The sequence below is a fragment of the Brachycentrus maculatus genome, unplaced genomic scaffold (genome assembly GCF_059751285.1).
Source record: "Brachycentrus maculatus isolate JH-2025_06_01 unplaced genomic scaffold, ASM5975128v1 h1tg000386l, whole genome shotgun sequence".
Classification (NCBI taxonomy): Eukaryota; Metazoa; Arthropoda; class Insecta; order Trichoptera; family Brachycentridae; genus Brachycentrus; species Brachycentrus maculatus.
The window spans coordinates 502318-646496 of record NW_028281135.1 but is presented as its reverse complement, the minus strand read 5'-3'; the positions used below and the strand labels follow the sequence as shown (position 1 = coordinate 646496).

The following is a 144179-nucleotide window of genomic DNA, read 5'->3' as shown; positions in this document are numbered from 1 at the left end:
TATGTAAAATTGTATTTATTCATTCAAACCCTGATCCGCACCCCTAATGGTGCATAGGGCACTGCATCATATAAACGCAGTGTTATTTTGATCGTTAACCCATGAAGGAAAGGTGATCAGCCCGCCGCTTCAGGTTCCAGTCTAGGGTAATATTAAATAAATATTAGAGTGAAGAAACATTATATTTTATTTGACCCCCCTGGGAATCGAACCCGGGACCTCCAAAACGGTAGCCGAGCGCGATGACCACTGTACTACGGAGGTAGACAAATGTCAAATCGTAATAATTTTATTTTAATTTTAATTACCTGATGATGGAATGGTTTTGATGATGAATAAGTGTTTACAAAGTGGTATTACACAAAGTAAACGATGAATGATAAGGAGAGTGTTATATTACCATACCACAAAGTTATTAATGCTTTTAATATACAAAATATAAAACAAACTTATTTAACATTTATAAGTAATTAGTAGTTTTAAATTAGTAAAGTTCCTTTTTTAATTATTTTATTTATTTTAATAATCCTTTTCCATTTTCATCCCTGGCACAAAAATAGCCTTAGTTACCGTATCATAAAATTAATGTATTAGCCGGGAATCTTCATAGGACAAAAAAATATTTTATGGAAAATTCCACCGAGCTTTGAGATAAAGATATACTGCGCCTTGGAGCTGGCATAATGCGATAATGTCGGGCCTCCAACGGAACGAAAATAAAATAATATAAACAAACATATGACAAATATATTAATCCTCTGAAAATATTGTTACAAAATATGTACAGTATGTTTTCGTGAACAGTAATAATAATAACAAAACCCTTATCCGCACCCCAATGGTGCATAGGGCACTGTGTCATATTAACGCAGTGTTATCTTGATCGTTTACACATGAAGGAAAGGTGATCAGCCCTCCGCTTCAGGTACCAGTCCATGGTAATATTGAATAAATATTACAGTGAAAAAATCACTTATATTTATTTTACCCCCCTTGGGAATCGAACCCGGGACCTCCAGAACGGTAGCCGAGCGTGCTGACCATTACACTACGGAGGCGGTCAAACGGTGAATAGTAAAGGTTGCCATTTATCTAGCGAAATTTCAAATCAACATTTCGCTCACTCCTTTCAAAATAACGTCTTATATCAAAAAACTTGATTTTTCAGGAGATCATTTTTAAAGTGATCTCCTGAAATGATTTTTTTTAACGTAATATAAGTACATATATTTATTTACAAAAGTAAATTCCGAAAATTTAGACTATGTATTTTTATATGAATCAACATTTTGGTAAACAGCAGTATAAAAACATATAAATGAATTAAGGATGTAGTTTCAAATATACAAGACCGGCTGCGCGAGAAGCGAAGCAAGAAGATAAGTAGGTATATATGGGTTTTTTTATGTTGAAAATGTATTGAAAAAATATTTATCATTTTTAACTCCTCGCCTTTCAACGACTCTTTTTTTTCAAAGCCATATATGTATGTATTTATTTCGAAGAAAAACTTATTATTTCAATACAAAAACAGTCGTTTTTTAAGGTCCAAGAAAATGTTAATGTCTGATATATGATAAACCTGTATAGGAATTTTAATACCCTATGTTTCTTCTATAGATATCATGTTTTAAGTCAGTTTATTGTGAATCAATGGGCAACCATCCACCATGACCCAAATAACCATACAATAATATAATAGATCAGCTAATTCTTTTTTTACGACGCATTCTGACTATACAGAAAGCAAAAGTCAAAACGGTCTTGTAGCTCCTTTTTATAAGTTTTGAAAAGTCCAATTTTTTATGGTTTGCTTTAAAAAGATCAATGGTGCATTCATTTCTTGTCCTTAACAATAGATGGCAGTACAATGAAGGACTTCGAGGAAAAAACATTAAAAAACTGCGCAAACAGAAACATATATAATCTACCCGACATAATGATAGATTAGCAGTTGTGGGTTAATGTATTGTCAAGTATTTTTTTGAGATTTTTTGTATTGTCATTGGTCTACTGATCATTTTCTCTTGTAAACTTCGGTGCTCGGAACCCATGTTATAAAAAATCAGAAGAATACTTGGCAAACTCATAACATTTGTAATATTTATCAATATTTCTATTAATTTTAGTCTATACTTACCTATTGTCTGTGGTATATTTAATTTGCTATTGGTTGATTAAAAATTACGTCACTATTCACGAGTTTATAATACAATATATAACATTTAAATTTTGTCTGATATTTCTTCGTGATATTTTCATTCTGTATTATTTGACCAGTCTATTATTCAAATAAAATAAAAGAGGGAAAAGCTGTATAGTTGTTGTTTTATTAAATTCACGATTTTGTTAAAATACAAGATTATAGAGCGCTATTTCGTAAAAAAATGTTTTAACTATAATTATAGTTTTTTTTTTAAATAATATGATCACATACTTATTTGCTTATATTTATCTACTTATTATTATGTATTTATTTCGTTAAGTGACCATTATTCTCATAATCTCATTAATTTTTGAAAATTTCCTTAAGTAATAATAAATTATTTCAAATTGAAAAAGTGAAACTAGTTATACAAAATAATTCAATGAGCTTATTTCACAATTAAATAGATAATTACATAGACTTTGTTAGTATTTGAAATACGCATGCAAACTATCAAATATCATTAAGCGACTAACCAATTTATTTAATTTCATGTAACTTAATTATTTTGAAGTGTCAATAATTGGTAGGCTGTCAATAACAGGTCGTGTCACCCTATTGATAGTAGAATTATATCCACATGAAAATAATATCACTGATTGCCACAAAATATCACTTGGCAGAAATGCCTTTAATGTGTGTTTTATTCGGAATCTGTTATCTCGAACTCTCCAGAGGTTTTTGAGAGTTTAGGTCTAACATGCCAATTCAAAAGAGATGCTGTAACAGAAGTTTCTATTGTCGTTACTAATGTAGGGATGAAAGGAAATGAACTAATACTTTTATAAGTACAAAACTTAATAAGAAATTTATCAATATTTTCTACATTATATCAAATATACATATCGCTCACTCCTTTCAACAACGTCATATATAAAAATAAACTTGATTTTTCATAAATAAATACCAAGCCACTTATTGAACTTTTTATTGTGCAACAGATGTTTTTAGGTAGAATCTGAATGTTTTTTTCTCGATTTGAAAAATATTTAGTAGGTACTTATATTTAAAAAAAATTAAACAATACCTTTTCTTCAAAATGAAAAAACAACACTTTCTGCCCTGTAGCGGGTAAATATTAGGTTAAAAATATGCCGCTTTTTCTGGGATATATTAGTACATTTTCTGGGCATTCCAAAAACATGCAAAACTGAAAATTGACGATTTTTGATATATGACGTTGTTGAAAGGAGTGAGCGATATGTTTCATAATGATTTCAAATCATAAATGAAATATTACTTATTTATTGATGGACTTACCACCTAACATACGAATTTGATCAAATATTTATACCTACACAATTAAAGCTGTTTGGTGAATAAAAAAATAACATCTTCAGGAGTCTTCTAGTATGTTAATTAATTAATTATTAATTTGGGAAAAATCTGATTACATGACGGTTTCTGCCAATAAAAAAAAACTTACGAGTCAACCATAGTCGAAGCCACGGACACGAAAGACGTTTTCAATTCGAGCATAAATTCAACTTCCGAAATTTGTGTAACGTGGTTGTCAATCATGGGTAGAATTGGTGAATGTTACACATGTGTAAAGTGATCACTTTAACAAGCCTTTGACGGTCGTAAGCCCTGTAAATGCACAGACTTCCATATTCTATTTCATCTTGTTGAAATGTAAAAATGTAATAATTTAATTTTGACTTTTCATCTGGGACCGAAATTGATCACTCATCCCATTTTTCTTTGTTCATTTTACAATTTCTTTGATACTAAAATAAGAAACTAAATTTTCGATCTTCTTCTTCGTGTGCCAATGTTGCGTCCCCCCAACATTGGCGATCACTATGGCAAAGGCTTCGCATTCTGCGCCATTCATCATTTGAATTATTTTCGTCCGTTTTGAGATACGTTAAAAATCGACCATTTTCCATTAATCCTAAAATCCTCCAAGCTGTCACGGATTTCGGCTTCGGCTATGAAAGTGATCGAGCAATGTCGGCCGCATCGGTGGAAGAATGAGGCTGGGATGTCGGAACTGGAGCTTAGCGGTGTTTATGTGCTGAATAATAGAGCAATTCACATTATTGCAAAGGGGGTCATGTAGCACAATACGAATGGTCAGATTTATTGACACCCAGCGATCGCAAAGGGTCAGATTCATTTGTTGCTAGGCGGCACGGTTAATCTCTCCGATTGTGGTCGTTTTTTTTCTACGGCCTTCCGAATCGAGTGACCATTGTCACATTTTCTGGGCCTGGTCCGCCCAGCACCGTTGGATTTTTAAATAAATGGCCCTGGCTTGATTTATTGTCGATGCTTCCGAATTTTGGACGGCGCATAATGGAAGTTGAAACGATTTGATAAAAGACGTTATTTTAATCTTTGCTCGAATTGAAAATAACGGTGCGTTACTTTTAGGAATGGTATGTACTTCAATAACCTCCCTTTTGGATTTAAAAAATCGAAGATACAAAAGTATTGGATTTTTTGTTATTAAATGTTTTCATTACATGAGGAAATAAAGGCAAAAAAAGCAAGACAAAGAAATAAAATTGTATTATGTTCTTAATTAAGTGCAATGAATAATTATTGAGTGTAAGTCCCTCCCCAAGCACAAGAGTTTAGTCTCTTTATGGGAGAGGCACAGTACATCTAGAATCGTATCTCATAAGATATGTTTAGTAAATAAAGTAAAGTATAATCATTTTTGTAAAATTAAATTGTTTGCAGTATTAAATATTTTTATCTCATAAATTCCACATATACACATATTTATTTAATAAACCCCTTACATAAAAAGTTCTACTTTATTAAAGATTTATATCAAATTACAACCTTTCAAGGTAGCCTCAAAAAATGCTTCACACCCGAAGAAAAAATAGGTCATATGATGTAATGAAATAATCAAAGTTGATCAATATTTTTATAATGTTAATCGTTGATTATATTAAATCAAAAATATTGTATTAGAATATCCATCTTTTTAAACTTTTTCGCATTCATTTGCGAAGCGAGACCTTTACATTGCAACGGATTTTTCGTTGTTCAGTATTGGTCCGAATTAGTTTGACAATCTGTGAAAGACGAGTGTTACCAAAAATATAAAATAATTTAAAAGTGTTACCGTAATACGTTGAATCTATGTATGTTTCCAGAGTAACATTGTGTTGCCCAATAAATCAGTCTATTCAAAAATGGACACTTATTGAATTTTACAATAATTACATTTTGTGCCACTCTAGATGAAATGGTTATTTACAGGGGGGTTCACGATCAACCTACTAAAAATATCATTTTATAATAACGATATTATCACGAGGGAAGATATATCGCTCACTCTTTTCAACTACGTCTTCTTCTTCTTATTGTAGGCCTTGCAGCCTGTTTTCAAGAGGGATTAGCCTCCTGCGATGTCGATTCCCAGTTATCGACCCATATCTTTAGTGTCAACAACGTCATATATCAAAAATCGTCAATTTTCAGTTTTGCACGTTTTTGGAATGCCCAGAAAATGTACTATATCCCAGCAAAAGCGGCATATTTTAAACTTAATATTTACCAGCTACAGGGCAAAAAGTGTTGTTTTTGCATTTTGAAGAAAGGGTATTGTTTAATTATTTATTTAAATATACTTAATATTTTTCAAATGGAGAAAAAACATTCAGGTTTTACCTAAAAAGATCTGATGCACTGTAAAAATTTCAATAAGTGGCTTGATATTTATTTTTAATACATTTTATTATATTTTTAAACTTTCAAAACGATCTCATGAAGAATCAAGTTTTTTTGATATATGACGTTATATGGAACTTGTAACAAGCTGAATTGTGATAAATTTTAAAATGGACCTCATGGAGCACTTACCTTACTTTTTGTGTGGATCCGGATTCTTCTTCACTCATGTGGGTTGCATCTTATGGAATTAAAGTCTTGGCTCCAGTTTCATCAGACGGTCCACCGCCTCCGGGGTCGCCTCATGGATATTATTATTATATGGATATATATCCCGAAGTTCATACGATTTGTATCCTTTTTTATGAATTTTCTAATAATTTGATTTAAAGAACGCTGCATTTTTCGAAAATGTATTGCAATGCGTATTATAAATGAATATTGTATGAAAATGCGAAAGAGCTATATAGCTACATATATTTAAAATTAATGATTTTTGTTTATGTGGGAATTTTCAACAAAGCACAAGAAATAACTGAGGTTTTATATTAATTATTAAGTTTATTATAAATTTATTTTAAATGTTTATTTTATTTTATATGTTTGAGGTTAAGCACCTAAGAAAAGCATTAATGAGATCACGGCTGGAAGTAAATTTAAATATCAAACTGTAAAATAAAAATTACAGTTTTGTTTAAATTATATAACACAAAAATAAAATTGATAATTAGGATACGTTTATCACAAGTAAAATAATTTACATAGCAGTAAAAGTATGTTTGAAAGTAAAATCTCTTAAATGAATTTTTTTTTGTTTCGGCATTTTCTTTGTGGTAAGAAATATTGAAATGATTAAAGAAAACACTTTTAGTTTATTTTAACCACCCCTTGACTAATCCCCCCTCCCCCTTACTTACCCCTCTCATTATGTATAGAACAGTTAATTATTAATTATTAATTAATATAATTTATTAACTATACAGTAGTAAGTAACTTTCAGTAGGTATTTCCTGTTGATTTTGAACCACCCGAGACGGCATTATGAACGAAGATAAAAACTGAAAGGGTCCGTCCGCCCTTCGAACAATTTATTTATTTTTTCTATGGATTTTAATGACAGATGCGGGTCGCTTTGGTCATCGAGGGTCAGGAGTTTCTCTGTTTTAAAAATAGGGTCGAAACCCGAGGGCAATAGGTGCACCCCAAACAATATAATGTACAATAAATACCAAGTTCTGTACGTAGATTAATGTTTTCGAATAAAACGCATTAGGCAGGAACCTATCACGGCTTATTTGCTATGGGAAAATCGATTTTTTCCCCACGCTGGCCCACTAGAAAATCATTTTGAATTCGGGCTTTTCTCCACAATGGCGGCTCTGGATTTAAAATCGAAATAATGTCCCGAAATCTGGATCCCGGATCTATTGTAATTGGCTGTGATGAAAAATTGCTTTGCTTTTGTCTGTTTTTGTTAAACTAATAATAATATGTAGGTTGAGTAAGGTAGCTACCGAAATAATATATTTCTGTATTAAAAATAAACTCACTGGTCACTTCTTATTTTATGTCTAAATAACTAACTAAATAACCATCACGCCGCTTCCCCGCAGGGGTAGGCAGAGAGAATCGAACGCCGCACCACTCTGTCTTTGCAAACATTCTTCGCCTCTTTCACATTCATGCATCTCCTCATACATACCCGACGATTATTACTACTCCTGATCCGGCCGCTTTAAAGTATTTGACATACCTGATTGTGCCAGGTTTTTATTATGTTTTAGGTTACATTTAGACCTGAAGATGGAAGATTAGCTTCCAAAACTAGTCGTCATAAAATAAACTCAAGTGGTAAAACAACAAGTGTTTTCTTTTATAATATAAAATTTAAATAAAATGGTACAATTTCGATGTTGTTACTTCATTCTAACGTTACTTTTTCTTTGTTTTCTGGTAATGTAATTTCTCCGGATACTTTATTACGGAATTTACATAAAAGTTTCATTCGTCTTTGACGTATGTTTGTGATTTCTTGGCTTTCTTGCTATTTTCACTCCATCCTTTATCCGCATAATGTATACCTAAATGGCTTCTGGCAGGTCTCATTCATCTATTTTTCCTTCATTAATTTTGTTACCGCCATCTTGGTTTGGAAATGGCGGTCGCTCGCTTTTAGCGGGAAATGTGACATTAGGGCGCGATAAGGTTGCCAATAGCAAGAAACTACTAAGTTCTTAACCATATTTACTCCTATAAGTACGTACTTAACAGTTAAGATACGTTTCCCAATTATTCTATCCAATAGCCCTTTTTTACATTTCTGTTTTCCAAAGCTTACCATATTTTAATTAAAAAGTAGACAAGCACGATATTGAGTACACTTCAGTACAATTACTTATTTTCTAGTAAAAATAATTATGATTTTGATGAAATTATCTCAAATAAGCTATCCGAAAAAAGTGATTTAAACTGGTCAAATGACAATATAATAATAAATAAATCTAATTTATATAAGGCCATTAGTATAATACTACCTCAAGGTCTCTTATACATAAATAGTAAATTTTGAGAAGTACGGAATGCTTTATTTTGTTCAGAAAATAAGCACAATTGATGTTTTCATATATTTATGTTAAATAAAAACGTGGACAGTCGAAATCTACCACATTTTAAAATTTCATATTAAAACGGTGAATGATAGATGCTAGAATGGTGAAATAGAGTAGGAATGTAAGGCTGGGATAAGCATTATCGATAAAATTGGGAATAGTTTTGTTGAGATTGTTTTGACATGTAGAACGAATGAGTGAGGAAATGATGGTAAGACAAAGTCATGAGGTGAATGTAGTTAGATATAGGAGAAGAGGAAGACCGACGAAAACTTGGCAAGATCAAGTATTTCAAATGCTTGGGCGTGGTCAGGTCAAAATTCGAAATAATCAGCGGGTACGTATGAGGAGATGCATGAATGTTGAAGAGGCGAAGATTTTTCGCAAAGAAAGACTGGTGTGGCGTTCTATTCTCTCTTTCTACGTCTGCGGCGAGTTTAGTAAGTTAGTTAAAAAATGAAATATATCAGAGACAACGGGCGAATAATATTTGCAAAGAGAGGCGTTCTATTCTCTCTGCCTACCTCTGCGGTGAAGTGGCGTGATGGTTAGTTAGTTTTAATATAATTTTGACCTTAACGTTTTAACATGACCAATGCATTGCAGAGGTTGGTTCATTTTTTTACAAGAAAAAAACATATTTTCACTCAAGTTATCCTATTACCCTTCCAACCGTTATGTTAAGTAAACAGTTATTATTTATTTAGCAGTTTTAAATATAAAAAGGTCATTTGAAAAAACAGGAACTGTTCCTAGCGGTCTTTTCCCCATGTGGCAACACCGAGCCCAAACGTCACATCGATAATGGCGGGAATCGTAAAAAATGTAAACATGATACTCTGACGCTACCATCCAGTGCCATTTTTTCTACTTTTGACATTTTTTATATTAAGAAATGAACCTGTTTCCTGCTTTTCGGAATCTGACATTCCTCCGGGGCGAGACAAAAAATGATTTGCCACAAAATCTCGTTTGAGGCATTTTAAGCGTCAAGTTTTTGCTGATTAATGAACGATTCCGCGAACATGCACTAACCCGGAACATAGGTCGGGAATATTTTGAGAGAAAAAAATGACAAAATAAATACTGCTTATTTTTTTCATATTTTTATATCTCAACATAGATGAAGATGAATATGGAAGTCTGTGCATTTACGGGGCTTACGATCGTCATAGGTTGGTTTAAGTTATCACTTTACACGAGTGTAATATTCACAAATTCTACCCATGATTGACAATTACACTACCTACTCAAATTCTCGGAAGTTCTATGAATATGATCCAATTTTGAAACCTTGTACGATAATCGGGTGTGTGTCGGGTTGTGGTCCCGTGGTTAGTGTCGCGGACTCTCAAGTCAGAGTTTCTCGGTTCGAACCCACTCTACCACCATTTGATACCTATTTCTAATAATGAGCCGCTTAGGCTCACAGTAGTATGAAATTGAAATATTTGTGTAAATAATAACACAAATATTTATCTTTTTTAATTTCAAAATTTATTCCATCAAATACTGAATTATTTCACCCCATAGACTCCAAAGAATATGAAAATCTGAGCTTTCCAGAGCTTACGATCATGCATTTAGCTAGCTAAAGTGATCACTTTATACACGTATATTTAAAAACCATAGATGCTTCGTTTCAGTTAAAACATATGTAATTAATTTATTTATTGACTTGGCGTTTAATTTGTAGAACTCCATTTTAATTTATGTAATAATTTTAAATCAAACACAGATTTTTTGAGTCTACTAAGTTGTATTTTATAATGCCCTAACAAGGCGAAACAATTGTCACAATATAATTTTTTATGTGTTTTTTGTTAATAAAATACAACTTAGTAGACTCAAAAAATCTGTGTTTGATTTAAAATTAATACATACATATGTAATTTGTTAAAACACTTTGTAAAAATATTTCTCTTTATTAAAACAGTTAAAAATAAAAATAAAATAATCACTAGACTTTTTACTAGTGACTCCTATAGGTGAGATGAAGAAGATTTTTTATTGAGCAGAAACTCTTTTATTTGCCTGAATTTCCATATTCTTCTTCATCTATGTTGAGACGTCAAAAAATAATATGAAAAAAACCCACTATAATTGGATATAATCCAGATGTGTGAACAGTATTTGGACACACTCAAAATGTTGTAAACTGCTTATTTATTTTTATTTGTAAACTGATTAGTCAAACGAAAGTTGATTTGTCAACATGGATGAAGCAGAATATGGAAGTCTATATATTAACAGGGCTTGTAACCTATAATATACTGGTTTAAGTGATCACTTATACATCGTTCACTCCTTTCAACAACGTCATATATCAAAAATCGTCAATTTTCAGTTGTGTATGCTTTCGGAATGCCCAGAAAATATCTATCCCAGCAAAAGCGACATATTTTTAACTTAATATTTACTCGCAACAGGGCAGAAAGTGTTGTTTTTGCATTTTAAAGAAAAGTTATTGTTTAACTATTTTTTTTAAAATACTAAATATTTTCCAAATCGAGAAACAACCTTGATGAAAAACCTAAAAAGATCTATTGCACAGTAAAAAGTTCGAAGTGGCTTGATATTTATTTTGAATACATTTTATTATATTTTAACTAAATTATAACTTTAAAAACGATCTCCTGAAAAATCAAGTTTTTTATATAAGACGTTGTTGAAAGGAGTGAGCGACACGTGTAACATTCACTAATCTACCCATGATTGACACACTACTACTCAATTATTTAGAACTCAAAAACTAGAATTTTTTTATTAATTTGGCGTTCAATCATGGGTAGAATTGGTGAATATTGCACGTAAAGTAATCACGTACCCAGCCTATGACAGGTCATAAGCCCTGTAAATACCCAGACTTTCCTATTCTCCTTCATCTTTGTATGTCTACAAGATAATTTTCGCATTATCGATAAAATTAAGAAAGCTGTGTTGTTGACACGATTGTTTGGACATCCGGAACGTAAGAGTGAGGAAAGTAACGGTTAAACAATTTTACGGGGCGAATGTAGTTGGAAAAATAAGCAAAGGAAGACCGAGGAAAATTTGGCATGATCAGGTATGTCAAATACTTGAAAGCGGCTGATTATTCCGACTCCTGAATGAGGAAATAATCGGCGGGCGTGTATGATGAGATGCATGAACGTGGAAGAGGCTATGAATTTACAACATTTTGAGTGTGTCCAAATACTTGTTCACAAAATCTGTATTATCTCCAAGTACAGGAGTTATTTTTTTTTATTATTTTGTAACATCTTATCAAAGATGAAGAATAATATGGAAGTCTGGGCATTTACGGGGCTGACGACTGTCATAGGCTGGTTTAAGTGATCACTTTACACACGTGTAACATTCACCAATTCTACCCATTATTGGCAACCACACTACTCAAATTCTTGGAAGTTCTATGTATATATATGAACCAATTTAGAAACCTTGTTCTTGAAACACTAGAACTTCACTAGAGACATCTTTTGAGCTATGAATGTTTGCAAGGACAGAGTGGTGTGGTGTTATTTTCTCTCTGCCTACCCCTTCAGTAAAGCGGCGTGATGGTTAGTAAGTTAGTTAGTTTAAAAATGAGTCTCCTGCATTTTTTGACATGGGTGTGTTCTCAAATTCACACCCCTCGTTCTGTCAATCAGCTTCGTCATTAGCCTTTCGCCAATGCGAACCTAACCTTGATCCAATGTATCTGCCTCCTGGTGAAAAATCGCGCTGTCATTTTGTCGTTTCAGACGTCTGAATTTCCAACCGTCGAACTTATCATCACGACATTTTGGTGACACGGTTTTGAACATACCAATATTTTTTGTTGTTTTTAAATTCAACCTTCAAAGGCTCTAGAAATAGCTGATTTTATACACATCTCCCTTTGCATTTGTTGACGATTTGATTTTATTTAAGGAGTAGAAAATAATTGTGGAATTAAATTGAAGAATATCTCTATGAATTATATGAAATATTTATTTTATTTATCACGGTCTACTATATAATTTGTCATTCTGGAGGGACCGGGTTCGTTTCCCAGGGTTGGTCAAATAAATACAAGTGATTTTTTTACTCTAATACATATTCTATATTACCCTGGACTGCTACCTGAAGCGAAAGGCTGATTATGATCACCTTCACGTGTTAATGATCAAGATAACACTGCGTTTATATAATGTAGTGCCCTATGCACCACTGAGGTGCGGATAAGATTTTGAAGAAGAAGAAGTAATTTCAGCCCGGATCGCAAAAAAATGTGAAATTTTATGTAATTTTAGTCAGTCGAAATAAAACGTGGCTACGCTGTGAATCACCAGGTTATAGTACTCGAATATTTATTTATTACAATTGTTACATTCATTTATTTTGGTGACCGAGCCCATTATAGGTAGAATAATTTGTAATAGTGGTGTCACCACTATTACACCTTGTATACACAAATGAATCACTAAGAAAATTTAGATTTACTTTCATAATATATTTTTATTACAGTTATAATGACTCACATCTATTTTTGAAATCATAACCAGGAAGGTATTTTTCTAAAATTTGGCTTATTTTTAAGTTGGATCGTTCGTATTATACGAACAAAATAATGATAATAATTTTGGATAGTTTATTTCATTTTTGTAAAATACTAAATCAAGGGCGCTTACACAGCCGTTAATTATGATAAGAAAACAATATCTACATTATTTGATCATTTTCATGTACGAATGCCTATTTTATAGAAATTCATTCATTTTTTTTTTCATTCAAACCCTTTTTCCGCACCCCAATGGTGCATAGGGCACTGCATTATAAACACAGTGTTATCTTGATCGTTAACACACGAAGGAAAGGTGATCAGCCTTCCGCTTCAGGTACCAGTTCAGGGTAAAATCGAAAAAATATTAGAGTGAAAAAATCACTTATATTTATTTGACCCCCCCTGGGAATCGAACCAGGGACCTCCAGAACGGTAGCCGAGCGTGCTGACCATTACACTACGGAGGCGGACAGGAATATAATATCATTTAAGAATGGGAGGGAAAAAACTTATATAATTTACGATCAAAACAACACTGCTTCAATCCCATGAGGTGTCATTTTCTTCCTTAGCTATGGACAAAGAGATATAGAAAACCTGTAACTTACAACAACAACAAAAAAACTCTCCCCTAGACAATTTTTCTACGATTTATAAAAACCTTGCAAAAAACGACCCCACGTTTTTTTAAAAGATTATTATTATAACATCAATTCGTTTCGCCTTCCGACCCCGATATTTTAAAAAGGCGTTTTTTCGGCATATTTTTTGTACCTAAATCACAAACACACTGCCTAATCTTTCACACTTGTTCCCCATGTTAGTGATTCTCCTAAATCTCCCCTATTTTAAGGGATGTTTTTTTAGCGTTTTTGTGGACAAAAAACGCCTTATTGAATTTGATTCGCATGTTGAACAACCTAGTTGATAATACACACGATTGTGTCCTATTTATAGCTGTCAGGATTGGTAAATGGTTGTATTAGTAAAACGCCGATGACATATCAAATATGTAGTAGAGTTATTTTTTTTTAGAATTATAGCTTTCTTTTGAAGTCGATCTAAATATTTTTAATTTAAGTTTTACTTGGTGAATACCACTACTTCTTGAAATCTATTGTGACACATGTTTCAATACATTCCGCATCATATTCAAACACCGTATGTGAATAATTAAAGAAAACACTTCGTTTTTTACCACTTGAGTTTTATTATAGACTACATGTTTCAGAAGTTAAACTTCCATCATTCAGGTCTGTATTATACAGACCTGAATGATGGAAGTTTAACTTCTGAAACATGTAGTCTATAATAAAACTCAAGTGGTAAAAAACGAAGTGTTTTCTTTAATTATTGTAACATGTCTTACCACAAAGTTAATGCCGAAACAATAAATAAAATACCGTATGTGAAGTTAAGTCTACATTTTAGAGTTGTGTCTTTGGGACCTTGAAGGTTGAAGAGGGGGCAGATATAATAAATTAATATAAAATTCTCAATATTATTAATATTTAAAGCATTTACTTTGTTTATTGACTTGGCGTTTAATTTGTAGAACTCCATTTTAATTTATGTATTAATTTAAAATCAAACACAGATTTTTTGAGTCTACTAAGTTGTATTTTATTAACAAAAAACACATAAAAAATTATATTGTGACAATTGTTTCGCCTTGTTAGGGCATTATCAAACGAATGTGAAGATCAAATGGACTACGGTCCTTATGTATACCTACATCCCCCATTAGCGACTGTTGTCTCCCATAAATTATTACTGCACATGTTAAAACTGTCACATAGAATTGTATAGCTACATAAGGACCGTAGTCCATTTGATCTTCACATTCGTTTGATAATGCCCTAACAAGGCGAAACAATTGTCACAATATAATTTTTTATGTGTTTTTTGTTAATAAAATACAACTTAGTAGACTCAAAAAATCTGTGTTTGATTTTAAATTAATACATTTACTTTGTGTTTAGTCATTTTTACATTTACAAAAATGTAAGTAATATTGGTATATAACCACTCACCGAGATTTTTAAGTCTACCGGTTTTGAGACGTACCCGTCTCTTCGTCAGGACAATCACTACCACAGCATGCAAACAATACTACCCGTGTCAAACATTTTGTGTAGTTTTAAGTGTGTAAATCGTGCTATGGTAGTGACTGAAAATCAATATGAGTTGAAATAATCTTCGAGTATGTATGAGGAGATGCATGAATGTGGAAGAGGCGAAGAATGTTTCAAAGACAGAGTGGTATGGCGTTCTATATTCTCTGCCTACCTCTGAGGAGAAACAGCGTGATGGTTAGTTAGTTAGTTAGTTATATGGCTCTTGAGAGTTAAAAAAAAAACTGTGTATTGAATCGGTTGATAGACTTCTCACGCTTCGATTGGCTACAAAAACTGCGATGGGTAAAGTTATCTTTCCAGCTTGTAACCAGTCAGTGCTCTAAATTTGGCGAGCGTGCTATTGCTGTTGCGGGTCCGATTGCGTAGAATGCCCCTCCACCAGTAGTTAGAAATGAGAGTGAGATGATCTTTATAATTAATCTAAAACGCATTTGTTTACTAAATCATTTCTATTATCTCTTTTTCTCCAATTCATTCACAGTGAAGCGTATTTTACAAAAATGGCGTTATATAAATTATCCAAATTTATTATTTTCATTATTATTAAGTATATATGTAGCTTTTTCCAATTTTTTTGACCAGTGACCGGATTTCGTCGTTACCACCATACTAGACTGGTGATGCGGTCTCTCAGACGAATATGTGAAAATATTGATTTTCATTTCTCTTATGAGTAATTTTTAGAAACCGACATTGATGACAGATATTTTTCACTTCCTAATTTTACTTCCGATCGCGTTAATCACACCACTAATGCTGTTTGGGCATCGCAATTAGGCAGGAGTCATTAGGCCTGACGTTTTGTAATGTGCTGTATATAAATATTTTCAACTTTTCAAAGCATGTATTATGTATTTACAACTTTTTGGGTATGTCCAAATCGTTGTTCACAAATCTTGGTTTCTCCATTTATAATTTAACATTTTGACATCTCAATATAGATGAAGAAGAATGTAGAAGTATGGGTATTTTACGTGATCACTTTTTACTCGCCCAAGTATTGACTTGATTACTTGATCACATTTCGCTCACTCCTTTCAACAACGTCATAAATCAAAAAACTTCAGATCTTTTCAGATCGTTTTTAAAGTTTAAAAATATAATAAAATGTATTAAAAATAAATATCAAGCCACTTATTGAACTTTTTATTGTGCAACAGATCTTTTTTGGTAAAACCTGAATGTTTTTTCTCAACTTGAAAAATATTTAGTGTGTTTAAAAAAATAATTAAACAATACCTTTTCTTAGAAATGCAAAAACAACACTTTCTGCCCTGTAGCGGGTAAATATTAAGTAAAAATATGCCGCTTTTGCTGGGATATAGTACGTTTTCTGGGCATTCCGAAAACATGCACAACTGAAAATCGACGATATTTGGTATATGACGTTGTTGAAAGGAGTGGCGATGTCTTAACCACATCAACACACCTTTTTATTTTATTTTTTTGTCGACAATGGTTATTACCGATAAATTTTGCATCGATAATCCTTGCATTCTTTACTTATTTCACCATTCGAACATCTATCATACATTGTTTTGCCGCACCGAGAGATCGCATTCCGACTGCATTCAGTCTACTTTCATCCTATTTTTGCCAACTCCATGTTTCACTTTAATTCATCATATATTACAATATAATTTGTTTTTCTGCTTCATATTTGTTTATATAATATTTAAAGCTAATCAAAAAGTTAACAAACTATGGTCAATCATGGTGATATTATATTATAGATTCCATTCCTTGTTTATTCATTTTATTAAACAAATTCCTCTCCTATCTCATATTATCTTTCTGTTACTTTCCACTGTGGTAATGAAATATACATTTTTAATTAACTAACTAAACGTCACGCTATTTCTCTGCAGGGGTAGGCAGAGTGAATATGTATATGGTATATATTTTTTCCTAACCCTTATCCGCACCCAATCAAGCATAGGGTATCGATACAATGTTATCTTGATCGTAACATGAAGGGATGGTAAAACAAGACTAGTTCCGGGTAATATTAAATAAACGTTATCACTTATATTTATTTTAACCTCTCCCTGGGAATCGTAGTTAAATTTATGTATTAATTTTTAAATCAATCACAGATTTTTTGAGTCTACTAAGTTGTATTTTATTAACAAAAATAGATAAAAAATTATTATTGTGACAGTTGTTTCGTCTAGTTATGGCGTTATCAAACGAATGCTACAACTTAGTAGACTCAAAAAATCTGTGTTTGATTTAAAAATTAATACATAAATTAGAATGGAGTTCTACAAATGAAACGTCAAATCGATAAAAAAAAATCGTAGTTAAATACGCTAACCATCAAACCACAGAGAGATATATATATATATATATATATATATATATATATATATATATATATAATATATATATATATATATATATATATATATATATATATATATATATATATATATATATATATATATATATATATATAATTACATAAAAAAAATAATTACATATTTCAATTTCAAACATAAACTTAGACGATGAAATGTCAATAAACATCTAAAAAACTAACTAATAGCTAGCTTCCCGTAGGGGTGGGCAGACAGAATAGAATGGAACACCACTCTGTCTTTGCAAACATTCTTCGTCTCTTCCTTCATTCATTCCACATGTCTAAACCATCTCTACATACCTTTCAATAAATATATATAATCCAATTAAACATTAAGTATTATTGTTGAAATACATATGGTACATGCATTTGTGTAAAATATTGGATGATTTGTCGAAAATATTTGTAAAAGAAGAAAGTTTTTGTAATTAAGAATATGTACTATAAATTCTTGACATTTAATGAAGGTATGACTAATCAAATGACGTTTTGAATTTTTCTAAAATATTTTATCAACAAATTTGAAAGTGACAATGACGAGTCGTGAGTATGAGCTGTGAATGTCGTTATGAAACATAATGCCAATGATTGTTTTTCATTATTGGCATTTGTGTTCAACAGTTAACCCTTATATTCACAACCATTATTTGTAACCGACCATGAGTCAGGGGGTTTTATTTATTTTTGAACTTTACTCATACATGTCCGCCTCCTTGGTGTAATGGTCAGCGTGTTTAGCTACCGTGTAGCAGGTCCTAGGTTCGGTTCCCAGGGGGGGTGAGAATAAATATTAATGATTTTAAACTCTAACATTTATTTAATATTACTCTGGACTGGTCCCTGAAGCGCAGGAGTGATCATATATTGCCTTCATATATTTAACGATCAAGATAACATTGCGTCAATACGATGCAGTGCCCTATGCACCATTGGGTGCGGATAAGGGTTAGAGACTCATACATGTTTTAGCCTGACATGCAGAGGTAGATTTATCTTTTTATTAATTGATTCGGCAGTCACTTTCTGGTTAAAATCTATCCATTTTCAATTTATGTTTTACTTGGTAAATACTACTATATCGTCTAATCTATTGTGACACGTGTTTCGATGCATTCCGAGTCTTTTTAAATGCATTTGATGCATTCCGCCAATTCAGTCAATTAGGACACTAATTCGAGATCTTTTTTTTAAATCGAAGATTCGTATGAGTAAAATCCGCGAGAAAATTGTATTAGGACGATGCCTAAAACTCTCCATGTCATTTATCGCTTACTCTGTGGAATACCACTTAAAAACTCTACTTCACGACTGCCAGTTTAGGAATAACCATTCCATCATCTGGTCATCTGTAGATCATGTAGTAAATGTAGTATATTATACATAATAAATGTAGTATATATTCTCGTTGGAAGGGACAAGGTAGAAAGTGATTTAATTAAAGTCGTGTAATTAATTTATTGTAAAACCTCTATCCCGTAAATTTTTATTGTATCGATTGTATGTGATGTATAATATATATATATATATATATATATATATATATATATATATATATATATATATATATATATATATATATATATATATATATATTTATATATATATATATATATATATATATAATTGTATTAACATGTAAGTATTTCGGCTCAACACAGGCCATGCCTAAAGAGCCGTAATACATATAGAAAAAAATGTATCTATGAAATAAATAAATAAATAGTCAAAAACCGGCAATCGTGAAGTAGAGTTTTAAAGTAGGTACCATTACAAAAAGTGAAATATCAATGATACAGAGAGTACTATGTCACCGTATTGTTTTTTTTAATACAAAATAAAATAACTTTGCAGTTAATAGTAAAAAATACGAAGCTTAATATTTCAAAAATATATATTTACCGGCTAACTGAGGGTTAACGTCGGAATACGTCCCCGGGCGGTAATTACAAAATAATAAACTTTTCCCAAAACCAATATTTTCTAATGACGACTAATTAAAAATATGACAACAGACAACACCCTTAGTGTACCTGCACTTATGGTAGTGAATAACAAATGTAATATGTGTAAGACAATGAGAATTACTTCCTATGTCGTAACTCGCAAAAACTTTCATGTACAACCATGTAGGTATGTGTTTTTAATATAACCAGATAACTTAGACACAACATTTTAAGTCTCATATAAAAATATAAAACCCTTATCCGCACCCAAATGGTGCATAGGGCACTGTCATATAAACGCAGTGTTATCTTGATCGTTTATACATGAAGGAAAGGTGATAAGCCCTCCGCTTCAGGTACCAGTCCATGGTAATTTTGAATAAATATTACAGTGAAAAAATCACTAATATTTATTTTACCCCCCTTGGGAATCGAACACGGAACCTCCAGAACGGAAGCCGGGCGTGCTGACCATTACACTACGGAGGCGGAGAAGTCTCAACATAAATGAAATAGAATATCTGGGTATTCATAGGGTTTATCACCTGTCATAGGCTGATTTAGTGATCACTTTACAGGTTTATGTCAAAAAAGTTAAAGTAACTCCTAAAATTACTACACCCAAGTTTGCGAACAAGTATTTAGACACTCTCAAAATTTTGTAAATAAAAATAACTGTTAAAATTAAAATCTGATTAAAAAATGTTTTCAGTCGTTTCTTATTATGTAAAAATAATCCGGGGTTCGGATCTTGCATATACATATATTTAAATAAAAGGTGTCTCTGCTAAATAAAAGCGTTCTCAATCAAAAATAGATGCCTGTTGTGAACTCATATGTACTGTTCCATGAGATTAATAATTTATCTAGGATATATAGTATTATTTATTAATCTCATGACAGTAGATTGAAAATGGCCATAACAAGGCGAAACAATTGTCAAAATATTTTTTTTTATGTGTTTTTAATTGTAAAATTCAATTTAGTAGACTCTAAAAATCAGTTTTTAAATTTAATATTTAAAATATATCTAGGAATTCCAAAAAATTGCGTAGTGCGGTTGTTAATCATGGGTAGAAAGGTAAATATTACACATGTGTAATGTGATCACTTAACCAGCCTATGATGGGTCATAAGTCCTGTAAATACCAATACTTCAATATTCTTCTTCATTTATGTTGATAATTATGTGAAAAAAGATATTATTAGATGGATATTTCCAGAAATACATAATGCATCTTGTAAGTATATTTCAATATTTCCCAATACATTTGCGTTGTTGATATTGTAAAACATATTGACTGACATTAATGGCGATGAAACTGTTCAAAGCGGATATCAAATTAATGTTCAAACATGGTAATTGTACAGAATGACACAAAATATTCTACCAAAATATTTCCTATTTAAGTAGCATAATTGTCGAATATTTATACATTTATTTCTTTGGTATAGTATTACTTTTATTATTTAATCTGCGATTCATCTTGGATTTTAATGAAAGTAATGTACCTACATCGTTAGCGCTACTGGTACGGACATAACACACCCACGCATATCAATGAAACTATTTAAAACCTTTTGAGTGTGTCCAAATACTTGTTCACAAAATCTGGATTATCTCCAATTACAGGAATTATTTTCATATTATTTTTGACATCTCATCAAAGATGAAAAAGAATATGGAAGTCTGGGCATTTACGGGGCTGATAACCGTCATAGGCTGGTTTAAGTGATCACTTTACATACCAATTTTACCATATTATTTTTTGACATCTCATCAAAGATGAAGAAGAATATGGAAGTCTGGGCATTTACGGGGCTTACGACCGTCATAGGCTGGTTTGAGTGATCACTTTACACACGTGTAACATTCACCAATTCTACCCATTATTGACAACCACACTACTCAAATTCTTGGAAGTTCTATATATATGAACCAATTTAGAAACCTTGTTCTTGAATCACTAGAACTTCACTAGAGACATCTATTGGTGAGATGTAAAAAAGCTTTTTACTAAGCAGAAACTCTTATATTAGTATGTGAGGTCCAAACCCTGGATTCAATTTAAACCAGCCTATGACGATCGTCAGCCCCGTAAATGCCCAGACTTCCATATTCTTCTTCATCTTTGATGAGATGTCAAAAATAATATAAAACTATTTAACGTGGCTATCTCGGGCAATTCAAAAGTTGAAAATAAATGGAAATAAAAATATCGCGATACATGACGATTTGGTTGTAAGAGGACATAATGAAGCAGAAGATTGAGTGTGTTCGATATATTTTGATAGCTAGTGAGTTTGCCTAGAATTTTCAATCATGAATTACATGAAATTATAGTGACTATAAACATAAAGAGTAAATCCACTCTCGAGTAGGCATAGGCTATAAAACTTAAAAAGTTAAAGCCTAAGTAGGGTCATGATAAGCGGTGTTGCATAAGCCGAAGTTAGATTTCAGAGTCACTTGGACGTTAGGTAATGCAAAAAAGAAAAAAAAGTTGCTGAAATTGAGTTGTCTGTGAAGAAATATCTTCAGGAAGCAACTGCTGTCGAAGGTGCTTCTAAGGCAATGCAAAATGATTAATTGTTTGCATGTTTAAGAGAATTTTAGAGTTAACATTGGAGGTTTAGATTGGGTTCGATTCCCGCCAAGCACAAAATAAATTCAAGAAATATTTATTTTCATATTATTTTTTGACATCTCATCGAAGATGAAGAAGGATATGGAAGTTTGGGCATTTACGGGGCTGACAACCGTCATAGGCTGGTTTAAGTGATCACTTTACACACGTGTAACATTCGCCAATTCTACCCATTATTGACAACCACATTACTCAAATTCTTGGAAGTTTTATATATGTGAACCAATTTTGAAACATTATTCTTAAATCACTAGAACATTAGAGACATCTATTGGTGAGATAAAAAGAAGCTTTTTTATTGAGCAGAAACTCTTTTATTAGTATGTGAGGTCCGAATCCTGGATTATAATCACACATATCGCTCACTCCTTTCAAGAACGTCATAAATCAAAATACTTGATTTTTCAGGAGAATGTTTTTAAAGTTTAAAAAATAATACAATGTATTAAAAATAAATATCAAGCCACTTACTGTGTGACAGATCTTTTTTGGTAAAACCTGATGGTTTTTTCTCCATTTGAAAAATATTTAGTATATTTAAAAAAAAATTTAAAACATACCTTTTCTTCAAAATGCAAAAACAACACTTTCTGCCCTGTAGCGGGTAAATATTAAGTTAAAAATATGCTGCTTTTGCTGGGATATAGTACATTTTCTGGGCATTCCGAAAACATGCACGACTGAAAATTTACGATTTTTGATTTATGACGTCGTTCTTGAAAGGAGTGAGCGATATGAGAAACGCCAGAAAATATCATATTCATTTTTATTATTTAAGCTTATAATTTGATTGAATTTCTGGAGTTTCACCGGCCGCCCCTGATATATGGTATACCAACATAAATGTATATTGCAACCAATCTGGAAGCAGAAATCCTTCTTATAGCAAATAGTTCCGTTTATCACTAATTTGTTTACTTTCCCAGATAGATGAGTCGGAACCAGATACGGAACTTTAGAACAAAGTACAACAACAAAAATATCATATTTTTGCCGTTTCCATATTATTTTGTATGTACACGAAATCATAAGTAAATACAGCGAGGACAAAAGTCAATACTCTATTTTTCTCTTCATATTTTTTAGACAGTATTATCAGCATTTAGCAACTTGGAAGACAGTTTGTATATATGTGTATAATCAACGAAATAACATCTCGGTTATTAGTGAGTCGATTCTGAACTTAACATAATATATTGTATTGCATATATTGTATTTACGTAATAATTAATTAATTCGTTGAGCTGGTATGAGTAGGTACATAGCTAAACATATACAGAATATTTCTGCAGCCTATATAAAAAATTGTGATTTGACTAGAGTATGTTTAACTCCTTACATTTCAATAAATCTTTTCTTTTGAAAACCATATAATTATTTCGAAGTAAAACTTATTTTTCCCATGCGAAAACGGTTGATATTTAAAAAAAAAATCAATTACTTTAAATGAGACCTGGATTTAGAGACAATTGAGTTGCGACTTAACGAATGCTGGGCCTTAAGTGTTTAATAATGGCGTAAATCTGATATTAAAATAATAAATTCTTAGCACCAAATATTCGTTATCTTAATTGACTACATATTTGAGTCGATATGAATCATTGGTATGTGCGTGACATAAATTCATACTAAAATAATAATTTAACAAAATGTTTAATTATGTGTAATACCTATAAAAAAGGTATGTAATAAGAATCTCCATAACTTTTTTTACTTTGTCATAAATTTTCTTGCATTACACAATATAATTTTACTATGAAATATAAGTACAAAAAATTATACTATATTGATACAAAAAATATCCCACAAAGGCATTGCCTGTGTGTGGGTGTAAATCGTAATTTAATTCATAATAAAGGGTAAAGGTACAATAATACTAAAAATAGTAAAAGTATTTTTGTTTTTTTATTTATTATTTCCACTATACTATTTCTGCGAGCCTAAGCGACTCATTATTAGAATTAAGTGTCAAATTGTGGTAGATTGGGTTCGAACCAAGAAACTCTGACTCAAGAGTCCGCGACACTAACCACGGGACCACAACCCGAAAGATATGAATACATTAAAAATGGTAATATATACTACAAATATTTAATTTAACAGAAAACAAAAAAATTAAAAATTGAAATGAAAAAAGGTAACAATTTGTACATATAATATGTAGGTACCACAGGCGTGCATTCTCTATAGGCGGAAATACAGTGCCTACCTTGGATAACTCCCGTTATTGGATTTCATATAGAAACACGACTAGTGTCTACTAGGCCTCATCCTTAAAAAAGGCATCTGTATTTTTTTTTGTTCATAAATCCATATTGATTTTGTTGACAATATAAGCGATATCATAGATTAGTTATTTATTCAAAATTTTCAATTTTATTTTGGTGGGAGATAAAGGGTTTCGACTTAAATTAAAGTATTGAATTGTTGATCTAGAAGGGTAATAATGAAACTAGAAGTATAAGGGATGATAACAGGTAAGTATATGGTAATCATAACACCCTAGTGAGGAATAATATTGTTTTCCTTTAGTAGATATTTAAAAACACTTATTTTTTTATCGCGTGATAATATTACGGTGGAAAGATAATCTTCAGGTATAAGGGAAGGTTATGAATAGTACTACTTTTTCATCGTCGAAAGAATTTTCTAGTTGCTATACAGCTATGTAATATATATGTTTATTTATATGTATGTATGCTTGTGTATATTTAAATATATATATTTATATATATATATATATATATATATATATATATATATATATATATATATATATATATATATATATATATATATATATATATATATATATATATATATATATATATATATATATATATTTATATATATATATTTTATTTATATATATATAAATATATATATATATATATATATATATATATATATATATATATATATACATATATGAATGTGCGGCAAAACGATGTATGATAGATGTTCGAATGGTGAAATAAGGATGGAATGCAAAGCTGAGATAAGCATTATCGATAAAATTAAGAAAGGTGTGAAGATGGTTTGGGCATGTGGAACGTATGAGTGAGGAAAGAAAGGTTAAACAAATGTACGAGGCAAATGTAGTTGGAAAAAGAAACCGTGGAAGCCGGAGAAAAACTTGGCACGATCAGGTATATCAAATACTTATAAGTGGTCAGGTTAGGAGTAGAAATAATCGGCGGGTATGAGGAGATGCATGAACGTGGAAGAGGCTAAGAATGTTTGCAAGGACAAAGTGGTGTGGCGTTCTATACTATCTGCCTACCCCTGCGAGGAAGCGGCGAGATGATTAATTAGTTAAAACATTTTCATTTTTATTTATATAGATGCTTTAATACTTCTATCATCATGCCGACTCTCTACAAGGGTAGGCGGTATGAATTAAACGTCATACACTCTTAGCTTCTTTTATGTACAAAAAAAATCACTATTTCGCGAGAACATTTTTAGATCCCGGGCCTCGTATAAAGCTCCCCTGCATATGCCTTTAAAAATAACACTTACTAGATGTAAGCAAGTAAGGAGGCTAGGGAAAAAACAACTATTATTCTTAAATAAACTTGAGCTATCATTAGAACCGGGTTTTATCAAGTTCTAAGAACCTAATTTGGTTTTATAATAATATCTCGACAAACAACACAATTTGTTTTGTCGTTACTGTAAATAATAAGTGTTTTTCTATTCTTGATAGCAAGAAATGTCGGATGCAGAGTTAATTAGTGGATTACTGGTTAGGTCTTGTTTTTGAAGATTAAGAATTGTGTTTAATGATGTGATTAAAAAAGGCAAGATACGTCATTTGTTTGTAAAATAATATGAGGTTCATTATAAAAATCGTTTAAAATTAAAACTGTAGTTACAGAAAATATAATAATAATAATATATAAAACCCTTATCCGCACCCCAATGGTGCATAGGGCACTGCTTCATATGAACACAGTATTATCTTGATCGTTTACACATGAAGGAAAGGTGATCAGCCCTCCGCTTCAGGTACCAGTCCAGGGTAATATTGAATAAATATTACAGTGAAAAAATCAAATATATTTATTTGAACCCCCCTGGGAATCGAATCCGCGACCTCCAGTACGGTAGCCTAGCGTGCTGACCATTACACTACGGAAGCGGATATATATATGTATATATATATATATATAAATATATATATATATATATATATATATATATATATATATATATATATATATATATATATATATATATATATATATATATATATATATATATATATATATATATATATATATATATATATATATATATATATATATATATATATATATATATATATATATATATATATATATATATTATCATTATTATTATGTACAAGGTTTATAGAAAGTTTACACAAAAAACTACTGAAGATTATTAAAAAAAATATATATATATATATATTACTATCAAACATACACAATAAATAATAAGTGTAAGTCCCTCTCCAAGCACAAGAACTGAGTCTCTTTATTAGAGAGAACTTCGTTATTGATTTGCGCTAAGATTGTACAAATAGAAATGCCAAGAAAATTAATTAAAATGATTAAAAAAACCTCTGTTACCATATTAAATAATAAAAAAGTGTTTTTTTTTTTTGTTTCTTATAGCTAATATCATGTTTTATTTTAATATGTGTTGAGAACAGGAGTCACGCTGTATATATATGTATATCACAGTAAAAAACAAGAAATAATAAAAAAATGTCACTTGGATTGTCAGTTGGATTCGGTTTACAGTTAGGTACGATAAAAGCTAAAAAAAGGACTTATATTTTTTTATCTCCCACAAATGTTCTGAAAATTTGATTATTGATTGATCTGGCATTAACTTTGTGGAATATCATGTGTATTTAGGTAGTATGTTTTCTAGGGATGGAAAGATTGATAAAGACATAGAAAGGAGAGTGAATGCTGGGAACAAAGTGAATGGTGCACTAAAATCAGTTATAGCAAATAAAAACCTATCAACGGAAGCTAAACTGGCAGTGCACAACGGAGTCCTGGTTCCAACTCTAATGTATGGAAGTGAAACATGGAGTTGGCAAAAGAAGGATGAAAGTAGACTGAATGCAGTCGAAATGCCATCTCTCAGAAGAATGTTCGACAAAACGATGTATGATAGATGTACGAATAGTGAAATAAGGAAGGAATGCAAAGCTGAGATAGGCATTATCGATAAAATTAAGAAAGGTGCCAAATACTTGAAAGTGGTCAGGTTAGGAGTCGTAACAATCGGCGGGTATGTATGAGGAGATGCATGAACGTGGAAGAGGCGAAGAATGTTTGCAAGGACAGAGTGGTGTGGCGCTCTATTCTCTCTGCCTACCCCTGCGGAGAAGCGGCGTGACGGTTAGTTAGTTAGTTAGTTTTTATATCATGATGATTTAAACATAAAAATAAAACATATTATTTTTAACATCTCATCAAAGATGAAGAAGAATATGGGAGTCTGGCATTTGACGACCGTCATAGGCTGGTTTAAGTGATCACTTTACACACGTGTAACATTCGCCAATTCTACCCATTATTGACAACCACAATACTCAAATTCTCGGAAGTTCTATATATATGAACCAATTTAGAAACCTTGTTCTTGAATCACTATAACTTCACTAGAGACATCTATTGGTGAGATGTAAAGAAGCTTTTTACTTAGGTAGAATTGGTGAATGTTACACGCGTGTAAAGTGATTACTTAAACCAGCCTATGACTGTCGTCAGCCCTGTAAATGCCCAGACTTCCATATTCTTCTTCATCTTTGATGAGATGTCATAGTAAAAATAAAATTTTGACATTAGTTTAAAAATGCCATATCAAGGCGAAATACTTGTCACAAAGTTTATTTATAATAATAAAATACAATTTAGTAGACTCTAAAAATCAGTGTATGATTTTGAATCAGAGTGTGTGTATATATAAAGACATTTAATTGGCATCTAAACATCTCAACGTAGATGAAGAAGAATATGAGAATATGGAAGTCTGGGTATTTGCAGGGCTTACGACCTTTCATTGACTGATTTAAGTGTAATCTTCAGACCTTCAACCTTCTGGGGTGGGTGGTACTGTGCTGCATAAGAGGCAGATATAGTACGTAGGTATTATGTACATATTCTTATGTTTTGTGGCTCGTAAACATATCAGTATTCGTGATATCTCCCATTGTTACGATATGTATCTGATAAGAGAGTATTATTTGGTAGGTGTCGCTTTAAACATAGCATAACTGCTACGCATACCTAATATACGAGGAGATAATGTATTATTTACCATATAATTTTATACTGTAACTTTGTATTGGTGAGTGAAGGCGGTGGCGGTTGTGGGGTGGGGATATAGTATAATTAAGTTCTGTGCTTATACATCTGGAAAAAAAGTCGTGTCCTTATATGTATATCTAAGTCATTTTATAAAAGAAGTTTCGGGAAAAATGAAAGTTTCTGCTTGCTTGTATGACCTCACTAGAAAACTGAATAAATTTCTGAAAAAATTAAAATTAATAAAATAAAAAATAAAATACATTTACAAATTCTAAACTAACTAACTAACTAACCATCATGCCGCTTCCCCGCAGGAGTAGGCAGAGAGAATCGACCGCCATACCGTCTTTGCTCATATTCTTCGCCTCTTCTACATTCATGCATCTCCTCATACATACCAGACGATTATTACGACTCCTTACCCGGCCGCTTTCAAGTATGTGACATACCTGATTGTGCCAAGTTTTCTTCAGTCTTTCTCTGCTTCTTTTTCCAACTACATTCGCCTCATAAATTTGTTTAACCGTTCTATCCTCACTCATACGATTCACATGTCCAAACAAACAATCTCAACACACCTTTCTTTCCTTTCTTTCCATTCCATATCTATCTAAGTCATTTTATAAAAGAAGTTTCTGGAAAAATGAGTAAGTTTCTGCTTGCTTGTATGACCTCACTAGAAAACTGAGCTGAGTGCTGTATTATATAACATAATTTGTGAAAAGAATTAAAATTGAAAATAAATTTAAGAAAATACATCTACAAATTTTCGTACGAAGATAACAGGATATTTTAATAAAACACTCTCCTTATCATCTATTGTTTACTTTGTGTAATACCACTTTTATAAATACGTATTTGTGACTACCGATTTCGTAAAATTATTCAATCATCAAGTCATTAAAATAAAATTATCACTATTTGACATTTGTATAAAAATAAAATTTGTGTCAAATCGTAATAATTTTATTTTGATGACCTGATGATGGAATAATTTTCCGAAACCGGTAGTCACAAATATGTATTTATAAAAGTGGTATTACACAATGTAAACAATGGATGATAAGGAGAGTGTATTATTACCATACCACAAATTTATCAATGCTTTTAATATACGAAATAAGATATTTAATGACTAAGATTTTATTCTTTGGTGGTGTAACTGCATTTTAATTGTTTAATACAACGTTTAAAAAATAATTTACACCTATATATTTGTACATGTATTTGTGCGTGTGTGTGTGTGTGTGTGTAGAAATAGAATAGTAAAATCTTAAATAAGTACGTAAAATAGTTAAATTGATATATAACATGAACAAATCCGGTTTTATATTAATATTGTTTATTTTATTTTAATAATTTATTTTTATTTTTGAAAAAGAGTCTAACTTTCGGTCCCCCTATGGCCAACTTTTCAAACAAGGTGAACTCGCAACTGGTGTCGGTGGTGGGAGTGCGCGAGCAAGACGGCGCTATACCGAGTTCCAATCCGGTAGATTTCCACATATCGCCATCTCTGTCACGCTCGCCCAGAGTGGGGACGGGCTGAAAGCACAAAAATATTGCAGGAGTAAAAATTGATATAGATTTTTTTCAGTCGATTGTTGTCGTTCGGAAAAGAAGCACGTCTCTCAAGAGTTTTTTTTCCTAGCAAAGGGTTAACAAACACATCGTCATTTTATTTTTATTATAATTTATTTTAAATACAGCAGAAGTTGTGATTATTTTGTGAGGTTTATTTAATTTCGTTGCGTTGGACATTGCGACAAAAATTTGTGTTAATTTTTTTTGACGTGTGTTTTTTTTGACGCCATGTTTTAGTGAATGGATTCAATTGACATTACATCTAGAATATTTTTTTCTTTGATAATCAGTTTCTACGAAATCTACAAATATGTCTAGGTAAGATTTTTTTATTATTTTTAACTACTTTACAATTACATTTTATATATTTTAGAAACGTATTAATTTTTATTAATCAAAAAATAATTAACTGATTTTTTTATTGATGTGATAAAATAAATTTAAATATTTACCAAAATATGATATTAATATAAAATTTTAAAGTATTAATATAGAATTTCTTATTTTTAATCAAAGGATACATCTCGGATGTTTTTTTTATTTCTGTTTTTTAAATGTTACATTTTTTGTAGGTAGTTTATATTTTTTTAGAACATGTGTAATATAAATTTTGAAACTATTATTTTAATATGAAATTAAAATATCGTGTTTGAAATGTTATTAGATTTATTTTATAATTAAAATGTTACTTTGTTTTAAAATCTCTATAAATAAATTTAATGTGATTTTAAAACCAAGTTACATTTTAAATTATAACATGAAACATGAATTATACTTATTTTTTTTTTAATACCCAAGTTAAAATAAGTTTTGTACTTGGTGTCTGAAATCAAAATATTTAATATAAGATAATATTTTTGGTTTTTATTATTAACAAAAATAGTAAAATTTCATTATTTTTCTAGCCTAAACGGCTCATTATTATTAATAGGTATGAAATTGTGGAAGAGTGAGTTCGAACCTAGAAATTCTGATTTAAAAGTCTGCGACACAATTGATTCTTATATATACATATATCCTTAAGTAGGTATTAAAACCATTGCCATTATCTGACGATGCGTTATTTGGTGAAAACGGTCAATGGATAAAATGTTTTTAGGTATTAATATACGGAATGATAATGATGAAAAATTATTTCGGATACTATTTAAAAAAAAAAAAAAAAATTGAAAGGCACCGTGGTGTAGTTCAATAGAAGTTTGACTGCGAAACTGGCATCACTAGTACGATTAAATGTATTTAATATAGGTTTTTTTTTTCAATAATTAAAATAATTTTCTAAATATTTCTACTATCTTTAAATTCGTTACGCTTTTCTTCCAATAAAGAGACTAAGCTCTTGTGCTCGTCGAGGGATTTACACTCAATGTTCATTTTTAATGTTTTAGTGTGATTTTTGTACTATTATTTTATTATTATATGTCCGCCTCCGTAGTGTAATGGTCAGCACGCTCGGTAACCGTTCTGGAGGTCCCGGGTTCGATTCCCAAGGGGGGTAAAATAAATATAAGTGATTTTTTCACTGTCATATTTATTCAATATTACCCTGGACTGGTACCTGAAGTGGAGGGCTGATCACCTTTCCTTCATGTGTAAAACGATCATGATAACACTGCGTTTATATGACGCAGTGCCCTATGCACCATTGGGGTGCGGATAAGGGTTTTATTATTATTATTATTACATGTAAATTTTTATGTTTTTATTTATTTATTATTTCATGTGTTTTTTTTTCGATTAACATGTATTTTTATGTCTTCAATTTTTTTATCCGTAGGAAAGTTGTAGAAGTATTTCGTTATATAATATATACTCCTATTATCCAAATATGCACTCCTATTTTAAAATGTACATACTATGTAGAATTTACGCTTATTTTTATATATTTGAGCACATTGTTATTCAAATTCTTTTGTTAGGGCTGTAAATCTTTGCAAATAGTTCCTGATTTTTTAAAGAAGAATTAGCAAGGGTTTTTGTCCTTGGTTCTTTGTAGTTCATTTTACAATGTCGTAAATATAACTTTTCTTTCACTTTCATTTTGCAACACTTTTTACTTACTTTCCGAATGCCCTATGCAAATTTCAGCCTACTAATCATTTGCCAGTGGCGTGGAACTATCCTCAAAAATATATTTAGGAACAATTTTTAGTTTTTATTGTGGTGTCCTAACCACAATATTAAAATAAAATCAAATAAAGAAAATAATAGTGATGGACATCGTTTCAGAAACAAAAAATAAAATGTTAATCTCCAAAAACGTTTTTTTAAAATTATTATTTCATAAATACGCGAAGGTCGCGTAGGATCGCAAATGTGTACTCGTATATACATATTATATTCATTTTTAAATAATGTTGGAAAAATGCTAAGAATTCTCATTTATTAAAAAAAACATTTAATTTATTTTAGATTTTTTTTAGTAAGTTCGAATGGCAAAATAAAGAAAGAAATCAAAACTGACGTAAGCATTATCGATAAAATTATGAAGGGTGTTTTTGAGGTGGTTTGAATATGTGGAACGAATGAGTGAGGCAAGAACGGTTTAAAAAATTATACCGAGAAATTTTTGGAGTTGAAATAATATGCGTATATGCATGAGGAGATGCACGAATGTAGAAGAAGCGGTTGTTTGCAAAGACAGAGTGACGTCACGGTTTATTCTCTCTGCGTACCCCTGCGGCGAGCGACGTGATGGTTAGTTAGCTAGTTACATATATCATATATAGAGAAACTTTTTTGTTGTTGTAAATACTGCTAAATTTATTTTGTATCATTTACTGCCATATTATCTTTAAAATAACTAAACATTATTTAAATTAAATGAATCCGGTATTATTTGGAGTCCAGGAAATTCCATAAACAAAATTATACTTACATATTTCAAGTTACATTTCGGTTTTTTTCTTCTATATTATAATAATATTCCTGGAACACAAACATGAACGCGTCAATTAGCATTCATTTTAAAATAGGCAACAACGTATTTATCCCCGTTATTCTAAAATAACTTGAATGCATTTTAATTGTATTTGCGGAATAACCCGCAGAAACTATGGGGGCTTGTAATAGAAATCCTATTAAGCCTATTAACATTTTTTGGGAATTATTGCTGGGGTTTTTATATTTTTGTAACGCCCTTAAAATATTTCTAGGTAATGTCCCAAGTCATTTGATACATACATAACAAACAATAAGGCAAATTATGATGAAAAATATATTTTGTAAAGAACTAATATTTTCAGCGTTAAATATAACTGAATACTTATTTCATTTTTTACAAGCAATGCCTGGTCACGCGCTGCTGTGGCTTAATCTGGTTAAATTGAAAAGAAAAAAGAGGAACCAAACATTTCTAATATGTTTAATTTCAATTAAATTTCATATATACTGATCAATAAATGGCCAGACGTCCATAATATTTTTCATGTATGTATAGATGTCAAAAAATTATGCAATAAATAACTTATTATTGGAGATAATCCAGATTTGTGAGCAAGTGTTTGGACACACTCAATATTTATTTTAATTTATTGAAGTAATAATTATATTTTTAAATAACTATTATTTTTAATATTAAATTAATATAATTAATTTATTATAATGATTATTACGTAAGTTTTTCAAGGTGGTATGGACATGTGGAGCAAATGGATAAAGAGAGAATGACTAAGAAAATATTTGTGGCGAATGTGAGCGGGAGAACAGATCTAGGACAACCGAAAAAGATTTGGCACTATCAGATCAATCGAACCTAAAATCTGGTGGTGTCAAAAGTCTGCGTAATCGGAGGGCATGTATGACTAGATGCAAGGATGTGAAGGAAGTTAGGAATGTATGTCAGGACAGAAGAGTATGGCGTTTCATCCCCTCTGCCTGACCCTGCGGGGAAACGGCGTGATGCTAGAAGAAGTTGTTATGTAAATTAGTTTAAATCGTCTGCCTTCCCTGTATTTGTTAGAATTTATGGTCCACCGCCGACATTTACAGCGTTCACCCTTTGTGCAAGTAGCCTGGGACCAGAAAATAGGTTCTCTTTTGTCTGTGGGGCCCTAAAACTCCCATCCCACATTTATTATTATGGAGCAAGGTTGTTTTTTGCGAAAAAGCTGTTATTTTCTATGGGATACCATAAAATATTCCCGATTTTTTGCACATTTTCTGTTGTACCTCCTTTGTGACCGGGCGACTCGAGATTTTACTTTCTCTAAACCTAACTGACTAACCGACAACTACGCCGCATGCCGCAGGGGTAGGCAGAGAGAACAGAATGCTACACCAGTGTGTCTTTGCAAACATCCTTCGCCTTTTGCCTGCTGATTATTCCGACTCTTGACCTGACCATTTCCATGTATTTGAGATATTTGATCATACCAAGTATTCCACGGTCTTCCTCTTCATCTATTTTCGACTTCATTCGTCTCATAAATTTGTTTTACCGTTCTTTCCTTACTCATCCGTTTCACATGCCCAAACAATCTCAACAAACCTTTTAAAAAATATATATCGATGATGCTTATATCAGTCTTGCATTCATTGCTTTTTTCCCCATTCGAACATCTATCAATATGGTTTTCCCTCACTGGGAGATCGTATTTGGACTGATCGTTTTCAGTCTACTTTCATATTTTTTTGCCAACTTCATGCTTCTCTTCCATACATTAGGGTTGGAACCAGATGCCGCTTATTAAAACTGTATCACCCAGAATTTTCAATGCTTTCGATTGCATCATTGTTTAATGGATTTTTTAAATAAAAAAAATTATAATTTAGCAATGAGAAATGAAACACTATTTTCTTTTCCATTTAACGAGACAAGACTCGCCTACGCTTTGCATGGTTTAGGTACAGCTAGTAAATAATATTTTAAATACTAAGAATAACCAAAAAAATCTACAACAAAAAATTAAGAAAATCGTTTTGGTTCCGACATTTTTTTGTTAGGCGTCAGGTAATGTTTTTTGCATTCGAGATTAATGCTCAACCCGTTACATGCCATATTCAACAATAGGAAAGAACTGTTTCCAATAACCGTGTCGTAAAAAGTTTGAACCCTTTCGGCATCCCAGTAACAGTAAGGCTATTATTTTTTGTCAGATTTTGTTTAAATTAGAAATTTACAGTTTGGCGGCTTGCCCAAGAATATTTAGTAAATATATTGTAGAAATATACTCGGCATAATATCAATCGCATTTATAAATTCCATTAAATGATTCGGCCAGTCACTTTGTGGTAAAATATATCCCTTTTTAATTTAAGTTTAACTTGGTAAATACTACTACTTCTTAAAATCTATGGTATCACGGTTTCTATGCATTCTGCATCATTTTCAAACACCTTATAAATTTTAGAGTTGTGTCCTTGAGACGTTGAAGGTTGAAGAGGGGTAGGAACTGCAAGATCCTTTTATTTTGTATGTATGTAACAAGGAATTTTATGTATGTAATTTGCTAGACAGTATTCTTTATAAAATGAAGGCAAAATATTTAAACTTGTTGGTGATATGAAAAAAAACCTTTACAAGTTTTTAAAATTAACAAAGTTCGTTTATTTCATTGGCAGTCACTTATTGGTAATATCAGTCCATTTTTCATTTAAATTTCACTAGGTAAATACCACGTGTACTAAAAATCTATTGTGACACGTGTATCGATGCATTTTTTAAAAATTATTCAAAATGCATCAAAACATGCGTCACAATAGATTCTAAGAAATAGGGGTATTTACTAAGTGATATTTAAATTTAAAATAATTCAACACTTTTCATATCATTCATCGTTCACTTTGTGTAATTCCATTTTAAAACATTTTAATGGTAGTACACAAAGTGAATGATGAATGATAAGGATAGTGTTATATTACCATACTACAAAGTAACAATGCTTTTAACAATGATTATAAAAATAGTGATTTTAATTTTAATTTTCAAATTAAGCTTACCAAACATACAAATAAAAATTAATAAACTTTTTATGATCAAGTAACCCGATAAATTCATTATTTTACATTATTTGGCACATACTTAATATAGCCGTACGTCAATGAGTAAAGTAATATTGAAGTATTGAACAAGTCGTCCCCTTGCAATCCACCCCTAGCGGCCATTTTTCTTTTTATCCCCCTCCATTTCTCGGCTTTTTGGACGCCGGCGCCGTTTTTTGCGACGCCCCAATACAGGCGCAGTGTCCCGGAGGTACGTACAGTAGGCTCTCCTCTCCCCATCGATACACCCTTCATCTCAACCCTGAATTTCAGTCCCTTGGTAGTTTTCAGTCGCCTGAAAACGTAATCAATAACCAATACGGTACTGCGGTGTAGCGTTGCTAATTCTCTGAATTTCTAAATTGATACAAGTCGGCTTTTGACAATTTAGGAAACTCGTGTAAGAAAAATATTTATAATGGCAGTTTTTTACTATTTTATTAACGTCTCACTGGTTTTGTTTTATCTTTCTTCATTATTGAAGTTTTTTATTTGTAAAAATAAATCATATTTCAATCGTTTCTTTGTAAAAATAAGTACGTTTAACAATTTGTGAAACTCGCAAAAAAAAAAAATCTGTTTTTTACCATTTTACTTCTCTCTGATTATGAAGATTCTATTTTATTCTCTTTTTTTCGTAATTATTCATGTTTTTTTATAAAAATATATGCCATTTCGATCAATGAAGCTTCATAGTTTATGAAGTTAAAATAATATCACAACGTAGATAAAGAAGAATATGAAAGTCTGGGTATTTACAGGACTTATGACTTGTCATAATATACTATTGAAAAAGATACATAATTGATACTGCCATCTCCTTTTCTCTTTATCCCATCCTTGTCTCATGTCTCTTCCTTTATATAGACCTCTCTTATGTATAGTTGTGAAGAACTATAATTGGTACTCATGATTTTATTTTTTGTATTCTGTATGTATCATATATTGTAACTGTTGTTCTTCCTTCCAATAAAATAAAATAAAATAAAAATAAAATAAAATAATTAAATTCATTCATTTTGAATTATTTATATAGCGCCATTTTCTTACAATGCCTCCTCAATGACGATTATACAGATATTGATTATGATAATAATAGATTTATAAAAAAATTATAATATTGCAATAAAAATATTCAGAGAAATATCCATTCAAATATTGAGGTTTTTCCAACGTTAGTCGATACTGAGAGACTGAAAATTGGATTTTTGTAAAATTCCTTTATGGAGCGTACATTATAGGGGTAGTTCTGTGAGGGGTGCGTGGGAGGGAAGTTAGTAGGTACTAAAGAATCGTGCGGAGGGGATGGTCATTCATTTTTACTACCGACAGGGGTGGTTTTATTGTCGACAGAACAGGACTGAATCAAGGGAAACACTTGAATTTATCTAACGAACTAATGTGTATTTAAATTTTTAAAATATATTTATTTTGTAATATTCGTTTTTGATATCTCAACATGGATGAAGAAGAATATGGAAGTCTGGGCATTCACGGGGCTTACGACCGTCGTATACTAGTTTAAGTGATCACTTTACACACGTGTAACATTCAACAATTCTACCCATGATTGACAACCAATAAAGTAAGATTTGTTTAAAAAAAACTTAATGATAGTAAAGTTTGTAATATTTGAACTAACATTGATTTTTTGCTTCTTTATTTCAATTTCGAAAAAATATGTCTGGATTTCCTTCTTATTTATGTTATAATTCATATACATTTAACTATGGTAAGGCGAATCCTCCTTAGTATATTTCAGAAAAAAATAGCTTAAATACGTGTATACGAGTATGTATATACATTGAAGTATATTCATTACATAGTGTAGAGGTTTTCACGTTTAGCTACCATACTGGAGGTCTTTGGTTCGATTTCCTGGGTCAAAATACAGTTTTTTTTACATTATATTTATTTAATGTAACCAGAAGCGAAGACGGATCACTGTGCTCTTGTATAATTTACGGTCAAGTAACATTTATGCAGTGAATTTGATGCAGTGCCCTATGCACCATTGGTGTGATGAGGGTAAGAAGACGCGAACAGTATTTACATATTTATTACTTACATATTATATATACTGTAATAAGATTCTGATTTAAATAATACATTTTTCGCCAAAATGATAAGTTTGCGATTTTTTGAATGGCTAAAATATTTCTTCATACGGCCCTGTACGTCTTAACATTTTTCTCCCATTCCGATGTCCACCCTCGACATTTCCCCATATTGATGTCGATCGGAATGTGCCCTCGGATTATTCCTGCGAGAAAATCCCTCCGACTCGGGATAAAAAAGATTACTAAATAAAGAATTCAAAATGGCAGACGAAATACATTACCCCCCTCCCCCTCTCCTCCCTACCGCCCCTACCACCACCCACCTACCCCTAACTCGACGCTGGCAATTATATATACCTATAAAATAAAATATATAAATATATATCTATATCTTTGGAAGATCGTACAGTATAGTTCATACATGCGTGTATACTTTATCAAAACTTCTCGTGTTTATTGTAGTTGGACCAGCTAACTAACAATCGTGATGAATCGTTATTACCCTTTCCATGTTTTTCATGAGTTTTCCTCTTCTTTAGACTATTTTATTCCACAGCTGAATGAACTTTTCTCTCAAAGTTTTCAATATTTTTAATTTGTCTAATACACAAAAACACTTATTTGGTTTTTTCCACTTTTATTTTATCTCACCAGTGACCAGGTTTTGTCATTAACGACATCATTAGACTAGTGGAAGGTTAGATAAAATGTTTTATACATAAGAAAGAGGTTGAAAATCATGATTTAATTAAAATTTTCTGAAATATATATTTGAAATCGATGAAGTTAGAGTACCTAGGCACATGTAAGTTATGGTGATGGTTTAAAGTAGGATTTTATATTAATTTTAATATGGACATGGATTTTTGCAGATGAATTTTAATAATATAGGTATGGGTGAATCAGGAACGTACTTATTTCTGTATGGGGAAGTCCCGTTTTCTCTGAAATATAAAAATTCCGCTAGTTATTTCTTAAATTTGCTTATTATTAAAAAATAATAGGCAAATACACAACTAATGCACAATATTACTTGATTATAATCAGATTTTTTCCTTTCCAAATTTTGCCATTATTCTCGCAACCAGACTCTATATTATACCATCTACTTCATCTTACCCTTATCCGCAACGAATCGTGGATAGACCACTTTAATCTATTGAAGCATTGTATGAAATTCTGCGCTAACGGTGATATTAAACAAATATTAGAGAGAACAATTACCTATATTTATAAAGACCCCCTGGGAATTGAACCTGAGACCTCCGGCATGTTAGCCAAACGCGCATGTTAAACCACGGAGGAAGACCTATTAAACCCACATAGCACATATTGTTTAAATACTTCTAGCCTATTCTTTTTTTACAACATTTTGAGTGTGTCCAAATACTCGTTCACAAAATCTGGATTATCTCCAATTACAGGAGTTATTTTCATATATTTTTTGACACCTCATCAAAGATGAAGAAGAATATGGGAGTCTGGGCATTTACGGGTCTGACGACCGCCATAGGCTGGTTTGAGTGATCACTTTACACACGGGCAACATTCACCAATTCTACCCATTATTGACAACCACACTACTCAAATTCTTGGTTCTATATATAAGTTCTATATACATATGTATATGAACCAATTTTAAAACATTATTCTTGAATCACTAGAACTTCACTAGAGGCATCTATTGGTTCTTTTTTTCTTGGTTTTAGATAAAGGTCTTTTAAAAAGATCTTTTAGGTTCTTTCTTTCCTCAAATTATTTTTTTTACGTAATATTACGTAAATTTTCTAACTTTTCACTCGTTAAACATTACAAAATATTACGCATATGCGTTATCTTAACGCTTACTCATTTTATGCTTATAAATAATTCATGAAACCTCCCCCAAAATGCTCAATAATTCGCCAAAATGCAGCAAAACAACCTACCCCTATATCGTTCGATACCTCTAAGCACATATCGGATCAGTTTATCCCGCTTTTTCTCATATTCTTTACGTATATAGGGGTAAAAGTACATAATATACTCGGTATATAAGATGAGAAGAAAGGGCTACAACCCTTTCGGTATAAAATAAAATAAAAGGGTTGGTGTTTATCTCACGCTAACGATTTTTAGGGGACTGTCAGAATATATTAACAAGATGTACTTATTTATGTATTTTATTCAAAATATAATATGCATCACATAGAGTACATATGTACATATAATTTGAACGCAAATATATCTCACTCCTTTCAACAACGTCATATATAAAAAACTTGATTTCTAGGAGATCGTTTTTAATGTTTAAAAACATAATCAAATGTATTAAAAATAAATATCAAGCCACTTATTAAACTTTTTACTATGCAACAGATATTTTTAGGTAAAACCTGAATGTTTTTTCTCCATTTGAAGAATATTTTGTATTTAAAAAAAGAATTAAACAATACATTATCTTCAAAATGCAAAAACAACTAAAGCGGGTAAATATTTAGTTAAAAATATGCCGCTTTTGCTGGGATATAGTAAATTTTCTGGGCATTCCGAAAACATCCACAACTGATAATTGACTATTTTTTGTTTTTGACGTTATTGAAAGGAGTGAGCGATATGGTCATCTGATGGGTTCGTTCAATAAAATTTATATAAAAAAATTAATATTCAGTTAAATACGAGTATATCGACACCTTGTCTCATGTAAGTAACGATCAAGATAACGCTGCGTCTATACGATGCAGTGCCCTTTGCAACATTGAGTGCGGATAAGGTTAAAAAGAGGAATAAAAAGATATCGACATCCTGTTTCTTTATTTTTGATGCAAACCACAATTTTGCATGAAAATGACAAGACAGAGTTTTACATTTTATAGATTCTTACGTACTAGAGGTGCAGAGTTCGATTCCCAAGGGGGTCAAAATATAAAATAGAGAAAAAAAAAATCACTCTCATTTAATATAACTCTGGACTGGTGAACAAGAGCCCACGACTGATCCCCCTTTGCCTTCATGCAATTAACGATCAAGATAACACTCCGTCAGTATGGTGCAGTACCTTGTTCACTACTGGATGTGGAAAACAGTTAGAAGAGGAAGAAGAGAAATATATATTCGAATTATTTTTATTTTTACTTGATTTTTGTGGGGACTAATAATATATGTCATTATTTTTACGAGTGGAAATTAAGGAATCCCAGTGTGTATTTCGTCATCAATAAGTGACAAAAAAGTATGACTCCATAATGCCGGGGGGTTTGTTAATGCCGTTTTAATGAATTTATACAAGGAGATACGTGACAAAACAACATTGAGTTGTTTACCTGTTTTTAGGAAAACTTACATACTTAATTACCACATCAGCAATATGGGTACAATCATTTGATTGCTGATGATGTGACCTTTTAAATTATACGATGTGTCATTATTCCAAATTAGAGGCGTTATATATATATATATATATATATATATATATATATATATATATATATATATATATATATATATATATATATATATATATATATATATATATATATATATATATATATATATATATATATATATATATATATATATATATATATATATATATACATATATATATATATATATATATATATATATATATATATATATATATATATATATATATATATATATATATATATATATATATATATATGGGTATCTTTGTAGGGTAGTATAATATGTATTAAATATATGTGTGGGGCTTATTCCGAACTTCGCTATAATACGTTTATTAACCAAGCATATATAACGTTAAAAATCATTATAAATAATTACAATACACCCGGTCGAGTTGTAGTCCCGTGGTGGTGTTGCGGGCTCTGAGTCACAGTTTCTGGGTTCGAACCCACTCTATCAAAAAAATTATATCTATTTTATAGTGATGAGCTGCTTGAAGTTCACGAGATTAGTATGAAATTGAAATAATTGTGTTTTTCATAATAACACAAAAAAGTACTATACCATATATAGCTCACTCCTTTCAAGAACGTCATAAATCAAAAAACTCGATTTTTCAGGAGAACGTTTTTAAAGTTTAAAAATATAACACAATGTATTAAAAATAAATATCAAGCCACTTATTGAACTTTTTACTGTACAACACATCTTTTTACGTAAAACCTGAGGGTTTTTTCACCATTTGAAAAATATTTAGTATATTTAAAAAAATTATTAAACAAAACCTTTTCTTCAAAATGCAAAAACAACATTTTCTGCCCTGTAAGCGGGTAAATATTGAGTTAAAAATATACCTCTTTTGCTGGGATATAGTACATTTTCTGGGCATTCCGAAAACATGCACAACTGAAAATTGACGATTTTTGATTTATGACGTTCTTGAAAGGAGTGAGCGATATGCTACATTTTATAGCGAGTTTATCTTCCAAATCATTTCATCAACACATGGTCAATTATTTTTCTTTTTAATTTTATTTATTATAATACAATTTTCGATTATAGCTTCCTTTGAAATCAACCTAAACAAATATTGGCCGGTCAGATTTACGAGTACATATTTTGTTCCAGATCTGTTTTGTTCTTATTAATTCTTGATATGTGAAGATGGTCGGTAGATATTGAAATAATGTTACGTTGTCGTAATGTAAAACAAATATTGGTGATTAGTTCGTTAATCATTATTTCGTAATAAATAAAGTAATTTCAGTGCGTCACAATACGTTTTAATGTTTGTTTAATTATCGAAACCTATTACACTTGAGTTTCGTCATGTTCGTCGAAAGAACTTTGATTTATTTGTTATTCTCACAAAGCAAGTTGATTGCCAAACTAAAACAAGAATCCTACTTGTAGAATGTATTCATTACAGTTATTTGTGTACGGTTATTTGTTTGTGATAATTTACTAACTTTATTTGTATTTTTGTTACAGTGTTCTGAGTTGGGATCCAGCCATGATCAGAGCTCCTACTCTTCAATGGAGTCCCCTTCATCATATTGTAAGTTCAAACCTCGATGATCAATTTCATTTAACCGTATCAACATTTTCACGTTTCGAGATTTTCTGATTGTATTTATTTTTCTTTGCAGAAGCAAGAACCCATGGAGCAGTCTGTGGTGAGCAGTTTCCTCTCCAGTCACTCTGAAGGTTTTCATAGTTCTTCACCTTCTTCATCTTCAAGGGGTTCACCTCCGGCCCCCGCCAGCCCTCGTTTCCCCCTTACTCCTCCAGGGTTCCAGGCCTCTCCAGCTCAGGCCAGACCCGCCCAGACACCTCAAGCTGTCACTCCACCCAAATCACCTTCTCCGTCCCCGCCATGGGCTTCCGACGACATGCCGAGTCCCGGAAACTCGATAGCCGACGGGGAAGAGGAACCGGGACTGAGAGTTCCAGCTGTCAACTCACATGGCAAAGTGAAAACATTCAAATGCAAACAGTGCGAGTACGTAGCTGTGACTAAACTCAGTTTCTGGGAACACACAAAAGGTCATATTAAACCCGAACGAGTTTTGAACTGCCCGAGGTGTCCGTTCGTCACAGAGTACAAGCATCACCTGGAATACCATATGAGGAATCACTTTGGATCCAAGCCGTTCCAGTGCCCGCAGTGCCCCTACAACTGCGTGAACAAATCCATGCTCAACTCCCACCTGAAGTCGCACTCCAACATCTACCAGTACAGGTGCGCCGATTGCAACTACGCTACCAAGTACTGCCACTCGCTGAAGCTGCATCTGCGTAAGTACAGGCACCAACCTGCCATGGTACTCAACCAAGATGGCACCCCCAATCCTTTGCCGATAATCGATGTTTACGGAACGCGCCGTGGACCGAAACAAAGGACCCATCATAACAAGGAAGATTCCGTAAACAATAACAATATGGTCGGTAAACAACTTCCTCTGTTTCCTAATCCGTTTGGAATGAATTTCCCGTACGGATCTCTTCTCCCGCATCCCATGTTATTCCCAAATAACAACAATATGCCAAAGTCACCGATCAACGACAAGAACTCTGAAGAACATTCTTCACCTCCTAAGGAAGAGGAAAGCCCGATAAGAGCCATCCAGAACATTTCTCCTCACTTATTGATGCAGCAACGATTCTTCACTGATTTCAATCAGAATTCTCAGAACTACAACCTTCCGACCACTCTGCCGCACCTGTCGCCTGAAGTTCATTCTCCGAGGTCTTCGTACTCGCCTCAGCGAAGCGCTCACTCTTCTCCCCACGTATCTCCTCGCGAAGATCCTCCTTCCGACGCACTCGACCTAACCAGTGCCGCTGTTAAGAATGACAACCATAGTCCAGCACCTCTGACACCTACAGCAAGTTTGAAGAACCGACGCAAGGGTCGCGCTTACAAGCTGGACAGGTCAGTTCCGAGGGTGACTCAACCTGACGACAGCGAGAATGACTTCTCTCCCGATATCAAAGCTCTTCTCAACAATGGAGAGGTCGAACGGATGGAGGTACAAGTGGACATGCCGCCCCATCTCTACCAGGCAGACAAAGATGAGGAAAAAACCAACAATTCTCCCAAAAAACCCATCGAGGAAGTTGAAGCTACTACCAATGCCGCTAAAGCAACCAGCCAGAGCTACGACTGCCAGTATTGCGATATTGTTTTTAAGGACATCATTATGTACACCATGCACATGGGATACCACGGCTTCAAGGACCCCTTCACTTGCAACATGTGCGGAGAAAGAAGCGGAGACAAAGTGTCCTTCTTCGTACACATCGCCAGATCTCAACATTCTTAAGATAATATCCTAGGTAACTTTGAATTTATGCTGTAAATAGGAGTCGTGGTGTAAGCTGATAACAAATTGTGGATTTTTAAATCTCTAGTCAAGTACAAATTGAATTAAATAGCTGACATATTGTTTGCATTATTTTTCAACCGACTTTTTCTTTTCTTTCTTTTTTCAAGTTTTTTGTTACAGATCTAAAGAGTGCAATGTAACAAATTTGATTACTTTCTCATTCATTACTTTCCATTTTTTCTTAGATATATTTTTGTAAATAAATATGTACTTTTCAAGTTCGAATTTCGGGTATATTTCTATGTGGCACCGTGTACAATACAGTATGCTCAGGTTGTCACTAAATGCGCTGTGTAAACGTAGCTTAAGTCTTAATAATTTTAATTGATATTCGAGTGGGATTAGTCAGTATTATAAGGTTGTATTTTAATTAAGTATTCAAGACAAAGACATATTTTAAATTGGAGTGTTATTTACATCAACTACTATACTGATGACTTTAATATTTACTTTGTCATATTTAAATTTTACTGAAAATATAAGTTTTGTTGTATAAAAAAATAAAGCTTATTTTATAAGAAGCCATATTTATATTATTTTAGGGTTATTTTATCTCATTGTTTTGATATAACTTGTAGTAGTTTTAAGTCACAAAGAATTGAAAGACAAATCTGGTATTTTTTTGTAAAACGTTTTTTAATACCTATCTTTTATATTTTGTAGGATAAGAAGTAATGCACTTTTTTTTTACTTTGCCAAATGTATTTCCAAAAAAATTAAAGACAACTCGTTAGATAAGTTTTTAAGCTGTATATAGTTTCTGATTTTTATTTCAATTTAGTACAATTTTTATTTGATTTCTGTTTGTATAAATATCAAGCTATTTTATTCGATGATATTTGAATGTTTTTTATGGGTCGATACAAGAATGAAATGAAAGACTGAGTGAGCAAATTTCGCTTTGAAGGATGATTTCTTGATTGAAAAAAAACTAAATTTTTTCCAGTATTTTTTTCATGTTTCCGGAATTTTTCATTTTACTTTCATTATTATAAGTTACCAAGTTGTCATACATATTTATGTGAAACAACAATGTATATTCATATTATTTTTCTCGCTAATTGTACCTCAAGAAATACGATCTACCTTTTATTGTAATAATGCTAGGTGTTAATTTTTTTAAGTCGTTCTATGCCAAATATTTGTTTAAATTATCTCTTGGTGTTTGGGTAAGTATGACGAAATAATGAGATCTGCATGATAGAATTAGATTTTAACCCTTACCATCGTAAGAAGAACACAGAATTTAGTTTTTCGTCGTTCTTCTTGCAGCGGTAGAAATCTAGGTATATTTTTATTTTGTTAAAAGGCGTTCCAAGTAACCTTAAATAAATAATATAAAGACATAATTTAGTCATATATTTATATTAGGGAAGTAAGAATAATGATTGTGCTATTTGATTTGCGTGTAGCATAATTGAAGTATTCTCATAAATATATATCCAAATTATTGTAAAATTCTTTTAAGCAGATTGTATTATTTATAAAAATCTATTTCAATAAAAATATATTCTTAAATTATATAGTTTTCTTGCACTCCTTCATTTACTCCCCTTTGTTTCATCCCCTAAAGTATAACTATTATTACCTATGTGACGTTATTGTGAAGGTGCTATTACAATGCTTTTTATGAACAAATTGAACGATAAGTCGACATCTCTTAGAGAAAATAAAAATGTTATTTTTCAAAAAAATTACAGGATGTTATTTAAAATTTCCATCTGTGACATCTCATATATGGTAGATGAAAAAAAATATGGAAGTCTGAGTATTTACAGGGCTTATGACCTGTTATAGGCTGGTATGTCAACATTCATCATTCAATCCATGATTGATAACCACACTACTTAAATTTTTGTAACTCCTACGTATATCATTAATCTCATGACACTGTACATAAAACGGTATGAATTCACTAGAACTATCTATGCATGTTAAATTGAGTTCATATCAGTGTCTTTTATTTATCAATTTATTAATCTAGTGAAGTTCCATGATTGTATTTAAATAAATGCAAGATCCAACCCGGATTTTGATAATTATTTTACATCCTGGGAAACGCCTGAAAACATGATTGACTGGCAGTCAAAGTGTTAAACCAAGTAACCATAGAGAGTAGTTGCCTTGCAACCATCTAAGATCAAAGGTTGAGGACTTCACCAAAAAGTTACATTTCCATTATTGCACGAAAAATCATTTCAATGCAAAATCTGTTCTGTTTACTGTATTCTATCGAAATCTTAATTACCTAATGTTGTTTATTCCGTGTTGAACCAATATGAAATCATTTAATAGCACCAAAACGTAACAATTTTATAAGCTAGAATTCCTGATTACATAAAAACATTTATAATGTAAATGTAACGTTTAAGTGAGGTCATCCACATATGTAGTATGTGAAACTAGTCGTGTGAAATAAAATAAAACTCAATAAGTGGGATACATACAAGTGTTTAAATTTTAATCAAGATTACATGAGAAGCAACATAACACAGCGGAGACGGTCCACCTCGAATAAAAAAATTAATATGAACAATTCACTATTTTTTAGATGGGAATTGCAGCTATTATTTGCCTTGCTTATTATGTACAAGGTTTATAGATCATTTAGTGGATTTTTGTTTCTTCTAGCTAATTAAATATGTTTTTATTTGAATCTGTGTTGGGAACAGGAGGGATAATCTAGTGGAACAATACACTTATGTATTTATTATACATGGGTGTAGATTTTTTTCTTCACTTTGCTAGGTACCTACCCATGTGCTTATTTAATATAAGCGTTGGGGGAGACGCCTACAAAACAAGACACGGGAACAATCCCCTTCTTAATCAAAAGCACGCGCGGAGGGCGCGAGCCAAACTTCGCGGGGCGAAAAAATCGGGAAGCATTAAGGAACGACCCCTCTGCTCCTTCCCTTCCTTCCGTATCTTACATCTCGATTCATCCCTCTCTCCTCGCTTGTCTCCCCTTCTCCCTCTGCTCCCTGTTCGGAAGATTTTACAGTAAATAACAATTTTAGGGGACGTCGCTTCCTGTTTTAAGTTTTGGGGTAAAAAAAGGGAAATCTGTCCGACATATGACCCCGGAACACGTGCTCAAGGTAGCATATTGAATATACATACATTATACATACCCGATACTTCAGATGTTGTCAATTATTTGTAAAATCTTTTCAGTTTTAAATTGTGGCAACATCAAAATCTGATATGTTTTAGTATCAATTTTTTAATTTTTTAAAATAATTTAAAGCCCTGATTTAAGAGGCTTATCCGCAGGTAGGGTAGTTAGAAAAGGGAAGGTAAATGTCAAAAATACTTTATAAACACCCAGACCAATTAAAAATTAATATTTCTCGAATTCATTTTGCAATTGGTGGGAATCGAACACGCAACGTCAGTTTCGCTGTCGAGCGTCTACCCAACTACACCTTGACGCCTTATAATAATAAATAATAGTTTTGGATATTTTACCAGCATCATTTTCTTAAAATACTACCTCAAGGGCGCTTCACTGTGATTTAATTGAAGAAGAAAAAATGGTGGAAATGATTTAGCAAATAAATGGAATTTTAGTGTTTTTTAAAGATCATCTCACTCTCAATGTTTCTAGCTATTGGTGGAAGAGTTTTCCATGCCATCGATTTCGCTACAGCAAAGGCATGCTCGCTAAATTTAGCGAGCTGACAAAATAACTCTACTCATAAATCTAATGTTGGTATAAAACTCAAATAAAAATAACGAGAAATATTTTTCCTAGAATTGACGAGAATTGAATTCATGACGTTGATTTCGCTATGGAGTATGATTCCTAAAGATTGACAAGTACCTAATTCATGAAATACTATTATTAAAAATATAAGTACTGGAAAGTTTTTAAGAAAAAATTTATATATTTTTAAAAAAACTTTACGTTTTGAGAACCCCTGGAAAAGACAAACAGAAATAGAAACACAAATATCTAATCCGAACTTTTAAAAGTACCTACCCAAATTATTTTTTCTCCTTTCAACTTGCTCTTAGTATTTTGGCATGCATTTTTCGAAATCCCTTCCTGAAACATCGTACATAAATAATTACATCGAGACAAACTTCTGTACGACACAAGGTTCGATGTTGACTGGAGCGGAATGGTACTTGTGTCGTTTTGAAATCGGATATTCAAGCACGTGCTTCCTAGTTCTGAAATAGACGCTTGTTGTTGGAAAGAAGGAAGCGTTTTTAAATGAACTTATAAGAAACATAAATAAATATATGTTCCGATAACTAATTGTTTATGCCAAAACGACCCTTCGTGGCATAGGTGCAGATGAAAAGTATTTTTTTTTAAATAAAAAGGATATACTACTACTACTACTTCACGCCGTTTTTCTGCAGGGGTAGGCAGAGAGGATGGAACACCACACTCTTTTGTCCTGACACACACTCCTAGCTTCCTTTACATAAAAGATACCTTCATATACCTTCTCAAAACGTATTTGCAATTTTAATATTGCAACTTTACTAACAGAAAAATTTTAGGGACATTATGAAAATGTACATTTATTATCTTAAAATATCAAATGTAAATCTTGAAATGACAATAAATATTTTATGATGATTCTTAGAAACGCCTAAAATTTATTTTATTGGTATCCAACTGTCCATCGTATCTTTTTCACTTAGCTTATATTACATTTAATACAAATCATAATTTACATTTAATTAACATCATAAGTATATGTTTATTTAAATTTTCTTACAGTACATACTATATTTTAAAAAAATCTTTCAAACACAAATATCTTTCCAAAAAGTATTTTTTCAGTTCATTAATTTCGGATCCCTGACTGGGTTTTATTTTATATTTGTCAGGCAGCTGATTAATTTGTTACTATGCGTTTTATGAATCAGTCGAAATTAAGTGTGTAAAAAAGCACATGGGCGTAGCTATATTACACATAAAAAAATCCAGGATCACGCCCCACGTAAGTAAAACGAGTAAAAAGATAAAACGGGGTCTTTTTTACCAAGCTTCCAAGCCAATCACAAAGAACCGCGAGTTTTTTCGTCTACAAAATGGCGGCTCATGTAAAGAGCAGAGCGGTCCTCCCTCCCAGTTCTATTTTAGACTTTGGGTGCATGAGGGATATTTGTTTGTCGTCTCCCCCATAATATAACAGAAATGGGATACATTAACGTGCACGCATTACGTACAAAAATAGAAAAAAAAGGACAGAAAAAACAAATGCCATTCCGCGAACAAGGGGACATTATTTAGGCGCGTGGTTTAATGAGACTGGGAGCAGATGATACCTATTTACTTGATTTTTATTTCCCCATTTTTTTGCTATCGTAAATCTGTGTGTGTATATATATATATATATATATATATATATATATATATATATATATATATATATATATATATATATATATATATATATATATATATATATATATATATATATATATATATATATATATATATATATATATATATATATATATATATATATATATATGCATTATTGGATACTTTTCTTTTGTTGCCCAAAAAACAATTATGAATATAATAACACAACATTCTAGTAAAAGAGTTTCTGCTCAATAAAAAGCTTCTTTTCATCTCACCAATAGATGTGTCTAGTGAAGGTCTATTGATTCAAGAACAATGTTTTAAAATTGGCTCATATATATAGAACTTCTAAGAATTTGAGTAGTGTGGTTGTCAATAATAGGTAGAATAGGTGATTACTTTACACACGTTACACGTGTGTAAAGTAATCACCTAAACCAGCCTATTTTTTTTACGAAAATGGCGCTATATAAGTTATCCAATTTTATTATTATTATTATTAAGTTGCGAGACGAACTTCCACAGAGGAAATATTCAACAAATTACAACATATGACAGTCAAAAAACAAAAAAACAATACACATATGCATTTAAGAATTACTCTCACATAACACAAGAATAAACCTCCCAGCAAAGAACACAAATCACAATTAACACACTTTATGGTTATGTTCATAGAACTACAAAATCCAAAACACAAAATCACATCAAACAAAACCTAACGCATATCTCTTTTGGTCTGGCTTAAGCGATCATTTCATACACTTGTGTATAAAATGATCTTACGGCCTGGCATTCGGCTGGCTCAAGCCAGCCCGTTACACAAGTGTATAAAATGATCGCTTTAGCCTGGCAAATGCCAGGTTGTAAGCCCTGGGATGCTCCGATTTCCATCTTATTTCATAAAAAAGAATGATAAATCTTTCACATCAGGTTTGAGACACCTTTAAAATCATCATTTATCAACAAAAACTTTGTTGACAGTATGCTAGTTTTTTCATGTCTAGATAATATGAACGTTTTGTGATAATTTTGTGTCAAAGTTCGGTGTTCGATGATATTCGATGATATCTGCTCCGAGCGATTGATGACAGCCGGCAGACGTTTCGTGTTGTCCTCACAACACGCCTTCAGGACACGCGACACATGATGACTTGTGAAAATCCAACGTCACTGCCTGCTGAATATCAATATTGCCCTAGACCAAGTTGACATTTTACACTTATGTTTTAATTTCCTTTAGTGTTTGTAGCCTGCTTATAAATACAAGGTAAATTTACAGATAAGAGGTTTTTATATATTTACTACAGTGTTTTCAAAGACATTCTATGGAAAATAAAAAAAGGAAAAGCAGTGCAGTTCTGCCGCTCTACTCTAACATACTTTGACTCCATTATACTCGTGCGAGTCCAAATAAACGTACGAGTATGTACAAGAGAAGTTATTACATATTAATTATGTTATTACACATAAAAGCTCATTTCAATTGCTTTAAACTAACATTCATTGTCTCCGGGTGCTAATACAATACAACTAAATACAGAGAGTGAAATTATTCCATTTGTTCTGCAGTGTTGCATAATCAAAAAACATCTTATATAGGAAATGAGATAAAAAATGACGTTTTACACTGGAGTTTATTGTAAAGGTTTTTCGTTACAATTTCGCGAGGGGTAAATGAAAACTGTCTTACCGCATTTCCAGATCTGACACAGAAGCATATGGGCTTCCTGACAGACCTTCTCTTGCAAAACATTTTTTGTTTGTTTTATGAACTAAATTGCAAAATTTATAATGTGAAATAAAATTGTATCCCGATTTAACTGTGAATTTACCTTTCAATATCCCTGACACTACCAATCTAAATAAATACAAGTTTGTAAAAAAACCAGCGAATTTTCTAAAAATGCCCCAGTGTAAGCAGTGAAAGGGATTAGTAGTTAGTCAGCTAGATCCGATTCCAACCCGACATTGACCGGTACGGATCTACATTTGTGAGTGGTAAATGTATTTTTTCTAACCTTTCTTGTCCCTCTTTTTTTTCATCTACAGTTTGTTTTAACTAAAGAACTAACTAACCATCACGCCGCTTCCTCATAGGGGTAGGCAGAGAAAATAGAATGCTACACCAAGCAGTCTTTGCCAACAATCTTTGCCTTTCGATTTTCATGTATACCCGCCGATAATTTCTTTAAAATATTGAAGTATAAATTTATCTTTCTTTTATTTGCATAATAGATATCTTAAAAAGAAAATTAAATAAAAATCAACTTGTACTTACGAATTATTATTTTCACACTGGATTTGCTCAACTTAGGAGATATTATGTCAATATTTTTCTATTTATCCCAATATTGATGAAGAAGAATAATGTTCTAAAATAACAAAATAAATAAAAAATTCTTCAGTTGATTCGTTAAAAACATTCGTAAAATCTATCCATTTTTATTTATGTTTTAATTAGTTAATACCACTAGAAATACTAGTATTTACTAATTTAAATTTAGATTAAATTTTTTAAACAAATACTGAAAATTTCGATGTTATAAAAAAGTTCACCATAAAAATTGATGAAAAAGGCACAGAAATCATTCATTCGAATATTATTTATAAAAAAAACATTCGAACTAAATAATTCAAATCAGTTTTATTTACATAAAAAGCTTACATTAAAATATTAATGTCTAATTGTACTGGGTCAGTTCTATATAGGTACTCGTAGCATACTCGCTTACCTAGGTAACAAAAATCCCTTTATTTTGGTTGTGGACACTTACCTAGGGTGCAAGGTAGGCCGTTGAAGGGTGGAAGGGAATATCGCCAGCCCGAGAGGGGTGCCCGAAGATGACATCTGCGGTCGCTAAACAGGAGGCAGCAGTATCTACATAATATAATATCTGCTCCTATTATATTATGTATTAGAGTGCTGATTCATATCGTGAAGTAGCGAAATCACAACTTTGACATATCGCTCACTCCTTTCAACAACGTTATATATAAAAAAATCGTCAATTTTCAGATGTGCATATTTTCGGAATGCCCAGAAAATGTACTATATCCCAGCAAAAGCGGCATATTTTTAACTCAATATTTACCCGCTACAGGGCAGAAAGTGTTGTTATTGTTTAATTATTTTTTTCAAGTATACTAAATATTTTTCAAATGGAGAAAAAACATTCAGGTTTTATATAAAAAAGATCTTTTGCACAGTAAAAATTTCAACAAGTAGCTTGATATTCATTTTTAATGCAATTAATTATATTTTTAAACTTTAAAATCAATCTCCTGAAAAATCAAGTTTTTTGATATATGACGTTGTTGAAAGGAATGAGCGACATGATATTTTCTTCTCTACTACTACTACCATCACGCCGTTTCCCCGCAGGGGTAGGCGGAAAGGATGGAACGTTTTCTTCTCTATTTAAATAAATCAAATTTAGGAAGCTAGGAGTGTATGTCAGGAGAGAAGATTGTGTGGCATTCCATCCTCTCAGTCAAGCCCTGCAGTGAAATCGTGTGATGTAGCAGTAGTAGTGTAATAGAAAATTCGCTAAAAATATATTTTTCTCGAAATTATTATTATCATATAAAAAAATGCTACAATTCCAATTTCAATTTATCTACATGGTGCTTTATTTCTTATTTTAATATCTCTCTCTAACCCTTATCCGCACCCAATGGTGCATAAGGCACTACATCGTATTGACGCAGTGTTATCTTGATTGTTACTTACACGAAGGCAAGGTGATCACTCCTGCGCTTTAGGGACCAGTCCAGTATAAAATAAAATAAGTATTAATATTATTTGATAAATTACATTGGTGCATATTCATATGTCCGAGTATATCATTATATTTTATGAAGAGCTAGCGAATTAACCGAATCATCTCTTTCGTTTTGTCGAAAGTACAAAAAAAGATCGGCCGATTTTATACAAATCAATAAATCACTCGAACATCTGACCGCGAACAAAAGGACAGGCGGCTCGGCGCATGCGTGAACAATTATTAATAACACACTTCTGGTTTACGCTAATTATAAAATGAAAAAATGGACTTGGCGCCTTGCTAATTTGAAACGCTATCCAGTGGATGAGTTGTACTCAAATTGGCGTTTTTCAAAAGGTTGCGAAAACCAGATTTTTAATGAGATGATTAAACTTTGTTTTTTAAGGGGATAAATTCGAAGAATTTGGGCCAAAAGTAATAAATGACCACTCAATAAGTCTAATAACTAATCATGACCACGCTGCTTCCCAGCAGAAGTTAGCAGAGAGAATAGAACGCCAAAGCAATATGTCTTATTGTATTATAAATGTGCATATATGTAAATGTTGACAGTGCATGATAATATATAACAAATTATTTGTATACATTATTTTTACATATGATTAAACCATTATATTTTCCGCCTCCGTAGTGTAATGGTCAGCACGCTCGACTACCGTGTTGAAGGCCACGGGTTCGATTCCCAGGGGGAGAAGTCAAATAAATAAAAGTGAGTTTTCACTCTAATATTTATTAAATATTACCCTGGACTGGTAGGTACCTTAAGTGGTGGGTTGATCACCTTTCCTTCATGAGTTGACGATCAAGATAACACTGCGTTTATATGATGCAGTGTCCTATGCACCATCGGGTGCGGATTAAGGGTTCGAATAAGTAACCATTACATTAAAAATCCGATGACAAGCGATAAAAATAGTAGTTTTTCGGGATTTTCAAAAAAAAAATGTATTTTTTAAAAGAAAAATCATTATTAGTAACCTCGTTTTCTTTTAAGCCTTCAGAAAATGCAGTATTTTATTTTTTTTTTTGCCTATTTTCAATTCTTATTTTGGCATCAGCTGCAAAATTATATTGTCCCTAAAACAGTTGTAGATATGAAAAAAAAGAAATCCAATATAGTTCCATAATCCGTTTTTGAATTTGAAAAAAGGGCGGCGTTTGCGGCACGTTCTATACCCGCCCATTTTTAGCATTCAATTATTTTTTTGTGTTGCCACATGTCAGAGGATTGTGTAATACCCCATTTATTTAACTACCTACCTCTCTGAACTGTTATATTATTTAAATAATATTACAGATATGTGGGAGAAACACTTATTTATACTGATAAATCAAAAATACCACAGAGCGCTGATTATCCGTGATTAAAACTTATTAACTATTGACAATATTTTGATTATGTTCATTTTTTTGTTGACAAATTCTGGATGTGCTTACTACCTATACCATATGGAGTTATATGTATATATTTTTATTAGAAGATAACTTCATTAACCATTAATAACTAAACATTCGTCTAGCGGACTACGCAATTAAAAACGTGAAAGTTATCAAAAGTATTTATTAAAAATAAGAACCGGTTACATGGCACTTATGTTTGATTTATTAGGAATGATTGTAAGAGACATTTAATAATAAATCACTTTTCCGCGCAGCTACTACAAATGCCAATATTGTGCGATCCACGAATGGCATTATATCTATAAATATAGTTTAGTTATCAAGGGTTAAATGTATTGTACAATAGGCTGAACATGGAATAGTTGAAAAGATTAGGAAAAGTTCTTTAAGGTGGTATGAACATGTGGAGCGGATGGTTAACGAGAGAATGGCGAATAAAATATATGTGGCGAATGTGAGCGAACAGAAGAAGTTACGGCCGAAAAAGATTTGGCACGATCAGATCAATCAGAACCTAAAATCTGGTGGTGTCAAAAGTCTGCGTAATCGGAGGGCATGTATGATTCGTATGGGGATGTGAAGGAGGCGAGGAGTGTATGTCAGGACAGAAGAGTGTGGTGTTCAATCCTTTCTTCCTCCCCCTGCGGAGAAACGGCGTGATTGTAGTAATAGTAGTAGTTTATGTATTAATTTTAAATCAAACACAGATTTTAATACATAAATTAAAATGGAGTTCTACAAATTAAACGCCAAATCAATAAATTAATAGTAGGTAGTAGTAGTAGTAGTACTAATTATAATAGTAGTAGTACTAATTATAGTAGTAATATTTAAGATTCTTTCCTGACTTATTTTACATACTATAAGACGTCTGAAAATACCATGTATTTTTTATTATAATACTTTTTTCTTTATGTAATAGAAAAGATAGAGCTAGTATAATATTGATATTTTAAACCTTATTTTTACAATAATGTAATATTTTTAGGCGTCTCCTGGACTTGAAAAATCGGAAAAGAAATTTACATACATTATATAAAGGTATTTGCCAATAAAAATTTAACATCAACAATAGTCGAAGTTACAAACAGTTGATCTTTTCAATAATAGCATAAAGCTTTCTGAAATTCGGGTAATGGTGTTATTATTAATCATGGGTAGAATGGTGAATGTTTCGCAGTGTATAAAATGATCACTTAAACCAGCTAAAGTAAGCCGTTTTAATGACTTCTACATGCCTACAAAAGTAGACATCTTTGTTGAATATCAATAAAAATCTTTATTAATATTTTTTTAAAATCTATTACGACGAATTGCAATCCTTCGAAAACATGTTTTTTTTCTGAAAGCAACATCTCTATTCAGAAATAAACGCATCAGTTGGATATTATATCGTCTTTGAAATTTGTCACAAAATACATTAAGCAGCAGAAAAACGTTTTAAGTGAAGGAGATCTTGATTTAAGGATTAAAATTCAGGCTTAACTAAGGATTCAATGGAGTGACAAGGAAGAGGCGCGTATGCGAATGAAATATCTGATTAGAGATAAGATTGGTGAAGATAAGGTGAAGAAGGGAGATGTACATAGTTTACAAGGGGATTTAATATATCATACTCAGTTACATTTTACACATTTACTTAATAGTGATTATATATAAATATGATAATAATTTTCGATAATTTAAATAGCGTCATTTTCATAAAATACTATTTAAAGGCCACTATCTTTTTTGTTTATTTTTAATATGACTAGACATATTTCTAGACATTTCTACCTTTACAATCTTAAAATTAATAACGCAGTTCTCTCCAATAAAGAGACTAAGCTCTTGTGCTTGGAGAGGGACTGACACTTATGATTTATTATTTATGTTTGTTGGTAATATAATTTATTTTTATTATAATTAATTTTTCATGTGTTTTTTTTCCTTCTTAGATTAACATGTATATAATTTATTTAATGTTTTTTTAAGATTTCAATGTCTTTTTTTATATCTGTAGGAAGGTTATTGAAGTAGGTACTTGGTTCCCAAATATTTAAAGTTCTGTTGAAATTATTTGGTATTGCATTTAGATATTGTTAAGTCATTTTGGTATCTGGAAGATGAATTTTTCTTAAGATTTACGTATTTTTCACCCTTAAATAGTTGGAGAATTGCTGTTTTTTTGAAAATGGTTTCTAGTTTTGGGACTTTGAATATTGAAAATAATAAATTTGTTAGAAAGGTAAATTTTTGTAAATGACTTTAATTATTGTCATCTATCCTTTAAAGTCACCTGTCCATCATATCGTTTCATATAATTTCTTACTTTTTGGATCTTCTAGCCTGTGAACTCTTTACCAAATTCTTATCTAAATGTCTGCCTTTCTATCATCAATTTACCGTATATTATAAAACAATTAATTAATCATTAATATGCATCAATTCGTAATACTTTATATTGTATTTTATCCCTCGTGTTTTCAGGCGCCAAAATAAAACTACTGATAAATTTTCAAATTCAAATCTAGAGCATACATCGGATATGGGTCAGACAAGGATGTTGCCAGCGCATAAAAAATGTACAAATAAATACATATAAGGGTAGGTACCAACGTCGGTACCTAGAAGGGGAAAAGTAGCAAAAAAATTGGCGGTCAGGTGACGCGCGAGCTATTGGAATGCCCACGTATGCTTGGTAAATAATATCCAAATAATTTTTGAAGGGAGCTCTTTATGTATTTTTTTTATTAGAATTTTATTAGATATGATCTTAAGGGACAGTTGTGGGTGAGTGAATGATCCATTGTCGATTTTATTACAGATTAAAATGGTTGTTATTGTGAAATTGCGAATATTCTTTTTATTTGTCCACGTACACCTATTAATAAAAGACATTTTATTATTTGTGATTCGTGATCGATAATAATAATAATAATAAAATTGGATAACTTATATAGCGCCATTTTCGTAAAAAAATACCTCAAGGGCGCTTCACGGTGAATGAATTGGGGAAAATATTAAGGTGGAAATGATTTAGAAAACAAATGTGTTTTTAGTCTTTTTCTAAAGATCATCTCACTCTCACTATTTCTAACCATTGGTGGAAGAGCATTCCACGCCGTCGGACCTGCAACAGCAAAGGCACGCTCGCCAAATTTAGTGCGTTGCTTGCGAGCTGGTAAGATAACTTTGCCCATTGCAGATGTTGTAGCCGATCGAAGCGTGAGACGTCTATCAACCAATTCATCTGGAATACATAGCTCCTTAAGATACTCTGGAGCCATATTGTGTACCTTGTTTATGCAGGTACCTGGTAGCTTTACGAAAAACGTAATCTCTTTTAATTAATTTTGTAGGTAGGAAAAGATTTGTTTACCTTATCTGCACTCATTGTGAACATACAACAAAAATGTATATAGCGTACCAACTACCCGAGGAAGTTAACGTTTTAACTACGTAGTGTAGATAACAGTAGCTTTAGTTATATTCTACAACAAAATAAAAATGTTTGTTTTTGCAACCTAAAAACGTATTAATTTGCTATGTTAAATTTTAAGACACCAATTATTTGAAAAAATATATATAACAACTAGAAGACTGTGACCGCCTCCGTAGTGTTATGGTCAGCACGCTCGGCTACCGTTCTGGAAGGCCCGGGTTCGATTCCCAGGGGGGAGGTGAAATATAAGTGATTTTCACTGTAATATTTATTAAATATTAACCTGGATTGGTACCTGAAGCGGAGGGCTGATCACCTTTCCTTCATGTTTTAACGATCAAGATAACACTGCGTTTATATGAGGCAGTGCCCTATGCACCATTGGGGTGCGGATATGGGTTCGAAGAAGATGAAGAAGACTGTGAAGTAAGTTTTCTTCATTCGTGCAGCAATAGATAGAAGCGAAACTTCTTTAAAAAATACAGAATGAGATAGATTTGATGTGAGAGATGCAGAAAGAGAGAGAAAGCACCTTAGATAGGGAACGTGGAATTAAAAATTTTTGCATTAATAAGCTTAAAATTCCATATTTTCATTTGTGCATTTATGCGTGCGGGTATACTTCGTTTATTTTAGTTTTAATTGAATCAAAAATAATTATAATAGATTTATATTATCCACTGACACTTCGTGATGGAATTGCATTTTTAATATATTATTAGATTGAAACCAATATTTTTAGCGTTTCCACTTTTTTTTTATTTGACCAGTGACCGGGTTTCGTCGTTACCGACATCATCAGACTGGTGGGAGGCTATACAAAATGTTATGTTATATTTAAAACAAGGCAGGAGTTGATAACCATGATTTGATATAATTTCTCAACAAAATTATATCAAATCATGGTTATCAACTCCTGCCTTGTTTTATATGTAACATAACAATTTGTATAGCCTCCCACCAGTCTGATGATGTCGGTAACGACGAAACCCGGTCGCTGGTCAAATAACAATAATGTGGAAAAGCTAAAAATATTGGTTTTAATCTAATAATATATTAAAATAATTATGTCAGTAAGAAAAATATGTTTATATTTCAAGTAACATTCACCATATTTATAGCACCATTTCATTTAAAGGAGAGATGCAAAACTTCAAATTCACAACAAGAAACATTCGGTAGCAATGTACCCACGTATGTATCTCTCCGTGTTCGATGTCTCCCTTCACGCTTGCATTTTTTCATCGCAAAATGCAGGTAAAAATCTTTAAACCTTGTGACAATTACAAAAAAATCTCAGTTTACCTTAATGGTCCAATGGTTAAAAATTGGAAGGATGTTTTCCTGTTGGGTTCATATCCCTGGAAGGGACCTGTTGTGGCTCCTTGATGTATTATAAAGAACTTTCTTTCATCTTGACAACATAAATGCAAATCTATTATCGTCAGACGACGGCTTCATGCGATGCAGTGGCGTGCTCAATAGAAAAGAAAATAAAATGTAAAAAAACGGTTATTTAAACGTGATTATGATTTTGAAGCTGAAGATATCCCTAGAAAGAATGATTACGAATCCAGAGTATTGAGTGTTCATTTGTGTCTCTTTCGTACTTTATTCCGGTCAAATAGACAACTCAGTCAACACAATTTTCAGGTTTGGCACTAAAAATTGGTCTACAGAAAATTATGTTATTTTCTTGCTAACTCTAACTAAAATATAATGTATTTTGTTTTTCAAAAGCATTATTAACTTTGTGGTATAGTAATACAATACTCCTGTTATCATTCATCGTTCAAATGTGCAATTCCACTAAAAAAACTCTATTTTGCGATCACCGCGTTTAATTTTTCTCTTGAAAAAAATAATTCTTATTTTTTTACATTGAGACATCGATATGATTAATATTTATCACTTTTAACACTTTTGATAACTCAACATAGATGAAGAAGAATATATCTCGATATTTACAGGGTTTACGACCTGTCGTAGACTGGTTAAAGTGACTACTTTTTTAAAGTGATGATTAGTTAGTTAGTTATTACAAAAAAATAGTTTATGAAGTTCATACGGCAATATTTTGAGTGAGTAATTTTTTTTATAAATCCGGGTTTGTCCACTATAGGTATATTGATATCTCGACATAGATAGAAGAATTTGGAAGTATGGGTATTTACAGGGCTTACGACCCATCATAGGCTAAAGTGATCACTTTTGCACGTGTAACATTCACCATTCTACCCATGATTTACAACCACACTACTCAAATTTTTATGCTTCATGTTTTTGTAGGCAATGCAAAATACTTACGATTGCAAGTACTTTTATCAATTTCGTAAAGGCTTCAACAGCAAATCAAATGTATGGTTGGCCGATCTATCGATATAAGCTTATATCTATCTACTTACAAGATGTAAAATTAAAATATTTCATAGTTTTCTTTTGTATGGAACAACTTAGAGCATAGACTTCATGTGAAAACCAAAGGTCAATAAAGAATGCATAGATATATTTTATACCTATCTTCAGTACGCGCCTCCTCTGGAAATAAAATGGCAACACAAAAGATTCTCAATTCGGAATTTAAAAAATACCGCACATGCGGGTACTTTTTACCCCGCGCTTATTGTATTCTTCATGAAGTATGCTTCAAAACACATTCCTGCCAATACAATAATTATAATATAGGAAAGTGAGGGTAGGTACCCACTAGTCCATTCATACGTCAGGTAGCGAACTAGCCAACATTCAAATTATTCTTTTATAAGTAGGTACTGTTTAGTGATGCACGTGTGAAAAGAAAAATAGGATATACTTCGATAAATTTATCCGTACAACGGTCAAAACTGTAACTTTATTTTCTTATATGTTTGTAAATTTTTGCATTCTCAAAATATTTTTAGACAAAAATGATGATAGTTGTTTCCCTACAAATGGTGCAGATGTCTCCTTATATTTAATTAATTATTACTCGATCAGATCAATCAGAACCTAAAATCTGGCAGTGTCAAAAGTCTGCGTAATCGGAGGGCATGTATGACTAGATGTATGGATGTGAAGGAAGCAAGGAGTGTATGTCAGGACAGAAAAGTGTGGCGTTCCATCCTCTCTGCCTACCCCTGCGGGGAAACGGCGTGATGGTAGTAGTAGAAGTAGTATTTGCTCAATAATATACACATTCTAAGTTGAGATTACTGATGGAAGTAAACGTTTTAATTAACTGGTCAAATTATGAGCTAAAATAATAAAAATGAAAGTGATATTTTCTGGCGTTTCTCATGTATGTGATTATAATTCAGGATTCGGATCTCACATACTAATAAAATGGTTTCCGCTCAATAAAAAAGCTTCTTTTCATCTCACCAATAGATGTCTCCAGTGAAGTTCTAGTGATTCAAGAACAACGTTTCGGAATTGGTTCACATATACAAAACTTCCAAGAATTTGAGTAGTGTGGTTGTCAATATTGGGTAAAATTGATGAATGTTACAGTGTGTAAAGTGATTACTTAAACTATGCCTATGACGGATGTCAGCCCCGTAAATACCCAGACTTCCATATTCTTCTTTATCTTTGATGGGATGTCAAAAACTAATATGACTTATAATTATTTTTACTACCTTGGGAATCGACCCGGGACCTCTAGCATAGTAGCCAAACGCAGTAACTATTACACAATGGAGGCGGACTTTGTATGTGTCTTATTTAGTCAATTTAAATAATGTCATAAAACTAAGTGAAAACGACGCCGACGAAGGTAATAGTAAAATATTCTGGAACAATATTTAAATGATTCGAATGTTTAAAAATATTTATATGGACAGTGTGGGGAAAAAAACCGTTGTAAAACTTGTATTAGGCGGTGTAAGAAAAGGGTTTACAGGATTTTTTGTAAGTATTCATATTTATGCAAAAAGTACACAACGTTTTACTATGCCTTTACCCGTTACTTTATATTGCATATAAAAACGCACAAGAAATAGTAACGGTTTCCTACTTCTAATATGTATACAGAACAATGCATCACAAAATATTATTGTACGTTAAAACTGTATTTAGTTTTTGTTCTACTTTGGTTTCTTGTGAATTTATAATGGGCCTTTTCTTTTTGGAACTGAAATTGTTTTGTTTCGTAATATTGCCTTGAAAACATGTGGCGTTTTATTTCCCAATTTTTTGTTTGGTTTTCAACTTTCTAAAGCGTATTTAAACTAAGCAAATTAAAATGTATGCAATTAATGTAAGTTTAAAATTTAAATAAAGAAGATTCACCTTCTTATTGAGCATGTCTATGCTGAAGTTTAGCGATCATCGTGGCAATTTTTTTAATAAATAGTGTAACATGGTGTATGATTTTTTTCAAATTACCCAACGTCTAAGTGACTGCAATGTAGCTACGGCTTATGCAACCTCGCTTATCATGTCTACTCCAACTACATAAGTTTTATAGACTATTCTTATTCGTGAGTGGATTTTCTCTTTATGTTTAAAGTTACTATAATTTCATGTCATTTGTAGGTGAAATTTCTAGGTAAAAACATCACCATGATAGATGTTCGAATGGTGATATAAGTAAAGAATGAGATGAGAATTATCGATAAAAAATGTATATTTAGATGATTTGGGTTTGTACGAACAACAAACGAGTAAGGAAAAACTAGTGAAACAAATTAATGAGGTGGATGTAATTGGAAATAGGAGTAGAGGAAGACCGAAGAGAGGTTGGAATGCTGAAGTATATCAAATACTTAAGAGCGGTCAGGTCAGGAGGCGGAATAATCAAATAATTGGCGGGTATGTATGAGGAGATGCACGAATGCAGAAGAGGCGATAAATGTTTGCATGGACAGATTGGTGTGGTGTTCCATTTTGTGAAGCGGCGTGATGGTAATCACGATGCTTTAAAATAATACGGAATGCAAGGTAACACGTGTCACAAAAGATTTTAAGAAATATAGGTATTTAGTTAGTAAAACTTTAATTAAAAATATATTGTAGAATTACTAGACGTTTTAAAAATATTATTTTAAAATGCATTAATTAAGTCTACTCCGGAATTCAATATCTTTGATCCGTGACTTCAAAGACCTTTCCACTCCTTGAACGCCCCATTTGAGTTTTTAATATTTAAATAAATAAGTGCTGCCACGCGCAAAAAGCGTTTCCCCCCTGATTTGGCATTTTAGTTTCAAATCAGATTGACTTCCGCCTTGCCGCTTTTTTTAAAAGGGCACGGAGGTGACGCGACACGCGACTTGGGGAAGTGTCGAGTACCTACCCTCCTAGCAAACTTACCCACAGAACGCCTAGTTTTTAAGTGTTTTTTTACATTGTCAACTCGAGGTTTTATTCTTTATAATTTAAAGAGGGGAAATAAACGCAACTGGGGTGTTTTTTCAAGAGTAAAAAAAACGATTTTACTGTAATTGAACTAGCATGATATAAGATTAGTTATTTTAGGGAGTTTTTTTTAAATATACAAAGGACTTTTTTTTGTTGTTACTTGAATGTTAAGGGTTAATTGGAGACATTTTTTTAAAATGAATTTATGAAAGATAACTAAAAAAATTGGGGGTAAAAACGATATAAAAAAGACACTTTAGCTAAACTTCCAGTACTTAACGAGTCCTGATACCAACCCTAATGTATGGAAGTGAACTATAGTGTTGGCAAAAGAAGTATGAAAGTAGGCAGTCGAAATGCGATCACTCAGATTAGCTTACGAAAAACGAAATGATGTATACTGATAACAAGAGAACATATAAAATATGTTCAACATAATAATGGTAGTTTATAGTTATTTAGTTCAAACAATAAGATATGGCAAGAAAATTTAAAAAAAGGCCCTTTGAGACGAATTTTTGTAAAAGTGTCAATCCTCAAAAATTGATAAATATTAAGAATTATTTATAATTTGAATTTTATTCGACTTGTGGGTTAATTTTACAGACCATATACTTACTCTTATGTTTCTTACTTAGACTATTCCTCTTTATCAATCTTCGAAACATCTTTCAATCGTCCCCCCTAAATGTTGCCAGACGCAAAATATCAATAACGAGCATATGTTTTCCATCTTAAATAACAACTTCGTTTTAGTCACCGGAGCTTGACGCAAAGCAATAAAATTCAATGATAGTTTCCGTGTGCTGACAATAAAATAAATAATCTAAAAAAGCTATTTATTTAACGGTACTACCCCAAACGACAGGTTCCTAACCTCAAAAATTAACCTCGTGAAAAAAACATCCCCTTAATTTTTTGCGAGGGGGATTTTTTACGTGGTGTTAAAAAAGGCGGGTTTTTTCATTGCTTAATTTGAGTGGCTGTATTTTTACATTTTTAGGGAGGGTAACATGCAAAAAATAGCGCACTTGTTTTGGAGTAAAAGCGAGGATAAAGAACAGGTTGGTTTTGCTGTTTCAGTAAAAAAAAGTGTTTTACGCAATGTCGGAATGCGGAAGTACCCGTTTATATACACTTCTCGATTGGAAGGGAGATTTTTTATGGTTGTTGATAAAGGTGAATGATAAATAACTTACGAATCAATCTTTTTTTAATATTAGACAAAACGCCTTTACAAATTTCATTAAATTATTAACAAAAATATGAATGTATGAGTTATGAGTTAATGAGTGAGAACGAATGATAATCAAATGAGTGTTATATTGCATATTAATTCATATTAAATTTATATGAGAAAGGAAATGATGACAGTTAAAATATGCACAGATATACTTATATCTGTGCTTATTTTAATTGTCATCGATATTTATCTAAAAAAACCTTACATTAAAAAAGTCGTTAAAAACTATTTGTTGTGAAGGGTGCCCAATAAAGATGTATTTATATGATCATAGGTATACACAAATTAAAATATGGACCATGATCCTTAGAATATAAAATACCTTGTGGTTACTGCGTTTGGCTACAGCGCTAGAGATTCCGGGTTCAGTTCCTAGAGGTGTACAAATAAATAAAAGTGATTTTTATTCTAATGTTCACAAAAAAAATATAACCTTAGACTGGTATCTGAAGCGAAAGACTGAGTTATCTATTAATTCAAGATCAACATAACATTGCATGAATATTTGTGCAGTGCGCTATGTGCTTACACTATTGGGTGCATAGAAGATGTATAAATATTTATATATATATTTATATATATATATATATATATATATATATATATATATATATATATATATATATATATATATATAAATATATATATATATATATATATATATATATATATATATATATATATATATATATATATATATATTTATATACATATATATATAAATATATATATATATATATATATATATATATATATATATATATATATATATATATATATATATATATATATATATATATATATATATATAGTAGGTAGTTAGGGTCGCGCACGAGAAAAGTGTGTTGTGAAAATAGTGAGTAATCCGACGAGTTTCATTAGCCCTGGGGTTAAAATCTACCCCCACAACAAAACAACAATAGGGGTAGGTGAGATCTTTCTAAATTACTGTTAATCTCAAAACTGGAAATGACCTAGAGGGCCAGGGGCGCGCCAACAAACTGAATTGAAAATATTAGCTTTACTTTTTCATAAAAACGTTATTCACATCAACGAATCGTCGCAGCGCCTCTATAAGATTAAGATAGCACTTTTCTATCAAACGGATTATTTAAATAATCATTATATTATTCTTTTTTATTTGTAAATTTTACATAACAGTTACATAAATACATTTACATTAATGAATAACAAAAAACAGATATTTATAATTCCAATTACAAAATTTCACATATGCAATTTAATATAAAACCTTGAAGAAAGACGGGAAGGAGTAAAAGGGGAAAAGGGAAAGATCAAAGCTCAAGTCCAAGACAAATTATGTGAAAATTGGGACACACCTCGATATGAAAATCGACTTACTACCATACATACATGTACGTGGTCTCAGTGCTAACAATGTCGTGTAGAACATATAAAAATTCCCATATTCATCGTTGACCAATTTTGATGTTATACGATTATATTTTTACTAAAATAATATAATGTCTCACTAACTAACCATCACGCCGCTTCTCCGCAGGGGTGGGCAGAGAGAATTAAACGCCAATTCACTCTGTCCTTGCAAACATTATTCGCCTCTTCCACATTCACGCATTTTTACGACTCCAGACACGGCCGCTTTAATGTCTCCTTTTACTAATACGTTCAGCACAGGACTGATCACCTCTTCTTCATTGACGATCAATATAACTGTAGTTCAGTACTATGTTGTGCCCCGTGCAACGTATCAGAACGACTGAAGTTTTTTTTTTTTAATTTTTGTTTTGGCACAGCCCTGTTATAGACCTAACCTAACATGGTCCAGAGTAGCCCGGCCCGGGAGTTGACCCTCGCCCCACGTACTGGCGACGCACGCATGCGTCGCGCGTTGATTGGTTGCCAGTATTTTAGAGAACTTATTTTATTTCCTTTCTGCAATTGCCCCGACCCCCGACCATCGCTCGGTGGACATTACCCATTGTCCGAACTGGACGCGACTGGACATGAATTATTAGCCTAGCCTGGGGACACTGCGCCGAGAGATCGTTTTAAGACCCAGTTTTCGATAAATCGCAACTTAATTTTCATAAAACCCAGGTAACATTTGACGTAATTGATTTTTTTTGTTACAAATATGAAGTACCTAGAGTTGAGGAGAAAGCAGAAGCACTCTAGTCGTGTAGAGTTGGCAATAAAGAGAAGGAATCGACCAAAATCAATACTATATTATTGTTACTTGTTACTTTGTATTTCAAAACTGCAGCGACACTGCGTCGATTGACCTAAAAACTCAGGATGTCGTTAAGGCCCAATATACGATAAATTGCAACTTCTTCTTCGTCTTCTTTTTGTAGATCCTATGGATCTGTTTGTGCCTCCGCATATCGCTCTTAGGATGTCGACTCCCAGCTGTCTTTCCATCTTTTCGGAGGTCTGCCTGCGTCCTTCAGGGTTGCCTTGGAGGGCGATACGTGGAAGTCTGTCTTCTGACATTCTGTTTATATGTTTCTTTCAGTATCGCCTTCATTGTCGTCCCCACCTCACGAATAAAAATAGAAATTGCAACTTAATTTTCTTTAAACCCAAGTAACATTTGACGTAATTTTTATTTCTTAAAACGTCGTTTTTGTATGGTAAAGTAAGTTTCTCTTCGAAATAAATATAGGGTTTTGAAAAGAAGAGTTATCGAAAGGTGAGAAGTTAAAAACAAAAATATATAATTTTATATTTTTTTTCAATAAATATGCAAAAAAACAATATAATTCTTTAAAAAAAATTCAGGTGTGAAGTGGCGACCGGCTCTCCGCGCAGCCGGACGCGTAATGAATTACATTATTGCAAGTAAGGCCTTGTTATGGTTATTATAATGACTCTAACTCTCTCTCTCGCCAAGCGTTTCTGCGGTTAAACGGAGAGAAAAGAAAACACAAATTTCTAATATGTTTTAATTTTTCAAAAGAATATATTAACCATATATTGGTTTTTTGCATATTTAATGAAAAAAATTGTTTTTAATTCCATGCCTTTCAATAACTCTTCATTTCAAAACCCTATATTTATTTCGAAGAAAAACTTACTTTTCCATACAAAAACGATGTTTTGAGAAAAAAAAAGCCAAATGTTACCTGGGTTTAAAGAAAATTAAGTTGCAATTTATCGTATAATGGGCCTTAACGACATCCTGAGTCTATCTAAAAAGTCTGATCTAAAAAGATCAATCGACGCAGTGTCGCTGCAGTTTTGAAATACAAAGTAACAAGTAACAATAATATAGTATTGATTTTGGTCGATTCCTTCTCTTTATTGCCAACTCTACATGACTAGAGAGTTTCCGCTCACTCCTCAACTCTAGGTACTTCATATTTGTAATAATACTTCGATATTCTTTAATCTTAGTTAGTACGTTTCCAGAAGAATACAAATGCTTATAATATTTACACATGTTTCCTGGTTGAGAAGATCACTGAAAAATAATTTATATGTATTTTTTTAAGGAATGACCCACAACGCGTCTATTTTAGAGGCTTGTCTGCAGGTAGGATAGTAAGGATAGGGAACGTTAATGTGAAAAATACATCACAAATACCCAGACCAATTGAACATAAATGTTTCTTGAATTTATTTTGTAATTGGCTGGAATCGAACCCGCGACGCCAGTTTCGCAGTCGAGCGTCTACGCCGCAGCGCCTGTCTTATATATGTATAGCAGATGAAAAGTAGGAGAGAGAGAAATAGGTAGGTAAGTATTTATAGCTAAGTAATATACTCGTAGGTACATACCTGTATATTAAATGTTACAATTTATATTAAATAATAAAAAGTGCTTAAATAAAATAATAAAGCTTAAATCACTCGTAAACTACAGTATTATAATAATTATAGTTAAAAAAAGTTTTGATAGCCGTAAATTATTGAGTGCCCTGCAGGTGATTTCTGAAACAAAAGGCAGTAAATAAATTGTTCAATGAACATCATCATTGAATATATGTATGTATATATATATATACATATATATATATATATATATATATATATATATATATATATATATATATACTACTACTTCTACTACTACCATCACGCCGTTTCCCCGCAGGGGTAGGCAGAGAGGATGGAACGCCACACTCTTCTGTCCTGACATACACTCCTAGCCTCCTTCACATCCATACATATAGTCATACATGCCCTCCGATTACGCAGACTTTTGACACCGCCAGTATATATATATATATATATATATATATATATATATATACATATATATATATATATATATATATATATATATATATATATATATATATATATATATATATATATATATATATATATATATGACTAGATGTATGGATGTGAAGGAGGCTAGGAGTGTATGTCAGGACAGAAGAGTGTGGCGTTCCATCCTCTCTGCCTACCCCTGCGGGGAAACGGCGTGATGGTAGTAGTAGAAGTAGTAGTATATATATATATATATATATATATATATATATATATATATATATATATATATATATATATATATATATATATATATATATATATATATATATATATATATATATAAATATGTAGCGAAATAAAAATCTTTTGTATCGTTGTGAATATATCAATAATTCAAATTACTACGCATGCAGTCAAAAGTGTTTAGTGCCAGCAGAATGGCCAATTCTACACGGAAATCGTCTCCTATGCCATAGAATTATGGGATGCCAATGGAAGAGGGAGATGCGGGGTCGAAAAAATCCAAAAAAATCTCCGGTCAGTCTTTTTAGAGGTTACGTTAGGGTCGGAACAAAGCGTGCTCGAAGTGTGCCCGCCGAATCTTTTGTCCGCACATCCCCTCGAAAAGCTGTTTCTGAAAAATCGAAAAAAACCCCTGTGTTTTGTAGATTGCACGATTTTTTTCCTCCTTTTTCGCTCTCGACCGAATGTCCCCCTCGCTATTTTACGGAATAGATTACTTATATACATTTTGTCCTCTTTTTCAATTCGATAGCCATTGAGCGATGGTCAGTTTTTAGGGTCCCCTCGCGATTCGACACAAAAAAATCCAGTATTTATCCAAAGCCATATAAGTTTTCTGCACCTTTATTCACGTGCCGCAGAGATTGAACGGTAGGTACAGTGAAACCTCGACATAACGGACCTCTATTTAACGAACTTCTTAAAATTAATGTGTAACCGCATGCAAAAAATTTTTAGATGTCATGATAATCACGCCATACATACACATTATATAAAAACGCTTAAAAAGTGCAAACAAAACTTGATTCCTTTTTCAAAGCAGGATTACCGAAAGTAAGCGCGTTGATATCAAACAGCAACGTCATTCTACGACGAGTGTCTGAAGACAATAAATAGAAATAAAAAACCTTTTCTTCATCTCACCAATAGGTGTCTCTAGTGAAGTTCTGGTGATTCAAGAACAATGTTTCTAAATTTGTTCACACATATAGAACTTCCAAGAATTTTGTCAATAATGGGTAGAATTAATGAATGTTGTACGTGTGTGAAGTGATCACTTAAACCAGTTTATGACGGTCTTCAGACCCATAAATGCCAAGACTTCTATATTCTTTTTCATCTTCGATGAGTTGTTAAAAAATAATACAGGAATTTTATTTTTATGTTTTTCCGTTTATTAATATCTAAATACGGTCTTCACATTTGCAACAGCAAAAATGTTTTATTTATTTATTTTAAACCTATTTTTATAAAACGGACTTTTGGCTTTAACTGACAGCTCCCAATTAGTCCGTTATATCGAGGTTTTACTGCACTGAATACTGGCAAGAACTGAAGGTTAAGGGAATAAAGGAGAGATCAAGAAAGGAAATTCCTACTTCCTCATTTCATAAACGGACGTTACGCTGCCGGGTTTTATTACATTGTAACCGAATTCTTTTTCTGTCATAATTTTATTCTTTTTGACCTTAATTTTATTTATGCGTTCTTTCAATTGGGGGAATTTGATCCGATGGGTGTAAGATCGGGCTCCGATAAATGCGTGTTGAGGTTTTCAAATCATTTTTTTGTAAAACGTTTAATCTCGCGTCGGACAAAAGACGGACGCGTGTAGGTTTTTTGGGTTCTTTGTAATCCGAAGATATTTTTATTCGGTTTTATACGTCTGCACGCGCTGAAGGGGAAGTTTTTTCTTTATATTTATATAATAAATATTTATGATACATGATTATCAAAAGATTTCGGGTGTATTTGGTTGACCTGACAATATGTATATGAGCTTTTATATTTTTTTGATAAAAAGGTGATATTTAATAACTTGGCACAATCAGGTATGTCAAATAAATCAAAATTGAAAGCGACCGGGTCAGGAGTCGAAATATAGTAAAAATGACAAATCACAAAGTAAATGCTTTAAATATTTTTTTTACATAGGTATATTAATAATATGATATATCTCTCACTCCTTTCAAGAACGTCATAAATCAAAAATCGTCAATTTTCAGTTGTGCATATTTTCGGCATGCCCAGAAAATGTACTATATCCCAGCAAAACCGGCATATTTTTAACTTTTTAACTTAATATTTACCCGCTACAGGGCAGAAAGTATTGTTTTTGCATTTTGAAGAAAAGGTATGTTTTAATTATTTTTTTAAATAAGTATATTAAATATTTTTCGAATGGAGAAAAAACCTTCAGGTTTTACCTAAAAAGATCTGTTGCACAGTAAAAAAGTTCAATAAGTGGCTTGATATTTATTTTTAATACATTGTATTATATTTTTAAACTTTAAAAACATTCTCCTGAAAAATCAAGTTTTTTGATTTATGACGTTGTTGAAAGGAGTGAGCGATATGTATATATACAGTTGCATAAGTTATGTGGTACCTACTTATTTTAAAATTCAACAAAATTAACAGAACACTTATCAATACCTAGTTTAAAAATTAAAAATAGAATATCAAACACAAAATTGTGTGTGATGTCGTTGAACTATTCACGTGGCTTCAAAATTGACTTTTGCAAATCGACATTTTAGAATTGACAAAATAATATCAAAATACTATTTATCATATAAAAGTGCATTATAACGTTGTCATAAAAAACATTAATAGTCATTCCTTGAGTATGTACACCCTTCAATTAGTTTTGCTTGAAGTAAGCTCTATTGAACGATACCTAAATTGACTATGCTTTTCCAAGTTCAAGATATATGAAATAAGGCCACCAACAATTCCTGTCAACGTGGGACGATTTAAGTCATTTAAATCTCAGTTGAGAAAAAACTTATGAACAGGATTAAATATAGAAAGAAGTGTTTTAAAAATATTTATTTTATGGCTAAAGAGTTAAGAGAAAAGTTGTTTGTATTTCGAATAAGATCAGATAAAAAAAATAGTATTAATCAGTCTTGATAAAGAAACGGTTAGCTTCGAAACCGGTTGACATTATAATTAAGTTAAAATATTTGTAGTGATTTTAAAACAATGTTACATTTTAATTATAAGATCATTTCAGGTTAGTTATTGTTTCAGCATTCACTTTGCGGTATTACATTAAATTACAAATAAAATACTGGTTTTTTACCGCTTAAGTATTATATTTTGTAAGAAGTTCGGAGCTTCAGACACTTCCATCTACAGATATAAATATAAACGTTTACAAATACATACTTAAATAACAAAAAAAACGTGTTTTTTATATGTAATTTAAGATCATGTCAAATAAAAAAAAACAACGATAATAACAGTTTTTAGGCGTATTCACAAATTCTGTGAAATTTAACATTGTGACGAAAAGTACACAAAAAAATCAATTCAAACCTTGAGCCACTGTATTCTACCTTCATCTTTGCTCTATATTGAATATGTAAAAAAAAATAACTACGCAACCCATTGCGTTATGCTCAGTGAAATTTCCAACCTCAAAAATTTGGTATTTATCAAACTCTATTTTTTTTAACTTTCGTTTGTTTGAAAAACTTGATTTGGATAGTTTTTTGTTGTTGAAATTTTAAAGATTGTAATTTCTTGATACATTTATCTTTTTTCGATATCTGACAAAATTAGATGAACCAAATATTTTATTTTATTAAATTTATTTTACTGAATATATTATATGTATATTGGGGGGCGTATTGCTAAAAGCAATATCTTCCAACCATCCAACAACAAAAAAGTATAGAGAAACTGGTTAAAGTTTCAACCCTATACGCTGTGAGCAGATAATAATTTTACATAAGTACAAACCAAAAAAAACTAGATTGATATTATGTTTTAAATTTCTAAAACATGCAATACTGCGATACAAAATTGCGAAAATTGAATGCACTATGATAGAACGAAGACAAGTGACATTGGGTTACGTTTTTCATATTTTTCTTCTTCAAACCCTTATCCGCACCCCAATGGTGCATAGGGTACTGCATCATATAAACGCAGTGTTATCTTGACCGTTAACACATGAAAGAAAGGTGATTAGCCCTCCGCTTCAGATACCAGACCAGGGTAGTAGTGAATAAGTATTAGAGCGAAAACAAACAAATGTTTTTTAGTTAAATTAAAAATAATCGTCAAGAAATTTTATAGAATATGTCCATATCTCAATTGAAAACTGGTCACCCTGTTAAAAATGCCTTATTTCATCGAATACAATATCATTCGTTGCACTTTTTCCCCGGTTTTTGTGTCAAAAACTGTTAAAAGATAAACGAACAAATGTGTATATTGAGCCGAGGACGGCGGGTGAATAGAATTGAATCGAATTTTTAGCTAAACGCGGGTGGAATTGTTTGTGTATGATACCAGATAATGTGGAAGCGTTTTATTGTCGAAATGTGTCAGGAACTTTGATTGATTAACACGATATCGTGGGGATCGAAGTCTTCTTTACATTATTTAAACACAATTGTATGAATGACGTTGCAATGCGCATATTTGTATAGTGCTAAATTGCATTTTTTGCGGACGTCCTACGTCTGTTTGAATCCATTTTATATGTGGGTGGCAAAGTATCCTTGCAAATTTTATATCATCTTTAAAGTAACTGAAGTACGTATCCATGTATTAAACGTTTTCTTAGCCTCCGTAGTGTAATGGTAAGGGCATTTGGATTCCGTGCTGAAGATCTCGGGTTCGATTCCCAGTGGGGTCAAAATAAATCGATAAAAATATTTTTTACAACATACTAGTTTGTCCAAGTACTTGTTCACAAATCTGGATTATCTCCAATTATAGGAGTTATTTATTGTATTATTATTTTTTTAAAACATATATAGAACTAAAAGTTAAGTAGTGTGGTTGTCAATCATGGGGAGGATTGGTGAATGTTACACGTATTTAAAGTGATTGCATTTAAACCAGCCTATGACGGTCGTAAGCCTCGTAAATGCCCAGACTTCCATATCATCTTCCTCTATGATGATGTCAAAAAAAACTGATTAAACATTATCGATAAGATTACGAAAGTTGTGTTGAAATGGTTTGGACATGTGGAACGAATGAGTGAGGAAAGAGCGATAAAACAAATTTATGAGGCGAATGTAGTTGGAAAAGGGAGCAGAGGAAGACCGACAAAAACTTGGCACGATCAAGTATGTCACATACTTGAAAGCGGTCAGGTTAGGAGTCGAAATAATCGGCGCGTATGTATGTGGAGATGCATAAACGTGGAAGCGGCGAATAATGTTTACAAAGACAGATTGGTGAGGCATTCTATTATCTCTGCCTACCCTGCGGAAAGCGGTGTGATGGTTGGTTAGTTAGTTAGTTTAGATATTTTTATCTCATGGACTTGTACCTGAAGTGTAGAATTAATTTCTTCTCCTTCATGCCATTAAATAAGAGAGAAAAGAAATAGAGAAATAAGAATAATTCTAGGAGCTTGAGAAAGATATGTAATTTTATAATGTAGGAAAACTTTAAAATATATTTTTTGAAAATAAATTTCATACGGACAAAACACAGGTACCTACTTTAGTACCACCATTATAAAAGTATAGTCCATAGATTTCCCGAAACACGGTGTTGACCCATATTCGAGTGATAATCCTTCTACAAAGGTTTTTTCGGAGCTTTATTTCGAATTCTTTTTTTGAATCGATGAAAGTGTTGCCACCGTAAGAGGGGCTTTTTATTCAAAGCTAATCCGACCGCTGCGACATCTTTATTTAAAAAAAGAGGGCTTGGATTAAATAGGTACCAACCTAGATTTATTTATCCGCATAATATAGATGTACGATGCATAATATAGATCACGACTTTATATATATATGTTGTAACTCGGCTAAAATAATTTATTAAAAATGTATTAAGCTGTGAGTTTCACGTTTCGTAGTAAAAAAAGGTTTTTGTCCATGGAAGTGGTTCCAAAACGTGTTATAGCAAAAAAGATTAAAAATCATGTTTGTAAAATAATTAACACAAATTACTTAAACATTAATATTTTTTATGGGTGCAATTATTTTAATATTTCAATACTGTTTTGATACAAGCTCAAACAAGTCGTATTAAGGAAATATGAATCAAATTGTGACAAAGTGGGGGTTGAACCTGGAAGCATTGACTCGGAGTCCACAACACTAACCACGGGACCTCAAACTAACTCGGTACAAGTAAGCAAAACTAAAAAAAAGTATGCAAGCACTACAAAAATATATTGATAAATATTGTAAACAGGAATATAAAAATCATACACTTATTGTATGTCGATTATACCTATATAAATGAACAAAAATAATTATATCGGTGAACCAAGATATAAAATATAAATATTAAAACAAAAACGATGAACAGAAACATAAAAGGATAATTCTGTATTTGAGTGCCAACAAACTGTTTTATATTTCGGGTATCGCATTCAATAATTAAGTACTTTTTAAATTCATTGGTTACCTAATTGGTTAGGTAGGTACTTTGCGATTTAAAAATAACTGACGTCAGAGCGTCAAAGCACGTTCCGAATCCAAATTGAAGAAAAAATGGCGGGTGTCTTGAAATGAACAGCTGAAGCAGATACAAACGCCAACGGATCTTTGGAGTGTCGTCGGAAAAAAATGGTGCATTATGAATGAAATGGAAAGCCATAAATCCGTGTCGTGGCACCTTATTCCATAAACCTCAACAAGGAAGGGATTTCGGGAGATTCGGGGACATCTGGACACGTGACTCTAGGGACTGCAAATGGCGGGGGAAAATAACTTTTCGATAATTAAACTTTATTTTAGGTTAGAGTCTGTCAAAAACCGATAGATAATAATAAATAAATTAAGGGCGCCTGTGTAATTCTTATGGTAACTAGATGGCAGTACTTAAAATTGTAGAAGATATTAACTTTATTAATATAATTACCTAACGTCCAAGTGGCTCTAAAATTTAGCCACGGCGTATGCAACACCGCTTTTCATGGCTCTACCTAGGCTTCAACTTTATACGTTTTATAGCCTATACCTACTCGTGAGTGGATTTACTCTTTATGTTAAAAGTTACTATAATTTCACGTGATTCATTCTGATAGTCAGAAGATTTAAAACATTTACATGTATATGTTTATACATTACGGGAAACTTTACAATATCATTTTGTTTTCAGGCGTTTTAAAATACATATAATAAAAAATTACAATCTGCAACCCAGATTTATCCGTTTTCTGTTTTATACTCATTTATTTAAGTTGCACCGGGCAGTAGAAAAAATTGCGCTCCGCAAACTGCAAAATGTCGGACACCTGTTCTAAGCGCGCGCGCTGCCCGCAACAAAACCCAACTCAGGCAATGTCGCAAAAAATATTTAAAGGTAAAGTAACAATATTTCTTCATCTGGGGTCTGTCCGCACCCAAGTGCATAAGGCACCGTATCAGATCTACGCGGTGTTGATAAAATCCTTCCATAGCCAAAAATCTAAAGCAGACTTCTACTGATCACCTTGGTTTAAAATAATTAATGATCAAGTTAATACCGCATTGATACGACGCGGTTTCCGATCTAAAAATTGTCTTTTCATTTTTATACTCGGTTTTCAATAACATCATGCTTTATCATTGTATATAATAAGTAATTAATTTAAATACTCGTAGTCGCGCTAACTTGTGTAACTTTGGCAACACAAATCACTCACTCCTCTCAACAACGTCATATATCAATAAAACTTGATTTTTCATGAGATCGTTTTTAAAGTTCAAAAATATAATAAAATGTATTAAAAATAAATATTAAGCCACTTATTCAACTTTTAACTGTGCAACAGATCTTTTTAGGTTAAACCGGAATGTTTTTTCTCCATTTGAAATATATTTAGTATATTAAAAAAAAAAAAAAACAATGCCTTTTCTTAAAAATGCAAAAACAACACTTTCTGCCCTGTAGCGGGTAAATATTAAGTTTAAAATATGCCGCTTTTTCTGGGATAAAGTACATTTTCTGGGCATTCCGAAAACACGCACAACTGAAAATTTACGATTTTTGATTTATGACGTTCTTGAAAGATGTCATTTGTGATTTATGTGAGATGTCAATCAAAAGTGTTTAGATAATTGTTTTTTGAGAATTTCGCGTGTTGACATATTATATCAAGGTATTGGTATTTTATAAGATTGGGGTAATGTAATGATACCAAATTTTGTTGTTGTTTGTGTCTCTCTATTATTTACCCCCAGATTGCAGAAACAGCTATACAATGCATCAATCGTTTTGACTAATATCACTAGTCAGTTTTTGGTTGGTTGGAAGATATTGCTTCTTAGCAATAAGCCCGCCAATGTAGATTTTTTCTGTGCATGAAGTTAAAATAAAATTAAAAAAAAAACGAAGTGATAGGTATTTAGTCGAAGAAAATATATATACTTTTAAATGTTTATAAGTAAATAAAAAACCGGTGACAAAGAAATTGGTTATTTTTAATAATTATTATACAAGTAAAACCCATCAACAAATATAGGGCATCATTAGCGGACTCTGTTGTCAAGTAGATTTAAAAGTAGGAGAAAAAAATGTAGCGTGACATCTATTTAAAAGTAGAAAAATAACTGTTTGTCGGTAATATAGTTTTCTGTTAGTAGGAAATAACAGAATAGATTCCTGTAATACCGACATCAACAGAATGACAGGAACAAACGGCGACTCCGGTGACTTTACAAAAACTTTCTAACCTGCAAACAGGTCTTGATTATATTCATAATTTAAAGATTCTAATTTATATTAAAGGTAAGAATATACACGATTTAACTGATTATCTCATAATTAATAATATATTACTTGATTTGGTATGATTTTTAATGTTGTGAAACTTGGATATGTATAAGGTTTCAGCAATCATTTGTTTTTTGCTTACTAAAGTTAGAATAATTTTTATGATATACTTGATACTTTACATTATTGCGTCAATTTTTTACTCTGGAGTATATATTTTATCGTGCTCTTTGATGTAAGATAAAATGAAATTCGATTCAATGCTTCTTCAATTTATGTTTGACAACATGAAATTGTGCTATTTTGTTAGAATACGTTCTTCCCAAGAAAGAACACATTCCATTCCTTGCATACACATCATTCATTAGTAATTCCTTCTCCGTCCAAGCGGCCGGACTATGGAATGAATTACACTTCCTTGTAAAAAATGCACCTTCTGTAATAACTTTTAAGAAATGTCTGAGACATTAATTACTATCTATCATCAAAATCCTAACTGTCCATCAAAACTTCATCCCTTATTTTTTCCTTCTACCTCCTTCCCTGAACTCCCTTTTTTCTTTGCCTTCCTTATTGTCATCAATTTTCAATTTATGTTTTTTTTAAATGTTCATGTACCCTCTGATTGCAAACAGCTATATATGGTATCAAACATTTTGACCAATATCACTAGTTTATTTTTGGTTGGTTGGAAGATTTTGCTTTTTAGCAATAAGCCCACCAATGTACTTATTTCTTTTCCGTACATGAAGTTTAAATAAATAAATAAATTTTAAAAAATTACAAATTCGATAAGCGGTTACAACTACTTATTTGTTAGTAGATTAAATTGATCTTTAAAGCAGAAATATAGTTACTATGTTGAAATATGTAATCTTAATTTCAGATTTATGATGCCGACAATGACAATGGGAGCGGAATCGATGCCGATCGGTAATTTGGACTGGATGACGGAGCACAGCACCGGGACGTCCATCATGGCCGTAGAGTTCAAGGATGGCGTAGTTATCGGCGCGGATTCCCGCACCACGACGGGTGCCTACATAGCCAACAGAGTGACGGACAAACTGACGCGCATCACAGATTACATCTACTGCTGTAGGTCCGGGTCCGCGGCTGATACGCAAGCTGTAGCTGATATTGTTGCATATCAACTTGGTAAGTATTTTTTATACAAATACAGTGGAATCTCTCATAATGAGTAATTCACATATCGAGCAAAAAAAAAGTGAAATAGTTGCTCTCTTAATGACATTCCGCATAGCGAGTTACAGAGAAAGGGCAAGTCTCTTTTTCACGATATTCTCTCGTTAGCCAGGACTTCTGCGCCAGTAAGTTCTAAGTTCTCCGCGTACCCTGCAGATAATTTGCGAATTAATTGAATAGTGTGTTTGCCCCCCCCCCTCTTTAAGTACCTTCCCCCGGATATTTGTGCCAGAGCTGCACTAAAAAAGTCAATGAGCCACATGGGGCTCGGGAGTCACACTTTTCCAGCCTATGAACTAGACCAGGGTTTCCCAATCTTTTTCAGCCCGCGGCGCACTTAGAAGTTAAGTATTTTGTCACGGTGCCCTACTTAAGTAAGCTATTTGGATAAGACAATGTGACTATATATGTATATACGTATATTATAGTGGAAAGAAATAGGTAGGTACTTACAATAATAGTAATTGGGTAGAATGATGCTAGCTCTAAAAAAAAAATGTTGCTTTAAAGGTACCCGAGAATATTTGTGGTTTCGGATAATGATAGAGGATCGACTCACGGCGCCCCTCTTTACTTTCTATGGCGCACCAGGGCGCCGCGGCGCTCACTTTGGGAACCCCTGAACTAGACCATTCCATAATATTATAATTTAAATCACTGCATTCTGAGTTATATTGACACCAATTTTCTAAACCGAAACGTTTTTTTGCTGACTATCGCGGATTTCAGTTTGCTCCGGTACATTTTTAACCCTGCCTTTAGTGGCATACATTTTTCTGCAAATAAACTTATTTATGGTATTATGTTGGTGAGGATTTTGTAATTTATAATAGGAGTCTTTTACATTCAGGTCTTCATCAGATGGAGCTGGAGATTGGAGACAAGCCGCTGGTGGCCACCGGAGCTGCGCTGTTCAAGAACCTCTGCTACAACTACAGAGATTCGCTGATGGCCGGAATCTTGGTGGCAGGGTGGGATGACCAAAATGGAGGTAGGTTTACTTTTTACCAACTCTTGATCACAAATCTTTCGTTAAAATGATGACGCACCTATTCGTGCCCATAAACAAAGTGTTTAAAACGATCTTACAGCCTGTACTTTTAGACTTTTTATAATTTAACAGGTCAGTATACTACATGATGCGATCTGGTTTATATACATTCTAATTATGGAGATTTTCTGCTCCAGTCTCCAAATTTATTTAGTGATAACAAAGTAAAAATAAGCTTTTCAATCTACCTTTAAAAAATGAAATACGCAGTACTTACTGACTCATATATTCACAAATGTATCTAATGGCAACTTAGCTCTTCAGAAAATAAATGCCTACATTTTACATACATTGGAGATTAGAGTAATTCTTAAAAATAAGATGTTTCATATAATTAAAATTAGGAAATACATAGTATGACATTGGGAGCAGAGATGAATGCTGGCTGATTCACAGTTATCTTTTTTTGTGTCAATTTTTTAATCTAATTTTGTAAATATATTATTTTCAAGTAAAGAGTTTATGTTAAAATAAATATGTATGAAAATACTGTGGTGATTACAATTTATGATAATATTTTCAAATCATTATCTTTTAATGGAATGGACTTTTTGACTTAACATCTATTTTTTTTAAACTTGTCTTTAATATTGTTGCACAAGCACTGCATTCATGATCCTCATTTATATATATTTATATATCCTTTTAATTATTTTTTTAATCGGCAAAGCACGCAAAATTGAGTGATACATATCGTAGTCATACAGGAGAAAGTGACCAAGTGCATTGTTTTACAAAAACGTGATCATTGACTATTTGATATCTTACTAGCTTAATATTGCTTTGAAAAACAATATTAAGCTAGTAAGATATCAACAATATTAATACTTAATACTTAATATTGCTTTTAAACTTGGAAGTATAATATATTGACTTGTTAAAAATGACTAACTGCTTTGGTGTTTATTTTCTTGCCAAGCAAAAGTGACGGAACATTTTACGTTTTGGTAGTTGGTCACTTTCTCCTGTACGACTACGATATATTTCCTTATGAGACCCCCTTTTCCAGTGTTGAGTTTACATTACTTCAAAACAATTTTTTCTCAGGCCAAGTTTACTCCATCCCGATTGGTGGAATGTGCAGTCGCGCCGCCGTGTCCATCGGAGGGTCAGGATCAAGTTACATCTATGGCTACGTGGATGCCCACTTCAAGAAGGACATGACTGCCGCGGAAGCTGTCAGCTTTGTCACCAACTGCCTGGCTCTCGCAATGGCCCGTGATGGTTCATCCGGTGGAGTCATACGACTCGGTGTCATCACCAAGGATGGAATCGAAAGGAAAGTTATTCTCGGAAATGAACTTCCTAAATTCTATGAAGGTTGAAAATAATGAAAATAGTTGTCTAAAAATTATCAGTGCAAAATTTTAACAGAATTTTACATGTATTTTAATTGTAAATTTTGTACTGATAGTTTCTTTTTCTTTTGATAAATTTAATTCTGGAATAATTATGATTTAATGTTGTCAGAATAAACCTTTTTTAAAATAAATATTAATCGTTTTTTTTCTCTTATTTTATCTAGTTTTTACTGCAGGTTTAAAATGGTTGCATCAATAAACTTTTACATAAAAACTCCCTTTGGATTATAAGTGCGAATGTAATATCTCATCTGTACTGCTTTGAGACTTCAAGTGGTAAAGTTTGTTGATACCTATTTTTCCCAAAGTGGTTTTTACAGGCCTTCAAGGATAAGAAAGGAATTAGAATTGATGGAAAAATAGGATCTATTTTATTTTTTCGTCCCCAGTCCAGACATCAAAATTAGAATTTTAGTACTATGCACCCATATTATCCCCTTCCCATAGAATAATTGTGAAACTTTTAATTTAATTGATTATACAAGACTTCTTTTTACTTGGAGACCAGTTCATGATCAAGATTTTGCTACAAATATCGTATTAATCTGTCATACGATATTTTTGCCACTAGTGTCTTTTATTTAAATGTGAATAATATAATTTGTAATTATTCGTATTGTAGTATGTACATATTATTACTGTATAAAAAAGTTGCATAAATCATTCAGGGTGGGCTGCCCTTACAATGCCCTTGCTTGCAACCTTAGAGATGCGTGCAATTTTATGATGTCCCAAGCGTTTGCGTATATTGGGCAGTGCAGCTGCATTAAGAAAACACCTTGCTCTCCATTCTGGACGTCATGACTATGTTTGCGAGGTAATGTTCATATTACGTCTCTTTAGGTAGAAGATTGACTTCAAGTAACAAAAGTGTTGGCTGGTGAAATGCAAAACTGTTATAAATAAATTTAATAGTCTGCTTTTTTTATTATTTTATTTTAAAACATTTAATGTTAACTATATACTATATACATTCATTTAAAAATTAATAAACACAATTAACATTTTTTTGGAGCCCACTAAGCCACCTTGTGTGTCTTGTCGGTGGAGTTCTTTTTACATCCTTTTTTTTTATTGTTTTTATCTTTTTTTAACTTAATATAGACACTAAAAAAAGACCTAAAATAAAGAATTGTGCATACTAAAAATGATGTAAGATATCACAAGAAGTATAAGGGTTGCTTGCCAGCGAAATAGTATTATAAAATATGTATATAAATATGTATTCCTACAATTATGATGATAATATAGTCCTTAAACATTCATTGTTAAAAACAGAATTGCCATTAATTAGGTGTTTCTAATATTTAATTGATAGGAAGATATTTCATTAGTAAATTCAATAAAACTTGCGTGTTATTTCAGTGTGTGGAATGTGGGAAGATGTATGGTTACAAAACTCTCCTTCACGATCATGTGACATCCGTTCATCGCAAACTTCGACCACATCCGTGTCCACACTGCCCTGAGACATACTCGAGGCGGAATGGTTTGTTGCGCCACATCCGCAAGAAGCACCCAGAAGATTAATTTTATTATGTAAAATATAGTGTAATTTCCAGAACAGATCGTCAAAGAGATTGGTGATGGGTAAAGAAAGTATTTGACGGCTTAAAAAAATGCCATGAAACTCTCAGTGGTATGTAAAAAGCTGATTGTCGAATCTTTGTAAATGTAATTGTCATCCTTGACATGTATGCGTGTACACTAAATTCTCTTTTCACAGGATTTTTTTTTACAATATTTCTAAATAAAACGGTGTGAATTTGAAGTGACATCAACGAATTTAAATATGCTTGAGACTGTTTGGTGAATTACTAATTTTCAACATTATGATCACTTAAGCAGTCCTTTTCACATATAAAGTTCCTTAGTACGACAAGAATGGAATATGACTTGCTGAGAATCTGGAATAAAATAAACATGATGACTAATAAATTATTTAAATACATACTCTTTAAACATACTCTGTGAAACTGTCAACAGTAAATAAATGGATAATAAATCTTTTATTTTCAAAAAATATCTCAAGCATGACTACTAAATATTTCATTTTTATTTCATAGTAACGCTTTGCCGCCAGGTGACATCATATTGGTGTCAGGCGAAAAATATTGGTGTGACTACATTTGTTTTGAGTGGAAAATTATCGGGCAATTTCTGGTGACATTTAAAAGACTGATTTATTTATTTATCATCTAAAAAGATATACTAAGTACTCAAGAATAATTAAATAAATGAATATATAATAAAAAAAATCTTACACTTATTTACATTACCCTTGAAATTTTGTTAATATAGATAAACAGTATTTAAAACTGAGGATAAGATTAGTAAAACTTAACGATTTATGATCTCCCCAAAACCTGGCAAAACCGCTGGTGATATTTAAAAGACTGATTTAATTATTCCTGTCATTCAAATAAGAAATACTATGTAAGTACTCAAGAACATATAAATAAATTAATATATATGTATATATAATATAATAATCTAACATTTATTTACGTTATGTTAGAAATTTTATGAATAGACAGGATTGAGAACTCGTGACAACTGAAAATGAGATTACTAAAACTAGAGGATTTATGATCCTCCAAAACCCTGGAAAACCGCCGGCGACAAGCCAAATAATCTTAACAGTCCTACCGGCGCCAAACAAAAAAATCTTGGTGAGGATTGCGGATGACATAGTGTTAATATCGTAGTCATACAGGAGAAAGTGACCAAGTGCATTTCTTAAAAAAACGTGATCATTGACTATTTGATATCTTATTAGCTTAATATTGCCCTGAAAAAAATCCCAAAGGATTTTAAACTGGGAAGTATAATATATTGACTTGTTAAAAATGACAAACTGCATTGATATTTATTTTCTTGCCAAGCAAAAGTGACTTTGATTCCTGAACATTTTACGATTTGTTAGTTGGTCACATTCTCCTGTACGACTACGATATGCGAAAAAAATCCAGTTTTGTCATACCTGTGTAAATGTATCGAGAGAGAGGGTGAAGAATCCTCCTATTGTGACACAGAGCGGTACTTTGGCCCTCTCCATGAAGATGAGCAGGCCTCGTCGAATCCGAATGTTAGAATTCATCCAGGCACACTCGTACGCTGCTCTGCTTAACTTTTCGCTCTACATACAATAATAATAATAAAAATGGCTAATTTATATAGCGTCATTTTTGTAAGAAATCACTTCGAGGGTGCTTTGCAATTTACATATCCAAGTTTTGCAGTTTTTCATTCTTAAAATTTGATATTTACATACAGATAATTATGCGATGCAGTCAATGTCTATGAGTAAAAGTAGAAATGAAGTTTAAACCAGCCTATGATGGGTCGTAAGCCCTGATATTAGATGGCTGTTGTTAATTCATATGTACTGTCGTGAAATTGATCATATATCTAGGAGTTCCAAAAATAGTAAGAGTAGTGTGATGGTCAATCATGGGTAGAATGGTGAATGTTGCATGTTTGTAAAGTGATCACTAAACCAGCCTATAACAGGTCGTTAGCCTTGTAAATACTCCAACTTATGGAACTATGGAACCTATTGTCAAATTACAAAGTTAAATAAAGTAAATGTATTTTATTATTAAAATACGTAAATTACCAAAAAATTTTTTTTTGTGAATTTTAATATTGAGTAATTTTAGTATTGGCATTTAACATGTCGCTCACTCCTTTCAAGAACGTCATAAATCAAAATACTTGATTTTTCAGGAGAACGTTTTTAAAGTTTAAAAATATAATACAATGTATTAAAAATATATATCAAGCCACTTACTGAACTTTTTACTGTGCAACAGATCTTTTTAGGTAAAATTTGAAGTTTTTTCTCCATTTGAAAAATATTTATTTTATTGAAAAAAATAATTAAACAATACATTTTCTTCAAAATGAAAAAACAACACTTTCTGCCCTGTAGCGGTTAAATATTAAGTTAAAAATATGCCGCTTTTGCTGGGATATAGTAATTTTCTAGGCATTTCGAAAACGTACTAGGCATACGAAAGCGCAACTGAAAATTGACGATTTTTGATTTATGACGTTCTTGAAAGGGTGAGCGATGTGTTAAATACATACCTCAATGATAAGCTCGTTGCTGAGAACACAATACAATAGAACTTCAGTCACCGTACACAGGAAATACGCAACCATTGCCACTAGTACGCCATCAAACTTCCGCTATAACATATAAATTAATTTTAATACTGTAGTAAATTACCTTAAAAGTCATTTTAAATATAGGCTACTTACAATAGTAATTTGGAGGCCAGAAAGGCATATTCCTGTTATACTAATAAAGAACTGTATCAAAATTGTTGTAGAAAAAATGTCTTCTATTTCCTGGCCAACTCTATAAACACAAATATATTTTGATTTATTTATTAAACAGAATATATGTATATTGGCGAGTGGGTCTATTGCTAGGATAAAATATCTTTCAACCAGCCAAAAATAGACTGGAAGTATCACCAGTAGGTCTGAATCTTTCTAAAGTCGTTTGAAATAAGTTAAATAAGCAGATAAATAAGTAAAAATGAAGAAAAAAAGTAATAAGCTACAGTATAAATGATTAAATAATTTACATATTCTTTACTTATAAAATTGATGAAATCGAAGAGTAGAATCAGGTAAGGAGTTAAAAAGGAGAGGTAGAGGAACCAAGGGAAGGATGATTTGATGGATAGTTAGGGTTCCAAGGATAGATAGAAACGTTTCAGTCATTTTTTGAATATAATATACGGTTATAGTGTCCCTGAGGAAGGTAAGGTATTGTTGAAATTAGATGTTTACTAAAAAAAAGTGGTGAAAAAGTAAATTGTGTTTTTGTAAAAATGTGGCACTGTATTAAAAAAAATCAAAATAAACGTGTCTTTTAGATAAAGACATTGTGTAGTCTTTTAAAATATATAAGACAACAAATAAAAAAAGTTCCTGATTTTCCGTGGATTGTAATATATGGAAAGTAATATGGTAACGACATATTCGTAATATTCAAATAAAGTGTATCCCATCCAAGCAAAAGATTCTATGGTGTCCTTTTTTAGTTTATAATCGACAAATACTAAATTAACTAATATAATTCTTATATTTTTCTATATTCAGAAAAAGATAAATTTATAAGTTTATATTTCAAACAAAAATGTAAATTTTTACATAACAATTATTGATGCATACCAATGTATGCATCACTGAAAAATGATTATCGGACGTAAATTATTGGATGTTTGCAATTTTTCTTACTTTAATATATGTTGATGATGAATGACACAATTCTTGAAGTTTTGATAAGTCATCCTGTTCCATATTTCCTTTTTTTGCCATTTGACAATTCGATTTTTTTGTGACATTCTCAGTGAAGGCGCAGACTTAAGCGACATTTTGGAATTTCCAGTGGTACCTTTGTGTTCTCCTATTGCTCTAAAATCATGAATATGTACCAGAGTTTTATAATAACTGAATTTAGTGATTAAACTCTTTTATTATCCATATGTCTGCCTCTGCAGTCTGGTGGTCAGTGCGTTTGGTTACTGTGCTGGAGGTTCCAGGTTCCATTCCTGGCCAGGTCAAAATAAATATCAGTGATTTTTCACTTTCATGTCACCCTGGACTTGAAATGCAGGATTGAACATCTTCCCTTTGATGATTGGTGCCGCATCGACCAACTGTGACATTCTATATACCATTGGGTGCAGATGAAGGTAAAAAAAATATATATTATGATATCTCGGGAAGGAATTGACGTTCAAAGCTAAGAACTGTCGCAATAATCTACAAATTTACATAACAACCTGTAAAAAGTTCATTCATGCAAGTAGACTAGATTCTAAAAAAATAATGCATTTGCTCAAGTATGAGCAATAGTAGATAGTAATCTATAGTGCATATTTTATTGATTTATTACATACTATAGTAATCAATAGTAATAATTATAGTAATCAATCAATAACTAAAAATATGCTTTTTTAATACACTGATATAATGTAATTGTTTACTGTAGTAGACTAATTTTAGGAATATATTTACTAGCTGACCCGGCAGACATTGTCCCGCACACGCGGCTTTTTGGTGATAAATGTAAATTTGAATATCAATTTAAAATGTTTTTTATGGAAAGAATAAGTGAAAATGTTGGAAAATTCATACAATATAGTAATATGAACGAATATTTTAATGCTAATGTGTGCATACATAGTATCATTTATGCTATGTTGAATGAAGCCCCGGGCAGTGAGGAATATACCTGACTGATTTTCTCAGTATGCGAGTTTGTGCTGTGAGATGTAGAACTAGCTCGGCGCAAAGATGGTCAGACTCCAGCACCAGGAATGCAAGAATGAAGATAGCACTCGTCTTATAACAGTACACAAAGGCCAAGTTTTGCGATAGTGCTTGAGGTAGCCACGCTCTATAAGGGAATCGGCTTCCTAATATGCTCAAATCTGAAAATTTAAAATAAGTTAAAATCTTCAAGGAGTACATATATACATATTGATGTTTCGAAGTGCAAAGAGCTTATGGGATATTTAATACAAATCTATTATTTATTTGATAAAAATCAACATTTATTTATATCAATTCAATATCTATTGGAATTTGTGCCTATTCAATTACAAATCAGTGCCAATTTCATATAATTCCATCTTCACTCTATGGAAAACTGGTAGAAGTTTACATCCCGTATTTAAACAAAATCAAATATTATTTACGTTAATTTTGAACTAAATTATAGTGACCTGTGAGCGGGTAGGCAGCACAGAATATTCCACATACTGCCACAATTAAAACATAAACTTTTCTTAAACGATCACTTTTCAGTTTTGTAAGTCGAATCACCTCCACAGCTTCTTTCTAAAATTTAATAATCATCAATGATACAATAAAATAGTTTTCTTAATAAATAAATAATACAAAATTGTTATTTTTACATCATGCATGAAAATATTTATGAATTTTACACAGTTTCAAATTATTTTAAACGCATTAAGCGTGTTTAGAAATGCAAATGCATCTATATATAAACACATCCAAAAAAAAGTATTTACTAATATTGTGCCCAATGCCGCTTTGACGCCCAGCATGAACACAAATGAGCACATATTTGATCTCCGAACGAAGATTCATATATAATAATGAATTTTTTGAACATCTCCTTTCTTATTATTGTTACTTTCAAATTAAGTAGTATATATCTTGTTTTTGAATAAATACATACTAATATGTATATTGGCATTACCTGAAGGTCCGGGGAGTTGTTTGCAGAGCTGATTTCACCAAAAGAATGATCAAAAGCGTGAAAACACTCCAATATCCTATTTTTCCTCCAAATAATGAGCAAAAACTGAAAACGTATAAATAATACGTATGAATTGGCAATATGCTTTTTAATATTTGAGAATAGGAACCTAAGTTTTTTGCAAAAATATATTTCAGATCTGAAGAGCCCTCGCCACGGGAAAACCTAGTGGAGAGCACATTCCTATAAATGATTATGTGTATATATATGTATAAAGTTTAAGAAAAATTATGGAATAGAAAATAAGTTTTAAAATCTCAGAGCCTCGCTTCTTCTATTTTTCAACATCCCTTTTCTTCTCAGAGCTCCAACAAACTAAGTAGCAACAAATATACTATCGTTTTTCTAACTGACGAAGAATAATATATTCAATGGATCATGAATCCGAGATAAGGAATGATTACTGTATACATCTTACCTTCAAAATACCTCCAATATGAGTTCCAGTTAGGCAAATATTCTCCGTAAGCGCATCTAGATCAGTGAAGGATATTATACAATCCAACACTTCGCAGATAGGATAGGCTAAATATATTGTCAAAAATATGAAAGCCGAATATAAATAATATAAATAAACTTTAAATTTCGATTGAGATTTGGACAATGACCAAAATCCGACTATCTGTAGAAAAAATTGACTGGTTGTAAAGTTGTCAAAATTTGTAATATTTTTTCTACCACCCGATGGATTCATCATTATGGGAATCATTTAGATAAATAAATTTATAGTCTAAGGGAAAAAATAATTAAAAATGTCTTCTGAAGACCTCAAAAACTTGTAATAAAGCTGTAGATTTTTTGTATTGAATTTTATATATGAGAGACATACCATTTATTGTGACCACTATTGCGTGATTTTTGTATGGTGTAATATATTCTCAATAATTTTTTTTAAATTCAGTAAAAAGAACTCATTTTTATCTTGATACTTTAATGTCATGTCATCTTAGTTAAAGATTATATGAAAATAAGGCGATTAGTTTAACACGTTAAACACCATTGGGGGCACTGGTGACCTCGCGTGTGATGAACCACAGCGCCATCCGGGGCACCTCAATTAACAGCTTTAACTATGGAACCCATCGTCTAATCAAAAATTAAATAAACAAAATACATTATATTATTAAAATACGTAAATTACTAAAAAGTTTTTATTTGTGATTTTCAAAATTGATTAATTTTAGTATTGGCATTTAACATGTTAATGGTTCAGTAGCTTTCTATTTGTACAAATTGATCTGGTGGTTAAAGAACTGTGCTATATTATATTTTATAGCATATTTAATAAAGGACTAAGTAAATTGCATGCATGCAATAGAAGACTTATGCACATAAGATTATTTAAAATATTAAAAATTAAGAAGGGAATGATTCTAACCCAATCAAACGATTAGTTTATGAGTCAGTTATTAAAAATGTTTCTACTTATTGTCTGACCAAATCACTTGTAATTGCCAGTCAACACAAAATATTATCATATTCCGACCGCCAATACAGCATAAAAAACAAATTGTTCCGAAATTTCATTACTTTTTGGTGACAGTATAATATATGAAGAATGAACAACTCCCATATTTTTTTTCAAACTGTCAAACTTAATTACCCTTACAAAGTTGATAGGAGTTGTAATTTTTAAATTATTCACCATCTTTTAAAATTGAAAACAGTCTTTACTGTCAACAGCTCATCAGAAAGCACTCCATCCTTTACTTTAATGAAGTTAGTTTTTAAGTTTGTGCATATTTAATATTTTTACAAGGAAATGAAGGCAATGTGTCAGTGGCAATATGGAACATGTTGGTTTTTCACATGGCCTTATTCATCAAATTGTTAAATACATAATTTTATTTAAAAAGTTTAAGATTTAATAAATAGGGGTAATTAGACCGCTTTTATCAGCTGTTTATTTGAGACATGCGACAATGCAATGTTAAAACAAATACAACTAATTAATTGCACTTTCGTTTTAGAATATTACCCTCTTGAAAGTCTCGTAAAATTCCCACGTAGAACCTAGGCATTAGATTGACTTTTTTTTTTTAAAGGAAAACCGCAAAGCCTCTACTTTTAGAGGCTTTTCTGCAAATAGCTAGTAAGGATGGAGAAGGTAAATGTGAAACCATCACAAACACACAGACCACTTGAAAATTAATCTTTCTTGAATTTATTTTGTAATTGGCGGGAATCGAACCCGCGACGCCAGTTTCGCAGTTAAGCGTCTACCCGACTACGCCATGGAGTATGTCGAGTTGTGTACCGCACTATCATACACAATTTCGAATACAAGGCAGCATTATCAAAAAAGTAGCAGGCTGTGTACCATATGCGGGTACAGAGATTTTGTATTTTAAAACCATTGTTAACTTTGTGATATGGCAATATGTATAACACTCTGCTTATCATTCATCATTCACTATGTGTAATACAACTTAAATTATTAAGTGTAATACCACTTAATATACATAGTAACACTTGTAATACAATTAAATTTTTTAAGTGGTGCTACAGTAAGTGAACGATGAATGATAAGGAGATTGTAGAATATGTATGTATAAGCATTTGAAATAAAACAAAAACATTGTTTTGTATACTTTATTATTCACAGATTCTAGATGCAGCTTACAAAACTAAATACAAAATTATAGTACTAAATTAATTTGTACTATTATACAAGTACAATCAATCATAATTACATACGATATTCTTAGTAATATATACACGGGGTGACAAAAGTAATATTTACATTAAGAATTTAAATAAAATCTGCCAAAATAAAATATTGTATTTTAGGAAATGGTTAAAAGTGTATTGGATTGATGTAATGTTTTTAAGTGAATAAAACAATGGCAAGGTGATCAGTTCGATATAATACAATATCAATAAGGATATAAGCAGTTCTCGGCTTTCTTATTTAGTTATATTCTTTAAAGTGTACAAACATTAACATTCCAACACATTAAGGATTTTTTGTAACATGGAGTAAACTGTGGTAGCCACTATGTACGTAGGAACAATACAATTTTCATCCAGTCTTTTTCTATATTGTGCCAATTACTGTGGCTTTTTACCATAGACTAGTTTTCTTATTGTTTGAGGTTAGCTGTTCCAAATCTGAGCAACCATGAGAAAGTTTGACTCGGAGACTTGTTTCTGATGCCTTTTCATACAGTAATAACTCTAGGCATAAAAATGTCAATTTATAAATATATAGCAGTTTACAGTTGGTCCGCCTCCGTAGTGTAATGGTCAGCACGCTCGGCTACCGTTCTGGAGGTCCCGGGTTCGATTCCCAGGGGTGGGTCAAATAAATATAAGTGATTTTTTCACTGTAATATTTATTCAATATTACCCTGGACTGGTACCTGAAGCGGAGGGCTGATCACCTTTCCTTCATGTGTAAACGATCAAGATAACACTGTGTTTATATGAAGCAGTGCCCTATGCACCATTGGGGTGCGGATAAGGGTATTATTATTATTATTATTATTACAGTTGGTACTAATACCAAAAAAGAAAGAAAAAATACTCGCCTAAAGAACTCTCACTCCAAAAAGTGTACGCACAATACATTATGCACGCCACAAATAAAATATTCTACCTTTAACAACTTCTACAACATTTACATGTTTGTCTCGACTCCCAGAGCTACTAGAGAATTTTCACTTCACGTTTTTGTGTAACATTACGAAAGCGATATACTTGTACATTGGTAGTTGAACTATACAAAGTCATATGATAACATCAGTTATTTTGAGATTTAGCTGATCATTCCGAGTTGCTCCATGGTTGACAGGTCTCGCAGGAGCATCTGTATAGTCTGCTTGGTGCGAGGATAGTACTCGGGAGTTTCATCATCAGCCAGGGACGGATCCTGAGATTCTAGTTCTGAAAACGGACATTTGAGTCATTGAGACATAACCTCTTATGAAGAGTGTGCATAAATACGGACATATACTCCTTGTGAGTGCATTTGTACATGTATATTATATCGCTCACACCTTTCAAGAACGTCATAAATCAAAAAACTTGATTTTTCAGGAGAACGTCTTTAATGTTTAAAAATATGACACAATGTATTAAAAAAAAATATCAAGCCACTTATTGAACATTTTTCTGTGCAACAGATCTTTTTAGGTAAAACCTGAAGGTTTTTTCTCCATTTGAAAAATATTTAGTGTATTTAAAAAAATAATTAAACAATACCTTTTCTTCGAAATGCAGAAACACTTTCTGCCCTGTAGCGGGTAAATATTAAGTTAAAAATATGGCACTTTTGCTGAGATATAGTACATTTTCTGGGCATTCCGAAAACATGCACAACTGAAAATTGTCGTTTTTTGATTTATGGCATTCTTGAAAGGAGTGAACGATATGTATGTAAAAAAAGTGTTGGCTATTCACTTTCAAATCTATTTGTTACTGCAATACATGCATATTTGAAAATCTGTTATTAAAAATAAAAATATAAAAAGAAGACTGCTAATAGAATTGTCTCAAAAAAAATTGTTTCATGTAAAAAAACATGTGATAATTTGAAAAAAAAAATAGTAATGCGAAAAATTATTTCACATAAAATTTTAAATAAAATTATGGAAAACAAACAAAAATATACATATTTTCCATATTTTTTTGTTGGTTAATATTTTATTCCATTTCTCAATGTTGATATTCTGCCAACAATACAAAAATTATTATTTTTTAAACATACAATATCAGTTTGTATAAGAAAAATGAGAAAAAAAAACATATTCTCTGAAATAAAGATTTCCCCATTTTGGGGAAGCCGTGCGAGCGGTACCTGCTATTTGCGCCTCGATGGAGTCCAGCCGCGCGTCCAGCAGAGCCTGTGTCCTCTCCACGTGCTGCAGCAGGCGCAGGCGGCACTCCGACGGGTCGATGGCGGCTTCAGGTTGGGGGGCGCAGGCTACAACAAAGATGTTAACTCCATATTAGTACAAAAACAAATAAGGATCCTAACCAGGACCTTGACAGGACACTGCAGACTGAGGAATACTGAGGCAGACTGTATATGACAAAAATTTCACTTCATGCTCCCCAGTATGCAGATTTTGTATGGATGATAACGAAACGCCAACCCACATTCTCTACAATTGTGACGCACTCGCTCACAAACAAAGTCACATCCTTGGAGGACCTTTACTAAACTCCAAGAAGGTGAAGCTCCTACCACCAAGACAAGTCACGAGTTACATGACTCATGCAGGTCTTGGCAGTGAGCTGTAATACAGAGAGAGGTCACAATAGACCTAATATGGTCGAAGTGACATAAGGAATGCAAGATCCCTTGACCCCAATTTTTTTTTATATATTTAGTACATAGTTAAATTTTCATACGTGGCTTGTCACTTATTTCCGATAGATTTCTTCTTATGAGCTACTGTAACAGCTATATCTCTAGCTCTGTCGTTCAGATAATCCTATTCTGTGGGATGACGCAGATAGGTCAATTCTGAATGTAATTTTTTTTCAAAACTGGTGTTTTATATTATCCCTGATGATAAACCATGATTTTGTTTCTTCTTTTAACCGTTTTATTTTTACACTCAAAATAGCCGCTAATATATATGCGGCGATACCGTTACTTTTAGTTTTTATTTGTATGAATTTACCAAGTAAAACTTTAATTAAAAATGGATAAATGTTACTATAGAGTAATTGCCGAATCAATAAATGTAAATTACAGAAGTGGTTATTAAAATACTACATTTATACAACTTATAGTTATAACACCACATTCCGTAAGTATAAAAAACTATCTAATACAGGAGTTCTCAAAGTGTGCGCCGCGGCGCCCTGGTGCACCGTAGAAAGTAAAGAGGGGCGCTTCCGTAGGTCGATCCTCTATCATTATCCGAAACCACAAATATTCTCGGGTACCTATAAAGCAACAATTTCTATTTTGAGCGCTTGCATCTTTCTACCCAACTACTATTATTGTAGGTACCTATTTCTTCAACTATAATATTTATAAAAATAGTCACTATATCTATTCCAAATTGCTTACTAAAGTAGGGCGCCGTGACAAAATACTAAACTTGTAAGTGCGCCGCGGGCTGAAAAAGATTGGGAGCCCCTGATATATCAAAGTTTTTAACACCTGAATGAACAAGTATACTAACAGTAATCATTCTGAACCGTCTTGGCCAGGGTGTCCAGCTCCGACTTGGTGATGGGCAGATGCAGACCGTTCTCGTCACCGCCGAGCAGTCCGGCCAACTGCGGCTCGCTGGTGGACAGCTCCACCTCGTTGTCGCACTTGGGCACCCCGTCGTCCGCCTCCTCCGCGTCGCCCCGCTCCTCCAGCTTGACACTGTCGATGGTGATGTCCTCGTACGTGTCTGTGTACTCCGACTCGCGGCTGTTCTGCGACTCCGCCATCTCCTGCTTGATGCCCTTTGAGTCCGCCTCCTCGCTCATCATCGGGTCAACATCGTCCCACGGCTTGGACCATAGATACAGCTTCGGGTGATCTTTCTTCCTGAAAGATGAAATCAAATCAAATAAACACATTTCACTTGAAAAAATGTAAAATTGTTATTTATTAATTGTTGTTGTCTTTATTCATCATTCCAATAGATGTCTCCCATGTTCTATATTTTTGATTATTCCGATTCGTACCAAAAATTATTTAGGTAATATGATAGTTTTGACTCATAAGCGACTATCATATTACCTAAATAATTTCTATGAAATTATCGCTATGACGTCATAACCAATACAAATGCAAAGGATTTGCCAAAATACAAAAAAAATATATACTGGTGCAAATCACGTTAGCTCTTCCTTTGCACTTGATCTGGATCTAAGGAAGAAGAAAGAAAATTATTGTTACATTTATATATTTTTTTTATAAGCATATACATTGTACTTTTCTGTGGCTGCGCTTGGGAACCTAACCTAACTTGCAGCGCAGGTTGCCTAACCTAACCTGACCGGTGAAGGGACACGAGGAGCACTCACTGGGAGACCTGGATCTTGCAGCGCAGGGAGGTGAGCAGGTGCGCGGCGTGCAGCAGGTTGCCGGCGAGCTGGTGGCTGCGCTTGAGGGCGGCGGCGCGGCGCGCGTCTCCCTCGCCGGGCGGGCGCAGGGCCCGGGGCAGGCGGCCCTCGTACAGCCACTCCTGGCTGTTGAGGTGCCGCTGCGAGCGTCGCCCGCGCCAAGGCTTCAGGCAGATGCGGCACACGTACTTCTCCGGCACCTGGAAACACACACCCCATTTCAATCCTAAACCTTTTCTTCCCGGTTTGCCAACAAAATAATCTTTTGAAACGTCATTTAGTATGAGTTTGTATAAGAAAAATAAGTTAAAGATACTTTCTGAGATAAAGATGTCCAATTTTGGGGAAGTTGTGTGAGCGATACCGGCTCAGGTGTCCAAACTCAAAACACAGTAAGGGACATTTTTTGTGCACTTTTGACAAAAAAAATTCACAAAAATGCAAAACAAACGTACTACCTAAAAATGTCCCTTACTATGCTTTAAGTTTGGACAGCCATGCTATTTGCGCCTCGATGGAGTTCAGCCATGTTTTTTACAACTCGACTCTAACAATGAGAATATCAATATAAAATATAATTGATACAGGCTGACAATTTTTGTATTCCTATGTAATATTACATATTACATAAAAGTATTATATGTCTTCTTCCTATGCTGCATTTACACTCCACTTTGCCTTGTAATATAAAACAGTAAACCCCCCTTTAAGGTTGAGATAGGTACTGTGTTATTGGAGGGAACACAACGCCCTGAGAGTCCCTTTCAAACGAATTCAAGTGATTACCTCAGATTCCTTCTCTATGTTGTGACATACGGCATGTTGCCAACAGAGGCACAGCTCACACTGGATCATGAGTCCATCTTCTTCACCAAACCTGAAAAATCAATAATCAAGTCAGCTGTGAAATAAAGCAAAAATGTTGTAAATGAATTACATTAACATTTACGACTTCTTTAAAAAAAATTAACACAAAAGTCATTTGATTACTATTTACTGCATATTTTTACATTAAAATAACTCAGATGAACATACCCACAATGGCAATTGATAATTTCCTCTCTCTTCATGTGAACAATTTTGATTTTCTCACCAGCTGTAAGAAAAAATGACAAACAAAATTTTTCTTTCATGTACACTATTTGTTCTACATTCTCTATTTGAAAATACAGCAGATAATCTAAAAAAAATCAAAAATCACAAAAAGTACCTACTCAGAAATTATACAAATCGCTCACTCCTTTCAAGAACGTCATAAATCAAAAATCGTCAATTTTCAGTTGTGCATGTTTTCGGAATGCCCAGAAAATGTACTATATCCCAGAAAAAGTGGCAAATTTTTAACTTAATATTTACCCGCTACAGGGCAGAAAATGTTGTTTTTGCATTTTGAAGAAAAGGTATTGTATAATTATTTTTTTAAATATATTAAATATTTTTCAAATGGACAAAAACCTTCATGTTTTACCTAAAAAGATGTGTTGCACAATAAAAAATTCTATAAGTGGCTTGATATTTATTTTTAATACATTGTGTTATATTTTTAAACTTTAAAAACGTTCTCCTGAAAAATCAAGTTTTTTGATTTATGACGTTCTTGAAAGGAGTGTGCGAAATGTCAGTAGGCACTTAGTATAAATAATAATAACATTTTTGGTAAAATTCGGTTGAATATAGAAAAAAAAAATCTTGTAAAAGCTTCCAATAAAATTAATACAGAAAATGAATTGATTGACAATCTAGATTTGTAATTCCTTGTCTGGTATATCGCTCACTCCTTTCAACAACGTCAAATATCAAAAAACTTGTTTTTTCAGGAGATCATTTTTAAAGTTTAAAAATATAATAAAACATTTTAAAAATAAATATCAAGCCACTTATTGAACTTTTTAGTGTGCAACAGATCTTTTTAGGTAAAACCTGAAGGTTTTTTCTCCATTTGAAAAATATTTAGTAAATTTAAAAAAATAATTAAACAACACCTTTTCTTCAAAATTCAAGAACAACACTTTCTGCCCTATGGCGTGTAAATATTAAGTTAAAAATATGCCGCTTTTGCTGGGATATAGGTAGTACATTTTCTGGGCATTACGAAAACATGCACAACTGAAGATTGTCGATTTTTGATATATGATGTTGTTGAAAGGAGTTAGCGATATGAGAACATTAATAAAGTAAAAAATAAATGATAAAATTCTTACCATCTGTCACAAATGTAGAATGATTACTCTCCTCTTTGAACTCGACTTTGGGAGGCGATAGGACCGGCTCGGGAATGTGCGGCGTGCTGACGATCATCTGAGGTCCGGCCATCATGTCCGGCGTGCCGAAACTAGACCTGGTCTCCTCGTGGTCGTCCGTAAAGGCCGTGAGGATGTCCAAATTCTGGAACTTGCGTTTCTTGCTCGGGTGGCTGTCCACGCTCTCCGACCTCCGCTTCTTGCTCTTCTTCTTCGACTTGTGCGGGGTCGGGAATATGTTCGATTCGTACGGATGAGTGATATGATCCGGGTCCTCCATTTTGATTGGTTGTTCGAATGCGGAAGCTGTCGATTTGACCTTGGGAGACTGGCTCCTCGATCGGCCGCCTTCTTCGCTCGCAATTTTAGAAATTATCGACTTGACACGGCTCTTGGTTATTTCCCTCTCGATCTTGATCTTGATTGGCTTTCTACCGTCGGACTTGGGTCCGTCTTGCGGCGCCGGCGGGTCATTTTTAATTTTGAACGTGGTCATAAACTCTTCGAGATCTTGCGAGGATTCGATTTTCGTTTTCGGCAGTCCGTGTTCACTCTTGACTTCCGATTTACTCTCCAGCAGAGTCCTGAGTTTCGGACTTTTGTCTAGTGCTTCTAAAGCGTTTGTATTTTTAATCGGTGTCGTCGGCTCATTCGGAGGAGGCTCTATCGGGATGTTTAAAAACTCCTCTATGACTATGTTGGGAGATTCTTTGGGAGTCAGAGGTACCAGTGGAGCTTTCTTTTCTTTTGGTTTGTGAGGTTTCTCTACGGCTTTGACCGGAATGACATCTTCCACGATGGTCCTCGCATATGCGAGATCCGCTACATTGGGAGTATCTCCCAGAAAGCCGGATAGTTCCTTGTGATAGTGTTTTACGTGCATTTGGAGAAAGTTGTCCTTTCTGAAGTTCTTGAAGCATCCTTCCTTGGGACAGCGCAACAGGTTATCGATTACTTGCACCTTCAACGAACCAACATAAACTGAAAAGATGTCACAAAAAATACACATTAGATTAGGGATATGAATGTTATTATTTCTTTTAGCCTTATGCGCTACATGCACTACATGAGATTAGCGCGGTTTTACTGCAGTTCTGCGGTATACACTCTTGACAATATAGAAGAGTACAATATTTGATAGGCTATGGAAATGTGTGGAGATGACTGGTTTATATGAAAGGCGGAGGAAGAGAAGGTAGGAAAAGGGGAAGAACAGCAGTGGCTAGGGCACCGAGGGTTGCATACCCGCATTTTCTGATTCTATTTTATATTTTGTATTTTTCTACTAAGTTGGAGGTCCCGGGTTTGACTTCCAGGATGGGTTAAAATAAATATTAGTGATTTTTCACTCTACCATCTTGGGCGGGACTGATCACCTTGCTTTCACGTAACTTAGGATTTAAGTGATACCAGTTTTGTATAATGCAGTGCAAACACCATAAGGTCCGGAGAAGGATTGGAAAAATAATTCATAAAATATATTAAAATTTTACAAGCAGTCATGTAATTTGTTACAAGCAGTAAATAAAATTGGATTCTTCTGTTATGTAAATAGGATATTATTCAAAACATAGATCAATTCAGTAGAACTACTACAAATTGTGCTTGGATTCATATTGACAATAATAGATGCCTACAAAGTAAATGCCAATTTAATATGTAATGGGTTCTGTAGACTTACTATAGCCATCTTCCAGTGGGGGATGTGTGATGACTTGGGGGGACTCCGGTTGAACATCCGGTGTCAGTAGAACGGGTGGAATCGGCTCACTAACTACTTCCGGTTTGGTCGGTGAGGATTCAACCTATAACAACGAAGGAATGACCTAGTAAGGTGCTATTCTCAATGCCTTCCATCCACGAAAAATTATAGTAAAAGTATAAATTAGAATGGATAATCCATCTCTCCTGTGTCCGGTTATATATTAAAATACAATATTATTTAGAAACTTTCAATTATGGCAAAACCTATGATTTACCAAATTAACTGACTAATAATCACGCCTCCGTAGTGTAATGGTCAGCACCCTGACCGTGCTGGAGGTCCCGGGTTTGATTTCCAGGGGGGGTCAAATAGCGTGGCCAAATACTTGTTCACAAATCTGGATTATTTATTTATTTGAACTTCATGTACAGAAAAGAAATAAGTACATTGGCAGGCTTATTGCTAAAAAGGAATATCTTCCAACCAACCAAAAACAGACAGTTATATTGATCAAAGCATTTGATACCATATATAGCTGTTTGCAATCAAAGGTTAGATAGTACTTGAACCTTTGAAAAAAACATAAATTACAAATTGATGATAATATGTCGGACATTTCTTCAAAGTTCAGTATTACCTGGTGGGGTGACCAACTTTCTGCATATTGAAGTGTTGATTCGCACTCACATGCCATCGCTACCACCACACGCACGCGTCTTTCAGTATGCTAAACAACTAAACAACGTATCAAAATCCCAACAAACCTTAATTTGAGTTTCCTCCATCTTGATTTTAATAACTGGCGACACCCCTCTCTCTTTTTTCAACGACGGCGAACCTTTCTCCTTCCCGAAGGGAGAAGCCACCCTCTCCGCTTTGACAGCGGGCGACGCCACTCTGGGCTTCTTCCGAGCTGGCGAGTGTACCCTCTCCTTCTTGACCTTGATCTCCGTGACCCTGGGATCCGCGGCCTTGGGTTCTATGACCTCGGACTTGATGACCTTAGGTTCGACGACCTCGGGCTCTGCGACCCCAGGCTCCATGACCTAAGTAACATATAATTTATGTATTAAATGTTAAATCAAACACTGATTTTTTAGTCTACTAAGTTGACACAAAAAAAACATTTAATACATACATAGTGTTTGATTTAACATTTAATACATAAATTAAAATGGAGTTCTACAAATTAAACACCAAATCTATAAATAATATATAATTTCATTATTAACATCACAAATTGTGATAGGTAAGCATGACAAATCCTGCGATGACTAATATCTGTGCAAAATGTGGAAAGTCAATTCTTAAATTCGGTTATGGTAACTTCACGGCAGATGAATCTGCGAAAATGTTTGAATGTTAAAAATTTTTAGATTTTTTTTAATAAGAGGTCAAGGGATTTTTGCATCCTTTATGTCACTGCGACCATATTAGGTCTATTGTGACATCCCTATGTATCATAGCTCACTCTCAAGACCTACATGAGTCATGTAGCTCACAACCTGTCTTGGTGGTAGGAGCTTCACCTTCTCGGAGTCTAGTAGATGTCCTCCAAGGATGTGACTTCGTTTGCGAGCGAGTGCGTCACAGCTATAGAGAATGTGGATTGGTGTTTCGTGAGGACTTGGGGTTCTATGCTATTTTTTTTCTTCGAATTACCTAACGTCTTAGTGACTCTGAAATCTAGCTACGGCTTATGCAACATCGCTTATCATGTCCCTACTCAGGCTTCAACTTTATAAGTTTCATAGCCTATGCCTACTCGTGAGTGGATTTACTCTTCATGTTTAAAGTTACTATAATTTCATTTTTGTCTGCCTCCGTAGTGTAATGGGTTCGATTCCCAGGGGGGGTCAAATAAATATAAGTGATTTTTTCACTGTAATATTTATTCAATATTATCCTGGACTGGTACCTGAAGCGGAGGGCTGATCACCTTTCCTTCGTGTGTTAATGATCAAGATAACACTGTGTTTGTATAATGCAGTGCCTTATGCACCATTGGGGTGCGGATAAGGGTATGAATAATTTCATGTAATTCATGAGTGAAAATTCTAGGCAAAAACACTTGCTGGGTTCTATGCTAGAAATACCGCGATTTCAACATAAATAATTCCAAAGTAAAATGAGTTTAGTGTAAAGTAAAATGAACCTCGGTTGTGATCTTGGGCCCCGCGATATTTGTCTTTGGGGGCTCGGTGGCTCCGCCCTCCGGCGCGTCCCGGCGCTCCTTGCGCACTCGCGGCGCCAGCGACTGTGCGGAGCGGACACGAGGCGCCGGCGTGCTGCGGTCCCAGCCGAGGCGGCGCGCCAGCTTGCGGTGCACGCTGAAGTCCTGCAGGCAGTGCGAGTACGCCAGGAGGTGGGCGGACTCGGGGTCGGCCAGGAGCGAGCGGATCTCCATGCGGTTGCGATAGCGCCGGCCCAGCGGACTAAAAAATAGACAAAACATATCGGATATTAAAACAAAATAATAACAGTCCCTTAGTGCATGTTTGTTCTGCAATCTCTAGAGCATGTTGGTTCTCGGGTCGACCAAAATCGCATGTGATCAATATTTATGTAATTATAAGTGTATGAATAGTGCTGTGGTAGTGACGTGTAGTATTGTTTGCATGCTGATGTAGTGATTGTCCTGACAGGGTACCTTGCTTATTATGTAAAAGGTTTATAGATCATTAAGTGCATTTTTGTTTCTTTTAACTCATTCAATATGTTTTCATTTGAATCTGTGTTGGGAACAGGAGGAATAATCTAGTGTGGGTCAATCAGAAACTTCTCAGCACTTGCTCATTGCTGGGAGGAAACCACGTTGCACTCCTCAGAAGACGGACTGTTGACTGTCATCAGCAGGCCTTCTGTTCCACTAGAAGAGGGTTGGGCAGTTTGTGTCCAAGCTTGGTTTAAGTTACCAATGTCCTTCACTATTTTGATAATACATGATGCCGCCAAAAGACCAGAGACCGTGTGCGGATTGCGGCACTCACCACACGAGCACGACGTCCCACTTGCCGGCGGAGGAGCCGACGCAGCGCCGCACGAGGTGCTTGGCCCAGGCGGGCGGCAGCCGCGGGTCGGCCACGCGCACCTCCACCCCCCCCACACCCCCCGCGCCGCGCACCGCCTCGCCCGCCGGCCGCCCGTCCAGCCAGCGGCAGCACCACTCGCCGGCCAGCAGCAGGTCGCTGTCGGCGGGCGGGAGCGATGCCGCCGGTGCAGGCGAGGGCGCGGGCCGCTCTTCTGCCTTGACGGAAGGGACTTCTTGCACTTCGGCTGAAAATGTACATACATATATATATAACGTGGTAATATTCTTCTTTGTAAATTGGTGGCTGTATAATAATAAAATGTCCGCCTCCGTAGTGTAATGGTCAGCGTGCTAGGCTACCATGCTGGAGGTTCCGGGTTCGATTTCCAAGAGGGTCAAAATAAATACATATTAATGATTTTTCAGTCTAATATTTATTTAATATGACCCTGGACTGGTACCTGAAGCGGAACGCTGATCACCTTTCCTTCGTGTATTTAATGATCAAGATAACACTGCTTCTATACGATGCAGTGCCCTATGCACCATTGTGGTGCGGATAAGGGTTAGAAGAATATTCTTCTTTGTAAATTAGTGGGTGTATAATCATAAAATGAGCAATGTAATCAAAGAAACAACAATAAAAGTTTATTCTTAATTTATCTTTTATAAATTACATATAATATGACAGTTCGACAAACACAATATTTTTCTATCCATCTGATTCTCTTGTTTTTCCCAGTGCGACGCATGGCGACATCTGGTGGTAGATTAGCGCGATCTGCTTTACCGACTGTCACAATATTGAGAGTCGGTTTTATATGTAGGTACTTAATAAAATGAATAGGTAGGTATTTTATTACACATATATATTTTCAATTCCATTACGGTCAATATTGAAACATTGTTTGCGGGAAACATATAAAAGCGTCTTTGATTTACTGTTAGTAGAGAGCGGGAGACGCTTATAAGCATCCAATTTGCTCACTTTTGATAGAGTACGGAGAGATGCCAAAAAACATTGTATATATTGCTTGGCTATCATGCTGGAGGTACCACGTTCAATTCCCAGGACGGTCAAAATAGATATGGGTGATTTTCACTATCATATTTATTTAATATCACTCTGGACTGATACAAGAAGCGCAGGCGCATCAACTTAAACGATTAAGATAACTTAGTAGCTTTAAAAAATATGACTTCCAGAAAATTGAAAACAAGAATCAGGGAACATGGATTATGTTTGAGAAATAATAATAATTTTTCGGAATTTGCTAACCATTCAATAGATAATGATTACAAATTTAACCACAATAACGTAGAAATCCTAAAAATTAATTAATACAAAAAGCCATAAACTGAAACATTTTGAAACAATAGAAATTCATAAAAATATAAATAACAATAAACCCTTAATTAACAATATGACAATGACTAAAGCCTCCCCCCTATTGTCTATGTTCCCGCTGATAAGAAATAAAAATAAAAAATACAAAAATTAAATTAATGAATAAAAATAAGAAACAGCTACTACCCCCTCTTCAACCTTCAACGTCCCAAGGACCGAACTCTAAAATTTAGAATTAGCGCTTCACATACGGTGTTTGAAAATGATGCGGAATGCATCGAAACACGTGTCACAGTAGATTTTAAGAAATAGTGGTATTTAAAAATATTATAAAAGTAAAATATTAAATAAAGATGGATAGATTTTACCACAAAGTGACTGCCGAATCAATTAATGAAATTATTTAATATCACTCTGGACTGATACAAGAAGCGCCTGGCTCATCAATTTATTTTGATGATCTTCATGCAATAAACAATTAAGATAACTTAGTAGACTCAAAAAAATCAGTGTTTGATTCAACATTTTATACATAAATTACGATAACACTGCATCGCTACGATGTAGTGCCCTATACACCATCTTGTACGGATGAGGGTCCGAAGAATGCAGAAGAAAGGCAGGGAGGTGATTAATATACTCACTTTTGATGGCAGGCTCCTGGACGAGCGGCTCGGCCTGCCGGAACTGCTTGAGGTTCCGGTTGATGCGGGCCCTCCGGGGCTTCCTCTCGCGCCGGTCGGGGCGCTGCTTGCCGCAGAGCAGCTCACGCACGTTGAGCCTGCTCTTGAGGTGGCGCCGCTCCTCCTTGCTGCCGAGGTGGTCGCGGCTGGGGTCGAACAGGTGGTTGTGCGGCGGCAGCGGCGGCGGCGCGGCGGGCGCGGCCGGCAGCGGCGCGGCCAGGCGACGGCTGTATGGCGCGGGCGCGGCCACCGCGCTCGGGGACACCTCGTCCGAGGAGCACGCCTTGAACATGGCGCCCGCCTTCATGGTGCGGGTGAAGCCGTCGTCGAAGCGGACCTCGTATTTACCTGCGCAGACACAGATGACTCATTACAACTGTTGGCAGAAGGCTCAGAATGTTTATTTTTTATTTTCTTTCTTTATTTTAAATTCTTTTGCATTACATAACATAAATTCAAATACAAAAAAATATGAATAAAATATAAAAATGCTTACAAAAAAAGATCCCACGAAGGCATGGCCTGTGTGTGGGTAAACAATATAATTTAGTCATAGTAAAGGGTATAAGGGTATAGGTTTTTTAAGTAGAACTAGAATAATAGTGTTAATATAAAAATTATGTCCCAATATACGATAAATCTGTGGGGGGGTAATAACCCGAAAGTAACTCTACCCGACCGAGTTTCTCCAGGGTATGCTTGGCAACAATAGTTTAGAGACTAGAAAGAATGTGTATTTGATTACGCATTTTTATACATTGTTGCTCGGTATGATCAATAATCCTGAAATTATCCGGAACATTGGTCGGTATGTTCCCGATAGTTACCTAAGACAGCGTCGACATAGATTGTTTCACATTCCTATACACAGCACCAACCTGCCGATGGTTATGCCTGTAGGAAGAGCTACCGCTATGTTGAACAATATCTCGTTGGATATTGATCTGTTTCATGTGTCTGAAGGAGTTTTCCAAAGTTGGATTCTTCTACACCTTTAGCAATAGTATTCTTGCTTATTTTCTATTTTCGTTAATGTATATGATTTAAATTTAAGTTTGTAATGTGTATATTATCTATAAATAAAATAAATTGAAATTGAAAAGGCCTATCTATATCCAGCAGTGGAGGTCAGAAGGCTCACAAAGAAGAAGAAGAGAGATACGATAAATCACAAATTTATTTTCTTGAAACCCAGAAAACATTTGACGTAATTGAATTTTATCTTGAATGTTTTTCGCAGATACATTGTGGCACATTTTATAAACTTAATAAAATAAAGCAACTTTGTTTTTAACCACTTTTTATTTATTTTTAATTTCTGCTTAACTCTATCCACGCGGCTCGCATAACCGTATGTGTTTTTACAAAACATTCCCCACACGCGGCTGACATAACCGTTTGTGTTTTCACTTAGGTCCAAGTTTCGAACCTCAATTAAACATGGAGGGATTTTTTCATGGTGTGGAACTTTGGATAAAATAATACGTCAATCCTTGGCCTTATGACATCTGTTGAAATATCTGACTAATAATTTGTAACATCGCAAGGATAAATAAAATAACAGATCCCTGATTTTTCTTGCGGTCGGTAATTAGTCCGCGCCATAATCATGCCCTATATCTGTCTCACTCTCGACGCTACGCATCGCCAGCGGGTAAGATTGACACACGATGCGTGCTTTGATTTATTTATGTTACGATCTTATTTGTTTATATTACGATATATTTCAAGAATAATGTGACACAAGTGTATTATAGAGTACCAAAAAGGCACAATGAATCCCATTGAATGTTTTTGTTTAGGAAAATAAATAGTTTCTTAACTAAATACATGATAAAAGTAATCATTTTAAAAACGGCTAAATACCGCCGCCTACGGGCGTCTCTCAGGAACAAAGTTGACGCGGTTAAAAGGTTAACATATTGACTGCCATGGCAATTTTCAGAATTACGGTCTAAAAAGCAAATTCATCAAAAATATTTGTTTGCTTCTTGATTTAAAATATTTTTTTTTATAATCATAGTTTCTGTTCATTAATTAAGAAATTTTCTATTCATGTAAGCCAGCATTGATTTTTTGCTATCCATATTAGCACTATACAGGAATATGGCACGTAAACACAGTAGAAGATAACTCGCGTCGCTTCGGCCTCCTAGCAAAGAACGCAATCCTAGAGTTATCTCGCAGTTGGCAGTCTACGTGTTAAAACACCGTTGCATCTGATTGAATGACAAAATTGTATAGCATACCGTTGGGCAGGACCTTCTCAATGGTGGCGGGGAATCTCCGGTTGTCGGACCAGCGGGCGAGGCAGCGCTCGCCTTCCGTGTAGTGCGGGGGCTCCGGGGGCCCCACCACCGGCACGTCCAGCACGCGCAGGCGGGGGCTCGTCATGCTGATCCACTCGTCAAACCTGACAATTTTAATAACAAAAAATGATAATGGAAAGATGATAATAATCCACATAAAAAAAGAACAAATCGAATCACTAATAGATCTACAGGATTCTGTGGACAGATCTTATGTCAGTATTTAGTGTTCTGTTCAAAGTTTTCGTCTGTAATAAAGTCTTAACAAAATAAGAGATTTTGACATCTCAACATAAATACAGTAGAATCGCGATATAACGAAATCCAAGGGACCAAAAAATATTAATTCGTAATAACGAATTCCCACATATAACGAATTTTTTTAAATCATACTTAGTATGTATATGTTGCGCGCCGTTGCAAAAAATGTTGCGCGGCTTTTCAAAAAGATCGCAAGTTCTGCAAACAAAGGAGGAAGGGGGCCATAGGGAACTGAATATCTACATATTTTCACTAGTTTTCTTATTAACCTTACGGTGATAAAAGTGCCGCGGGAATCGATGATACTCGTATGTATTTTGTACACAATATGAGAATGTGATTTTAAAACAGGAAAAACGTAAATATTCCTAGTTGCTTTTACTGGCCATATTTAAAGTTGAAATATAACAATTTTTTAATGTTGGGTCTGGTGAATATGTATCTGAAAATGAGAATAATAACATCAAATATAATGATAATAATATCACAAGTAGCCGCCAAAGCCGAGAACGAGAACGGCTTGCGCGCTACTGACGGCCAGTGTTGTCAGACGTCAAAGAGTAGTTTTCGATATTGAGATTGCGAAATTACGAAATTGCGAAATTACGAGACGGCGAAAAAATTTTTTTTTCCAAAATTTACACGATGAATTTTTTTTCGCCGTCGCTAAAAATTTCCTAAAATCCATTAAAATTCCGTTATAATCCTTCAAATTCCGTTTGATCTCTTTATTCCTTCAAAATCCGTATAAAACGGACAAATTCGTATTTGTCCAAATTGTCCGTCATATTTAATATTCCTAGTTGCTTTTATTGGCCATATTTAAAGTTTAAATAAAACAATTTTGTAATGTTGGGTCTGGTAAATGTTATTCATAATGTCATTCATTTGCAGCGACGGAAATAAATAATTTGTAAAAAAATCGGGAATCAAATCCTAACATAAAATCGTAAAAATACACAAACGTTTCTGTGTTTGCGCGTGTGGCGTGCTTTGTAAGTATGCGTGCATGTCGTACGTCGTAACACGTTACTCCGCTAGTCCAATAGTGTGCAGATTGTCTTACCCGACACTACGCCCCACTTAGGGCGCTTGTCCACTACCCGAAATTCCGTGTAATTTTACTGTCCGGCACGTCAGTTAGCGTTTTAAAATGACGATTGGCTTGGATTGGCTTGTGCTTTTGTCCATCTTTCTTCGGATCGGAGCTCTTGATCGGTGCGTGAACACGTTGCGCGTAAATTCGATCGTAAAATCGTCGTTTTAAAACGCAAACTGACGTGTCGGACGGACGGTAAAATTATTCCGTGTAGTGGACAAATGCCCTTACGATGTAGATAAAAGACGGATGCAATTTGAGGATTATTATTGTCAACAGAATCATTTCATTGAGATAAAAAGATGGATTGTAATTTGAGAATTATTATTGTCTACCATTGAGATAAGCAGGTGGACTGATTATGGGAGAGAATATACTTGCGAATTTTTATGGCCTACAGAAATAATTTCATTGAAATAAGAAGAGAGATTATAACTACGTCGCCTACTTTCAAAATCCGCCAGATCCATATAAGTCGAATTTACAAAAAAAAATCCAAATTCTCCGGATAACATTTATGTTTCAAAGATTTGTCTATCTTTATATAAAATATTTTAAAATAGAGAATTTACCCATTTTTTTGGAAAGTTTTTCAGTACTCAAAAAAAAACACGAGACACAAATCGATAATGACGTCATCTTAACTTTTGACCTATCTCCGCTCTCTGATTGACCGATATGGGTCAGAAGGCAAGTTTCAGGAATTTGAAATACAACGCTGTTTTTAAGTATTTTTTAGCGGGGTTTTCAAGTATTTAAAAATTTTGAACAATAAAAACCACAACTGGCATTCCGATAGAGTATTTATTTTAAAATCTTATAAAACTGGATCTAGCGGATTTTGAAAGTAGGCGACACAACTAAAGAATTATTATTGCTAAAGTAAATCATTTCACTGACTCATTGACTCTAATTACTAATTACTCAAGCTGATGGGATATTGTATTGAATTACTTTTAAAAATCGCCATAAAACCATCCGCATATGGTGCGGCGGCGCGGCTAATTTTATCTTAACATTTTTCATTTCCGCGCGGCGCCGTGGCGGCGCGGCTTTGAAATATTTTTATCATAACATTTTTTATTTGTTATAAATTTACTTAAATGTATTGGCACTTTTTCGTACGGGACAAAAGTGATTTTGTTATACATAATAACGGGATTTCGTTATATAAATGCATTTTTGTATGAAAAAATAGTTTTAGGGAATAAATTTGTTTTTTTTTTTCGATATACGTCATTTTTCGATATATCGCGATTACTTATATCGCGATTCTACTGTATTAGAAAGGAATGTAAGGCTGAACAAGGAATAATTTAAAAGATTAGGAAGAGTTCTTCCCACTAATCTAGATTTTTTCACTTAGAAGTTAGTTTTACATCTTAACACCTCAACATAGATACATACCTTTGAGACCAGTTATCGTAATGTATGAGTACTTCCATTTCATCATGGTCCACCTCCATTATTCTAGCAGCGTACCACTGCTCGCTGAAGTCCTTGGCTTCTACTCGCGCACCGGTTACCATTAGACCTATTCAGATAAATACAGGTCATGTAATGCCGCTAAAAAATGGGCAAAAATTCAGTGACAAATAAACCTGTCCAGGAGTGAGTTTCTGCGGACAAAACTGTATCTTTGGAGTGAGTTTTTTTAGCAAATTTTACTTCTTATAATTCTTTATCATAGTCAATACTATAAAGCAACATATTTTCTTCATTAAAAAATATTTACAACATTAAACATGTTTTATGTTTTATTTCATGGGTTTTCTTTGACATCGCCATTACGATGACATTGAACAAACATAATTTTTTAGATATTGTTTGTGGGAAAAGCTAAAAAGCGTCTTTAACATACTGTTGGTAGAGAGCGGAAAACGCTTGTAAGCATTCTATTTGCTTACTTTTGGTAGAGCGCGAGATGCCAAAAAAACATTGTACAGATTGGAATTGGGTTTGCGGTTACTTGTGATTAGGTTACTTGTGATGGTACATATATTAATTAGGGTTGGGATTGATGAAAAAACCGCCCGACAACAATGTATTAAGTAAAATGTTGTGGGTAAAACAGGAAAATAATCTGTTTTACCCAAGGGTAGTTTTTTTTAGTGTTTGAATACGATCACAGATGGCAGTAAAAGTGCCGTTTTATAAATAAATGTCACCGGGCTGTAGTTATAAGCGCGGGCGTTCATGCACGCCCATACTCCTTTGAGGAAAGTTTGTTTGGAAGACCATTTATTGCCGGACAGGCTAATTATGAAAAACAAACATACCCTTGCTATCAGAACTAGAGCCTGAAGAATATTTAGGGCTGGCTGTACTGTTGCGGTCGGTACTGTCCATGGAGCTCGTACTCGGAGTATTTGTCTTAGGGTTGGTCATCGGAGTGTTCTTTTCAATCAGAGCCTTCAGCATTGGCGAGTAATTGGACTTCTCCGGCTTCTTCAGGGCCCCCAGCTCTTTCATATCCACATCAGAATTGTTCTGGTACAAATCCTCCGTAGACGGGACTGATATATCTTCCTTTTTAAATTTACTAATAGGTATCTTGTCGTCAGAGGATTCATCAGATACAATGGGAACGCTTTTCTTTTTCACTACGGTAATACTGCTTGAATGAGGTTCTGAAAAAAAAGTTGATATTATAATAAGTAAATATGGACATTTGTCCATATTTACAAATATGGATATTTGTCCGCCTCCATAGTGTAATGGTCAGCACGCTCGGCTACCATTCTGGAGGTCCGGGGTTCGATTCCTAGGGGGGGTCAAATAAATATATGTGATTTTTTTCACTCAATATTTATTCAATATCACCCTGGACTGGTACCTGAAGCGGAGGGCTGATCACCTTTCCTTCATGTGTTAACGATCAAGATAACACTGCGTTAATATGCAGTGCCCTATGCACCACTGGGTGCGGATAAGGGTTTGAAGAAGAAATATGGACAAACCACTTGGTATGTACTAATTTTCTTTGTCTTCAACTTTTTGAGTGTGTGCAAATACTTGTTCACAAATCTGGAGTTATTTTTTACATTAGTTTTGATATCTCAACACAGATGAAGAAGAATATGGAAGTCTGGGCATTTACAGGGCTTACGACCGTCATAGGTACTAGGTTAACCTTTTGGCGACTAGGACTTTTAGGGGTTACTATGCTAGAAATACTGCGATTTAAACATAAATAATTCAAAAGTAATTCAATCAGTGGAAATACAGGGACAATGATACACAAAAAAAATACATAAGAAACAGCTCCTACCCCCTCTTCATTCTCAATGTCCCAAGGACATAATTATAAGATTTATACTTAGCTTCACATACGGTGTTTGAAAATGATGCATTGAAACACGTGTCACAATGGATTTTAGAAATTGTGATATTTACCGAGCAAAAGATGAATTAAAAATGGAAAGTTATTACCAAAAAATTGACTGACATATTAGTTAATGAGAATATAAAATAAGAAATTAAATACCATCTCAGTTGATAAATGATTATCTTTATCTGATTGATCCAAAGTCTCCATTATAGGTAAAAATCATTATATAAACAATCGGAAATGTCCCGAAAATTTACTCAATTTTAATAAACTAAAATACCATCATTCTTGGACATTGTAGCAAGAATAAAATTGACGACATACCAATTTTAATTTTAGTATCGGACAGACTCGTGTTTGACTCTGATTCTTCGACAGCTTCTTCCTTTTTGAACTTGTCTCCCTTCGCGGGCCTGCCCCGAATCTTTCTCTTGGGCCCGCGTTTTCCTGGGGGTTCTGTGGAGGTTTGGACCACCACCTTTGCAGGCGAAGGTGGTGATTCCACTATTGGTGTTTCCTTGGCGGCGAGCTGCATGAGGAGCCTCTCGTTGTTGCTCTTCCTGCCTCGTTTCTTCTTCGTGGGAGTGACGATGACCAACTTGTCATCGTCGGGGTCGTCCTCAATCTCTGGCAAGTTCTCGAGAGCATTGTCGAGTTTGTCTTCCGCCATACTAATGTCCGCAGCATCTTTACTAGAGGTCGTCTCGTCGGTCGGCGTATTCAATGAACTGATCTCCGGTTTGTCTTCTTCCATGTCAGTGCCTTCGCTGTTTTGCATGGAAGTCGTTTCGGTGCCCTGCTCCGTGTCCGACTTTATTTCTTCTTCGGAATCTTTGGACGAACCGCTCTTGGAGTCGAGGTCGCTCTTTATTTCCGAATCTGTAGAGATCCGAGGTCGCGGAGCGTCTAACAGCTTGCTGGGAGGGAAAATCTTATCTAAGTCTTCGAGAGGAGTACTGCCCCACGGGAATATAGTAGGTATTGCATCTGTTAACAAAAAATACATTTTTATATTATTTATAAGATGTGCAAATGGTGATATAAGGAAAGGATGCAAGGCTGAGATAAGCATTATCGATGAAATTAACACACTATCTGTGGAAGGGTAATTTTACCGTTTAACGCGACAGGTGGTATTCGGCGGGATGGGTAATTTTACCTTTTCACTCGACTCATCGTAAATTGCGTGTAAGTTATTTTTACGCATGACTTTTGCGGCATCTTTTGATCTCATATCGATGTATACAGTATGGTTAAATGTTATCACTTCTTTTCAGAGATGTTTATCTCTATTATGAGTGCGAATCCGCCCGCAGATAGTCTGTTCAGAAAGCTGTGTCAGATGGTTCGGGCAAGTAAATCAAAAGAGTGAAGAAAGAACAGTAAAACAAATTTATGAGACAAATGTGGTTGGTAATAGAAGCAGAAGAAAACTCGGCATGATCAAGTATTTCAAATACTTGGGCATGGTCAGGTCAGCAGTCAGAGTAATTGGTAGGTTTGTATGAGATGTATGAATGTGGAGGCGAAGATTGTTTGCAAAGACAGAATGGTGTGGCGTTCTATTCTCTCTGCGTACTGGGAAAGCGGCGTGATGGTTAGTTAGATAGCCATAAAAACACCTTACTCATTTCAACACAGAGGCTTAAGAAAGATCACAGCTATATCACGCTACACAATAAGCCAATGGGAATTTAGTGTTACATTATATATATCGCTCACTCCTTTCAAGAACGTCATAAATAAAAAATTGTCCATTTTCAGTTGTGCATGTTTTCGAAATGCCCAGAAAATGTACTATATCCCAGCAAATGAGGAATATTTTTAACTTAAAATTTACCCGCTACAGAGCAGAAAGTGTTGTTTTTGCATTTTGAAGAAAAGGTATTGTTTAATTTTTTTTTTTAGTTTACTAAATATTTTTCAAATGGAGAAAAAACCTTCAGGTTTTACCTAAAAAGATCTGTTGCACAGTAAAAAGTTCAATAAGTGGCTTGATATTTATTTTTAATGCATTGTATTATATTTTTTAACGTTCTCCTGAAAAATCAAGTTTTTTTCATTTATGACGTTCTTGAAAGGAGTGAGCGATATGACAAGCTTGTAAGATATAAAATAAAGTTATACACCAACAACAAACACATTATTGTCAGGTGGTTTTTTCTTCAACCCTGATCATTAATTAGTATACTAATTAGGTTGTATACTAACCACAAGTAACGAAATCAAACTGCAAACCCAATACCAATCTGTACAATGTTTTTGGTATCTCACGCTCTACCAAAAGTAAGTAGATAGAACACTTATAAGCGTCTCCCACTCTCTATCAACTGTATGCAAAAGACGCTTTTGAGCGTTTCCCGCAAACAGTGTGCTAATAATCCAGCCTGCCTACATTCCTGACAAAGGACTCCCGGGTTCGGAGGTTGGTCCCATATCACATCCTGCATATTGCGGATCAATACATAATGGAGAAAAATTATGCAGGATGAATAGCGCATATTTTTTTTCTTATTTTTATTCATATCCAATGGTGCATAGTACACCACAGCGGTGTCATCTTAATTGTGTGCAGCCGAGGTGATCGGTTCTGTGCTTTAGATGCTTAGATATATCTATATTACTGCCATAATGGAATGGAAATGGAGGAGAAAGAAAACTCCGGGCTATGGATCCGCACTCATATGGATTTATGTAAAATTATTGCATTGAATTTACCAGTTGACGAGTACCATACAACAAATTAGTCATTATTTCAATTTTAAAATGCCAACAAAATTTTATTTATTTTTGTACTATCAAACTAACTTAATGTAACCCAAAATAAATTTGATAATTTTTCCTTGTTACATGCTGAAGCTTGAATTAATGATGCAACTGTAAAGGATATATGGCAACACATTATACTAGATGACTTACCTAATTTTAGAGCAAATTTTGAAGCTTTGTAAGGTTGAAAGTCAATCTTTCTAAAGTGTCTGGAGCAAATATATGTCCACTTGGTTTTGCTATATTCTAGGTTAATTATTTTTGATTGCTTCACCCATTTAGCTCGCAGTTGGAGGTTTTTAGGCAATCTATGGAATGTAACTCCCTTATCTTGTTCTCTGATGCTTGCCGATGAGCAACTGTCAACACAACAACTTTTGGCGTTCATCCTGAAAAGAAAACATCACGAACTGTTTAGACTTTTGATCGAAAATATGTCTGTATAAAGTATTGAGAGCATCACATAAGAATGAGTAATAGTTATTAATCTAATACGATATTGTTCGTGGAACATGTAACATTTCAGATACGCAATAAGCGATAATATGTAAATAGAACTTACATTCATTCGATCGCATTACAAAGTTTAAAAAAAATACAAAACTAACGTATTTACATTATTCTTTTTACAGGGAAACAGAGGTATGATAAGGAATTACAGTAAAAAAGCGGAAAATAGCTTCGTTTTGTGGAGACATAAAAATACATAGACAATATGATGTTTTTATGATCCATAAAGAAAAAATACATGTAACATTCAAAATTATGTAAATTCTTCAAAAAGTACTTACATGTAACAAAAATATTTCAGTAAAAAAAGGATATGGGCTAAAATTAAGAGAGTTGTAAAGCAAACAGATTTGTAAATTAATAAAATTTAGGGCAAAATTTAAATGCATTACTTTTACGAGCATTATTTATAAAAAAAAATTATACGAATATATACTTTACAAGGCTATGAAAGTATTAAATTCTTCAGCCTCACCCGGATACCACTGAAACGTCAAACTTTCGGCGGGCTCTTTCCGGTTCACCATTTGCGTGTGCTTGTTCTCTCAGAGCTAAGGCCGTGCGGCGACTTGCACAAATCTTTAAAACAAACAATTAAACATGTCCAACAAGGCAGAATTAGCTTGCGTGTACTCCGCACTCATCCTAGTGGACGATGATGTCGCCGTCACCGTGAGTATCTTACTAAATAATTGGTATTTTGACATTACTGATTGCTGACAACATAACCTAGTAGTCTGCGAAATCTATAAAAATTTCACGAATCTGTTCAGAATTCGAGTTTATTGTGGGCTCAAAATACTCAATAGATATTGTTATATATAAGATTATCAATATTTTCGATGTGTTGCTAATTTTTGTGGTTGTTTTAGGGTGAGAAAATCTCCACGATTTTGAAGGCGGCCAACGTCACCATCGAGCCATACTGGCCCGGTCTGTTCGCCAAGGCTCTGGAAGGAGTCAACGTGAAGGACCTCATCACCAACATTGGTTCGGGAGTCGGTTCAGCTGGCCCAGCGGCCGCTGCAGGACCTGCCGCCGCCTCAGCAGCCCCCGCCGCTGCCGCCAAGGAGGAGAAGAAGGAATCCGAAGCTGAGGAGTCTGATGACGACATGGGCTTCGGTTAGTCACAATTCCACATTTAATTTATCAAATATTTAACAATAACGGCTCATTAAAATCTGGCACAAAATGTAGTGGATCTATGTTAATCTTATGAAAATCATCTTCATTTGTCTCTTAAATTCAATTTTGGTTTACTAACCCTTGTTTTTTTAGTATATATGATTAGTTTTAGTGATTTTCTTACGATAATAATTTAAAACATCACTGTTACTAATGTTCTGAAGAAGTTGCTACAATGCTTCATTTAGAGTAATTTGTAATAATAAGCTACAAAAAGTACAGAAAGCTAAAAATCTTAGTTTCTGATGACTAATGGATGTTAATAAATACTTGTTTTAGTTTATTTATACTAGCAAAGCCACACTAAAGTAATAATTATATGAATGACTTAAAGTTTGGATTTAGCAATTTTTTTTTAATGTTCACAATTATGACCGCTATAGTAACTTTTGTGTCTTTCATTAGGGGATTGACGTATATATCCCAGTATGTGTATTTTTTGTGATCGTTCGAAACATAAAAAAGTATATTACATACCAAAGTAAATCATAATACATATGAAAGTGATCATAATACATATGAAAGTAAATCATAATATTTACGAAAGTGATCATAATACATATGATTGTAAATCACAGTACTTACGAAAGTGATCATAATACTTACAAAACACAACAAAATGATCATAAATGACCACAAATATTCTAATATTTTTATATATTATAAGCGTCTTTACTTGAGACGTTGCATTCATTGTTTTTATACGGAAGAAGATGGAAGTCTGAGTATTCTAGGGCTTACGACCTGGTATTTGGCTGTCTTAAGTTTTCAGACTCTTTTTATATATAAAATTATAGATGCTTCGCATCTCAAGACACCTATAATATAGTCTATATATTTTGATATTTCATCCGTTGGGTGAATGATTCAGTGTCTGATATATTAAAAAGTTGTGTTAATATTTATTTAGTGCGGTAAAACATAAAGTTCCTCCTCAGTTAATAAAAAGCAGTTCTATTTATTTGTTTTTGTTTTAGATTTATATTTGTGACAAACTTTTTGTCAATATTAATTATTAGAAAAATTTGTGTGGTAATGCCTCACCATTAAAATATATATCTTCCTATAATCCTTATCTGCATCCAATGGTGTATAGGACACTGCATTGTGTTGAAGCGATGTAATCTTGATTATTAATTATGTACATAAAATAAGGTGATCGGTCCGGGGTAATATCAAGTCTATATTAGAGTGAGGAATAATATTTATTTTGACCTCGGAAATCGAACAGGTAGACAAATGAGCTAACCACTGCACTACAAAGGCAGATAGATAAAATAAAGGATGGAAGCCTCCAGTTTTTACTTTGAATTTGCTTCTAATTAAATTATAAATAATTAATATTTATTATCTTTTTGTTTCAGGTCTCTTTGATTAAGCAAGTACAAAAGCCGCTGAAGTTTTTATACATTTTTGTACAGTTTAATGTACATTAAATAAAAAATTCAAACCACACTTTATCTTTTACTTATTACTATTTTTTTATTTTGAATTAATCAACTTTTGAGAATTTTATTTAAGATACTGCTATACATAATGGTATCTATGAGTGTACTAGTGAGATGCTGCATTTGTAACTGCAGTGTGACTTTATATCCATTTTATTATTTTAAATCCTAATTGATACCCTAGTGTGAAGGTGAATCCATGAAAGAAGATATGAGCACAGTACCCATGGCCTGTATATGGAGGGTTAAAACTTCAGATGCATTTTAGAATTACCATAAGATCTATATGGATATTAAAAACGCTCGCTTGTTTTTATGGTGCAAGAAATACATGTAACGTAGTTCCCATGCAGCATCAACAAGTTGTATATAGACATTTATATTCTTATAAAACTCATTGGCCACATATAAGTGCTTCACTGCATGTACAGTGTTGTGCAACTGGTTTCCTACAGAATGGATAAAAGTCAGCACATACAAATACATACATTGTTAACACTTTAAACGCAGTGTATGCCATGTTGATGTCCTTTTTTAGCCATGGTATTTCATAGTACATTCTGCCATCGAATAGTGAAATTTTAAAGCCCAAATATTAGATATTTTTTTGTAAGCAAAGTAGCGTATAGCCGAGAACCCTATGGGTGTGACTGACCGGAGCCATTTCATCGCAACGTAACACGTTACGATGCGAGCATTCGTATAATCAGTACAGCGAGCCGAGCGCTCCATCCATAGTTTCGGATGCTCGCCGCGAGCGATGTTACGATGAAATGCTCCGGTCAGTCACCACCTTAATGTGGTGTATGCAGTTGGTAACGCATGGTAAAATAGGACTCTTACGTGGTGCTTAAGGCGTAAGTTTCAGCAAAATCATGCGACCTGTGAAGTTTAAAAGGTGTGCACACTCCTTGCACCAAGTGAAGCCTATGGTTTTTTGAACAGTTGTGGATAATAAGCCTGAAGACTTCTGTGTTTATTGTACGATGGGCGCACAACACTTATATAATCTAGATATTTTATCCAGTCTTTTTCTCATGCCACTCCTATCGGAGGTCAACGACCATCTTCTAAAACTCCACACGATCCTGGGCCAGACAGATGAGGGTTGCTGCCTCTGTTATTTCAACTACTGTCGAAGATTTTTGACCCATGATGTTCTTTTACACCCTAAGCCCCGTCTGTCCTCTACATTTCCCTCTACTAAGATCTATAGGGCATATTTTTCTCCACAAAATATGTGAAATATCTGGCTTTTCGTCTTTTGACAGTAGACAGTAAACTGTCTACTAAAAAACTAACTACTTTTGATAAATCAAAAGTAGTTAGTTTTTTATTTGTATGGTTTGGTATATTTTAGGGGAAGAATTTTCAGATCGGACTTGGCTCATAGCAAAATTAATTTTATTGTAACTAGTTTACATAATTGAATAGATAACATAATTAATTGGTTCTGACGGTAAATCCCCACATGGCTCTCTGCACTCCGCTCATCTTGTTGTAGTCAACGAGGTGTCTCCACGCAATGCGACTCATTCTCCATGGCTTTACTATTCCGCGTGGCCTGGAATTACACAATAAGTTAATTGTTTAGTCATATAACAATTGCGTTCGAGTACATATCTTCCTCCGACTCAGCATTTCCTATAGGGTATGAACAAGACATACCCATATGCAGTGATTTTTTTTAATTAAGAAAAAAGATCCTTATATATAATTTTTATTTGAAGCACTAACATTGTGATTTTCCATTTCATTTATAAAAATGGTCCCGAAACTCACTTCATGTCAAGCTTTTTACTTATAAAAAATGCATTACAATGCCATATTTTATCATTTTGCCGAATTACATAAATATAAATTGTAATTACGTAAGCGCAAACATTGTTTTGTCTAATCGATTTTGAAAATTAAAAAAAATATATATATATATGTATCCGTGAAACAAGGTTCTGGAACGCCGTTCCACTGAAATACATGGAAAAAAGCCTGTGTCTTAATTTCTAAATAAACTTAACAGACCTTGAATTATAAGTGCAAATGTACTATTGTCAACCACATTATTTGAACTAATTTTGTTTGGATGATAAGTTAATTTATTACAATTTCATAAATATTTTCCCGTATTTTTTAGAAATGTACTTTTAGTTTAAATTGTATCATGAAATGAAAAGTTTTTAAAATTGTATGATAGATAATTTATTTGCTTCTAATGTATTGAAGTGTTTTACACACAAAATGAACATATTCTGCTGTACATAACCCAAAAGTGCAGCAAAAGTAAAAATGCATCCACCACTTATTTCAGAAAGAAACACAAAGCGCTCTGCGATAATTATTTTTAATTTTCTACCCAGGATACGTAAAAACCATCTACAGTGAGAAGGTGCACTAATATATTGTGAAATTTTATAATTAGATAATTAGTTAAATTTTAAAGTAAGGTGATAGATGTGGTATTATTAAAAGGAAAAAGGAGTGAGCCTTTCATTCAATCAATAACGACGATTTGTTGATAAAGTTAAAAAAAACGATTGTTTATTTACCTTGAAGTTAGGACACATCTATTGTTGATTCGAAGAGGTGTGGAATTTAAAGGAAAAGCGGCAATTTCTTTATCAGCTATTTCTCTTAATTCAAGTGGCAGGATATCATTCTTTCTTAGAGAATTTACTCTTAAACGGTCATTGTAGAACTCTGCATTTAATCTTCTTCGTTTAACATCTCGTATCATCAACCATCCTACCCATTTGTTACGTACTTGCTGAATCTAAAATAATCATAGGTTAATTTTTTTTCGTTATTGAGATACAATAGTGAAGATTTTAATGAGAGGTAATAATATTTATAATGTGTACTTACACCATGCCCAGGAAGTTGTGGGGAGTGGGATATTAATTTCGAAAGTGTTGGAATAATTCCCGAAAAAAAGGACATTATTAAATCTACGGTAGTCAAGGTGACAGATAGGTACAATGCTGCCAGTTGTAAGGTATTATTTTTAGCGTTGCAAATGGGGTTGAGTTTCTAAATAATAATTGATTTTAGGATTGTGTCGCGTAAGAATATATCCATGGCATAAATTGAACCCACTTCATTTATTTTTGTTGGTATTTCGTTATTCAAACGAATCTATTTTTTTTACCTATTGTTCAAGTGACTGAAATCTAGTTACACCTTATGCAACACCGCTTATCATAGCTCTAGTTAGGCTTTAACTTTAACGTTAGGCTTCAAGTTTTATGGTCTATATCTAATTGTGAGTGAATTTACCCTTCGTGTACTTATAATTACGTAATTCATGAAATTATAATAAATCACTAAAATTTAATTACATGAAGTGTAATTAGAATCATATAATTCATGAGTGCAATCAAATGAACCTATCAAATGTATAAGGGTTTTCTATTTTACAACAGGGTTGTATTTTCCAAAAAATACACACTTCACATTCCCAAAGTAGGTACTAAAAATAGTATCGGGAATTATTTTTATCAATACTGGTAATTGAGAATAAATTCTTGCGTCGGCCATATTTCTTTCTCTTTTCCATTTCCGCCGTTTCACACGTGAGTGTCCGCTCGGTTTTGTCCCGGAATTTTACAATAAAATATATTTTCACTGGGAGTTGTGCTTATTTTTTCATATATTTCATTTCAGGAGAAGGTACTCAATCTTCGCTACAATGGTTGCCCCCAAGAAAGAGGTAATTGTCTAATTTTTATACTGCTATTTCCACGTGCGCATGAATGTCTCTAGGTTATATTTCTACGTCACGGATTTTTTCTTACCGTGGCTGTTATATTTGTACGTTTCGAATTTACTTGAAATAAAAATAGTCGGCCCAAAGCTTGCATATTATTCTTACGACTTGAGGTTATTTTTCTATATACGCACATATTCACCAGTAATGCGCAATTAAATCAGTAGTGTCTTATGCATAGGCTTGCCAGATTTTTGAAATGTTCAACCGGGACACCGGAATGCCCCCAGCGTACAGTACAGTGAAATGAATGACAAAGTGATTATCCTAAGTAATCCTTCACTGTTCATTATTTTCGGACTTTTTTGTCATATGTAATAATTTTTTTTACCGGAATGTGAAAAACCGGACTGGACAAGCCTATTTATGCAGAAGCTTAGGTTAACAGTACATAAGTACGGCCGAGACCTCGTTGTCACGATTTATTTATCAGTAGGTGATTTTAGGTCACTATTTGATGGGTATTTTTTTTTGAGGTCAAGAGATCTTGCATCCCTTATGTCACTGCGACCACATTAGGTCTATTGTGACCTCCCTGTGTATTACAGCTCACTGCCAAGACCTATATGAGTCATGTAACTCACGACCTGTCTTGGTGGTAGGAGCTTCGGAGTCAAGTAGAGGTCCTCCAAGGATGTGACTTCGTTTGCGAGCGAGTGCGTCACAATTGTAGAGAATGTGGATTGGCGTTTCGTTATCCTCCATTCAAAATTTGCATACTGGAGAGTCATGAAGTCCAATTGACGGGTATTATTCATTGCATTATTTTGATTGGTTCCAGAAAAAGGATAAGGAGTCCATCAACTCCCGACTTGCCATGGTCATCAAGTCCGGCAAGTACTTCTTGGGCTACAAGCAGACCCTCAAGACCCTCCGGCAGGGCAAGGCCAAGCTGGTCATCATCGCCAACAACACCCCTCCCCTGAGGTGAGACTACCGAGAAGTAGACTTCCCAATGTGAAATCTAATGAAAAAAACAATAATAAAATTAATCGGTGACAACGTCATACAGCACTGTGTCAAAGGCCTTAAACTTTAACATGATGGATAACTGTGTCATTTTACAGGCTTAATTTTATGATAGTCAATACATTGTTTGCGGGAAACGCTTAAAGCGTCTTTAGCATACTGTTGGTAGAGAGCGGGAGACGCTTATAATTGTTCAATTTGCTTACTTTTAGTGGCGCTAGAAACGCCTTAAAACACTGTACAGATAGGAGGTGGGTTTGCGGTTACTTGTGATTAATATACGACTAATAGTATTTATGTTTTACCCCCCTGGGAATCGAACCCGGGACCCCCAGCGCAGTAGCCAAAGGTGCTAACCGCTACTCTACAGAGCCAGACAGACTCTAGTTTTAGTAATGTTATATGTTATCTTGTATCTGGAAATTGGAATTAAACCTGTAATCTTTTGTTAATGGTTCACCTTTACTTACCACAAACTGACAATTTATTCAATTATTTTATTGCACTATAGCAATTTTTTATATGAATAATGATAGCTCATCCTGTATCATGTTTATCAATTGACTGGATTATCCTGGAATCAAATCACCTTTAAAAAAAAAAAAAATATATTTAAAAAAATATATATGTATTGCTTTTCTTACTTTCAAAAGCTCTGAAAGTATTTATCGTTTTTTGATATAAACATAATTTTCTAGGTAATTTTTCCTTACATATTTACACCTTGGCCTGACGCTATGCTATGTGACTGAGTTATTTTCGGTATGCAAATTGATTAACGGGAAGCATATGGAGTCATTCGACTAAGAAGTATGGTTTCCTCACCCTCTCGGCAATGAGAAGGTTTGATAATAAAACTAAATGGGAAATCTATGGAGTAGTCGTTGTGACCGTGTGTTTACTTCCTGTAACCTATGTGTAAGTTGATCACTTGTTAATAATAAATATATTTATTAATACTGAAGATCAGTTATGTGCAAATCATGAGAAAACATAGGCTTTCAAAGTCCTACAAGTATTGCATTTCACTGTCCATCCATGGCTTGAGATGAGATTTCACACAAGTGATAATAATAATAATAAATTTGGATAACTTATATAGCTTATATTTTTGTAAAATACTACCTCAAGGGCGCAAGTGAAAACAGTTCAAGCGCCACTGCTCTTGATTGTGGTTTTAGTGTCTGCAAAGGTACTTGTACAGTAATGCTCCGCTCAATGCAATTCCAATTTATGCTGTTTTGCTATAACACTGTTTTAATAACGCAGTTTAGTGATTCACCGAGGAACCGAAACATAGAATAAACTTTTACTATGGGATTTTCTAATATTTATTTGGTCGCATGTATGGCGTGTCGACTCCCAATCAGTTTGTACCATTTCGGTATGGCAAAATGTACTGACTACAAATCAACTGTCAACTGTCAATTCACAACCTCTTGAAATACATTTGATTTAATAGAAATACATAAATATGACAGTTGACAGTTGATTTGTAGTCTGTACATTTTGCCATTCGTACACGGTGTTTGAAAATGATGCGGAATGCATCGAAACACGTGTCAGAGTAGATTTGAAGAAATAGTGGTATTTACTAAGCAAAACTGAAATTAAAAATATATAGATGTTGATACAAAAAGACTACTGAATCAGTTAATGTTAAATTAGTAAATTTAACAGACATCCATACTCTTTTGACTGTTAGGTTTATCCATACTCTGAAGTATGATCCTGTCTCATTGTAGATTAAATGGCAGCGTTAAAGTCAGAGCCGAGTGCTTATTCTTCCATGTATCCGCAGGAAATCCGAGATCGAGTACTACGCCATGTTGGCTAGGACCGGAGTCCACCACTACACGGGGAACAACATCGAGCTGGGCACGGCGTGCGGAAAGTACTATCGCGTCTGCACCATGTCCATCACCGACCCGGGAGACTCCGACATCACAAGGACCCTCCCTGACAAGCCCGCCGCACCCGCCGAGAAGTAGAGGGCTGTATTTTATAAGGAAATAAAAACATAAAACTCTAAACTATCTTTTATTTCATCGAAAATTACCTTAAACTTGGAATGTAACAGTGCAATTTATCATTAACAATGAGAATGAGTTATTTCAGAACCTGTCCTTAAGGCCAAGTATTTGTTAAATCGCATCTTTATTTTCTCTAAATCCATGTCCGCCTCCGTAGTGTAATGGTCAGCACGCTCGGCTACCATTCTGGAGGTCCCGGGTTCGATTCCCAAGGGAGGTAAAATAAATATAAGTGATTTTTTCACTGTAATAGTTATTCAATATTACCCTGGACTGGTAAACCTGAAGCGGAGGGCTAATCACCTTTCCTTCATGTGTTAATGAACAAGATAACACTGCATTTATATGATGCAGTGCCCTATGCACCATTGGGGTGCAGATATGGATTTTATCTTTTTATCTTAAATCCTGGTTACATCTTATGGTAGGGACTGACTGGAGCATTTCGTCGCAACGTTACTCTCGGCGCTCTGGCTATGGATGGACTGCTCGGCTCGCCGTACTGACTACGAATGCTGGCATCGTAACGTAACAAGTTACGAAGAAATGGCGCCACCATTATGTAAATGATTTTTTTCTTACAACATTGTTTTTACATTGAAAGAAAAAGTTTTTCTTTGAATTAATATGGTTTTTAAAATAAAAGAGTTGTTTAAGTAACGAATTTAAAAAAATATTTTTCCTTAATATATTGTAACATGACAACATTGATGTCAGGGAGTGGGGAATGATGTCAGCCAATGGATACCCGCCATGTTGCCTGGAGCACGTGTACTGGAAAACAACCGTTGGCAACTCGCACTTCCTCCCCGGATCGAGACCCATGTAGATCGTACATAAAATCGTATTACGCTGGTGTTGTGAAATAAATCTTGCGTTACAAACCTTAAGTATTTTACTAACAAACATGACCGCTGTTACAATATTCTAAAAAACACAAAAGTATCCAAGATAAATTCTTTAAAAAAAATCAAGTGTAAGGATACGCTGAGCCCTGGGCGCGGCTCTGCGCATTCTGTTTGAACGCTTTAGATCTGGGCCTTAATAAAAAATGAGAAGAGTGACTGGCGGCAGGCGTCGCGACGAACACTTATTTGACCACATAAATTATTACATTCAGTTACAAAGGTCAAGTCATGAGCAATTTAGAAATACATAAAAAATTTTATTCTGATAAAACGTTAATTAAGAATATGCTCTTTCAAAATATATCACCATTATTATCTGTTTCCTTTTACAAAAAGCTCCATTTCTAAACCCACCACCCTCTCTTTTTATTACCTTTACAGATTATATATCCCTCAATATTTTTTTTTTTGCTCATTAGTTTTACTATTTATATGTTGATGAAAGCAACTGCAGTTTTTGAAATGAGTGCGTAATGAAATAATACAAGTGTTATTCTTTTTCTTTAATAATCGAAAGAATCCTACCTATCCTCGGAAATGGAAAACTATTTGCTATGCTTCATTAAATTCTCAACAGATGGCAATTTTTTTTTTTATGAAAAATATACATCAGAGCTGATATTTCGCATTCAAGTGCCGAGGGCCAGGTTTTTAACTTCAAATTGGACGTTTTACAAACCAAATTGGACGTTTTACAAAACAAGTCGGATGTTATATTGTATTTTATAAAAAGGTAGAATTTTTTAAAATGTAATCAAAGAAGTACTTACGATTCAAAGTAGCATTGAAAATCGATTTGTCGTTTAATTTGTAGAATTCGTTTTAATTTATATAAAAATATTAAATTAAAACACTGATTTTTAAAGTCTAACTAATCGTATTTTATTATTAAAAGCACATAAACATATCGTAGTCATACAGGAGAAAGTGACCAAGTGCATTGTTTTACAAAAACGTGATCATTGACTATTTGATATCTTACTAGCTTAATATTGCCCTGAAAAAATCCCAAATCATTTTAAACTTTGAAGTATAATATATTGACTTGGTAAAAATTACTAACTGCATTGATGTTCATTTTCTTGCCAAGCAAAAGTGACTTGAATGGCCCTCCTGAACATTTTACGTTTTGGTAGTTGGTCACTTTCTCCTGTACGACTACGATATGTACAATTTATGACAATTGTTTCACACTAATGTTTTTGACATTGACATTGAAAATTCCATAACAAGACGAAAAAATTGTAACAAATTTTATTTTTATGTGTTTTTAATTATAAAATACAATTAAAAATTCTAAAAATCATAATAATAATAAAAAAGACATTGTTGATATTTTGGTTTCTGATTTTCTCTAAACATTTATTCACGGTTATAACGAGCTACTTCTCGGCTATAACGAGCAAAAATATCGCCAGAAAAAATCTTAAAACTGTTGATGTGTCGATTTTTTAAAAACACAATTTTCGACCCTTAGCAATAAAATCCTAAGTTAACTAGACCGATGCTGCCGGGTTGGATTACGTTTATGACAATAATTTAGATACTAAGTCCCTAATTGGTGTTTTGCCGACGACATTAAAAATGTATCCGCGCATATGGTTGAAATTGCATGCACAACAATAATGCTTTGTGAAGTTTTCATTACAATAAACAACTTAATTTTTTAGTCAATGAATCTCATGCTTGTTTCGAGGATTTTTACGATACATATGTAGTTTTCATATTTTGTATGTTCTATGTTTATTGTAGCAGGTCAGTTCAAAACAAACCCTCGAATTACCAACATGTCTGTCTACAAATAATAAAAAAATGTCTCTCAATTCGTGAAAAGGCGGAAATTATTCGTGAAATAAAACATAGCGCGAAAAATGTTGAATTGTATAAAAAGTTTCCCTCATTCTCAGAGTCAACGTTGTATTTTTATCTGCATATAAAAAAAAACATCACCGACTCGAAAAAAAATTTGTGATCGTACGAATTTTTATGAAACTGTTACCATGGTTTTGTACTCAAAGAAGCGCGGGATTTTCCAAATTTAATAGGAAAACTGAATTGACAGAAAAAATTGACATGTGTGTAACGGGTGAATTGTATGAATTTTGTTTTCAATTGCGACATATTGTGTTATGTAACCATTCTAGATAACATACATATCATGTGATAGGTATGTTTATAAAAAATACCTATTCTCGGATATAACGAGTTACGGTTACAACGAGCAAATTCAGCCGGTCCCTTTATCCTCGTTATAACCGAGTTCGTCTGTATATTTTTTAAACTATATTAATAATTTAATAATAAACCCTTATCCGCACACCAATGGTGCATAGGGAACTGCTTTATATAAACGCAGTGTTATCTTGATCGTTTACACATGAAGGAAAGGTGATCAGCCCTCCGCTTCAGGTACCAGTCCAGGGATTTGAATAAATATTACAGTGAAAAAATCACTTATATTTATTTGACCCCCCCTTGGGAATCGAACCCGGGACCTTCAGAACGGTAGCCGAGCGTGCTGACCATTACACTAAGGGAAACTATATGAAATGAATAAATAAATAAAAAAAATAGATCGTTAACTTTATTATTTAGTTAGCTAGAGCTCTTTTACATACTTGTACTTTTATATTTTTTACGTAATTTAAAGTTTCGTACAAAAAATGTTCTTTGGTCGTATTAATATAAAAATTAATGCAAAATATGATATCGTCACTAGCCGATATAATTAGCAACGGGTCACATTGTCACAATTTAGAAGATACGAAGACACGGCCAAGTTTTCCCAAAGGTATTCTCCATCCGTCTTCTAATATTACAGCGTCTTCTTAGGGAAAGCTACCCAAATTGGATCAATGTTTATATATCACAGAAATTCTTAAATCTAATAAGCGCTTTCCATCACACAGTTTCTATAATAGAATCTAGGATCGAACCCGGGACCTCCAGTACGGTAGACAAGCGTGCTGACCATTACACTACGGAGCCCTAGATTGGGTAGATATCCCCTTCCTTACTACTCACACAATATAAATACTAGTGTACAGAGAACTTACCACAAACTACAAACTTACGGATGGAAGAAAATCCCTCGACACAAGGAAAAAACAAACACACTGTCGTATAAAGTATTATTCTTCTAACTAACTAACTATCTAACCATCACGCCACTCCACCGCAGGGGTAGGAAGAGAGAATTTTTATTTTTTGTTATTTTTATTTATTCATTCATAATATCTAGAAATTAAATGGATATTTTTTAAAATTAAATGTCTTTTTACCGACACCATCACAGAGGAAATTTTAATATAAAATAAATGACAATGTAACTTTTCAAACATAATTCTTTAAAACTCCAAAAATTACACTGTCGTATAAAGTATTATTCTTCTAACTAACTAACTATCTAACCATCACGCCACTCCACCGCAGGGGTAGGAAGAGAGAATTTTCATTTTTTGTTATTTTTATTTAACGATATTTTTATTACGTTATGGCACGATCAGGTATGCCAAATACTTGAATTTGGCTTACTTATAATAAAAATAACGTTAAATAAAAAAATATTTTTATTTAACGTTATTTTTATTACGTTATGGCACGATCAGGTATGCCAAATACTTGAAAGTGGTCAGGTTAGGAGTCGTAACAATCGGCGGGTATGTATGAGGAGATGCATGAACGTGGAAGAGGCGAAGAATGTTTGCAAGGACAGAGTGGTGTGGCGCTCTATTCTCTCTGCCTACCCCTGCGGGGAAGCGGCGTGATGGTTAGTTAGTTAGTTATTTTTATTTATTACAGTTATATTTTTTTACAATTTCTATACATTTCTACTCAATACAATCTTATAATTTTAGTTGCGCTGAGCATCTCCAAAAAAGAGACTGAGCTCTTGTGTTTGGAAAACGACTTTTTTTAATAAATTTTTTATCTTCTTCTTCTTCTTCTTTCTATGTTCGCTCCCTAGGTGGAGCATATGGCCAACACGAGACGTCTCCAAGTCACTCTGTCACGCGCCACCTCATTAATTATTTAAAAAAACATGTATTTGTATGCGGTACGAGGGAGTTACCTTGTTTAGTTTTCTATTGTATAGTCTGTATAAGTTTGTAGTGTTCGTTAAGTTTATTTTTGAAGTGTTTGTGTCTTTTTTATTTTTATTTCTAAAGGGAGGCTGTTGAATTTAATTTTTTTTCCTAAGTATATGTAATTTTGTTAGTACTGTTTTGTGTTGCATTTCAGTAGGTATTTTAAAATTATTTCTTTATCCCAAAGTCGATATATTTACAACATTTTGAATGTGTCCAAATACTTGTTCACAAATCTGGATTATCTCAAATTATAGGAGTTAATTTTCACATTATTTTTTGACGTCTCATCAAAGATGAAGAAGAATATGGAAGTGTGTGATTATAATCTAGGATTCGGACCTCACATACTGACAAAAGAGTTTCTGCTCAATAAAAAGCTTCTTTTGATCTCACCAATAGATGTCTCTAGCGAAGTTCTAGTGATTCAAGAACAATGTTTAAAAATTGGTTCATATATATAGAACTTCCAAGAATTTGAGTAGTGTGGTTGTCAATAATGGGTATAATTGGTGAATGTTACATGTGTGTAAAGTGATCACTTAAACTAGCCTATGACGGTCGTCAGCCCCGTAAATGCCCAGACTTCCATATTCTTCTTCATCTTCGATGAGATGTCAAAAAAAATATGGATATATTTGTTTCTAGTTTTGAGTGATTGTTTTCTTTAAGAAGTTTTATAATTGAGTTTTTTTTTGTATGTATACTATATTCTATTCTATGAACTGGGAATTTTGCAAAAAGGGTTTGCGTTGAGAATGTTGATCTTTGTTAATATTACTTTAATAATTGTTCTTTGTACTACTGGAATATAGCGCAACACCACTCAGTCTTTGCAAACAGAGTGGTGTGGCGTTCTATTATCTTTATCTACACCTACGGGGAAGCGGCGTGATGGTTAGTTACTTATAACCCTTATCCGAACTCAATGGTGCATAGGGCACTGCATATAATTGACGCATAATCTTGATCGTTACTTACATGAAGGCAAGGACGGCTGTCTTAACACACAGTAAGGGACATTTTTTTGTAGTACGTTTTTTTGCATTTTTGGGCTAAGTAGAATCTACTTAGCTCAAAAATGCAAAAATAACGTACTGCAAAAAAAATGTCCCTTACTCTGTTTTGAGTTTGGACAGCCGAGGTGATCACTCTTGCGCTTCAGGATCCAGTCCAGGGTAATATTAAATAAATATAACAGTGTAAAATTACTAATATTTATTTTAACCCCCCTCCCTGGGAATCGAATCCGGGACCTCCAGCACGGAAGCTAAACACGCTGACCATTACACCACGGAGGCGGACAAATGCTGGTTAGTTAGTTAGTTTAAAAATTAGCAACAATGAATATAATAAACATGCATTGGGCATTTTAACTCGACCATTCCTTGTCTAAAAACGACCCCTAATAACTTCAAACTGTCAGTGGAGAGATGAGGGTAACAAGGGTAACGGTTCGTAAGCCCTTATTGAAAACTGAGGGCTCTGTAAAATAGCCCAGAGCTGGAAAAATAAGTCTCCAGCCAACTCAAAAAACGAACGTATATTGATCCCCATTTTCCCGCGAGATTCCCAGAAAAACTACAAGTTTTAATCCACTCTCCCTCCCCCTGAGGCGACATTTTCCCGCCTTTATCTCTGCCCAAGTTTATTTTTATTGAATCAAGCAAAGTTAGGGCGAATTCCCGGCGAAGGATTAGATAAATTGAACTAAGTAATACATATTTATTATGGAAGTATGTTCCAACCACACGTGAGGGCGTGTATTCCAACTCCTATTATTTAGTGACATCCACATCGCAGGTGTCTCAAATCAAGATGATAAATTTATCGTGCGACTGTCGTGTCGACTCGAAAGTTATAAAGTAGATTAGTGGTTCTCAATTAGTTTTTCCTGAGCACCACTTCAAAAAAGGCCACAAAAAACTCAGACCCTAATTGCGGTAATAATAAATAAAAAAATACATATTTTTTTAAAGGCTGGGATCTCAAACGCGCTAGGGACAGACGTATTTCAGCAGACACTTAAAAAAAATACATATTAGAATTTGATTTGTTTTATAACGTAAACTTTAATTTGTATAACGTTTAGAGTTCTTATTATTTTTTGACATCTCATCAAAGATGAAAAGAATATGGAAGTCTGGGCATTTACGGGGCTGACGACTGTCATAGGCTGGTTTAAGTGATCACTTTACACACGTGTAACGTAGATGAGATGTCAAAAAATCATATGAAAATTAACTCCTATAATTGGAGATGATCCTGATTTGTGAAGAAGTATTTGGACACACTCAAAATATTGTATACAGTTCTGCCCGTTATGGAACATCCATATTGTTTTAATTTTGAAGTATATGCAAAGGTCTTGTGGATCCCTTTCATATAAGATTAGTTATTCAATGGATTTGTGTTTAAACTTGGAAGTGTTTATTTTACATTTTGTGTGTATTTTTATATTGAAAACATAGTGTTTATACATTTTTGTAAAGTATAAATTTAAGATAAAATTAGTTTTACATTGAAAAGCTTCTATAAAAATATCGGACAAAGACGCATGAAAATAATTTTAAAGATGAACCATGAATATTTTATGTGTACACAGACACACACACACGTCATACGCATAAATCCAAAGCTACTAATACAAATTTAGATACAAAATTTAAAATAAACAAAAACAACAAATTTTGAGCAATATTAATTTTAATTTAGCCATTATCAGCTTAGTATTTCGAGTGCCTTAGAACACTGTGCCGCGGCACACTGGTGTACCGTGGTGATTAGTTGGTGTGCCACGGAAAAAGTCTAGTTTTGTGAAAATAACACAAATGCTCCAAATTTTGATTGCCTGTGCTCAGTTAAGTAGGCTCACATTTCGCATTAAACATAATATCGTAGTCATACAGGAGAAAGTGACCAAGTGCATTTTTGACCAAAACGTGATCATTGACTTTTTGATATTTTACTAGCTTAATATTGCCATTAAAAAAAATTCCAAAGGATTTTAAACTTGGAAGTATAGTATGTATATTGATTAGTTAAAAATGACTAACTGCATTGGTGTTTATTTTCTTGCCATGCAAGAGTGACTTTAATGACCCTCCTAAACATTTTACGTTTTGGTAGTTGGTCACTTTCTCTTGTACGACAACGATATGTTAAATATGTTACCATAATATGGTAAATATGCACCTCTGAAATTTCTTAATAAGGTGAACCTTGAATAAAAAACGTTTGCGGAACACTGCCTTAGAAGAAAGTTAAACAATACAAATTTATTTTCTGATTTTAATGCGGATTCATATACAGTATCTACTCAATGAATTAGGGCCACCCATTATTTTTTTGAATACTCTGAAATCTTTTGGATTATTATATTTATTTTACATAAATACTTTAAGTTTTCTATTGATATCTAATATCATGTATATTACCTTCAATAATATGTAAAATATACCTGGATCATTAAAGCCTTTACAAAATTTCAAACCCTTTTTCTGAGAAAGGTCTCTAATTAGCACAGGTAGACAGATAATTGAAAGTTCAAAAAATAGTCTTATCTCATTTATTAGTGAAGTTTCTTGAGTTCTGGTTGTTGTTTTGTTCAGAGAGGTTATATAGTTATCGTGTTTTGTGAAAAAAACTTAATTTTTAATTTCAGTTAATAAAGTATAAAATTTTTTTGTAAACACAAGTGTTTTTTTTGAAAAGGACAAAATGGGAAAAAGTAAAGACATTTCCGAGGAAAAAAAGTCTAGTGTTATAGTGCTACTGAAATTAGAAATACTATCTAATAGAGAAATTTCAAAAAAAGAAAACGTTTCTCGTCAAACAGTGGACAGAATTTCAAAATCAATAAAAAATCAGTCACCCGCCACCAGCAATCGGCGAAAGAACTGTCGTAGGATTAGAAAAACAACACCGAGGACTGATCGAAAAATCGTTCAAAGTGCCTTAGAAAACCGTAGTGCATCAGCAAAAACATTAAAAATAAAATTGGAAGAAGAGGGTATAAATATATCGGTATCAACACTGAGGCGACGTCTTTACGAAGTAAATCTGAAATGCAAGCGCCCTGTAAAAGTACCAAAATTGACACCACGAATGAAAGCGGATCGATTAAAATGGGCCAGGCTACATCGAAATTACTCGGTAGATGATTGGAAAAAGGTATTTATTTTAATTGAATTTTCAACATATCATTTTAGTAAATAAACTTATATATTTGAATTAAACTTAAATTTTCATTATTTTTCAGGTCATCTTTAGTGATGAGTGCCGGTTAGAAGCCGTGACAGAGAGCCGTCGATTCGTCAGGAGAACACCAATGGAACGTTACAATGAGGCCTGTGTGGTAAAAGTTATCAAACACCCCCCTGCAACAATGATATGGTCATGTATTATTAACAATTTACCTGGGCCGTTGTTTTTCGTGGAAGGAACAATGAACCAAAATTCCTATAAGCAGGTCTTCGAACGAATTTTATTGCCCTTCTACCATACACTCGACCCAACAGAAGGTCCATACACCTTCATGCAGGGCCAGGACCTTGCCACCGGGCTAAATCAATAATAAAATTTTTGTCTAACAAAAATCTGCCTTTGCTCCCCTGGCCTGGAAATTTTCCGGACCTTAATCCTATAGAAAACGTATGGAGCATGTTAAAAAATAAGGTAAACTCATTTCCAAATCCGACAGTAGACTGTCTAAAAAAAAATATTCAAAAAATTCGGTCAGAAGACGAAGAAATAAAAAACATGATAAAACAGTGCATTTTAAGTATGCCAAAAAGAATTGAGGCAGTTATTTCTGCCAAAGGTGGAAATACTAAATACTAACTATATTTATATGAATATATATGCATAATTTAAGCGTAATAAAGTGTTCATGTGTAAATAAAATTCAATGTTGTTTTATTCAAGGTTTTCTCTGAGTTATTCCTGTTTGAATTGAGAAATTGCGCGAAATTCTGCGTGGCCCTAATTCATTGAGTAGATACTGTATGTATTGAAGATCAAGTTTACTATGTGAGGGACGGAGTGAGTGCAGCGTGCAACACACGACGGGGTGGGCGCCTCTACTGGGGGTGGTGTGGTGTCCGTAATGATAGCAGATAGCAGCCTCCACCCCGAGAGGGTGGCGGCCGCCCCCGCTTTCCCGGGATAGAGAAGTAGCTTCATCCCTTATAGTGAGTGGGGTGACCAAACTAAACAAAAATAATGGCAAACAGTAATACACCGGATAATCCGCGCCAGCAAAATGGTGCGCAAAACGATCAGCGCTAACAGAAGTCTGTTTTCCACCATATTTAAAAGACGTTATTTATATCATTTATATTTGAATCACTATCTTTGTGATTTCCCATTTTATAATTAAAATGTAACTTTCTTTTAAAATCACCATAAATATTATGTGGTAAAAGGAGGTGTTTTTTTTAAATTTCTTATGAATAACGATAATCACTTAAAACTGAAGTAACATACAGACTTAAGCAGAAAATGCTCAGTCAATCGGCTGAGGTAAAAAAAACAGGTGTTTTTCTTTTACAAATTCTTAAGAATAAAGATAATGACTTAAAACTAAAGTAAAGTAAAGTAAAGACGTTTGCAGAAAATGCTCAGTCAGCCTGTTGGCCAGATGAAGCGTGGTCACCGTACAGACCCAGGCCGGAGGCTGTGTCGGGCGCCGCGCCGCCGAGCGCCGCTCCAGTTCGATCGCCGCCTGGTCCCGTCCGGACCTGCCTCCGGCTGACAGCGAGCGCTAACGGAAACTAGCGTAACGGAAGTCCAATCCGCGAACCTTCAAAACAAAAATACGCGCACGACGAGCGAATTTTTAAAAATTTTCCAACTTTTAAAAATTGTTTTATTAAAATTTCTCTCTTACAATTTTGAAATTGAAAAGTTACAACTTTTTAATGAAGATTATAATTTTATAAATAAAATATTATTTTTCAATGTTTGCACTTCGAAATTTCTTAAATTTTTACCGAATAAAATAATAATGAAAAACTTTGGAAATTAATTATTGATTAAATTATATGTTGAATAGAGTTTGTTTTGACGTTAATTTTAAATAAAAGTGTAAATAATGTTTAAAAAGAGTGATTAACAATAAAGAGGTATGTATTATTACAATGCGTTAAAAATAATGTTAATTGTTTCCAATACATATTTTAAAATTTCAAATTTATTGTAATGTCATAAGGTTAGAATAATATTTTTTTTAATGATTCTACAATTTCGTATGGATTTAATATTCTTACAGTTTTATGCACGTTAATTTATTGACTAGACATTTTTACTTATTTATAAAATATTATTTACACAAATATTTCAATTTCATACCATTTCTGTGAGCCTAACCGGCTCATTATTAGAAATAGGTATCAAATTGTGGTAGAAAGGATTCGAACCGAGAAACTCTGATTTAAGAGTACACAACACTAACCACGGGACTAATCACGCGAATTGAAAAATTAACAATTACATTCTTTCAATTATAATATTTTCATTGATGAACGAATGGATACATTCTTTCAATTGTTGATAAATATATGAATAGTTACATTCTTTCAGTTTTTATGAGTTATATTATTTTGGAAACTTAAAGATAGTTTTTGTTTTAAAATTACACCATTTTTTATTGATTTTTTATAGATTGTTTCTATTTAAACTTAAAAAAATCAAAGTGCTTAAAAATATTTACAAAATGTTTTTTTTTTAATACTTTTATGACAGAGTTTTATTCATTTATAATATCTAGAAATTAAATGGATATTTTTTAATATTAAATGTCTTTTTACCGACACCATCACAGAGGACATTTTAATATAAAATAAATGACGATGTAACTTTTCAAACATAATTCTTTAAAACGCCATAAATTTTCAAGGCAGGTTTTAATTAATGGAGAAAATTAAGTGGAATAGCGGAGAATGATTTCAGCTATTGGTAGCTATCAATATGACTTTTATAATGTGTTTGGTGGAAGCCTTTCGAGAAAATATAGCTGGAAATAGTCAACGCTAGAATGTTTGGGTTAGGTAAGGTTAGGTTAGGTATTATTTATTTTTTGTTTGCTGTGAGTTGCAATTATTATTAACGTTATTATCTGTACCCGGCCACGCGTCTCTATGGCTCAGTCTGATAAATTTATAAGAAAGAAAATAAAAAGCACACATTTCTAATATGTCGCATTGCGAAATGCAATAAAAAACAAATAAAATTGCTAAGCGACAGGGGCCATCAAGAAGCATACAAGTTTAAAAAAATAATGCAATATGGATGTTCAATGTTCTCAAGGAGGGCACACTATTGTGATTTGTGATGATGTACATATCGCTCAGTCCTTTCAACAACGTCATAAATCAAAAAAACTTAATTTTTCAGGAGAACGTTTTTAAAGTTTAAAAATTTAATACAATGTATTAAAAATAAATATCATGCCACTTATTGAACTTTTTACTGTGCAACAGATTTTTTTAGGTAAAACCTGATGGTTATTTCTCCATTTGAAAAATATTTAGTATATTTAAAAAAAAATTAAACGATACCTTTTTTTTAGAATGCAAAAACAACACTTTCCGCCCTGTAGCGGGAAAATATTAAGTTAAAAATATGCCTCTTTTGCTGGGATATAGTACATTTTCTGGGCATTCCAAAAACATGCACAACTGAAAATCACTAGAATATCACTAGATACATCTATTGGTGAGATGAAAAGAAGCTTTTTACTAACCAGAAACTCTTTTATTAGGTCCGAATTATTGTGAGGTCCGAATCTTGGATTACTCGTATAATCACACACATGAGAAAAGCCAGAAAATATCATTTTCATTTTTATGATTTAAGCTTATAATTTGACCAGATAACTTATTTACAACGTTTTGTGTGAGTCCAAATACTTGTCCACAAATTTGGATTATCTCCAATTACGGGAGTTATTTTCATATTATTTTTTGACATCTTATCAAAGATGAAGAAGAATATGGAAGTCTGGGCATTTTTCATCTTTGATGAGATGTCAAAAAATAATATGAAAATAACTCCTGTAATTGGAGATAATCCAGATTTTGTGAACAAGTATTTGGACACACTCAAAATGTTGTAAGTAAAATTTTAGTTTAGAATTTAGCGGTAATGACTCACGTGTAAAGTTTCGGTAATACGGTTAGATTTATTACTCGGGGAGTACAGGAACCAGTAGTTTCTAAGCGACCAACTTCTGCAACCTAACCAAGTTTTACTTTTGACATTTTACGCGAATAATGGAAAACATACGGCCATGAATTACACATTACACAACTGTGCAGGTAGAGAGATGCAGTGTAAGATATCGCTCACTCCTTTCAAGAACGTCATATATTAAAAAATCATCAATTTTCAGTTGTGCATGTTTTCGGAATGCCCAGAAAATGTACTATATCCCAGCAAAAGCGACATACTTTAAATTTAATATTTACCCGCTACAGGGCAGAAAGTGTTGTTTTTGCATTTTGATAAAAAGGTATTTTTTAATAATTTAAAAAAAAATATACTTAATATTTTCAAATGCAGAAAAAAGGATCAGGTTTCACTTAAATATATCTGTTGCACAGTAAAAAAGTTCAATATGTGGCTTGATATTTATTTTTAATACATTGTATTATAATTTTAAACATTAAAAACGATCTCCTGAAAAATCTAGTTTTTTTATTTATGACGTTGAAATGAGTGAGCGATATGTTTTTTTAACACTCTCCTTATCATTCATCGTTCACTTTGTGTAATACCACTTGAATCAAAGTGGTATTACACAAAGTGAACGATGAATAACAAGAAAAGTGTTAATTATCATACCACAAAGTTAACAATGCTTTCAATGTACAAAATATACGGTTATTTTAATTATTTAACAATCTAATGAATTATTGTCCGTATACGCAGTGTAATGGTCAGCGTACTCGGTTACCGTACTGGAGGTCCCCGGCTCGACTCCCAGTGGGGGGTCAAATAAATATGAGTGATTTTTTCACTCTAATATTTATTCAATATTACCCTGGACATATTTGATCATGCTAAGTTTTCCTTGGTCTTCCACTGCTCTTATTTCTAACTACATTCACCCCAAAAATTTGTTTTACCGTTATTTCCTCACTTATTCCAAACCATCTCAACACAAATTTCTTTATTTTATTGATTATGCTCAGCTTTGCATTTTTCATTATTTCACCATTCAAACTCTATCGTACATCGTTTTGACGCACATTCGTCTGAAGATCACATTTCGACAGCATCCAGATTACTTTCATCCTTCTTTTGCCAACTCCGTGCTTCACTTCCGTACATTAGGGTTCCATACATTAATAATCCATATTTTATTTAATCATGTTGAGATATTAGTGAAATACCATATTAATTTATCAAACAAACCATTTTTCGTAACCTTAATTTAAAATGAATTTTCAAAGTTGACATAACCGTAAAAATAACCAGTTGTGAAAAAATATAATTTCCATTTTAAAAATTTATTTTTAATATAACGAGGTTAAATTCTGAAAGACAAATAAAGCACTGAGTTTGCCCCTTAATTTATGGAATTTGTTAAAACTCCGTTCATCTGCCTTATTTAAAAAGCGATTTGAGATTTAATGGTATTCCCACCACAAATTAAAAGTAAAACTCGAAACTTTGCGATGAAATTAGAATATTTTATTCATCCATTATAACTTCTGAATGTGTTTTAAATCATTTCGAATTTTATGCGAATCAACCCCTAAAATGTATCATAGGTATTTTTACAACCCAAAGTAGGTTCTTTATTTGGTTATTAAATTAAGATCTTCACTTTTCTTACTTATGAGAAAAAAAAACAATAATTTCACTTAACCTTCTTGTACAAATTTAAAAAATAAATATGTCCAAAATTTCTTACGTGGTTTTTAAAAAAATCATTTTTATATAAATATTTTTTCATATTCTTATTTCGTCATCACTAACACAAAATATCTGAGAGACTCAAATGAAGACAGATTTATTTTTTTCGTAATTTCACTCCCTTGATTTAAATTAGGCGAATAATGCATGCCCTTATTGCTGTAATATATCGCTCACTCCTTTCAAGAACGTCATAAATCAAAAATCGTCAATTTTCAGTAGTGCATGTTTTCGGAATACCCAGAAAATGTACTATATCCCAGCAAAAGAGGCATATTTTCAACATAATATTTACCCGCTACAGGGCAAAAAGTGTTGTTTTTGCATTTTGAAGAAAAGGTATTGTTTAAGTATTTTTTTAAATATACTGAATATTTTTCAAATGGAGAAAAACCTTCAGTTTTTACCTAAAAAGATCTGTTGCACAGTAAAAAGTTCAATAAGTGGCTTGATATTTATTTTCAATACAATGTATTATATTTTCAAGCTTTAAAAATGTTCTCCTGAAAAATCAAGTTTTTTGATTTATGACGTTCTTGAAAGGAGTGAGCGATATGTCTTCTTCAAACCCTTATCATAGGGCACCGCATCTATACGCATATATATAAACAGAGTGTTATTTTGATCGTTAATACATGAAGGAAGGGTAATTTACCCTCTGCTTCAGGACCCGGTCCAGGTTAATACTGAATAAATTTTCATTTGCATTTATTTGACCCCCCCTGGGAATCGAACCCGGGACCTGCAGTACGGTAGCCGAGCGTGCTGACTATTACGCTACGGAGACGGAAAAAATATAGCCACCAAATAAAATTATTGGCTATCCAGTTGTGCATTTAGTAGTCTATACTACTAAATGTACAACTTGCATTTTTTGTTCAAAAAAACTCAAGTATTTTTTTTTAATAAAAAAATCTTTTTTTAATTTTTAACTACGTTCGTCATCACTTACACAAACAATCCTAAGAGATTTAAAGGAAGTTCGACCAAATTTTTAATAATTTTACACAATTGATTTGAATTAGGCAAATAATGCGTGCCGTTATTACTGTATTATATGTATGTCTTATTATTCTCCTTTAAATCTTTATCCTTACCCCAATAGTGCAAAGAGCACTGCATCATAAAAACGCAGTGTTATCTTGATCGTTAACACATGAAGGAATGGTGATCTGATCACCGCTCCAGTCCAGGGTAATATTGAATTAGGGTGAAAAAATCATTTATATTTATTTGACTCCGACTGGGAATCAAACCCGGAACCTCCAGAACGCGGTAGCCGAGCTTACTCACCATTACACTACGGAGGCGGACGTAATATATGTTCCATAGATAAATTATCATATTATTAATTCCCGTAAAAATTCAAATGAATAAATGAACGAAGACAGAATCAAATTTACGTAATTAATATTTGTTTAACCTGTCTAATGAATTTAAATTTGATCCCTTCATTGTTTTAGACTGTCAAACGGAATGAAATATACGACGTTAATTTATAAAATATCGGGTTCTGAAAATTTGGCAATTATGAGAATTTTACTTGAAGAATTTGAGGGTAAATATTATAAAAGGTACACTAAGGGTTGGGGGAAGGCTTTCATTTATCAGTGGGGTTATTTGATTATCGGAGCAATTACAATCCAACCCTCTCCACCGGAATCCGAGCCCCACACGGGTTCACTTGCTGCGTTAAGCTTTTAGAATTATCAAATTTCCTTTATTTATTGTATCATATTCAAGCTTTTTTAATGGTTTATCAAGGCATCAATAATGCACCTGGGGCTTTTTAAATACTTAATCCGCTACTGGGTTAGTAAAGACTTTATTAAATAAAAGGCATTAATGATTCGGCAGTCACTTTGTGGTTTTGTCTCTAAATTTTAAATTAAAAATTTATCTAATCTATTATGATATGCGTGTTTTGATATATTCAGATTGGTATTGGGTGATAATGATGCTGTTTGTATCGAAACATAGATTTTCATAATAAATAGTGGTATTTTACACCTAAATTAACACAAAAATATTGGTATTTACCAATTAAAATAAACTCAATGATGTAGTTTAGCAAGTGAAATTAAAACAAAAAAAAAGTATTCACCATGTTAAATTTGCACATAAATAAAAATTGAATAATGAAATAATATAGTGAAATATCTTACGGACGTTGGTGATAACCATTTAAATTAATTCTCAGACGTTGTATTTTGTTCCCACTTTCAACTTTAAACTTACAAATAATGTTTTTCTTAACGTTTATAAAAAATGTATGCAAAATCAACTACAATTTTAAAGGCAATCCTTATCACCTGAATTTCACTTTAAACTGGGGAGAAATGAAATTTACCTCTTGTATCTTAGTGGGAAAGAATTATTAAAACCTTTCCTTTAATGCTAATGTAATCTGCGTTTATATTACCAGTCTGTGGAGCTTTTAGAGACACATTTTCTGTAGTTAAAACAAAGACTATTGTGCTGGTATGAAGCAGTAATATTTATACGCTAATTTAATATTATAAGTTTTATTTATTTTTATCTCATCAAATACATAATAACAATTAAGAAAAATGTGCCCTTACCGAGTTTTTCCGTACAGAGGGCATATTTTACAATAATAATAATAAATAAAACCCTTATCCGCACCCCAATGATGCATAGGGCACTGTGTCATATAAACGCAGTGTTATCTTGATCGTTTACACATGAAGGAAAGGTGATCATGCCTCCGCTTCAGGTACCAGTCCATGGTAGTATTGAATAAATATCACAGTGAATAAATCACTTATATTTATTTTACCCCCTTTGGGAATCGAACCCGGGACCTCCAGAACGGTAGCCGAGCGTGCTGACCATTACACTACGGAGGCGGACAAAATATTTATAATTATTTAATTAGTTAATAAATAATTTATAAAATTGTACGAAAGAAATTAATTAATGACACGTTATCAAATATGACATGGCTGAATTGTGTCGGGTTGTGGTCCCGTGGTTAGTGTCATAGACTCATGAGTCAGAGTTTCTAGGTTCGAACCCAATCTACCACAATTTGATACCTATTTCTAGTAATAAGCTGCTTAGGCTCAAATAAATATTTTTGTATAAAAACCTATATATTTCTAAAATCTCATGATGCTTTATGTGTGGATTCACTGGAGCTATCTATGGTTGGTTTCAGAAAGCTTTTATTTAGCAGAGACGCTTTTATTTAGACATATGTAATATCCTTACCGGATTATTTTATACTCTGGGTAACGCCTGAAAACATGATTTTCAATTTGTATGCAGCTTTCAATTTGACTAGATTATTTTATTCGCAATATTATTGAGTGTGTCCAAAGCCTTGTTCACAAATCTGGGTTTCTCCACTTGAAGTAACCGTCATCATCATTACATTAATAAACATTTTACTATTTTGATGTGGTGCCTTATGAACAACAAAAGAGTGATTTGGCGTTCTATTCTCTCTACCTACCCCAACGAGAAGCGGCGTGATGGTTAATAAGCGTTTAATTTTAAAATAAACATCTACAAGTATGTAAGTATGTAGGTTTAAAGGAAAAGCGCAGATAACGATAATAAAAAAATGGGAAGAGTGTTGCCATCGATCGGATAAATAATTAATTAGCATATTACACGAAAAGTATTTTACCCGAGTTCTAACTTTGAACTTGAACGAGTTCGCGGGGTAGGTAGCTACTTAGGCGTTTGGCTGGCTTGGAAATGTTCGTAGGGAAAATTTTTCGCCATAAATCAAAATCAAAATGGCGGCTCGAGGCATTCGGCGCCACGGAGTGCCCTGGCTCAACTCAAATTGAGTTAATTTAGGCTTCTAAAGCGCCGCCCGACTTATTTCTTTGTTATTTCGATGGAACTTCATTTTTCTCTTGCCAAATGTCCCCAATTATCGGGGTCTGCGTTCTAAAATACGTGTGTTTGGACCAATTCGCATATTCCGCCTCTATTTTTAGAATAGTTTAGCCAATACACTATCGCAACATTGTGAGTGTGTTCAAAAACAAATGCAAACGTATTTGACTCTCTCGAAATGTTGTAAATAAAATAACTAGTCAAATTATAAGCTTTGTTATACAAAAAAAAGAATTATGTTTTTAGGCGGATCTCAGTATGTGAATAAAATCCAGGGTTTCTACCTTGATACAAATAAAAGAGTCTCTGC

The 144179-nt window shown here is 33.3% G+C and overlaps 7 protein-coding genes across 8 annotated transcripts; 4 read left to right on the top strand and 3 right to left on the bottom strand.

Annotated features, from left to right (window-relative positions):
- The first annotated feature begins 30106 nt into the window (after window positions 1–30106).
- hb (zinc finger protein hunchback) lies at window positions 30107–44847 on the top strand. Its single transcript, XM_088270442.1, has 3 exons — window positions 30107–30265; window positions 42889–42955; window positions 43047–44847. The coding sequence occupies exons 1-3, from the start codon at window positions 30258–30260 to the stop codon at window positions 44721–44723; spliced, it is 1752 nt and encodes a 583-aa protein (XP_088126568.1). The 5' UTR covers window positions 30107–30257; the 3' UTR covers window positions 44724–44847.
- Window positions 44848–78386: 33539 nt separating this feature from the next.
- Prosbeta1 (proteasome beta1 subunit) lies at window positions 78387–82197 on the top strand. The gene is made up of 4 exons (XM_088270447.1): window positions 78387–78463; window positions 79335–79606; window positions 80505–80645; window positions 81753–82197. Exons 2-4 carry the CDS (start codon window positions 79339–79341, stop codon window positions 82028–82030), a joined length of 687 nt encoding a protein of 228 aa, XP_088126573.1. The 5' UTR covers window positions 78387–78463; window positions 79335–79338; the 3' UTR covers window positions 82031–82197.
- A 105-nt stretch (window positions 82198–82302) lies between these two features.
- Window positions 82303–88345, bottom strand: LOC148303113 (putative odorant receptor 71a). The gene is made up of 5 exons (XM_088270449.1): window positions 88323–88345; window positions 87323–87499; window positions 86159–86260; window positions 85050–85205; window positions 82303–83973 (listed from the first exon to the last, which is right to left on the bottom strand). Exons 2-5 carry the CDS (start codon window positions 87401–87403, stop codon window positions 83884–83886), a joined length of 429 nt encoding a protein of 142 aa, XP_088126575.1. The 5' UTR covers window positions 87404–87499; window positions 88323–88345; the 3' UTR covers window positions 82303–83883.
- A 3608-nt stretch (window positions 88346–91953) lies between these two features.
- On the bottom strand, window positions 91954–115910 carry MBD-R2 (PHD finger protein MBD-R2). Its single transcript, XM_088270480.1, has 18 exons — window positions 115734–115910; window positions 115322–115560; window positions 112727–113389; window positions 111351–111701; window positions 110479–110605; window positions 107652–107815; window positions 105364–105750; window positions 103331–103616; window positions 102496–102775; window positions 101105–101386; window positions 100317–100440; window positions 98597–99616; window positions 97431–97491; window positions 97182–97272; window positions 96357–96595; window positions 95516–95874; window positions 94174–94299; window positions 91954–93260 (listed from the first exon to the last, which is right to left on the bottom strand). Coding segments are annotated over exons 1-18 (4929 nt in total). The 5' UTR covers window positions 115736–115910; the 3' UTR covers window positions 91954–93132.
- Window positions 115911–116191: 281 nt separating this feature from the next.
- Window positions 116192–118321, top strand: RpLP1 (Ribosomal protein LP1). 2 transcript variants are annotated; one of them, XM_088270482.1, is made up of 3 exons: window positions 116192–116353; window positions 116554–116803; window positions 118231–118321. In XM_088270482.1, the coding sequence occupies exons 1-3, from the start codon at window positions 116282–116284 to the stop codon at window positions 118242–118244; spliced, it is 336 nt and encodes a 111-aa protein (XP_088126608.1). In that variant the 5' UTR covers window positions 116192–116281; the 3' UTR covers window positions 118245–118321. The 2 variants fall into 2 exon arrangements, with proteins under 2 accessions (XP_088126608.1, XP_088126609.1); XM_088270483.1 differs by lacking the exon at window positions 118231–118321 and having other exon boundaries at window positions 116554–116808.
- Window positions 118322–119696: 1375 nt separating this feature from the next.
- Window positions 119697–121300, bottom strand: mRpS14 (mitochondrial ribosomal protein S14). The gene is made up of 3 exons (XM_088270481.1): window positions 121177–121300; window positions 120861–121084; window positions 119697–119878 (listed from the first exon to the last, which is right to left on the bottom strand). Exons 1-3 carry the CDS (start codon window positions 121249–121251, stop codon window positions 119758–119760), a joined length of 420 nt encoding a protein of 139 aa, XP_088126607.1. The 5' UTR covers window positions 121252–121300; the 3' UTR covers window positions 119697–119757.
- A 538-nt stretch (window positions 121301–121838) lies between these two features.
- Window positions 121839–125079, top strand: RpL30 (ribosomal protein L30). Its single transcript, XM_088270451.1, has 4 exons — window positions 121839–121883; window positions 121975–122020; window positions 122859–123004; window positions 124848–125079. The coding sequence occupies exons 2-4, from the start codon at window positions 122000–122002 to the stop codon at window positions 125035–125037; spliced, it is 357 nt and encodes a 118-aa protein (XP_088126577.1). The 5' UTR covers window positions 121839–121883; window positions 121975–121999; the 3' UTR covers window positions 125038–125079.
- Window positions 125080–144179: the final 19100 nt, after the last annotated feature.

Bases quoted from the DNA above. Each gene is read 5' to 3' on its own strand.
- hb (XM_088270442.1), top strand. The intron at 42,956-43,046 runs GTAAGTTCAAAC...TTTTCTTTGCAG, and splicing joins GGAGTCCCCTTCATCATATT to AAGCAAGAACCCATGGAGCA.
- Prosbeta1 (XM_088270447.1), top strand. From the start codon at position 79,339: ATGATGCCGACAATGACAATGGGAGCGGAATCGATGCCGATCGGTAAT. The intron at 79,607-80,504 runs GTAAGTATTTTT...TTTTACATTCAG, and splicing joins TATTGTTGCATATCAACTTG to GTCTTCATCAGATGGAGCTG. The intron at 80,646-81,752 runs GTAGGTTTACTT...ATTTTTTCTCAG, and splicing joins GTGGGATGACCAAAATGGAG to GCCAAGTTTACTCCATCCCG.
- LOC148303113 (XM_088270449.1), bottom strand. From the start codon at position 87,403: ATGGCAAAAAAAGGAAATATGGAACAGGATGACTTATCAAAACTTCAA. The intron at 86,261-87,322 runs GTAAGAAAAATT...TATATGTTATAG, and splicing joins CATCATCAACATATATTAAA to CGGAAGTTTGATGGCGTACT. The intron at 85,206-86,158 runs GTATGTATTTAA...TATTGTATGTAG, and splicing joins GCAACGAGCTTATCATTGAG to AGCGAAAAGTTAAGCAGAGC.
- MBD-R2 (XM_088270480.1), bottom strand. The intron at 100,441-101,104 runs GTTTGTTGGGAT...TCGTTGTTATAG, and splicing joins TGGAGGAAACTCAAATTAAG to GTTGAATCCTCACCGACCAA. The intron at 94,300-95,515 runs GTTAGTATACTT...TCTTTGTTGTAG, and splicing joins GACGGTTCAGAATGATTACT to CCTGCGCCCCCCAACCTGAA.
- RpLP1 (XM_088270482.1), top strand. From the start codon at position 116,282: ATGTCCAACAAGGCAGAATTAGCTTGCGTGTACTCCGCACTCATCCTA. The intron at 116,354-116,553 runs GTGAGTATCTTA...TGGTTGTTTTAG, and splicing joins ACGATGATGTCGCCGTCACC to GGTGAGAAAATCTCCACGAT.
- mRpS14 (XM_088270481.1), bottom strand. From the start codon at position 121,251: ATGTCCTTTTTTTCGGGAATTATTCCAACACTTTCGAAATTAATATCC. The intron at 121,085-121,176 runs GTAAGTACACAT...TGATTATTTTAG, and splicing joins CACAACTTCCTGGGCATGGT to ATTCAGCAAGTACGTAACAA. The intron at 119,879-120,860 runs GTAAATAAACAA...GTGTAATTCCAG, and splicing joins AGATGTGTCCTAACTTCAAG to GCCACGCGGAATAGTAAAGC.
- RpL30 (XM_088270451.1), top strand. From the start codon at position 122,000: ATGGTTGCCCCCAAGAAAGAG. The intron at 122,021-122,858 runs GTAATTGTCTAA...GATTGGTTCCAG, and splicing joins TGGTTGCCCCCAAGAAAGAG to AAAAAGGATAAGGAGTCCAT. The intron at 123,005-124,847 runs GTGAGACTACCG...ATGTATCCGCAG, and splicing joins AACAACACCCCTCCCCTGAG to GAAATCCGAGATCGAGTACT.